Source organism: Amblyomma maculatum, chromosome 5 (assembly GCF_055883805.1).
Source record: "Amblyomma maculatum isolate TAMU_Amacu chromosome 5, ASM5588380v1, whole genome shotgun sequence".
Classification (NCBI taxonomy): domain Eukaryota; kingdom Metazoa; phylum Arthropoda; class Arachnida; order Ixodida; family Ixodidae; genus Amblyomma; species Amblyomma maculatum.
This window is the reverse complement of record NC_139348.1, coordinates 79675252-79802024: the sequence shown is the minus strand read 5'-3', so window position 1 is coordinate 79802024 and position 126773 is coordinate 79675252. Positions and strand designations below refer to the sequence as shown.

Sequence of the window (126773 nt, the reverse complement as noted above, 5' to 3'; positions counted from 1 at the left end):
TGTTTGCTTAGGACCAGTTAATTAGAACCAATGGGAAGCCCAGTTGGAAGCCCAATTCGTTTCAAATGGGCGTCCCAATGGGGGCGAAGGAATCCCAATTGGGATTGAAGTAATCCATTGGGCTTCCCATTAGCTCAATGGGTTTATTCAATCCCAATTGGGACCCCCAAATGGTTTCGTCATTCCCAATTGGGAGTCATATGAAACCAACTGGGCGTCCCAATTGGGAGTGAGGAAACCAACTGGGCTTCCCAATTGGGAGTGGAGAAACCATTTGGATTGGACAGTACCCATTGGACAAACCATTTGGGATTGGCAGAACCAATTCAATCTGACTGGTCTTCCCAATTGGACCCATTGATTTTTTTTTTACTTGGGTGAGTGAGTGAGTGAGTGAGTGAGTGAGTGAGTGAGTGAGTGAGTGAGTGAGTGAGTGAGTGAGTGAGTGAGTGAGTGAGTGAGTGAGTGAGTGAGTGAGTGAGTGAGTGAGTGAGTGAGTGAACTTTATTAACTGCTCGGGGATCTTTTTCTTCGCCACTTCAGCCGAGGCTGACGAGCGGTTGGCGCCCCCAGTCCAGAGCACCACTGGCTTTCGCCAGTTTGCGAGCTCAATTGTGACCAGGTAGAGCTGAGCCTCCGGGTCAGAGCTGGCCAGCAAAGCCTCCTACTGTCTTTCATTTGGGTTTTCAATTTTTTGTAGTTGATGTGAGCTGCATTCCCATATGTTATGTGGTACAGGGTAGGGGTCTTCCCGCCCCACGGGCACTCGTCTCTGAATGTCGTGGAATGCATCATATGTGTAATATATGTGTAAATTATAATGAAGGTGCCCGTCTGTAGCCGCCTCAGATCTATGGCCTCCTCATTGCTGAGATTTTTATGCGGCTCCGGATATATACTTTCCGCAAGCCTCTGTAGTGTTGTAGTATCGTGGTGTAGTCAGGGTCAAGCGGAATCAGGAGCTCTGACTGTTGGGCGCACGGTAGGTTGCATGTCCTCGGGCTACCCTGTCTGCATACAAATTCCCTGTGATCCCTGCATGCCCCGGAATCCACACTAGTGTTTGAGTGTATTGTTTTGTTGGCTCGATCGCTTGTGGAAGTAAGGATTTGGTGCGCTACCTTAGATAATTCACCCCGTTGAAAATTTCTGCACGCGGATTGAGAGTCCGACAGTATCGTCAGACTCTCTTCCGTTTCTCTTCCATTGTCAGTGCGATAGCCACATCCTCTGCCTCGGCCGTGACCGTACAGTTTTGGATCGAGGCGCTAACTACCTCCCGGCCTTTGCTGTCTGTGACCGGGGCTATCGCTCTCTCTGCGTTGGTTTCCTATAAGGCTGCGTCGGTGAACCTTGACGTGTCTTGTTGGCCGATTGTTTTTTCATAATACTCTGCCCTTGCCTGTCTCCTTCCCGGGTGTAGGCGGGGGTCCATGTTTCTTGGTATGGGCCGAACTCGGTACCAATTTCTGACTTCCAGCGATACCTCTGTTGTATTGTTATAAGCCTGTATAGGTGTGTGCTATATCCCAGTCTTTCCAACACCCGTCTTCCCGTCCTCGTTTGTAGAAGTCTGTTTAGCTGTGACTTGATTTGGGCTTCTGCTAATTCTTGTATTGTGTAGACCCAGAGCTGCTAGCTTGTGGTTTGGTGTGTTCTTGGGAGCTTGAGCGCGTAAAACCCCTCAATAAACTAAAAGTAGCGCCATCTCCTCTCTCCTTCTCCGGCGGCGCCGCTCCTCCTCTCGCATTTCGACCGTGGCTCCACCTACGGCTACGGGGTGCGCGACTAGCGCGCGCTCTCCGGAGCAGGCGCCGGTCACAGCCGTCTCGATCAGCGCCGCGCGCGCGCCGATCGAGGCGGCCATGCGCCGGTAAAAGCGCTGGCGCCGGGTCTCACCAGAGCATTTCAGTTTGCATTTTGTCGCAAGGTGTTCAGGTTAAAATATTACTCACTGCTGAAACATAATTACCGAATGTTGACAGGGATTTCCGGCCAGAATAGTTTCAGCTGTGAGCGTCTTACACCACATGTACGCGATTTCGGCGTTGGTTCAACTCGCCGTCATCTCCGTGTGTCCGTAGTTCGTCACCTTTGGCCAAACTCAGGGGCATGCTTTATAAAATTTCTAACTAGGCGGCGGACAGGAACAATTTTGCAACAGTCTGTGTATGGTTTCTTTGCAGCGTTGACTGGATTGCGAGCTGCCGGTAAACTTGAGAAGTGTGGCAGCAGTTGTCTTCCATGTATTTTCAACTTCAGCTGCAGATCAAATAACCTAGAGGCGGCGGAAGCTGCAGTCTGTATGGAGTCTTTGCCGCTTTGACTGACTTGTGAGCTACCGGTAAACTTGGAAAGGATGGTGGCAGTTTTTTTTTTTTTTTTTAATATTTGGCGCTGAGGCGGTACCGTTTTCAGCTTTCATGGTGTGTCACCATACGTACACGATTTTAGCGTCGGTTTAACTCACCTTCACCTTCTTGAGTCCGTCAGCCATTAATAAAAGTGCGCAACATGCTTGAAAAAAAATTAACTAGGCTGCGGAAGCTGCAGTCTGTGTGGTTTCTTTGCAGGTTGGACTGAATTGTAAGCTACCATTAAACTTGAGAAGCGTGGTAGCAGTTTTTTTTTTAATAATTTGCGCTGAAACGGTTCCGTTTTCAACTGTCAGTGCGTGACACCATTCGTACGCGATGTCTGCGTTGGTTGAACGCGCCTTCAACACCGTGCTTCTATCAGCCGCCGGCCAAAGTGCGCAACATGCTTGAAACAAAAAAATTAACTAGCCGGCGGGAACAATTTAGCAGCAGTCCGCGTGGCAGCAAAACACACGGCGATATGTGCCGCGCGCGCGCGCTGCCCGCACCGCTGGAAAGGAGGAAGCTGCACTCCCAGCAAAAAAAAAAAAAAAAAAAAAAGCGCGCACGCACGTAACGGCGCTCGGCCAATGAGAGGGTCGAACGACGAAGGAGGGCGCCGGAGAGGAGGCGGGCGACAAACTTCACATGTTGGCACCACTTTTAGCACTTTTAGTTTATTGAGGTGCTAAAAGTGGTGCCAACATGTGAAGTTTGTCGCCCGCCTCCTCTCCGGCGCCCTCCTTCGTCGTTCGACCCTCTCATTGGCCGAGCGCCGTTACGTGCGTGCGCGCTTTTTTTTTTTTTTTTTTTTTTTTTTTTTTTTTTTTTTAGCACTTTTAGTTTATTGAGACAAGAGTGCCGCCGCTAGCTCAGGCTGGCATACGTCGTGCCCAGTACCCCATCCCCCATCATCATAGTCACCACCACCACCACCTAGTTTATTGAGGGGTTTTATGAGTGCGGTCTTGATCGCCATTTTGATAATGGCGTCCGCTCTGTCTACCTCTCCTTTGGTCATATTGAAGTAGGGTAGAGCATACGCTACTCTGCTAATAACGAGGTTCCGCACAAGTTTGAGTGTGTCGGGCTCCTTCATCCCCATCTTTTTGCTGGTCACCCGTGCTATCATTCGGGCGACCTGCTGGGTCGAGATCTTGAGCAAATTAAGTGTTTGTTGACACCTTTGATTCGATTGGAGCCACATCCCCAGGATGCTCACGGTTGTCTTTTCGGGTACTGTCTCCCCTTGCAGCCGGATCTCGAGTTTGTGGCCTTGATCTGTGGGAGCAGAGCAGTTGCCCTTCCCTCGCCAGAATCTGCTCAGTTCTGATTTTCTTGATGAGCACTCTTTAGATATTCTTCGATGACAGATGCTGCTTCTTGCAATTTCGCTTCCTTCTCCCCGAGTGATCCTAGTCGTCCAGATGGTGACGTCATCAGCATACATAGCGTGCTGCATGCCCTCCACCTTCTCGAGGCGCCTGGCCAGGCCAATCATTGCCACGTTGAACAGCGTGGGCGAAATGACTGCTCCTTGAGGTGTCCCTTTGTTGGGCGGGGAGAAGGTCTCTGTTTCTATATTACCAATCTTGATTTCGGCCGTCCGCGGTTACTCAGAAAGCTCCTAACGTACTCGTAGACTCTGGTTCCAAACTTCGTGTCTGCCAGACCATCTAAGATCGCCTTGTGACTAACATTATAGAATGCACCTTTAATGTCCACTGCCAAAACCACGTGTTCTGCCAAGCGTGGGATACCCGTTGTTACGTTTCTCCACCGACAAGTGGAGAAACGCAGTGGCCACCGCATAGCAACAGGCAGAACCGCGAGCGGATCGGCCATTTCGACGCCGTTCATCGGCCGCGCAACGCTTCCTCCCGCGGGCAAGACTCGACGTGTTCCTGCCACGCGCCAAATGTGTGTGCGTGCGTGTGTGTGCAAACGCCGGCCAAGCCTGGAGCTTGAGGGAGAGTGCGTCGCCCTCTCCTGTCTGCAGGAGGTGGAGGAGATGCGTTCGGACCACTTGCGATTGAGTCATCCCATCTTGCCCAGACACGTTGGGCGCTCCATTTCCTGTGAGGGTTTATCCTTTCCCTGTGAACGGGAAAACCTATAAAAAGCAGCGGCCGACTCCGCTGAGATAGAGACTACTTTGACGCGCCGTTGGCACGACGACACCAGCTGTGTGAGAGTGTCTGTAATCTCTCCGGGTCAGCTTCACTGCCCGTACCTTCATGATGTTTTAGTAAAGGTTGTTTCGTTAGAAGACACCTCGTCTTTGCTGGGACCGTTCATGCCGTCCGCCGTCGACGGAGCCGCCAGGCCAACGCTACCGAGGGGCCGCGCGCCGAACGTAATAACTGGTGGCAGCGGTACGCAACCCCAGGCACTCGCGACCTCAAACCTAACAATTGGTGAGCAGCGGTGGGATGACGACGACCAAGCCGTAATCGTGGTCGTAGGGAGGAGCCAGGCGATACCGTCGTCCAACAACTGGTGATCAGCGGAGAGACGAGGACTACCAAGCAGTGACCGTGGTCGGTGAAACGAGCCAGGCCTGACCGAGGTGCAACATCTGGTGGGAAGAGCGGAGATGTCCCAGGCGTGACCCGTGAAACAAGCAGCTAAGCGGAAAGTCGGGAGCAGTGCAACAAGCCCTGTGTGATGACTGGTTGCCTGCAGCGGAACGACTGCGTTGGATTCTTGGCTGCGAGGTTTGGTGAGTGCGGGACTTTCTTCTACTGAGTTTTGCCAGGCTTTTGTTAAGTAGAGAACAGAGCTGGTAATTGTGTTGTCGTTGTTGCTGGGTTAATTGCAGCAAGGCAATAGTGGGCAGTAGAGAAGGCAGCACTCGGAACAGCCATGAATTTGGATTTGAAGTCGTTGCGCAAACCGAAATTGCTGGAGCTTGCGGAGGAGTTGGGTCTGAATTTGTCAGACAAACTCAGAAAACGAGAAGTGTTAAAGGCTATTCTTGCGTTGGAAGCTGAAGATGACGAGCTTTTGGAATGCCTTGAGATCATTGACGAACGTCATGAGGAACGTGAACGTAGAGAACGTCGCGAGAAAGAGGAACGTGAACGTGGAGAACGTCACGAGAAAGTGGAAAGTGAGCGTAGAGAACGTCACGAGAAAGAGATGCGTGAACGCAGGGAACGTCACGAGAAAGAGATGCGTGAACGTAGGAAACTGATGCAGCTGGAGATTTCAGCACATAGAAGGAGCGTGGAAAGGATTAAAGCTTGCAATGCCATTCAGTGTAACGGTTCAATACCGCGAGATGGTCCGCCACCGTTCCTCATTGCCGAGGATGTGGCCGAGTATTTGGCAGACTTTGAGAATGTCTGTAGAAGTAAACGCTTCGAGCGAGATAGTTGGGCGCAGAAGTTGGTAGCTCTTCTCTCCGCTGAAGCGTCGGAAGAAATCAAGCGATTGGTTGGCGACCGCTTGAAAAATTACGATGCACTAAAAGAGTCATTGCTGATACGATATCAGATAACGCCTCAGGATCTTCGGAAAAGATATGAGAGCGAGAAACATTGTAACACGGCATACTTTGATTTGGCCTATCAGTTGAAAGCCGCTGTAGGCGAATGGCTAGACAGTGCGGAAGTTCCGGAGCAAATCGAACTTGCACCGGAGTGTAAGAAACAGCTTAGGGAAACGGCCGAGCAATGTGACCGCAGTAGTGAGCCGACCGATTCTCGAACAGAAGAGCATCGTGTTACCTTGGTCGAGCCACTAGCTGAGATGGTTAGCGCCGGCTCCAACGGCGAGAAATCCGCAGGGACGCTGTCCAGCGAGGTGAACTGCATGCCGACCCAAGTAGCTGTAGGAGATACAGTTCCATCAAATGAGTGTGGGGAACTGGTAGTCACTGAACCGTCTCTCGAGTCGAAAGCAGAAGCTTTTGTAGAGCGCGACGGAGATGGAAATGAGCTAGAAAAGGAGAAACTTTCAGTTTCCGAAATCAGCTGTGTCGTAGAGCAGGGCACGCAGAAAAACGAAGTGCCGATCAGGGAAACTGCGCAGCCCGCGAGTTGTGATCAGCCAGGGCAGACCGACGTGTGCGCGTCCGCTGTAGAGAGCGAGACTTGCGAAGGCGACAGTGAGCGACCAGAGCACAGTCACAATCGTTCGTGCTCCGATACCACGCTAGGCTGTATTCACGAGAAAAGCAACCCCAGTGCGAACGCGGACGTGGCACATATGGTCCTCACCCAATCCGAAGCGCCACAGCTGTCGAAGGAGCTTGATCCTGCAGCGGTTAACTCTGAGCGCGACGCACTGAGTGGCGAGCCGCCAGAGCAAATGCCTAGGAGGAGGACTGACGCGACTGTCAGCCGTTGTCGTTCGGATTTGACTGAAAGTGAGTCAGGCGATGCAGCCGCGGCGCCGCCAGAGGAAATGCCTATCTTGGGGGCTGGCGTGAGCAGTTGTTGTTCGGACTTGTCTGAAGGTGAGTCAAGCGCTGCTGGCCGCGATGCATACGCGTCACTACACTTTGACCACTCAGACGACACCGGTACCCTACAAGCTCCAGTTACCGCTAGAATGTTGACCGCTAGCTTGCCAGAGCTCGCGCCGAAAGAAAGTAGGACTAGAGTATTCAAGTGCTGCCACCGAAAAACGCGGAAGGGCAGGCACGAGAAAGATTGCTGCCGTCGTAAGGAGAGCAAGCTCAAACGGTTGCAAAACGAAAGCAGAAAGCCTATGTTTCAGTGCTGCCGTAGAAAAAAGCGTAAAGGCAGACGTGAGAAAGAATGCTGCCATCGTAAGGAGAGCAAACTCAAACGATTGCAAAAGGAAAGCAGAAAGCCTGTGTTCCAGTGCTGCCGTAGAAAAAAACGGAAAGGCAGGCGCGAGAAAGAATGGAGCATGTTGAAGCTTCGAAAAAGAAAGCGACTATCCCAAAGGCACAAATGCGCCCGTGCAAAGAAAATGCGTGACTGGTGCGCCAAGCGTAAGGAGAGGGATAGATTGTTCAGAAAAGTGAGTGACTTATGCTCATGTGTTTCTTCGCACAGAGACAGGAAGGTAAAGTTGCTCCGTGAAACGGACAACCGAAGTTTTAGTGAAAAGGGTGATCTCAACGGTAATGCCGATGGCTTAAGTCGAAGCCCATAACGTGAGAAGAAGCCTCAGTTTTCACTTCTTGGTGTTTTTCTTCCTGACATAGGATTTTGAACAGATTGCATATTATTTTTGTTTGAAAATGTTTTTGAAAATGCGTTTTTCAAATTTGTGGACGCGTTCCAAGTGCTGCTGAGCTGCCCTTAAATATAGATGGGAGCATAAGAGGGAAATAGTCTGGCATAACTTAGTGAAGATTGTGCCGTGCTTGCTGGCTGAACGGTTGAGTTTTTAGCATGGTTGTGACGTTGTAGGTTGTCAGCAATCTCTCCTGAAGACAAGTTGCAGAGTGCCTTGGAAACCCGGACTTGCCAAGGAATTCTTCAGGCTGACTGGCTCAAGAGAAACAGAGTCGGACGACCCCGGCTAGCAGCAACATCCCGATCCCTCCGCACAGCGGATGCAGTCCCCTGCCCTTCGGGATCTCCCTTCCCCGGCGGGGCAGTCTGTTACGTTTCTCCACCGACAAGTGGAGAAACGCAGTGGCCACCGCATAGCAACAGGCAGAACCGCGAGCGGATCGGCCATTTCGACGCCGTTCATCGGCCGCGCAACGCTTCCTCCCGCGGGCAAGACTCGACGTGTTCCTGCCACGCGCCAAATGTGTGTGCGTGTGTGTGTGTGCAAACGCCGGCCAAGAGTGGAGCTCGAGGGAGAGTGCGTCGCCCTCTCCTGTCTGCAGGAGGTGGAGGAGATGCGTTCGGACCACTTGCGATTGAGTCATCCCATCTTGCCCAGACACGTTGGGCGCTCCATTTCCTGTGAGGGTTTACCCTTTCCCTGTGAACGGGAAAACCTATAAAAAGCAGCGGCCGACTCCGCTGAGACTACTTTGACGCGCCGTTGGCACGACGCTAGACACCAGCTGTGTGAGAGTGTCTGTAATCTCTCCGGGTCAGCTTCACTGCCCGTACCTTCATGATGTTTTAGTAAAGGTTGTTTCGTTAGAAGACGCCTCGTCTTTGCTGGGACCGTTCATGCCGTCCGCCGTCCAATGAGCCGCCAGGCCAACGCTACCGAGGGGCCGCGCGCCGAACGTAATAACTGGTGGCAGCGGTACGCAACCCCAGGCACTCGCGACCACAAACCTAACACCGTCAAGACCTCTTCTTTGATCTGCAGGAACGTCCTGGGCTGATAGCTTTTCTCTGAAGCCAAACATGGTGTCCGGCATCTGAGCGCTATCCTCTAAGTAATTTTGCAGTCTATTATTGACAACCCTCTCGAAAATCTTTCCCAGGCACGAAGTAAACGAAATGGGCCGCAAATTCTCTATTGCCAATTTTTTCCCGGGTTTCTGGATCATGATGACCACCGAGTGGTTCCACTGCGCTGGCACCGTTCCTGCTTCCCAATGTTTGTTCATGAAATGCGCCAGTGCCTTGATATTGCTGTTGCTCATGTTCTGAATTATGCCATTAGTGATCTTGTCGTCACCAGCGGCTGTGTTTCGAGTGGAACTTGTTATTGCCGTCCGGACTTCTTCCTCCGTGATCGGCTCGTCCATTTTCGGATTTGGGTCTCCTTTGTAATCTTCTGCGTGTGGATATGGATCCTCTAGCTCTACTCCGTAGCATTTGTCGTAGACGGCCTTGATCACATCTTCCTTCGTGCCTGGGAATTTGTGTAGCAACCGCTCCAGCGACTTCTGCCCCTCTCGCTTGGTCTTGGTGGGGTCCATGATGGCTTTTAGGATTCGCCATGTCTTGGAAGTGCTGAGCGTCCCCTGCAGAGAGTCACAGAATTTGCCCCAGTTGGCTCTCATCAGTTGTTCAGCGTACTCCGCCGCCTTATCAATGGCCTCCAAACAGCAGTGCCTTTTTCAAGAGCGGACACGACGTGCCTTCTTACGAGTTGTATGAAGAATGCTACAGCAGCTTACTGGGCCCAGCCAGAAGCCCGGCACATTCGTCTAAAAAGGCTCGATCTAACATTGAAATTTTATGCTCCGCGTGATATTCCGCGTCATCAGGCATGCTTACTACATATACTTCGTTTAAACGTGGATTTCACGCACAAGTATTTACATTTAATTGGACAGATGGACTCGCCGGAATGTTCATCTTGTGGCATCCCAGAGACTGTGGACCATATATTATTAGTGTGCCCAGCGTATGCGTGCGAAAGGAGTGTGCTAGCCGCTTCCTTGAAGCTATTAGACAAGATCGAGGCCTCTGTCGGAGGAACTGCTGCTGGGCGCTTGGCAGGACAAGGGGAAGGGTGTCCAGGCAGTGCGTGCTCTTTGCCGTTTTTTGTCAGCCAGCGGACTTGATTCGCGCTTGTAAAACAAGCTACTGTGTCTGTATATGTATTTCGGCTATGGTATTTCATATGCCTTCTCCCACATCGTCACCCATCATGACCTTCTTTCTTCTTTCTTCCCCCTTCCCCAGTGCAGAGTAGCAGGCCAGATTTGAATTATTACGGCCAACTTCTCTGCCTTTTCCTTTCAATAAATCCATCTATCTATCCGCCGCCTTCTTTGTGATCCCCACGATCTTAATCCTAAGCTTTCGATTGTGCCTCTGTTTCTTCTATCTTCTTAACAGTCCACTTCTCGCTTCCCACAGGTGGAGTAGATGGGCGTCTATTTCTGGTGTCTCATTTGTGCGTGTCAGTTCTTGCGTAAATCTCTGCTAGAGGCCTTCGCCACAGTCGCTAGAATACTGCCACTGTACATTCGCCCTGCAGTGGGTATAGTCAGGCTGATGATGATGATGATGATGCACTGCTCCCACGCGCAAAAATACATCGCACTCATGTGACCTATGCATGATGACGTGAACGGTAGCGCGCTTTCTTTTAAAATGGCGCGCTTCAAGGCTTACGGTTTCTACGGTTTGTTTGTTGCCGGTGCGTTTCATCTGCGCTAAATTTGCTCGATGCCGAAGCTTGAAAGACGTTTGTTGCGGCGGTATTAATTGCTGCTATCGGTACGCATGTTATTTGTTGTTGTGAGTTGCTTCCTCTTTATTCGGGTACTCTGGAGTAGTAGTCGGTTGGTTATGTAAAGCATATTTCCCAATTTAAGTGTAGGCGTTTGGTAGGAATGAGCCAGTCTTTCACGTACATTGCGTAATCCTTTCGGTCTTTTGTTGTTGTTTTTTTTTTTGCATATCGTCGAACGCGAGAGTCAGGCTTTAGCGACGTGAACGTTTCTGAGCGGTTCAGTTTAAAAGAAAAATAGACGTCCCCAGGGTCCCCTGCTTTTGTTCTGCGTCGTGCGGTAGCTGCATGGTGACTGGGATAGTAAAATATGTTGACCAATATATTCCGACATGTCGCTGTCACTATTTTGTACAAGTGAACAGAAATGGGTAGATATCTGCGCAGCGATAGAAAATGACGTCGACGTTCTCGTTTATCAACTCACTCGACCGGTTCTTACGAGATTGTCGAGAGCGAGCCTTCGGCGTAAAAAAATATTGTGTGGCACTTTCAACAACTAAAGTGATGAGGCGAAAGCGTTTGTTTGAAACGCCTCTGACTCCCACATTACTGCGTCTGCCTCTGTATTCGTATTCCGAGTTCGCGTCGTTATCGAAAGTGTCGCGAAGCCAATTTGGGGGGCGGCAGGCGCGTAGGAGCACAATTGCCTATTGTAGACGTGCGCGTGATCCTGATTGGGCCAGGGTGCCTCTGCCTTTCACGTGCTTCAAACATCTTGTGAGACCGCGTCGTCTGCTACGGGATTTGTGCCCACTCTTCCCATCGCGCTTCAAGAGCGCGCTTTGGGATTGAAGCATTGAAGCACTCCCTTGAAAGTGAGCTGCTTTTCTCACGGAGTGTCACGTATCAATATGAATAAAAGGCAGGTGACACAAACGATAAAATCGTATTTCTACGAACTCAAATACCTCCTTGAGTGCCTTTTTTATGCAGTTATTCTTCAGGAATACACGACCAAGCGATGCTATAGCGTGGTATTTTATATGTATCTACGACACCCAATTGCGAAACTTGTTCATGCAAAGTGGGCGTTGTATGGTGTCTTAAAGATAATAACTGTGGTTATTAAATCTCAGTTGCGTCATGAAGGAAGTAGTAGAGAACGAGAGAAAGAGGGATACAGAAGTGCTCTAGTCGAGGGCTTTGGAATAATTTTGACCACATGTGAATATTTAACGTGCTGACATCACCCAGCATATGGCTGCATTCTGAGTTGCGCCTTCGAAAACGTTGCCACCGCAGTTCGGTTCAAATCCGGGTACTCATATTCACTGTACGTGGCGGAACGGATTTAAACAGCATTTTCTTAACCTGCAAAAAAAAAAAAAAAAAAAAAAAAAAAACGTTTTCTGGCACCACAACACAACCATTAATGTTGACACTAAAACTCCCAAATAAAACGAACGATTCCATCCTTTCGAGCTTAATTTGGTAAAAAGTTCATGTAGCGTTAACTGGATATTTATTTCCAATTTAACAAAGGGCCCCCCATAACATTCCATATAAAAATTAAATGTGAAGCTGAAAGGCGCATTAAAATCGCAGAAACGCCTGGTTCTCCTTACCATATCCTTACGGCACTACTGGGGCATAGCACTTCTTATAAAAATCTAAATGTGAAGCTGAAAGGCACATTAAAATCACAGAAACGCCTGGTCATCGATCCTTACCATATCCTTACGGCACTACTGGGGGAAGTGGTGAAGGGTGGCAGTTCCTGGCCCTACGGGGCTGGGACGGTAAGTCAACGCCGCTTGCGGCGGGGCCTAGCCAGCCACCGTATTTTTATCTATTGTAGGCTGTCATTGCACCCGCCACCGCTATAGGTGGTGGACGACGCCTGTTGCGGCGCGCGTCTTTGTCTCCCTCTTCTCTTTATTCTCTACTTTCTTCTCTCCGCACGAGGCAGCGGAGGTGTCTCAGCTACAGAGCCAGTAGCAGGCCCGTGCATTTTCGTTTCCTTCTTCCTACAGCCACAACGCTCAGGGTGGCTGGTCCTGGCCCTGATGGGGCTAGGACAGGTAGATCACCGCCGTTAGCGGCGGGGGCTTGCCTGCCAGCGAATTTTTATCTGTTGTAGGCCGTCATTGTACCCGCCACCGCTTCGGCGGTGGATGACGGCTGTTGCGGTGCGTCTTTCTGTCCCTCTTTTTCTTTCTTTACTTTCTCTCCTGTCCGCACGAGGCAGCGGAGGTGGCTCAGCTGCAGAGCCAGTAGGAGGCCCGTGCATTTTATTTTCATTCTTACCTACAGCCACAACAGCAACAGTGGGAAGGGTGGCTGTTCATGGCCCTGTGGGGCTGGGACTGGTGGTCACTGCCGCTTGCGGCAGGGGCTAGCCGGTCACCATATTTTTATCTGTAAGCCGTCATTGCTGTGTGCTGTGCGATGTCAGTGCACGTTAAAGATCCCCAGGTGGTCGAAATTACTCCGCAGCCCTCCACCATGGCTCCTCTTTCTTCCTTTCGACGTTCACTCCCACCTTCCTCCCTTCCTTTACGGCGCGGTTGAGGTGTCCACAGAAAACAAGTGAGACAGTTATCGCACCTTTCCCAATTATCAATCAGGCAGCGGAGGTGGCTCAGCTACAGTCAGTAACAGGCCCGTGCATTTTCTTTTCCTTCTTTCTTCAGTCGCAACAATTAAGCAACAGATGGCAGAACAGATATGTCTTATTTCCTTAGGCAATTTTAAGTAGTGAAACAAAGGTGCAGATTAAATAGAAAATGCATATCTATAATTTACTGAAGCCAGTCAAGAGCATCGAAAGCTTGCAGTTGCGTGAAGGTATGTAAAGAAATTTAGGAAAAGGAAATATGCGCACTACACCCAGTCCACAAGCACCAGTATAAGAAATCGACATCAGTGAAATTTACTGCAAAAGCCATCACTGTTGTAAAATATGTAGCAACTCAAGTCGCATCGAAAATATTATTGGCACAACGTTTCGAACTTTACGCAGCTTTCGTTCATCCATGCCGCTGTTGTTTATTTACGTATTTGTATGTATAACTTTATTGAGATGCCGGCAAACGACAGTTTATTGCGCACGTACGTGACGCTGGCCAAGCGTCGACCCGGGGATATGCCCTACTCTGCGCATTACCTCATTTTGGCCGTGAGGCTTAATTGTGCTTTTCGAGTGCACCCCGGGCCTGCTGGACGGCCCTTAATTGAATGTCCTTGTCTGTACTTTGCACAGCACTTAGAAGTTCGGGCGGGTATGTCTTGGATATGTAGCTTCGGTCGGGAACCTGGCACAGTGCCACATGGTGTACCATGGTCCGTCGCCGTCGGACCCAATACACTACACATATCACTCGTGATATATGTCTGGGTGGAGGACGTGTAGCACTCCCTGGGCGAGGAGTAACCCGGTTTGTATTTGCTTAAGGATGACCGCCTCCTCCCGACAAAGCGCTGGGTGAGGCGGCGGCATTGTCCGTCGAGCTAGGCGGTAACACATATAGTCACTTCCTCGTAACTAGTCATTCGGTCCCTTGTTTCGAACCACGGTCACTTGGAACAGTCACTCTCGGGGCGCGGAAGATAAGCGCTCGCGCCGCCGAATGGGCCGGGGGAATGCTGGCAGTTCCTGGCTCTACGGGGATGGGACGGTGGGTCGGCGCCGCCACCGAGTTTTGTCTGTTGTGGGCCGTCGTTGCACCCGCCACTGCTTCGGTGGTGGACGACGGCTAGCTGTTGTTGCGGCGCGCATCTTTCTCTCCCTCGATCTTCTATTTCCTTCTCCATTTTCTCTTCTGAACGCACGGACCAGACCCGTGCATTTCCTTTTGCGTAGTGAGGATGCTCCCGCGTGCGCCGGGAACCACTTGATGCGGATAGTGTTACCGCGGTCTTGGAGCTGGAGCTTTTACCGATGATGGCTGCCGCCGGCGCGCACACGTACTCGGCCCTTGGCAAAGTTGCGCACAGCGTTCCTCGATCGAGTCTCTGAGCACGGTGCGACACTCGGCCTCCGAGATCGCCAGAGCGATGGCAACCTCCTCGGCGTCTGTGGCGTCCGTGCTAGACTATCCGTGCACCGCACGCTCGCTAGCTGCCGTAGCCTTGAAGACGTACGATAGTAACGATAGCTGCCGCCACGGTCACTGCCACGAATCCTACTAGCTTGTATTCCGCTGCGTCCACGTACCGGGCGTGTTGTTCGACGAGGACTATATTCTATATGCCTTAAAAGTCAGTTAACATTTAGTACACTCTCTTTTCTTTTCCCAGTTCTGGACAGGAAGAGCATATTGGCCCTGAAAGAAAGCGAATGAAACTGATATATTTTTGTCTATTTTTACTAGGCCTTTTGTTATAGGAGGTCCCCCTGAAAGCTTTGCTTTCGACCTCCTTTTTTTAACAATTCAACTGAAGCTTAATTTCTTTTAAAAAAATTTGCGTCAATAAAAAAACAAAAAAAAAAACTGATGACCAAATAGACCACCAGCACATCACATAGTATAATGTTCTCCCAGCATGCAGTTCAGGGACTAAAAGAACTAAATTGTTCTTTCTGATTATACGAAAATGTCAAATTACTTATAGTCACTGCATATATATCTACAGACTATATATGTATTGTGGCAATAATGAATGGCTGTAAATATGAACTATTAAAATTAAATCCTTGCAGAATGTTTTTACGCCGTTATATATATGATCTGTTTCAACAATTGTGCCTCCGATAGTTTTTTTCTAGCAGCTGGGAGAGACGCGCTGCGTCCAGAATGCAAATTACCTTCGTCTCTATAGGCGGCTAATTGAGATCGTTTTTTTTTTTTTTTCGCAACCGCGGCATATAACATAGCGCGTAGTGCTCTGCAGGCTGCCATAATTAAACTATGCACGGCTTCCACTCGATCAACAGTGCCTATTTTCTGTACTTGCTGCAGAGTGAAGGCCACACTATAGGCATGCAGACTTTCGTGCCCAGTTGTGTTTCCTGAGAAAGTGTTCGAAACAGCGGCAGTCAACGAAAGACGGCGGATTGTCGAGCTCATTTTGAAGAATTACATCGCGAAGTTCCACCGCCAAGTTCACGAAACGCGGCGTGTCGAATTACAAGTGCAAAACCTTCCTGCATGCACAAAACTAGATGCGCCATAAAACACCGCCTTTCGTAGTGGCTACACGTACGGTCCGCGCGCGCTATATATCTTGCTCACTCATACAGCTCGCCCGCAGAAGCACACGCGCACTGTGCAAGACGCACAAGTAAAATGTAACATATGTTACTTACGACGTATTTGTTTCAAAATGGTATAAATACAGCTTCCGTCTTGCGTAATCAGTTTGGCGCACTATTTTTTATCTCGCTGTAATGAAGAGGGGTGCAAAAAGGCCATGGCGCGCGAAGTTTGGGAATGGCGGAGCATGCATTGCTGGCGTTCCGTATTACCATCGGCGCAGCAAATCGTTCGTTTGCGCGAAATACTGGCTTTTATCCCACGCGGATACATCGCTAGCTTACTTTGCTATAGTGAACACTCTGAGTTTGGAGTCTTCCGACCGAGTGGACTGCACCCATGCGAGGTCGAACACTATAGTGCGTCTATGGGCTACTTAACCAATGCCAGGAAGGTGTCATCGGCATTCTGTACAGATACCCATCGCCTAAACAGCATTGCTTGGTGCCATATTGGTCCTGCAAGCTGGAAACAGCCCAGATTGCATGCTTAATTCAAAAGCGCATGCACTTGGATACAACATTTTGCAAGCTGAAAGATTGCTAGATTAAAGTTTGGACAATTTATACTTGTAGCACGCAGAACAGTGCCGTCCAGTTAAATTGTGGAGATATATTGCACTACAGATGCATAATGTGACCCTGAAACGTCTTGTGAGAAAGTATGGTAGACTTCTGAAGAACTCTAAAAGACATCTTGCGTAAGCCGGCTTTTAATTGTCTTGTGTAGCTGAAGACATAAAAATCCTTCAAAGGACAGTTTCCAGACATCTTGCTGATGATGTCTTCTAGACTAGCATTAAGTGACGTCTTGCAGAAGTATTTGGTAGATCAAGATATCTGTGACCACTATAGATATATCAAAACAGCTACAAGATATTCTGTGCTCAGTGGGGCCGGTGCACGGCGTTTTTGGTTTTCGGCCTTTTGTTTGTCGGCGTCAGCTTGCCGCTTCTCGGCGCGTCTTTTCTCACTGCGCTGATGTCGTGACGGATCTGTGTGTTTCGCATTGTACCCCAGGAGAAGCAACGGTGCCCAGTCGGCGTCACTGAACAACTTGGTTTCTCTAAGAATGAAGGAGGAGGAAGGGGAATTTGTCTTGCGGAGGCTAGACGACCTCGGGCAGGAGAGTGAAAAACCTTTGCGAGGGAATGGAAGGAGAGAAGCATGACAGAATCGGGTGACTGCGGTGGCTGTAACTGCGTTATTAGTTACTCTTTTCAAAAACATTTTGCGGCCTTGCGTTCTAGGGGCGAAGTCTCACAGTCACCGGGGAAGAAAATATTTTAGACCGGAGGGTGGACAGTGGGCCTTTAAGTACTTAAGTTTCCTTTTGTGCTCATCTGCAAGCAACGGCAGATGGTGATTTAGGATTTAGGCTACTACGCGGGGATGACGGCTCAATGGTGCTAGCACTTGTCGGTGGGCACAACATGACCATACCGTTTCGCATATACTATGTGCCATGTATCCTGCTACAAACCTGTGCAGGCCCACACTCCTCATTGTCAATGGCCGCATACATGTGAAAAGGCCCAAGGTGCAGGTGATGTGAAGTCTCCAATTCACCATTAGAAAAGTTCTGGCCCTTATAGGTCTCATTATAGAATCTACCATATTAATTCGCTCACTGTCTTTAAGTAACTACTTTGCTGGAAGATGCAGTGCTGCTTGCATTTTGCCAAGATTGCCCAGTCGGGAGTCATATGTTATGCCAGTAGCCGCATGCCTGTATAACAAGGGATATGCATACACTTGCCAAGTATCCGCCTATGGCAAATGTTGAGAGTCCATAATATCTCCTCAGTGATGCCTGATGGAAATCTGCTGTGCCCGGAGCGCAATGAAATCCTATCTGAACCTGTGAAACTCTGCCTACTTTCCCCATGATCGTTGAAGGGTACTTAGGTTTGCCTCGGTCGAGGATCATCATCATCATCATCATCAGCCTGATTATACCCACTGCAGGGCGAAGGCCTCTCCCATATCTCTCCACTTAACCCGGTTCTGTGCTAGCTGCATCCACTTGACCCCTGCGAACTTCTTAATCTCATCCGCCCACCTAACTTTCTGCCGCCCCCTGTTACGCTCGGTCGAGGATATCCTCAGCTGGACCCGCTTTTCGTGCCTGCTTAATAATAATATTGAGATAAATCTTATTTCATCATCTGAGTTATTTCTTTCTGGATAATGTCTTTTACCTACTACAGTTTTTTGCAGTTAACTATGCATTCACCAAGTGCCCACATCAATCACATCCCTCTCTTGGCTCATCACTCTTCAATTATGCACATTGTGCATGATACATGCTACTGTATGGTGTCCCTCAGCTAATTCTACAGTGAACTGCTCTTTTTTAATTCGTATTTGCCTTTTATGCTAAGTTTTCTCCTTAATTGTCAATTTCCGAGTTCAAAATTAGGTACATTGAGTGAAGTGAAACAATTAGATGTGCAAAGCTCTCTTTCTCCGTACGAAATATTGGCTAGGTGGAGATTGACTTAAAGAAACAATACGAAGCCTCAAAGTAAACCCTTTTATTCATAACAGTGGTTTACAGTTTGTATGAGTGTAGACAGTGTACAAATAGTGTTGTTTTCCGCAGCGTGGCAGGCTTTATGTCGGTGTATAGCAACCATAAATTTCTGCCCGGCGCAGTCCATCAAGAACACAGATTCCCTCATGGATGCTTAAAACAGTACAACATGCCAGGCCAATATGAAAGGTAACATATATTAACACACAAAAAAAAGCAAGAACAACGTGTAATACAGCAACGATGAAAATGGGTAGAGGTCTTGCAAAGTACATACCATGTAGTAAAGCATCCAATAAGTACATCGCTGAAAGCATTCACATATATCAGACTCGGTGTATATATTATGTATGTACAAAGAAAGATGTGTATAATACTGCCTTCCGCTAAGAAAACACTTGCTAGGAATGTTGCGGGTGCCGAAAACGGCAAGTCGACACGAGGGCGCAAAGTGCAAGCCATCTGAATGCGGATCTAACACGCGAGTAATTTTGCAGACCCGGGAGCAGAAGACAAAGAAACATTGCCTTTTCTTTCTCACAACTTTATGCACTAGCTTTGTACGTTGCAAAGAAGACCAGAAATCCACTCCCGGAGATGCCATTTCCGCAGCATAGTAACTCCCACCAGCTGGTTAGTGCTCATCTGGTTAACACTAAATTAATTCTTCTGTGCGCAGCCCTTCTTTCCCTTCGCACGCTATTAGTAATCTGTGATCAACCAAAAGCTTTGTGACTAGCCTATAAAATGTGAGCTTACCTCACGGAGAGAAACTATTGCATGCACAGCTAAAGTGCACTCAGATCCAAGCTGACTCTAACAAACTAAATTAAGTCTCTTTAGCAATGGATACAACCAGTCAGCAAAGCGAACAGGCAAGTTGGTAAAAACCTGGCAGTTCTGCAATAACTACGTCCCTCCAATGTCTCGCACAAAGGCAGTCTCTTAATACAGGCTATGCATTGAAGACTCTAGCCAAAACAGGCTCGTGAAACGAGAAACAGCATACAACTACTGCCACATTACTGCTACTGCAAATATAGTTTTAACAAACAGTAAAACTTTTAATTTTTTTTTAAGGTAAAGGTCAATGACTAACCAAATTCTTTAACAAAAAATCGCGACGTTTCAGAGCAGACTCGGCTCTTTCATTATTTAAGGCCTTTTTAAGGACTTGTGTCGACGACCTCCGGGTCAATGGCCACAAGGCCTTAAAATGACAAGGTGCGTCTTGCTGGGAGTCGCACCATGACGAAGGAGCTGAGTCGGCTTCAAAACGTCATAATTTTCAGTTAAAGAACTTGGTTGGAGTCATTGACCTTTACCTTAAAATTAAAACTGGATTCCCCAACCAGACAGCCTTCTGTCAAATGCTTTCTTTTGAGTCAACAGCAAAACTGCATTCAGTTGTGCAGGAATGCTCGTAATGAGAAAAATCTGGGCCATGGGCCCAGATTTTTTGCTATTGTACGATATTGAAACTACTTAAATGCGCTGTAATACAGGGTTATTAAAGTACAACTGATCTCGATCAACGCATTAACTGGAAAAGAAGACCGTTCTTCGTGCCAGTTAAAGAAGGCATCAACTATTCAGACACTTGACAAGCATCCTTACCTAGCAGCTAACGAGTGCTGTAATCACGTTTGCAATGCTAATTACTATACATACTAGTTAAATGACCAGGAACACCAAGTTAACACTTGAGCACCGGTGTACACTCTTGCTTCAGTGTCGGACTTGAGAAAGCACCACATTCCTCCAATAGAAGCACTGACTAATAAAACACAGTGAGAGCGGTGCCCGACTCAAGAGCAGGGTGAATACTTTGAGTGCTATGCTTAGGCATTTCCTTTCATACTAGGGCTTTAACGCACATCCTCTTGAGAGTTGTATGGTGCAAAATCTCGTGCAGTCCCATAAAAGCAAGCAGCAAACACAAATTCAGCTTTCACAATCTCGTCTTTTAAGTGAGCATCAATTATCAAATTATCGAACAAATGGATATAACATATCAAGCCAGTTTGATGGGAGCCCTGTGAAGTTCAGAGTGTCCACAAATTTTGTCAGGTGTGATGACTGTTCTGTTTCACAAGGTTTAATAAAATTAAGCACGCCAAGAGGGGGCGAAAGATGACTTCGGATAAACCCTTACAGAATGTTCACGCCACTTCATCGCTCAAAGCCTACGCAGGACGTTATATAATTTGGTACATTAGGTATCGGCACCAATGGTTTCATACATACCATCTGACATTACTGCAGTCTAGTTAGTACTAAGGCCGATTTACAAAACAACCCATGAGATGAAGAGCCATTGCAAGTACATCATCTACCACATGCACTAAGCCTAGCTAGCTGTGGTTAGGCTGCAGGTACAGGATCTAGCGGCCCCAGAAGGGGCCTTCAGTGATTTCTGCGAAACCAACCGAAGCTGAGCTAACACACTCTAAAAATGCTCCTTGGCAGTAGCTGACGTGGCTACGTTGTCATAAAATGCCTTCATGCTTCCAGCTTCACTGGAGCTCGCTAGACTAGTGCTGAAACTTTAAACTAACTTTAACACTGTGAGGACAGTAAAACTTGCCACACAAGAACAGTGTCTAGAAAGTAAAGCACCTGAAAATTTATGTCCACATTGTTTGCAAAAAGAAAAAAGTAGGGAGATTAACATCACTACAGCTGTGATGACCTCCGCAAGTCTCTGCAAAGGACATAAAATATCGTACAACAGAGTGCCCATAAGATTAGCAAAAGTGCTTAGCTTGTACTATATATAGCTGGTACGACGTGCACAAAGAGCAGCCCAGAAACGAAGTCTCTCGTGTGTGTTCCGTAAAAGTGAATGTGTGACAATTGTCCTTCGGAGCTCCTTCAAGACTGTAACAACTGTCAGAGGCAAAGCTTTTCTACGAGACTCGTGCAACCAGCAACACATTTAACTCAATATAATTCTTGTGGTCTTGTATGCTCGCCCAAGCTCACTCGCATCTTTACTGACTAAACCCCAATTTTGACGCACATGCCAATGAAGAGCGACAAAAATACATTTGCATTTGCTTCGGGATGCAGGTAGGACCAGTGAGTTTTTTCAGCAGCACGATACGACATCCAGTGTTTTCCTCGACGCAACAAGCACACCTGAGCAGTGTCATAATCTCAAGTTGTTCGGTCCCTGGCAAAAGATGAACGAGCTGTTCCCAGCATTTCATTTTAGTCTTTTTCTCCCTTCTGTGAATGACCCACAATGCATGCCAATGCAAGAAGCTGGCATTCAGCGTTATCCAAATGTAACAGTGCTCAGAAACGAGCAGCGTGTGACTGCCGCATTTCAAACAGTGCACTATTATGCAGCAGGAATAAAATATAACTGCTACACTGTGGAACAGTTCATGCTGTGATGCTGTCTGCCAACAACACCCGGTGGACTTTCCAGAGGAATGACAAAGCACTTTCAACAACAGTCGTTTGAAAGTCTCTCATCCACCCTCTCTGCAAGAGAAAACACTGTTTCAATGGTCACAAGAGAAGACTGGCATCAAATGTCAACATCTCACTTTCGCCAGAAATGACAACTTTCGTGGCCAGATGGCGCCACATCACCAAGTTACCTTTCTGTCTTATGACAAAACTTTTTTTCCGTTGGCACCATGCCTGCAGAACCAGCAGCAGTGTCACAGTCCATATAAAGGTCCATGAAGGGTTTGCGACGATTTTAGCACAGTAACGCATCACTGCAATCGACGCTGTAGCAGCGACGCATGGCAAGAGAGGAGACTGCAAGCACTTTCTTCGCACAAACTGAGGTGCACATCTTTTTCGACCTTTGGTAGTGCTTGACTGGGGCACAACCAGCTCCCGTGCCAGGAGTCAGGGATGGAGCTGGGGAGAGTATATAATAAAAGCTGAGATTCCATAAGAGATGATCCTCCTCCTTCTCCTCCCCTACGGGCTTTGACGCTCAGTGACCCATGTAGTGACGTATGGGCGCCTGAGATGCACCACCGATGGCTCCCTGGCTCGGAGACCCACTGGACACGACTGGCACACGCAGGCGCTGGGCTGTACGTCGAGCCTGCCGGACCTGAGAGTGCGTGGTATCTTGTTCCCTGCAAGGACAAAAAAAAATAAAAGGGGAGGGGGGGCAAAGTTAAGCTCCACCTTTGTGGGTACAACACAATAGCATTGATGGCTCCCATCTGTGGCTACTCCTACAGATTCTCTTGTGGTGCCCCTCGTGCCACGCTTGTTCGTGAGCCATGGCACAGCGCCGGAAAAGGACGAAGTGAGCAAGAGGTGTAGCAGCGCAAGCGACAAAAATAGACGGGTCAGTTCTAACCTCAATGTTGTCGGAGCTGGTCCTTTACTTGCTGTAGCTCAGACACTCTCCTAATTTGTGCCTGTATTATCTCACACATACGCATTAGAAAACAGCCATAAGCTAATAAATGGTGACCACCCGACAGATATAAAGCCGTGCTTAAACAAACTGTATGAACGTGCCTGCTTGGTCTAGAAGTAGCCCGTGCGACTCTGAATCCAAGTATCCTGGCGGGTTCGGTTTCCATCTAACTCGCCCATTTCAAAGGAGAAGCCTGGGCTGGCAGCTCCTGACATTTTGGCCATGTCGTGTGGTCTTATGATGTCATAAAACCTGCTGACCAGCTACCACCTGCCCGAGCCAAGTCTGTGATTCTTTGCTCACAATGCTGTTGCCGCCAATGCCGAATTTCCTGGAGAAGAGGGCCTCTTCAATACGTTGATGGAGCATCAATATTGTCTGTTAGGTAACTACTTAAGTTTACAGTGACGCTACATGACTGTCTAGATAAGTATTGTTGCTGCCCACTGCCACAAGTTGACACAGGCATTGCTATGGCCTTGTGTATGAACTGTACATGATGATACGCTGCGTCTAAATAATGTTATTTCAAAACTTCTGCTACAGTTTATGTGAGCGACACTTTTAAAGTATGTCCCGGAAAGCTTTCTGTACAATCAGGGAGGACTGAAATTTATGCAATAACACTAGGACCTCCTTAATTCAACCCTCATTAAATCGGGAAATTTGGATAGCCCATCCAGTCCTGTCAAATGCATACAATTTTTCCTATGGCATAAGGCTCTCATTACTTCAGACAAATTTGGCCACCCTTTGGTCAGATCAGATAGGCAAAAGAGCTTGTGGGTAATGGGTGGTGACGATGGGGAGCGAGGGAAAAGATGTAGCCACTACAGTGCGGGAGGCGCCTCATCCGAAATCTAATTAACCCTTTCACTGTCGGCTGTTTCTGACCGGGACGCACCCCCAGTGTCGGCTTGGTTTCAGAGAACGAGCATATCAGGGAACGAGCATAAAAATTTATTTTGCATTATGATGGGTATACAAATAAATTAGTCAATGCAATTTGCACATTTCAGTGTTTGCAGGTGTTTAAATAACCATCAGCATCATCAGTCTGACTATAAATGATATATGATAAAATAAAAAAAAAAAAAAAAACACGCTCAATACTTCTTCAGAGTGTGGTAGATCCTGAAGCATGGGTCCAAGCACAATCCCTTGTCGCACACAGGGCACATGACACGAGTGTCTTTCCATTTCTTTTGCCCTCGAACAGTGTTCCAACAGACGTGACACCTCCGTTGAGTGCGGCCCCCCTTCGCTTCGCTTTGAGGAACCATCTGGGGAAAGTGTCGTGCCGTAAGCCTTGTCGGGTCATCACCGCTCCGTTTCCTACCTCCACTCCTAGCAGTATGAAACTCTTGAATGAGTTGGTAAACAACATTCAATCGGAATTCACCGAATGTTTTGCGTCCACCATTTTCGCGCCACAGGATGAAGGCATTGAGGAGGCACATGTCCATATGAAAAAAAAAACTTTTTGTACCACTTGAGGGTCTTCCTAATACTTTCCGAAAAACTCATCATCATGTCAGTCTTGTCCACTAATCCCATCTTCATATTGTATTCGAGGACACATGCGGGCTTCCACTTCTTCTCCCCTGTTACTCTATCCACTTTCCCTGTGTCTTCCAGACGTGCATCATACATTGACGTTAGGACATGTACATCCTTCTTGTCATGCCATTTGAGCGCAAGAAGCGTCTTGGTGTGAAATGACTCCACTTCGCCTTTTTTCATCTTTTTTGAGAAAGTTAGAAGTCCCTTTCTGTTGCTCCGAAGAGTTCCACATGCGTTAGTTTTTTTGTCTTGAAGGCAGTTGAATAATGCAGGACTACTATACCAATTGTCCACAAATAGCGAGTGTCCTTTTCCGAGGTAGCCTTCCAGTAGCTCGAGAACGATAGAGCCAGAAAATCCCAAATCTGTGACCATGGTCATTTTTGTTGTGGCACCAGTATAGGGACCGGACAGCTGAATGGGTGGCGCCGCCTCTCCGCGCATCGCTCAATCGCCGGAATGCGCCGGCCCCGGCCGGCGCATTGCCAGCGCATTGGAGCGTACTGTTTGTCGTTGGTTTGTGTGGAAATTGGAAATCCTAAGGTTTAGATGACGTTGTGCGTGAATATATCCTCAAGAGAACAGAAAGTTGGGCTAGTTGTGGGAATATGTCCAGTGAAATGAAGTCTGGCCAAACAAGGCAGGCAAAACGTGGTGCGTTGTTGGCTCCACTGGCAGCTACGCAAACTCGTCGGACGTTTTTAAGTCGATTCATTTCTACGGGTTTCCACAGAAGCATGAGTGGCGGGTGACCTAAGCATGGTTCTTTGAAAGGCAAAGGCACGAATCTATGTATTTGGTTACTGTGTGGTTATGGAAAGTGCCGAATTTTTAAAATTCCGCTTGCTACCGGATGCTCTGTGCCTTCTGTTCCCCAGGAGTGACGGCACGAGAGACTTGGAGTCGAAGCCGCACTCCTTCATCTGTAGTCACTTTATTGACAATTGGAAATCGAAGTAACCCAACAGCGTAAGTTACAACGCTAGCATTTCCCCGCCTGTGTACAAGAAAACCCCAGCACGGAAAAAGAAAAGGCAGCTCCACCATCGTCGTTCGGGCTGCGTTACCATCTTCAGTGATGGGCAGAGACAATTAATGTTTGTGCAGATACTTTCGCTGACATAGTCAAAGATAATTTACTTTTTTCTCTTAACAGAAAGAGCAGATAAGAGACATGAGCAATTCCTATTACCATGATCTTGTCATTTTTCCTCTTTTCGTTTGTCAACCAATGAAAGTGCGCTGAGAGCTCTGCGTTGATACTCTTAGAATTTGTTAACATTTGTTTGTGGCATGTCCATTTCGCCTAATAAAATCACTCATTTCACAGCTCAATCAATACCGCATGTTCACAAAATCTGCTATCGGCTTCATATAAAAGTCGAACAAGAAAAAAAAATACAATTTAATTTGTGGAAACGAGCATAAACGTAGCATTTTTTTTTAATTTCGAAGGCCGTGTAGCAGTTTTCTGTTTCGCATTCACGTTGCACCTAACACGGCTTTACGTATTTTCTCAGTAGCGTCCATTTCCTGGCCCGCCTAAATACATGTGTTTCTCATCGGAGTTTTAGTGAACGTGAGATTTCCTGATTGTGGTGTGACAAGACCGTTTTACCTCTCTCAGAAATTGCTTCTATGGCCAATATAAACAGATTTAGCAGCAGTCCGGCAAGCTGCAGTGACAAAGTTGTAAAAGGAATGGCTTTCAGTTATCCAGATTCCTTTACGTGCAAATAGAAAACTACATACATGGTCGTGTCCCCTCACACTCATTAGGTACCGAGGTCAGCTAGGTATCGGCCCCGCAAGTTCGTGGTACGCTGAGAAAGTAGACCACCTTAGCGAACGAGCCATCAGAGGGATTCATTTAACAATAGAATGCTCTCTTAGTTGTCGGTGGCTTATCTTACGACACATCACACTGTGTGTGTTTTTTTTTTTCGATTGTATTTAACAGTTTGACAGTATTGGACTATTGCCTTCAGATGTTCAAGGCAGGTGCGGTCAATCGCATTGAACTTCCTGCGCTGAGAGAACGCTAGCAGGAAATTTAATTTTTTTTTTCTTTTCACAACCTCCGCAGCATGTCGGGAGAAAGGCATGTATAGTATAATATTTTCTAAGTCAATTATATGTAGCAGCTCCGACGTGTTCAACAAGAACATTGTCGTATACGTAAAAATGATGCTGAGGTGGTATTACTCATTTGGCTTATATTATGATTAAGTTTGATAGTCTCAAGGCCGGGTTCAGTGAGCTATTGTAGCGTAATTGTGCAGGAAGTCCTGGAAGTATATGTGTGTTTGCTATTCCAGCCATAAATAGGATCCTACTTTTGTCTTGCTTGTTTATTTTTCTCCTTTTACAGCTCTCGTTGCAAGGTTGAAACTGGAATGTCATTTGCTATTATTCTACTCTGAATCGTTCGAGCCTAGCTATTACAAAAAAGACAGGTGCAGCATCGTTTTCATTTTACATGAACGCTGACCATTACAACTACCACTACTACGGCGCCACGGCTACACGGCTCGGCGGTATTTGATCTACAGGCAGATTTCGACTAGACCTAACATAAGATAGACGCGCAGTGCAGGCGCAATTCCCGTCTTCGAAGTCGCCTTAACAAGTGCCTAACGAAGATGTTCCTAGCGCATGGTGAAATCACGCGCGCGGCATTTTGGAGTATATAACAGAAACACCATGCGCCGGGCGGTTAAAAAAAAAAAACATGCGCGCCCTGCCGAGAACGTTCCTTTTCTTTTTCAAGATTTCCTGGTCAAAAAATACTCCTTGCGATTACTCAAACCAGCTCAAAGCTCTCAAAGCCACACCGCAAAACGACGGGTGGGGACAGGCTCAAAAACGCCTCGCAGAACGGAAACGACTGCGCCGCTCAGCTGCCTCGCCATTCCGCTGTTTCGGCACTCCGCCGCGGGCGGCGCTGTTCCACCGAGGTGACGGTGGCGCCACACAACGGGCGCCCGATCCCTATACACAACGAATTTCAATACGTAGCCGGTTTTGACGTCGCACAAAACAAACAACTTGATGCCAAAACGGTGCCTCTTTGAAGGAATGTATTGCCGAAATGGCAGCCGCCCTTTCCATGGCATCATAGACTCATCAATGCAAACGTCTTGGTGGGGAATTAGTAGACTGCCTAGCTTGCTTTGAATTGCTTCAATAAATGGCCGCACCATTCTCAGTCGATCGGCAGTATCTGTGGAGTCGCTCAGATGCAGGAGCCGCAGGAGGGGCGCGAACCGGTTGAATGAAAAAATTGTTGCAAAAAATGGTGTCTGCAACATAGGGTCAGTACTCCAATAGTCTTGCAAGGCATTCTTTCTGACCAGGCCCATCAGCAAAACGACCACAAGAAAACAGTACATTTCTGGCACACTTGTTTCCACCCAAGCTTTCAGCCGCGATGTGCGCGCCAGTCCTGGTGCGGTTGTCTTCACTCGCGCGAATCTGTTCGTTTCGCTAGCGATGAGCGAAACAATCGACTCATCAAAAAACAGCTTGAAATAATCAACTTCTTGCGCATCTGGCTGAAGAGTTGCGCTAGCAGACGGTCCGGAACGCGACGCGTCGAAAGGAAACAACTTCGGTGTGAAATCGCCTTTTTTCCATATAGTTTCGGTTTGCCGTGCACGCTTCCGGGATGATGGCCCCGCCGTTGCAATATCCGAATCTGATGACGAGGAACTCACCCCTTCCTCCGATGAGACGCTGTCAGAGTCCGAATCCGAGCTTGGCTAGTAATCAGAACCCGAAGAGCCATCGCTCCAGTCAGAAGTTGAAGGACCCGCGCGGTCCGCCATCCGAAAGTAAGCGCGCGCGGAGGGCGCACATTCAGTGGCCAGCACAAGGGAGAGAAACGGCGCGTAGTGAAGTCGAAAGAGAAAAAGATGGAACGAGGCTAAAACACTCGTGTGCTGCTGCTGCTAACGGCAAGCTGTCCTCAAGCGAGGGCGCGTGGAGAGAGCGAATGCAGCAATCGAGTCATATGTCAGTCGGAGAGAGGCAATCGCGTGCAGCCCTGAACTTGCCACGCCGTAGTGGAAGCGCGACAAAGAATAAAAATAAAAACCTCCAAACCTGCCGCAGACGGCAGAACAAACTTTGAACCCATAAACGCACGCGCACGCCGAAGGATCGCTCGCCCGAGAGAGTAGTGTCACGGAGCGACCACGCCCCCTCCCACGAGCAAAGAACGGGCGGGCGCGGTCGCACCATACTCTTCCATATATGTGGCATATCGGCGCGAAGCTAGCATATCAGCTTGTAGAAAGATTCAACAGATGGCGGAGCAAGTCCAAGCGCGGTAGCTTTATGGTGAGGCGCGAAGATTTGAACACAAGGTAGAATAGGTACGGGTACGTTATTGACACTGCAGGGAGGAAACGCGAATACGTACCGGTACAATCGTGACAGTGAAAGGGTTAAAGGCACCATAGTCGTCAGTTGAGAATGCCCCGTAGGGCGCCTTTATGCTTTGTGCTGCACTATACTGCGGCATGTCGTTACTATGAACATCACATTAACAAATTTTTAAAAAATCCCCAGCAAATTTTATATTTTCAATGTAAAACTATTTCAGAATTATGAATTTCAAAATAACGTATATTTCAGAATAACATATTTTATTTTCTCTTCCATAATTTAGGAACATCAGCATCACGAATTCGGCTAAAATGAACAGCGCCGCAGCTCATGCATGAAACAGAAACAGCCGTTTCAGTGTGTATGGCCCGTGGGCTGCAGCTATCAAAATCAGCATATCTATCTAGTGCCAGTACTTCAGTTCAGTTCAGGCGTTCAGTCGTGTCCGACTCTTTGTGACCCTATGGACCATGTCACGCCACGCTTTCCGGTCTCTCACTATCTTCTTAACATCACATAGCTTCATCTGCAATGCCTCGAGAATGCCATCTAACCATCGCGTTCGCTGCCTACCCCTTCTCCGGCGACCCTCAACCTTTCCCAACATCAAATCTTTCTTCAGCGACTCCTCTCTTCTCATCAGATGACCAAAGTAGCTGAGCTTTAACTTTAGAATTTGACCCTCCAATGAGCAGTCAGGGTTTATGGTCGACAATATCGACTGATTTGATCTTCTGGCAGTCCAAGGAACTCTTAAGAGTCTTCGCCAGCACCACAATTCAAACGCGTCAATTCTTCGGCGGTCAGCCTTTTTCACAGTCCAACTCTCGCATCCATACGTCACAACTGGAAAGACCATAGCACGGGTTATACGGATCTTGGTTGGCAAACTAATGTCTCTGCTCTTTACTAGGCGGTCAAGGCTAACCATTGCTCTCTTTCCCAGAAGCAGGCGTCTCCTAATTTCATGGCTGCAGTCTCCTTCCGAGGTAATCTTGGCGCCCAAGAACAGAAAATCTGTCACAGCTTCCACTTCTTGTCCATTGATGCTCCAGGACTTGATAGGGCAAGACGCCATGATCTTCGTCTTTTTAATGTTCAGTTTAAGCCTAAACTTCTCACTCTCTTCTTGTACGCGCATCAGAAGTCTCTTGAGTTCCACTTCACTTTCTGCCATTAAAGTGGTATCATCCGCATATCTAAGGTTGTTGATACGTTTTCCAGCAATCTTCACTCCAGCTGAAGACTCGTCCAGACCGGCCTTTCTCATGATGCACTCTGCATATAGGTTAAATAGGCAGGGCGACAGTATGCAGCCTTGCCTCACCCCTTTCTCAATCGGAAACCAATCAGTAAGACCATGCCCAGTTCTGACTGTGGCCTCTTGCCCTTCATAAAGTTTCCTGAGGAGACAGATGAGCTGAATTGGAACTCCCATCTCTTGGAGAGCTTGCCACAATCTGCTGTGATCTACGCAGTCAAACGCTTTCGCATAATCAATAAAGCAGAAGTAAATGGGTTTCTGGAACTCTCTTGCTTTTTCCATGATCCAGCGAAGGTTGGCAATTTGGTCTCTAGTTCCTCTGCCCTTGCGAAACCCAGCTTGCACGTCCGGAAGCTCCCGATCCACATACTGCTGCAGCCTACCTTGCAGGATTTTTAACATCACCTTGCTAGCATGCGAAATAAGCGCGATCGTGTGGTAGTTGGAACAATCTTTGGCACTGCCTTTCTTTGGAATGGGGATGTAAACTGACCTCCTCCAATCCTGTGGCCACTGCAGGGTTGTCCAAATCTTTTGACATAATGTATGCAGTGTGTTAACTAGCGCCGCCACAAAGCTGTGCTTTATCATGCAGTAGGCAGAAGGCCTAGTGGTCTAGCCGCCTGCCTTTATTCTTGTTCGTGCCATTTCCGCATGTGGGACGGAATTTGTTTTTTTTTTGTCGCGGATTATCTTATTGCAAAGTTTGAGTGAGATCTGACGGTGACTGCAACCAGCGAAGTGCCAAAAAGTCCGAGTACAGCTTTCACTGCAAGAAATCTACGCAGGGAAAAAGCGAATTGTCCTCTACAGACAGCTAGCATTGCTCCATCGACCGCTGCAATCATTTTGAAAGACTGAGAAAAGATTTCCAAACTTCGTAGAGAACTGAAGATGAGGTCATATCGAATTCTGGCGTTTTTTCACACATGGACGAAGTCCGTACGTTCATCGCTCGGTGCAATCACGCACCCGATGAGGTGTTGTGCAAAGTGGAAGGTATATGTGTTGCAGTGGTGTAATGTAGTGCGTGGTCGTGTGTGCTGCACGTGGCAGAAGAAAATAATTGATTTCTTCACATAAATCAACTTTGGAGTTAGCGCAACAGTTTCATTTGAAGCTCTGCCTGTTTACAAACTTGCCAAGGTACGTCATTTTCATACCTAGGTTTGACCACTGGCTTATAATCGCAGATTTTTCATTGTAACATTTCAAAATAATGAACAATTTTTTGTAGTCCCGCGGGATTCTTTATATCGAGATTTGACTGTATTTCTTTGTTGCTTTCGTGCGAGTGTTGTGGGCTGCGTCGTCTGAGCTGTCACGTGTGTGTTGTCGTTTGAGCTGTCACGTGTGTGTTGTACACAAAATGGGCTTTTTTTTTTTTTTGCAAGTTGTGTTCATGCTGAAGGTGGGGTGTGAACAATGTTTTTCTTTTCCAGAATGCAATAGGTACCGTGACCCCAAGGAAGCTAAGGAATTTGGATGAAGACTATAGGCACTGGAAGCTGAAGGGGATTCTTTGGCAGGTAACCAGGACAAAGTTCAAAGTGGACGGGAGGCCCTAGTTAGCTCGCAGACAAAAATCTAGGCTCAGGTTTTGGAAGCCTGAGACGAAAAAGTTCAGTGACAACTGAAAACGGCTCCAAATGGGACAATGCAGCTAAAACCAGAACAGGCACTGCTTTATTGGATTGGTAATGAAAAATGCACAGTTGCTCTGCAGAAGACCCGTTATCTGCGTACAGGAAGAAACGTTAAGCCTAATGGTGGCCAGACTGAAGCTTTCTTTTAACGTACCAGTAAAGTCACTACGACTGCTTGAAGACTGTTTAGTTATAGGGCCTAATGTCCAAAAGTGACTTGGGCTACAAAGAATGAAATAGTTGGCTTTGGAACTTTTCACCACCGAGGGTTGTTTAACGCGCAATGACGACACGCAGTGTTTCGGCACCTCTCTTTTCCACTCCACTGAAAAGCAGCCACTGCAGCCAGGAGCGAATCGATGTCCAGCAGGTTGAGTGCCCTATCCACTCAGTAAAAAGGAAGTGACATTTTTCTCACTGCAAATGTGACTGGCACAAAACGGCTGCCGTCGCTTGTTTTTGAGAAACCATAGACTACTCCTTTCCTGCGAAAAATGCAAGATATCGCTTGCCATTGACGATTGCCGTGACATGACACGTCAGGCCTACACAACCCTGAACAGCTTTCTCTACCTCCCAGCAAACACCACTGCTTCCTTCCAACTGGTGGAGAGGGCAATTATTCAGCATGTGAGAAACTGGTACTGCAACTGGACTCTGCTTAGTGCAGTGCAAATACAGGCACATGTGTAGAGCAACACCCCACCAGGGGTAACTGCAAACTGTTCTGACACAGTGGTTCAAGTGACAAGGCAAATGAGGAGAATGAAGGCAGAGACAATGAAAGCTTTCTGGCATTGAAAACCACAAATATGAGCACCATATGCATGCATGATTACGCATGCAATTAACCGCTGAAAGCTTTCAGTTCTATTCTAACAGTGTTTCAGGCCTTTAGAACACTGACACTTTGAGCCAACTCAGGCTGCTGGACTTTAATGTTAATGTTCAGGTATGCTTGTGACAGTAGAGCCGCGTGCTACAACAGGCCCAGTTGTGGTAAAAGCCCTGAGAAAAAGCTACAGTGCCTCGCAGTTCTGAGAATAAACAGGGAACACTCTAGGTGTGGGGAAGAACCACAGGCATCAGCTCCAGTGGATGTTGCGACTGATGTGTCGCACATTTAGAAAGTGGAAGCTCACCTGAAAAATGGCAGCAGTCGGACCAGGGTGGCCCTGTCGGGGCTGTCGATGAGCTCCTGCGAGGTCTGCGTGAGGAAGTTGAGGACACTGCGCAGGTAGCGCTGCAGCCGCTGGCGCCGCTCCTCTACTACCTTGGCATCCTGGTACAATCAAGAGAAAACACAAATGTCTTGGCACAGCATGCACTGTCTTTGCCATAAGTAACCACGACAACCAAGTTTTGTTTCTCGGCCACACATCTGAAAAGGCGAGTACAAAGGTTCTCCTTACCTTTGCACACATTTAAAGCTTAAGTGGTTCCACTACAAAACGAAAAGAACCAGTCCCACTGCCTAGTTACTAGTTCTGCCAAAGACAGCACTATCGTTCACAGTAAGATGCAAGCTTGGCTGTGAGCTATGCAAGTCAATCATGTGGAATGGCACATTTCTGGGCTATTTGGTGCAGAACCATACAGGCACTGTGTTGTGGGATTTAGCGTCAAGAAACAACATGCAGGCATGAGGGGCACTCTATAGTGGAGAGCCCTGGAATAATTTCGGCTCGCTGGGGTTCCTTAACATGCTCTAATATCAACTCAGCGCATGGATGTTTTTGTATTTTGCCTCCAGTAATATGTGGCAACCATGGCCTGGATAAAACCTGTAATACTGAAATCAGCAGCTGAATCTCAAAGCCACTGAGCCACCGTGGCAAGCTGCAGTTCCATTTGGGCAAGCCAGCCTGAACAATGGGACGCAGACGACGGAGAAAAGCAGACGTGACACACAGCTGGCTTTCAATCATAATGAAGGAAGGTCAGAGAAAATGCATATATTGTCAACAGTGGTGGGGCTACCCACATGGCAAAGGAAGCGCGAGTAATGGGCAATACAGTAAAGTATTGCTAATTCGGCCCCTACTTATTCAGAAATTCACATAATTCCAACTAAAGCACGGACGCTCCATACGAACAGGAGATCGCATCAAGCTATGACCCGCATAGCCAGCTATCACCGAAATAATTTCCCCCAGCCTGAACTGCATTGAACAATGATGCACACGCACTTCGTTTGCATTATGGCGGGCATGGCGATGACCTTCTGAAATTAAGCCCTGTTGCATAGTTTCAGTTTCGCTTTCATTAACTTCACACCATACCGCAGCGGTGAACAGGCGCTCACATTGGCCAGTCGCATTGTTTCGTATGCTGCTTGGAGCGTCACTGTTTTTATCTTCATTCGAGGATGGCACCACACTGTTCTAACGATGCCTACTCGTATATCACTCGCTCGCACCCACATGCTGCTTCCAATATGTTAAAGCTGCACATTAGTCACGTGCAGTTTCACTGCACTGTGCACTTGACTGCAATGCTTCACTACGTGAACTGTAGGTGAAGCATAGTGAAATAGCAACGGGGCCATCTTTGTCTGCTACTACCGCATCGCACTGCAAAAAAAAAAAGCAGATGAGCGCTTTATGATCTCGAAGCAATTTTTCAAAATTCCCGAGGGTGTGTCCAAAACAAGGCACCTGAAGAAACCAGGAAAAACCGTTGTTCTCACATGCATTTTGTCTAGAATGCAGGCAACTTTCACGCTGGTGTTGATCAGATAAAATTACTGCGATGCAAATGGTTTTGGGCAGTTTTTTTCAGACTCATTCGATAACTCGAACTTTCGATTAATTAGAACATTTCTCCTGCTCTCTAAGGCCGAACTAATAAGAGTTTATTATAATACGGAAGTGTGGCTAAGCCAGATTTGCCTCAAATTTCACGATAAAGTGTATCATCCACAATCATAAGGGCCCCAACAGGAAGCATGGCAAAAGGTACCGTATAAATTGTCTTATAGGTTGAGTGGGACTATAGGTCGACCCACTTACCTTGAAGTGACCAGAAAAAAACAAGAAAACAAAGTGGAGAAGCGCATAAATTTACATCGGCTGTGTGTCTGCATGACCGGAGCTACGATTTCACTCCAAACTTTCAGCAGTGTTGTCAAAAGGCAACTCTTTGCAGCTCGCCGTGTCTCAGAGTGTGTCATCTAGTTCAATCAAGCGTGTTGATTATGCAGCATTTCTTGAAAGGCTGCACGCGAACAGCTGATCTTGTCCGCGGCACCACATGCAGAACTGACACAGAGAGTGGTCATGTTGCCGTTCGCTTTGGCAAACATCACTTTTTCTGGAAAGAACCTGTAAACTGCCTCCACATGCCGTTATCCATTTCTAAAGAGGCATTTCATGCTCTCATAGGTTGAACAAAAGAGCACAAGTGAACATAAATGCGCTTGGGACAGAAAAAAAAGGAAGCCAGCAACTGCAGGATGTCGATACTGCTTTGGCTGTGCGTTCACAAGCAGGCATGCCACTTGTTGCCAGACTGTGCCTCAAATTCTGCTAAAGACCGCTATATAAGACAAAGAGCAATTTTAGCTTGCTTTTTTCGAGAAAAAATTTCGACCTATTATCCGGTTTATATGGTACAACTGTAAAAACAAACTAAGCGTCACTAAAACAACAAAGCTAAAGGTACTAAGCTGCCGGTGAGCACCACTAGGGTTTCTACATCATGAATTTGCTGCTCGCTGGCATTTCTTTTAATAGGCAACTTGGGACATGATAAAAAGTAGTAAATGTCACCCCCAGAATGTGCACACATAAAAAGAAAATCAAAGAAAGAAAGCAATGGCTAAGAATAAAAGCCACAGCAGACGACGCATGGTGCTATACCTTGTTCCCGATGGACTTCTTGGGCGGAAAGTCAAAGGAGTACACGACGGGGTTTTTCTTGCACAGCTGCTTGTGGAGGGCATAGAACTGTGAGTAGCGGCGGTACACATTCCATTCATCATCCCTGATACGCACGTACACCTGCGAGAGAGGAGAAACAAAACGAATGAGGGGATGTGCCAAGAATGCCGGCCTGATATCGGACGCGTAGCACGTTAATCCAAGTTCTCTGAACCAGTCAACACCAAAAGTGCCTCAATAACAGCTTCATAACAAACCAAATTATCACATTTCCTGTAAGTTAACCTACTGCTTGCCATAATATCACTTGTTGTCTTCGCAACTATGATAGACCAAGATAAAGAAAAAAAAAAAAGCCGAGGTTTAACTTCACTTAAGCCGATAAAGACACGCAGAATCACTGTTTGGCCTGACGGTTTCACTTAGCGATTCAGCACTGAGAGACTGGCACAGACTTTGGCAAACTATGCCTCCCAAAAATAAAAATGGGCTGGTTTTCGAGGCGAAGAAAGGTGCATTGTCTGTCTCACTTCTCGCATGCACTTAGCATGCTCGTAAGAAGCACCGTCATCCTTGTTTACGCATCTAAAGTAGTCAGATGTTGAGTTAAGGCAGTTTAGAATTGACAATGGCAGTCACATGTGACAAACCTGTCTTCAAAGAAAAATGTGTGGCACAGATTTACAACGTGCACATGGCTTCTCACTCACCTGGTAGACGTGAAACGCATGAGACTGGTGGCCCGCGAGGAACGCTGACGGGATCCACAAGTTGATGAGCGGCCTCAACGAAGCACTCTGCGATGACCTGAGCGTGGAAGCAAAGCGTCTCTGTCAATTTTCCTGCATGTTTCTCAATGCAGTGTGGCATCACGTGACAAAGAACGAGCACTCATCTCAATGCCACATTTTTGAAGGTCAATCGCTAAAACGAGCCCTTAAAATGAAGGACCAGCCTTGCCATCTATTCCAAGTTCAACACTGTGTCATGCCTAGCTGTGTGATAACACTAGACACATGCACTGCAAGAAGAAAATTAAACGGCATGTATCCATCTTATGCCTTAATCCACGCATGATTTTGCATTAGCAGTAACATATTAAGTTAAAAACAAACCTCCAAGAACACATCAAACAGTGAAAACGGTCTACTGAGCTGACCGATTCATACTAAATAATGATGATCAAAATTAATGAAGTTAAAAGCCGTTCGGAGCATAGTTGAGGTCCCTAACTGAATACTATTTAAGACTATGTAAAGTAAAGAACAGAAACTCACGCATCATAGTCTGATGTGACGCTCAGGTCATCGTCCGAGGTCTGGTTTTCATCAGGCAGCTGAAATGACATTTCCAAGAAAGACGATTACTCTCACTGTGTTCTATCCGTACCAAGAAGCAACGGCATGAAAACAATTAGCAGATACCTGAGCAGAACTCTGATGTGACAATAATATCAGTAGACAAGTTACTAAATTGGCATTTATGCGATGATAACTGTGAAGAGCTGCAAATAAATTTTCCAGGCCAGGATAACTGAGGCCAGAAACAACATATACTCTGTCGAACTTCATTTTCCTTCTGGACTAATTAGATGCGAATGAATATAACTGCCACAATCGGCTGACTCTTTGTCGCTGTGGCAGCTGCAAAATGTAACGTGAATAGATGCATTAAGCAGAGAGACTGGCTCGTGTAGGATGGCGACATCTGCGCTTGCTTGTCACCGATCAGGCAAACGGTATGCTCTCCTCGCACCTTCAAACTGGCCTACAACGAAATTCACAGCAGGCATCATGATGCATACTGTGGACACATGATTGCTCTCATAATGCAACAACGGAACCTAGGGATTTGAAGGCTGAGGGGGAGGCGTCTAGAAGGCATTCAAATTTTCTCCAATTGTCCCGTTTCTCAGGCTAGCCAGCTATCACACGACACATAACGGTAAGTAAGGGTAAGAATTGCTTTGTACTGCGACTGATGCGTAGCACTGCAGCCCCGGCAAAATGTTCACTCACCGGTCCGCGCAGGTCAGTGAGTTCCTCCCGCAGCCGGCGGATGGTGCACTCGCGGAAGAGCAGCAGGCGGTGGAGCCGCTCGTTGAACTCCATCAGCTCCCCGTGCATCTCGGCCACCTGGGTGCAAGACGATGCCGAATCGTCATCATCTCCCTGGACAGGGTAGATGATGCACCACACAACACGCAATGCCCAGCCTGACATTTAGCGAAAAGATGCGACGCTAGAAACCGAACATTAGGTGTCCCACAAGCCTGCAAAACATGCAAAGCAGATAAAGCGAAAGCAGGAGAACCTGCACAATTCCAACACAATACCGAGATGTCACAGTCATGACATGGGTGCCCTTTATGTCTTGCATGTAGATGAGGGAAGAGTGAGTCCCTCAATGAGTGTGTGCTTTCTGCCGCGGTGTTGTGTTTGCAAGGGTTGAACGTGTGAATGAAGGACTGATAACCTTCTTGATGGGCCACTTCCTCCTTCCTCCCAGCCCTTTCTGTCTCTGCCAGCCAGCCACGTCTCAAGGAAGACGCGTTTTGACTGCGTCGACAAATGGCTACCACCACGCACAGATCAAGTTGGGTACTAATGAACAGTTTCTTGTGTTCCCAAGTGCCTTGCTTATTCATGCCAATGGTCGATATAAGAGCGGTTATGAAAATGCAGCCAGGAATGTTTCGAAAGGGGTTCTAACGTACCTGCTAACAAAGTGCATCAATGAACAGAAAATGAGTCGGCAGAGTAGGAAGGCGTAGCCTCGCACCTGAACCAGTTTCTTCTCATACTCGCTCGCCTCGAACTGGTGGTCGATGTAGGGCTTGGCGTCTGGGATGGCAGGCTCCACATCGCCCACCATGTTTCGCAGTTCTGTCAGAAGGAAGCAGCAGGGAGCATTGACTGTCTACTAAAGAATGTGCACAATTCGTTGAGTTAGCATTGCCAAGGCCTAAGTTTGAAGTTGAGCCGACACAACGAAAACAAAAAGAAGGAGAAAGAAATTTACAGATGAAGGCAAGCAAGAGGGAGGCTGTGGATGACAGCGGCTTCAAGCTTTGATTTCATGGTTCTCTAACCAAAGAAGAGTAAAATGTTTCTTTGGCTGTAATACAGTCGAACCTAGATATATCGAATATCGAACTCACGGAATATCCCCTTGAAAATCCCATGTAAAAGTATAGGAACGCTGTGTCGTATATCGAACTCAATTTCACCGGTCGTTCGATATATCGAACTCCGCACCACGCATTGAACGGTGCTGCATCTCCCCCAAAGACGATCGCATCACCTTGGCCGTTTGCCGCGTGATGTTTCAAGCCACGTGCGGAAGGAATGAAAGGACACAGTTCAGCGACGGCTGGTCTAAAGCAGCGCCGCGCCCTTCCCCCAAAGGCGCGCGTATCTGCGGTGATCGCTGCCGCGCTAGCACGTGACGTTTGCAAGTTATGCGTGTGAAAGAACGAGAGGGAACCAATGCAGCCATGGTGTTCAGGAAATAATGTGATACAGCGAAGAGCAAGGGTGTGCCCACTCTTCTGCTGAGCTTTATCTCTCCACTTCCTCTCTCTTTCCCGTCTTCATTCGCAGCAGCACACACTACGCATGCGCAGACAAGCCAGCTCAGCCCGACACTTCTCCAGTGTTTGCTGTGAATGCTCTAAGCGCGGCGGCTGACGTGCGATAAGCGTATCGTGTCGTGCTGAACTGGCTGAACGCGCGTAAGCTACGGCGGCCGTGGAAGTTAAAAGCTGCAGATCGTTTTTTTTTTTTTTTTTTTTTTTTCGCGAGAGGCGTTTATGCTTGCCGTCGTGCTGAACATATGCTATGACGGCTGCTGAGGTTACGAAGCAGCACTTTATTTTCTTTTGCGAGAGCTGTTCTTGTCGAGCTGAACGTGCGGCGCAGCGTAAACTATAGCAGCTGCGTATGTTAACAAGCGGCAGATTTTTAAAAATTTTTTTGATGAATCAATGAGAGCACGTGGTCGGCTGCAATCATGACACTGGCTTTTGCCATTTTTCGCTTCAAACCACATTTGCACCTATCACGCCTGCCAATGATTTTGTAGCAGTGGACTACGCCCGCCACACCCCAAGCATGGCGCAATACATCGAACCAGGCTTGTGCAATCAAGCCATCACGCGGGCACTCTGCCAAGTTCGCTCCCTGACACTGCAGGATCTATGTAAAATATAGAAAAAAAATAAACACGTCGTGACGTTATCGCTGCGCAGCATATTGGCGCGCTGCCAATAAATGAGCGAGCTGTGGATGCAACGGTCGAAATGGAGGGACGCGCCACCGAACGCTTTTTTTTTTTTTTTTGCAAATTCTCGGGGGCAAAAATAGGGAGTGGGTTCATTATGCGAGTGGGTTGACTATGCGACAAATACCATATCATGTTTCACGATCGCAAGTGGCGTCTCAAGCCGATTTCTGTATATCGAACTATTTCGCGATCCCCTTAGAATTCAATATATCCAGGTTCGACTGCAGTAACCATTACATTTCTCACACCTGAAATGAAATCAGTGATGTGCTTTCAGCAGCTGCATAAATACTGAACTGAGAATACAGTAAAACTTCGTTACAAGAGACACTCAAGGGACCTGAAAATGATGTCTCTTGTAAGCAAGGTCTCTTGTAACCAAAAATTATAAAAGCACTGTGTTGATCAATTTACTGCACATCAGCATATAAATGCATTCACACGCATTAATAGGAAATTGTTCAGGAAATCTTAGAGAAGTTATTCATATTAGTAGTATGTATTTTTGTGAGTGCAGAGTGTATTTCTTCCCAAATTCTGGAGGTAAAGCACATCACTTTGCAAGATTTCCTGTTGCTCTAATACCTTTGAATCACTCTTACATGCTCGTCACCCTCAGATGCTGATACATTTTTCTGAAATGTCCTCGTAGTCACCCTCTATAGCACATGTGCCAGTTACTTGCACGAGAATTGCACAGTCTGAAAGCTCTTCGGGAGCACACAAGATCCACATCTGCTGATACGAATTCCTCAAACATTATGGTACCTCAGCAGTCTCTTGGATGCTCGCCCATGCTTCATCTTCAAGGAAGCATTCTACAGTATCCATATATGGGGCCTCGTACATCATGTCACCACATTTAAAGCCTGCTTGTCTGAAACAGTTTTTCACAGCTTCACTTCTCAGGCCATTCCAGACACCTGAAATCACCTGAACAGCAAACTTCGCATCAACTACTATTGTACAGTCTTGCTGCCTGTCGAGCAACAGGCGTTCTGCCAACCTTGTTATGTACAACTTCACAGAGCGCACAATGTCTTTGCCTATTGGTTGAAGTTAAGGTAGGTAAGGGTGTAGAGTTTGGAGGGAAAAAATAACTTTGGCGGCCTTGAGCACAAGAACTTCAGTGCTGCAAGAAGCATTGTCCACAAAGAAACATCAGGATTATGAGCTTTCACCTTGCGATCAAATTTTAACAGCGAGGAGATAAAAATGCTGGATGTCATTCATGCATTTTGATTAGTTTTGTAGGTGATAGTAATGTGATGCCAGTGGCTGAAACAATGGGGTCATTTTGATTTTCCAATGATGGGGAAGCACTCCTTCTCAGTTCCTGACATATACAACAAAGAGGATGCTGATATGGAACAGAGTTTAGCTGAGGGAATCTGAAGTGCATCATGTACGAGTTGATACACTTCAGCTGCATTGCATGAGCACACCTGGGTTTTGTCTCTTCTAAATAGTGAAGATTTTACTCCAGGGACCTGAAAAAGTTGTCCTTAGTGACCGAGTGTCTCTTGTAACCATGTCTCTTGTATGCAATGTTGTTAACATGGCAGACATAGGAAAACCAACCAAATCATTTTTAAATGTCTCTTAACCCCGAGTGTCTCTTATAACGAGATTTAACTGCTTTAAGGTGCTGTAATTATAGCTGGACACAACTCAAGAATGAGGCAACACAAACATTCCTCCAAGGAGGAACTGCCAACCAACCAATAACATCCTCACCTACAGCCACAATACTGGGACCAACCACCTTCCACCTGCCATAGCTGCTAGCGAACGCTGTAAAGTGGCTGACTATGACATTGTGACAACAGGTTGACACCATGGGTTGGAGGGCCTCCTTTAACAGGTGGTATTTGCCACTCAATTCTCGAGTTGTGCCCAACTATACTTTTCGTACAGCTGCCAATATGGTGCGTGAATTTCAACGGAGTGCTTGTGAACATGGCGATAGACGAAGAATCTCAGTGATGAGATCAGAGTTGGTATGAATTTTGGGATGATAGGAATTTGTAAAACTTTTCCAGGCAAAGCAAGATGCATTGTGTGGGATGTTCAGAATGCTGTCCTGTGCCACTATGCGAGCACTATGCTGCGAATGCTGCAGTCACCAGCACTGCAGTTACACACGGACAGGAACAAGGGAGATGAGAGCAGATGCGAGTAAACGAAGAATTCTCCTACTACTTCTACAGAGAAACTCTGTTCGTTTTTGAAGGCAGGAGTTTCAGAGGCTGGGAATACTTCTTAGGACACTGAGATTTTGTATCACTGAGTCCATCTCCATAGGAAAGAAGACAACAGGAAGCTTCCTTCGAGAATGAAACCTGAAGTGAATCAATGCAGAATTGGCTACTAGCAGTGTTTTTTCTGAGCAGTGCATTGAGACAGGTGCAGCAGTGTCAGGTGCAGCTCACCCTGGTGTGCAGCGAGTCCGTCCCGCTTGAGCAGCTGCACGGCCGCAATGTATTTCTTGAGCTGGTGCTTCAGCAGCTGGTTCTCCCTGAACAAAGCGACACACAAGGGCAATGCTGCCAATGTGGCTTTACTAGTAATAGGAAGGGGAGGGGGGTGCGAAACACCTGGGAATTATGTGAAGCTGTCAGCAGTTAGCTCCCTTGTTGCACAAGTGGGGGCAGCATCATTAACACATCATTTGACATCGCTCGGCTGTGATGACAATGTGACCAGTGACCTTACACACCACAAGGCCATAAACAGCTGAGCCGCCCATGCCACTAACGAGAAAGCATAGTCGCAGAACGACTTTTTCTTTCCCCTCTGACAGAATGCACATGTTGATTTCTCCCATCTAATGCATTTGCTGAAGCTGGCCGCTCGGTGACTGCACGTGGAAGCAGTCAAGTAAGATGGGCAGCAGGGACACACAGCTTGCCATATCGTACAGCCGGTTACCCACAGCTTAAAAAAAAATAACAATTCGCACGTGATTCTAGAGTGCACAACCTTCACAGCTGTCTTGGAGAAACGTCACCGGCCAAGAAACAGCGTGCTCAACTGTTAATATCCTATGCTGCCGATTACATCACTTCAAACACAATCACCTTGATTCAGAAAGAGCCAAACTGAAAGCTCTTCAAAGGGTATCAATGATCATATTTAGGTCATTGCACCTTTTCATGGTAAAGCAAAGCTGCGATCAATGAAATGTAGTGTTTTTTTTTTGTAGCTGAAATCCAAGTACATGGGCATTTGAATGTCGCCTTCGATAACAATGCAAGCTCGGAATATGGATCAAGTTACAGGAGAATGCAACTTCTACCTCATGATTACATGTGCTGTGTTTATTCCCCCACCCACTTACGTACCCACCCATTCACCCCCCTCCCCACACACACCCACCCGCCCACCCACTTACCCACCCACCCACTTACACCACACACACACACACACACACACACACACACACACGCGCGCACACATGCACACACGCACACACACCTCAGCAAGATCCACCTATGAGCAAAGCTATACTACAGTATTAAGTAAATGTGCCTTCTTTTCTTGTAAATGAGCCTGCTACATATTTCCACTCAAAGATTCTAATGAGTAATCGCGCAGCCTCATTCTTGCCCCACTAACCAATCAGCACCCAAAATTCTGGGCACACCCTAGTACAAATGCCGTGGGCCACACGCGTACCGGGTGAGTGTCTGGATGCGGGACTCCTGCCGGTCCAGGCGCTCGGTGGTCTGCTTGTCGGCCTCCTGGGCGTCCGCCCGCAGCTTGGCACTCACCTCGCTCTCCCGCTCCACTATGCGCCGGAGGGAACTGCACAGCCGCCCATAACAGAGAAACCAGTCAGCATGCAATCAAGCACAGAGGTAAGGCAGAGAGTGGCGGGCGCCACCCCAAAAGTGTACCAGGCAGCAAAAAATATTCACCGAACAATGCCTTCACCCACAACCAGGTAAACGCAGCCCGCATTTGGCCCCCTCTCACTGGTAAACCTTTGCCGATATATTTGCTGATATGACTAGTCTTTCTAAGGAGGAAAGCTACTAATTCTGTGCCCTATCCGTGTAAAACTAAATATACCCCCTCCCCCTTCTTACATTTTGAGTGCTGTCCTGCTAACATCCAAAAAATGATACTTTCTCTTGGAGATGTAGTATGGCATGTACTGAAGGCTATAGTGAATCTGCCAACATAGCAAAATGAAAATTTGGGAGACCGCCACGGCGGCAATTTGGAAATTATTGAGGCTGACAACATCTGAAAGGGCCTACAAGTTTATTTTCTGCAGCACAAATACAGTTCTTACGATTTTGTGAAGCGATGTGTACCTTGATGTCGTGCTTGACACCGTGCAAAACACTCACATCATAGGTGCATGTGGTACAAAATCCATACTTGTCACCTTTTCGCGAACTATCAGAGCACAGAAACTCGGCCATGTACGATTTCCGAAATGCTTGCAAGTACTTCTTCTTGACTTTCGAAAGCGCCATCGATCATTCTAACTTGAGGAAACACAAAGAGTAGTTCGGCGTTTTGCACTTCACTAGATGACCTGAGAGAGCCAACTGAAGCCTAGCGCCACTAGCGCACCCACGATCATATAACGACTGGACTGCTAAATTTGTGAGCCAGCATGAGGCGAGCCAATCCAGAAAATCCAATAAGGCAGCGCCAGCCGGTTCCTCGCGTTTGTGGTGGTTGGCGGTATGGTCAGGTACCATAATGGTGGTGCCGGTGGCCGCTACCTCGATTCAAAGTGTATGCTGGTGTAACTTCTCCCGCGCTACTTTCCGGCATGGTTATATCATGGGACGTTATAGGATTATATCGATAGCGCGTAAAAAGAAAGAATAAAAAATTAGAAAAAAAACAACACTGCTGTGGTGGCCACTTTTCGGGAGATTTGAGGTCACATCTGTACAATCGAGAGATGTAATCAAAATTTGGGAGAGTTGGCAGGTATGATTATGCTATCAGAAGTGGCTCATTTATGACTTCCAGATTATTTCAACAACAGCCCGGGAATCTCTTAAGAGGGACCATAGTCTTGATAACGCCGCTGTGGGGTGCTGGCACCGTTCAACTGGGATGAAGAGCTGTTGCTACGTTCCTATCAAAGGTGCCTGCAAGAAAACAGCAGATATCCTATGCGTCAGCTTCTTTGCACATTACTGCTATGAAATGAGGAATCTGAAAATTAATGCTCTTATTTTTTTTTTTTTTGAGGAGTCTCCTTTTATAGGACCACCATGAGCCCCAACAGATGGCACTAGGTGCAACACAGTAGTAAGGGCTAAGGGGGACACCACAACTGTGCGCACAAGCAATAAACAGAACAAGACCAAGATCAAGAGGTGCTCATGCCAGCCCACTCACGTGTTCTCCTGTTCAACATCCTTGATCCGCTGGGTCATGACGAGCAGGGCCTGCTTCAGCTCATCTGCACGGCAATCGCAATGCAACCAGCATTAGCTGACCTCCTCCAGTCCCAAGAATGTCGACAATGAAATCATCTTTAAAGTGTGGCCAATAAACCTCCGAGTCTGCTGCATAATTCTTATGTGCCCACTCTGATGAATTTTATCAGCCATGTGCTTTTGTTTTTCACTAGGTAACTCAGGGGGCATGATAAATTATCTAGAGAGGCAAAGCAGAACGTTGATCAAATAATTACCCTAAAAACCCACACACGAGTTTTTCTTCAATTTTATCGTGTCTGATCCCCACTTCGTATTAAATGTGGATCCAAAAAACTTTCAGCCTAAATTCGCAGTTCTGGATTCATTATTATTTGTCATTATATGCATCAGGTTTGTAGTGAGAGGTAGCGCTTTTTAGCGGGGAGGTCGATCGATGGTTTGGGTTTCAGCACCATTTCACCACCACGGCAACAATGGCCACCACAGTGCTCACAACGCACATGCGACCGGAGGTAGGAAAAGTGCACCCTCACACCATGTCGGGACCGTGAAAGCAGCACTCGGAATTTTGCGATGGTCCCTAATGTGGGACTCTCCAGCTATGCTGGCTGTGCCCTACAGCCGGACCGGGAACACTTGGCCAGAATTTTTGAAACAGTTAGTCGGCAATGCTTTCAAGAAAAGTGGGATACCGAAGGAAAACTTCTAAGGAAAGACGTCCCTAGCAAAGGACTCTCCACCAAGGATACACTAGATGACAACGATCACTTCATCCCCCAAATGCCCCAAATGCAACCGCTACAGTGTCACGTCACAAAAGATTCTGGGGAGGCCCTTACCATGTTGGAGCTGTTCTACTTTGACACTCCCAACAACAGAAATGCGAAACATTGTCATTTTCATACTGTTCTCATCCGTTAAGCAGGCGACCATTGCCAATTCTGTCCCCAAATAAATTTACCAGGACGTAAGTGGTTGTTCTCAATTTTCTTGGGGGGGGAGGGGTCATTAATAATCGGATATTTTTCTGGTCCCTCAAATTGAACTTAATGAGCTTTCACTGTACAGTCACGGTTCCATCGCACACAAGCGAACACAAGTGTTTTGTTCGCAGTGCACGTCTAGCCGCACAGTACTGAGCTAACTTAACAAGCTGCGTTGTCCTCTGACCTGGGGTTGCAGAGCTCATGTTGGAGGTGAGCTCTGCCTCGGCTGCAGCATTTCCTGGCGACTCGACACCACCCAAAGCAAGCGAGGAGACGTTCTGTGCTAGGGCCAGGCCGGCTGCAGCGGTCTCCGTGTCTTCACTGTAGCTTGGTATGGAGTCCTCTGGAATGGAATAAAACGAAAAAAGAGAAAGAAGAAATCAACTAGAACCTGCTACCTAGTAGCATTCTAAAGGGAGCATAATAGTGTCAAGTTCACGAATTTTCAAACAAGCCTGAAGAAATACATAAACAAAAGGAGGATACAAAAAAAAAAATTAAGCGCTAGCGCGCGCCCCTCACATGTCTTTAATAATTTTTGTTGGTTCCCTTCTTTGCCTTTGTCCCTAAAATGTTCCCCATTGCGTTCCCAATATCATTATTCAGAGGTACCTTTTAGGAAAATGGGCCTGTTTAGGGAGTTTTTTTTGGACCTGTCACTTTGGAAATCTCACAGATCAGTAAGTAACTCAAAGCTGCCTTGATCAAAATTGATGTTAGGCTGAAATGCTGATATTTTTGATAGCCAAATGCATGCTGTGTGCGTTGTTGGCCTTCTTTACGTTGTCACATAGACGTGACGACAGCAGGGCACTCAGACCAATCACTTCAATCAGCTGACTTGCACTCACAAAAGAGCTGTACAATGTGGCAGCAGCAATAGCCACATTGTACAGCTTTAAGATTAGCAAAGATTAGCAAAGCTTTAAGATTAGCAAAGCAACATCTAGATAGACTCGCCATAGGCATCTATCACGATTTGGAGCAAATGTGAATGCAGTCGCATGCGACTACTATCAATTACGATAAATCTTGCCACATCTGTGCTGAAAAAAAAAAAAAAAAAAAAGCGATAAAGCTAGGCTCGGCAGTATTCAGCATAAAAGCTTCAACAAGGAGACCAAAGGGCCTCCTCCAAGCACTTCATCTCAGACGAGATAAGAACCATGTGACGGGACATCTTGCGCCTACAAACTAAAGTGGTGGGTACCCAAAGGCACTAAGGATCGCACCCGGCACCTCCCAAATGTGAGGCACATGCTTTACCAAAAAGCCGTCGCTTCAGTTTTCAACCAATTTTTGACCGCATTACACTGCATTTACTTCTTTTCATGTCACTTCAATCAAATAAAGGCTGAACATAATATTAATAATAATTGGTTCACAGGAAGGGAAAGGCACAGTATCTGTCACACTTGCTCTGTGGACACCTGAACCCTATTGTAGGGGAAAAGAGGAAGGTGGGAGTGAAGGCGGACAGAGAAAAAGAGGAGCCCTAGTGGAGGGCTTCGGAGTAATGTTGACCACCTGGGGAAGCTCAGGACGCCTCTTCGATTTGCCTGAACACCCCTTTCCAATCCCTGTGAAAAGTGGGTTACTGTGCACAAATATGTACTCCATGTTTAACCCCTTAGATTTGACCTCAAGGTCCGCTTTCCACCTCGGCTTCAGCTGTGTTAGGCCCTCACCCGATCTAGCACTGTCTTCCGTTTGATGGCACATAGGAATCAGGTCCCCGATGGACAGGTCCAGGATGGGCGTGAGGGAGGACGGTTGATGGCCACCACTCGTATCTTTGCCATGGCTGCAAGGGAAAAAGGGATAAAAAGGTTTTTTTGTCATGGCAACAGCAACAAACTCTGTTCCTTATGGAATAATTGCTCCTGTGTTGTCAAATTTGACGCAAACCGCAGTGTTTCTGAGCGACTGGTTTTCCTATCTGACAGCAGTAGGCTGAACAAACAAGGAGACCCATAGCACAAAGAGACAGAAGCACATGTACACAGTAACAAGTGTGAGTGTAAGCCATTTATTGATATGCGGAGACAGCAGCAAAGAACAACTAATCCATGAAGTGCCAACAGTAGTGTTTCACCAAAAATTTCACTCAAGGAAGGCCGTTAAGATACCAATGCAAGGAAGTAATACAGTAGAAACCCCCTATAGTAAAAACTCGGATATAGTAAAATGAAACTGAAGTCCCAGATCATCTTCCACAGACAATGGACCCCTTGCAAAAATCGTTAAGTAGGCTTTCCCACGCTGCTTCTTTCCCCAAACATGGCGTCACTGGCTGCCAGAAAAACGGCGATATAGACCTGAAATCGCATATTGCTTCTACACAGATGCATTTAGTGGTAATAGGGCAGTTATGCGAATATGTTCTGATGCATAAATCATATGAATACTGGCCATAATACAATGTTTCAATACATTGCAGTTCTGCCATTAGTGGGGAATGCAGCATAGAGGTGAAGCCGACTTAACATTTATGAAAGGGGTCTATTGTACATTTCCCCCTCTTTATAGTAAAAATATTTTTAGTAAAAGTCTGTTATAGTAAAATGCGCCTGGCCGCGGCGACGACTCGCATGACATGACATCGCCGCCCACGCACTACCTAAAATCGCGAGGAAAACAATTTTTTGCATTTAAAAACAAAAATAACACCGGGTGTACTTTGAAATGGCTTTACCGCCAGACTTAGCAGCATTCAGGAGAAGCCTACTTTTCGAAGGCCTTGGAGTTGTGAGGGACAGCACGCAGCGCGTAGGGGAAAAAAAAAAAGTGAAGCTGTCTACAAACATGGAAAGGAGGAGGCGCTGTCCACTCAGAAAGTAAGGGAGAGTAAAAGTGCACTAAGAAATAGGGATGGGGAAGACACGGGTGAACATTCCCAGCACTGTGCAGCACAAAGCATGAAGCAATGGAGGCAAGAAGTGGAGGTGCAGCGTGTGCAGTCTTGCAGCACTTCACTGCCACTCGCATTTATCATTTATTGTCTTTCAAAAACAAACAGCAAAAAGTGACACCATGTTCATGCAAGTCTTATTTTCACATGAAATCAAACTCTGTTGTATTCACAGCCACGTAGTCCTCATGCTTAAGAGGTACTCCCACCAGGTGTAAAAAATTTTTGTAACTGAAAAAAATTGCGTACAGTCAAACCCGGATACATCGAACTTGAAAGGGATCGCAAAATAGTTCGATATATCAATAATTCGATATACAGAAATCAGCTTGTGTTGGCACTTACGATGCGAAAAAATGATACCGTATTTGTTGCGTAATCAACCCACTCGCATAATGAACCACCCTCCACTTTTGCGCCCGAGAATTTGAAAAAAAAAAAAAAAGTTAAGGCCAGCTCGCTCACATGCAAGCGATTGAGCGATTTCAGAGAAATCGCGAGCGTTTTCGCTTGCATGTCGATGGCGCATGCCACTCCGTTTCGGTCGTCTCATCTACAGCTCATTTCTCGGCAGCGTGCCAAGATGCTGCACAGCGGTAACATCACGACGTGTTCATCTTTTGATAGCTCCTGCAGTGGCGGGGAGCGAACTTGGCAGAGTGCCTGTGATGGCTTGATTGCACAAGCCTGATTCGATTTATCACGCCGCGCTTGGGGCGGGCGTAGTCCACTGCCACAAAATCATTGGAAAGCGTGATAGCCAAATGCTGTTTGAAGCGAAAAAATGCTAAGAGCCAGTGTCATGATCGTAGCTGACTGCGTGCGTTCGTTGATTCATACATGCAAAGATAAACGACTCCCTTAAAAAGAAACTGCCGCTTCTTAATGTCCGCAGCCGCCATATCTTACGCTACGCCGTGCGTACAGTGTAACAATAAGAATAAACGACTCTCGCAAAAAAAAAAGAAGAGAGAGAGAGATCTGCCGCTTATTAATGTCCGCAGGTGCCATAGCCACGTCAGCGAACCGCGCGCAGAGGGTTTGCAACTCACGCTGGAGACAGTGTCCGACAGTCTGTCTGAAAATAGGCTGAGCTTGCTTGGCGTATACGTAGCGCGTGCTACTGCGAACGAAGGCTGGCAGAGAGGAAGGAGAGAGATAGCTTGGCAAAAGAATGGGCACACCTTTGCGCTTCGCTCTATTGCGGTTTTCCCCTCTCGTTCCCACCGGTTCTCTCTGGTTCATTCACGCACATGGCTTGCAAACGTCACGTGCTGGCGCGCGGGAAACGATAACTGCAGATGCACGCGCCTTTGGGGAATGGGCGCGGTGCTGCCCTAGACCAGCCGTCGCCGAACTGTCCCCTCTCATTCCTTCCACGCGAAGCTTAAAAACGTCACGCGGCAAACGGCCGAGGGTGATGCGATTGTCTTTGCGAAAGGCACGCTTTCCAGTGCGTGGGGCGGAGTTCGATATATCAAACGACTGGTGAAATTGAATTCAATATATGACGCGGCTTTCCTATACTTTTACATGGAATTTTCAAGGGGATATTCCGTGAGTTCGATATATCCGGGTTCGATATAACCGGGTTCGACTGTATTGAACTCACGGAATATCCCCTTGAAAATCCCATGTAAAAGTATAGGAAAGCCGCGTCATATATCGAACTTAATTTCACCGGCCGTTCGATATATCGAACTCCGCACCACGCACTGGAAAGTGTGCCTTCCTCAAAGACGATCGCATCACCCTTGACCGTTTGCCGCATGACGTCTTCAAGCCATGCGCGGAAGGAATGAGGAGGAATAGTTCGGCAACGGCTGGTCTGGGCAGCGCCGCGTCGATTCCCCAAAGGCGCACTCATCTGCAGTTATCGTTTCCCGCGCGCCAACATATGACATTTGCAAGCCATGTGCGTGGGTGTGCCCATTCTTTTGCCTAGCTATCTCTCTCCTTCAGCACGCGCTACACATGCGCCAAGTCAGCTAAGCCCGTTTTCAGACAGACGTCTGACGCTTTCTCTAGCGTGTGTTGCGAACCCTCTGCGCCTCTGCATCTGCGCGCGGCGGCTGACGTGGCTATGGCGCCTGCGGACGTTAAGAAGCGGCAGCTCTCTCTCTCTTTTTTTTTTTTTTGAGAGTCATCCTTTCTTATCGTTGTGCTGTCCGGACGTTAAGCGGCGGCAGATTTTTTTTTTTTTTGCGGGAGTCGTTTATCCTGCATGTATGAATCAACGAAAGCACGCGGTCAGCTGCTGCGATCATGACGCCCGCCCCAAGCGCGGCGTGGCTTGTGCAATCAAGCCATCACGGGCACTCTGCCAAGTTCGCTCCCCGCCACCGCAGGAGCTATCAAAAGATAAACGCGCCCGGATGTTATCGCTGCGGAGCATCTTGGCACACTTCCAAGAAATGAGCTGTGGATGAGACTACCGAAACGGAGTGACGCGCGCCATCGACATGCGAGCGAAAACGCTCGCGATTTCTTTCGCCGCGGCGACACAGAAACCTTGTTTTGAGCTGCCGCGGTGGCTCGAGCGGGGAGAGGGACGCAGTTCCAACAAGTTTGAAATTTTTCGCTCTGTCGCTGCCGCTTGTCGCTGAGATTGATCAATCGCTTGCATGTAAGCGAGCTGACCTTTACGCATTTTTTATTTTTTTTTCAAATTCTCGGGTGCAAAAGTGGAGGGTGGGTTCATTATGCGAGTGGGTTGATTACGCGACAAATACGGTATTGTTTTTTCGCATCGTAAGTACCGTCACAAGCCGATTTCTGTATATCGAATTATCGATATATCGAACTATTTCGCGATCCCCTTCGAGTTCGATATATCCGGGTTTGACTGTATAATCAAAATTCGATATATCGGGTTCGACTGTATAGGGATAAGAGAGAGATGGAAGCTATTTCAGAGTGTTTTTTTCATTAAGCAACAAGACATGTTCAGTAAGTGGCCATTCAACTACCAGACAGCATCTTCAGGACCATGTCATCACCAACAACTGATATAGTAAAGATTTTTGCTGGTCCCAATGACTTTACTATGAAGGGGCTACGCTGTACTGAAATATTAGCTTTCCTAAGCAGGCAGTTTAGTGAAAGCAGCAGGAGACTAGGGAAACAGACTTGCAAGATTTGAAAACCACCACACATCGTTTTTAGAGCTGCAGTGTTCAAGAAAGCCACTCAACACAATGACTAAATCTAGCAGAGATGCTCTCAGCAGTTATATTGCAGCATGCGCTGATGACGAAGACGCGCAGAGGTGTGAGAGAACGAAGAAGTGTGTTAGTTCCAAGATTGAGCTCTAATGCTGTTTCTGAACTCTGAGCCTGCCCCGGCGCAACTGTGAGGGGCCTTGTTTATGTGACAATATAAACTAGCCCCAGAAGCTTCAATGAAACTGAAAGTTCAAAAAGCAGTTCAAGCGCTCAGTTTTTAGGGTCAGGTCCCCGTTTCAGTGCAGACTTGAGAAGTTACAGCACTTGAGTTGAGTTTGAGTTATTAAGTACAACGCCAACACAGGGAAACCAATGTGTTAAGTGAGGCAGTTGAAACTAACCTCAGTGGAGAAGAGGAGATAGAGTTGGGCAGCTCAGGCCTTGGTGATCCTGACGACTCAGTAGAGCCCGACCATGTCTTTGTGCGCTCGACCGGGATGGCAGCTGACGGCTTGCCCCGAGGACTGGGTTCTGCAAACGCAACATGCAGCATTCGTTAATCTATTCGTACTGTACATAAAAAAAAAAAAAAAAAAAAAAAAGATTCTGTGTGCTGTCTTCAGTGGTATTGCCATTGGTGTGTGTGCACTTGACCTGGCTGCATGTGGACTGTTACTGCCGTACTTCTCGATCGAGTCCCAGTATCTCTAATAAACCCCCATCCTACAATACCTTTTATCCGGAGCCTTCTAATCCAGGGGTTCTTGTCTCTTTAGAAAACGGCTCCCAATTGAAATGCTTTTTCCTCACATATGTTTGAAAATAGCGTATTACTTGAATCTAACGTGAGCTTTTTTCATGATTTTTGGCTCTCAACGTCAACCCTCGCGTTATAATCAAATACTGCGATTCGGTCGGCTAAAGCAGCGCCGAGGTGCAGCCATAATGTATCCGCCATCACTCGGTTTTTGTTTCTGCGGTTTTATAATGTTATGTTGGCAACATGGGTGGCAGGGAAATCCAAATCAGCTAAATCCCAATTCATCCAAAGTTAAAACGTTGCACTTTTTCTCGTGGGCTCAGAATTACGTTTTCCCCTTAGTCAAGCGCTTGTAGTGGATTACAAGGTTACTTCTGTTGTTATCGCATTTTGCACGATGGCAATGCACTGCGCACAGTACGACGCTCACCTCAAAAAAGCTATTGTGATAGCAGAATGAATCGGAAATTCTGCAGCAGCTCGACGGCTAGATGTTACTACTAATCTACCTTACGGGGGTGGCAGATGCAGCGGGAGGTGATTTTCAAATGTGGGTCTGGCCGCAAAGGCTTCCGAATCGTCTGGGAGGTCGAGAGTGAAAAGGAAGACTCGGTTTCCGAAAACTCAGCCTCCGCCGAAGAATGAGCATTTTTGATTAGACTTGCAATGGCCATAAGTCAATTAAAGGTACTTTTTCAAGTGCTTATTTCGAATTACATTCGTGGTGTTATTTTTTCCCACTGGGTAGTAGGAAAGTCCCCCCTCGTGTTGCATTAGAGTAAATACGGTAATCAACAAAATTTTACTTACCACCCCAACAAACCCATCACCTCCTTAGCCCTATCTGATCAAGGGACAATGTTAAGTGACTGATAGAGAGCTTAGGGGCTACAGAACTATCATGGGTTAATGAGGAGAAACAGACTTGGTTGAGATATGCATAAGTGAACAGATAATTGACAGGTTACAGAATTATCATGGGTTAATGAGGAAAGACTTGGTTGAGAAATGCATGAGTGAACAAACAACCGACAGTTTCCAACAGAGTGAACATGCAGCAGATAGTGTCAGCGAGTCAGGTGGGGAGATGAGAAAAAAAGATTCATTAGTGTACGAATTTCATTAGCATTAGCAGGCATAGGTGACCCACGATAAAAGGCCTATGTTGTGTAGTGGACACAACAGGGATGATAAAGATGACGTATAAGTTGGCCTTCCTACTTGCAGTAGCAGCCCTATCACCAGGTGACGCTATAAAAGAAAACAGAAATGCCAATTTCCTCTTACATTATCCAGCATCAGCAGCTAGGTGTTTGTGTGGAAATGTTACAAACTGCACACACACATACACAGATCACTAGAAATCTGCAAACTGCGTCTCTCTTCCTCTATCTTTTGCGATGCAGTTGACTTTTTCCAGAAGTGATAACTCGATATGGAATGCTTTACCGCACAATGCTGCTTCATGTAAAGATCGTGAAATTTTCCAACCTAAACTAACCAGTCACCTTCTATTCTATCTGACATTGCCCATTAGTCTGGTCTTATATAATTTGGTGCAGTTTGTTTCATTTTCTTCCTTTGTTGTTTTACAATGTTATTGCTCCTTCTTTATGTAATGTTTTCAGGCCTTTAAGGCTTCAATAAATGAAATAAAGTTTACTCAAATTTGAGGTTCGGGCTGGGTGCAGATGCAAACACCCATGGGCCTCAACTTTGACAGCTGATGAATAGTATCAAGAAAAAATCATTCCTTCCAGCAAACATGTCCCCTCTTTTCTTCTTTTCTCGGCTTTATCAGCTCCCACTGACCTCTCTCATCGGACAGGTTCCCGTCAGACGTGGCAAGAGACTCGACGCTCTGCGCATCCTCTGCCGCAACCTCTGCCGGCACGGCAGTGGCGGCGGCATCACTGCCCGTGGCCTCCCCCGCGGAAGACGGCGCTTCGCCGTTGACCTGCAGGGCCGCCACAGCCGGGAACTCTGTGCCCACTGGCGAGGAGACGCAAGTGGCCGGTGCACTGTAGCAGCTGTGGTTGCCCATGAACCTGCGCTTCCATTTACCACAGGTGTCAGGCTCTGAAGACGATCACCTTCTCTTCACAAAAAACCAATCATACAATGGCCACAGCTTCTCAAGGACTTGCTTGCCTCTTCGTCTGTACCGCAAACATTTCAAGCACTTTCTCTTTGACAACTACGACCTAGCTTTAACTTCACTATCCAATTATATTATGTTAAACAACAAAGAAGAGTCTGAGCTATAGAGTACGTCTAAGTCTCATCAAATACTGTATTTTTTTGTGGTTCTTGAAAGAAGCGCAATTATATTTACCTAATCGCCTTGGGTCCGTTCCATGTGGAAATCCATGTATATTTATGGCTTAGGCATCAGTCAAAATATGTAAAAAAAAAAAAAAATCTGGTGTCCGTGTTCTTCTAATTGCTTTTTAGTGTGTTGTCCAAGCATACACTCACTACTCACAAGCAATAGTGGAGAGACTACGTGAATTGACAGAATTATGTGCCGGCGTGTTCAGACGATGCAGCAGACGTTTTTGACATATGCAGACAGTGATTCCCCTGATATACCCGTCTGCTTTCCCAAGCACTTTCGTCAGGCGCACCTTTTTATACAGAAAAGCAGTAATCGTAGCAGATCATGTGATGTCCCCACTTTTGCACACTACTGTAGATGCTCATTGTTCTTCTAATTTTCGTGATGCATATGAGTATTTATACCAATTATTACCTGCAATCTCTGTATTGGGCGCGAGAACATACCGTTGCACCATCTCTTGGCAGGGCCGCGTGACGCAGTAAGTGGAATAACCCGCGTTGAACTGCTGCTGTAGGATGCTTTCCTAGGTAGTTTAGCTGAGCTTTAGTATTGCGTCTATTTATTTATTTAATATGCACCTCGGTCTGGTATGATAAGCTTAATTCGAGATATTAGGCACATTCATCCAGTAAGAAAGCCCTTCACCGAATCAGCAGGTTGTCGAAGTTAGCGAGTTTTAACTACTGCGACGACGACGCGCACCGGCTGTATCAATGCTGTTGCTGTTATGGAAAAACAAAACTGGAGCTGACTGCCACAAAACCAGCTAGTGAATACCAGTAACGAGATTTCTCTGCAAGAGAAGAGGAGGTATCAGGGCTGAGCGCCTTCGATTAGTGTCGGCAGAAGCGGCCTCGTTCACCTGCTCCTTTGAACGTAGTAGAGCAGACAAGTTGAACAGCGGAAAAGACGAAATATTTTACAGCAAGTATTAAATGCGTTTCACACAGCGAATTCTTGCGCACTGACTGCCATCACTGGCACTCTTGGTTCAGGCAGACATTTGTTTTCCCCGCACGAAGTAGGTTTGTTGACGCATACCTCAGTACATCATAACATGTAATATACTATCTCTTGAGTATTCAAGTACTTCGTCATTTGAAATCACTACAGCACTGTATGCACGCTGCCTGAAATAACTCATCATGAATACCGCTGCCCGTGGCGGCAGAATTTTATAGTTCACTTTTGTGAAACTTTCATGTCAACAACTTCATTCAGAAGAATGAGACTTTCTGGCCTTTGCACGATCTTTCCTTCATCTGGTAGCGTACTGCTCCATGAAGAAGCCATCTTTTCCATCCTGCTAGCAATAGGTCTTCGTTAGCTTCACAAGTGAAAAACTCAAATTAAAATGCGCGCTGTTCCCTCTACCGGTACTCACCGAACTGTTCAGCGCCAACTCATGCATGGACAAAACCTTGCTCACTGAAATGTCTGCTGCACATATGAGAATGACCATTCACTTCTTTGTCCATTCAAATCTTGAATAACGAAGATCCTGTGAGCTTATTTTTTGAGTAGCAATGGGAGCTTACGCCGGGTCCCTTCGCGTAAGTAACCCCAATAACTATGCAAGATCAAAAAGTGTAAGCCTGGCACTCTATACTAACCCAAACTACATAAATAAACACGACTATTAGCTTTTAAACCGCACAAATTCAATCGAGCGTCTGCTTCAGCAGCAGTAAGAGGAATCATGTGGTCCCACTTGCTCCCCTAGGTCGATGCTAGCGCAGTTCACTTTAGTGGTGACGCTCGCGCCCAATAGCAACTGTGCCTCTGAAACAGCAGTATGTATATGAATGTAACTTGCTGCCTGCCGACACCTTAAGAAGAATGGTCCATTTGGTTTGTTGGGTTTAACGTCCCAAAGCAACTCAGGCTATGAGAGACGGCATAGTGGAGGACTCCGGAAATTTCGACCACTTGGGGTTCTTCAATGTGCACTGACATCACACAGCACATGGGCTCCTTACTCTCCGCCGCCATTGAGATGCGGGCGCCAAGGCCGGGATTCGATCCCACATCCTTGGGACAAGTAGCCGAGCGTCGTAACCACTGCGCCACGCCGGCGGGGCAACCTTAGATGAAGAATGCGTGCCTCATTCATGCAGTAGTGCACGGCATAATAGGTCAGATCTAGAAACTTCTTGTATGGTTCCCTTTCTTATTTCTGAAAAGGAAGCAATTCAGACTTCAAAAAAAAACAAAATGAACAAACAAAATGGAAGAAAGGAAGTGCAGGGAAGAAAGACAGCATGTTCCGTATGAAAAGAGGGCACCCAGCATTGCGGCACCAAATGGCTCATCTGGTCACGAAAAAAACTGAGCACAGCTCGCAATATGGGACACAGCACAAACCTGCTATCTGCCACGTAGTCCTCGTCGTCGTCTTCATCGTCGAAGGAAACCACGTTAGACCGAGGCTTGCGGCGCTTCTTCTTCCGCCGGACTTCCACTGCAGGGAAAGACACAAAGAGGGCGCGCCTTTTTCTTTTTTCTCTTTGTGCTCTGCAGATAAGACAACAAGATTTTGACCCTCGACAGTTAACCTTGAAGACCTTTACCTCCAAAAAGACACAGAGCAGCATAAGGTGGAAATAACGCGTTACCATCCTTCGTGTTCTTTTCTCCCGTTAAGCTTTAATACGATCTGTTACTCGTTATCAGTAACCATAGACACTGTCATACCAGAGATGTAAACAATAGCACATTTGGCAGCAACAATTACCATACAAATCACGCCTACAGTCAGGCATGTGGGATATACTGGCAAGGAGTTACAGAAGAGCAAAGAATTTGGAATTCATTAAGGGTGAAGTAATCTTTTTATTCGCAAATAACAATTATTTGGAACGGCAAGCGCCGTATTATTGCCTGCAAAGAGTACTGGCAAAGATTTTGGGAACAAGATATTATTAGACAATGAGTAGTATTTGAGGTAATGGTTTACAATGCATACAGAAGCTTACAAGTCTTAAGGGAGTCAACTTGTCTAATTCATTTCAGCAAGTTTGCAGCATTCTACCAATCATGCATGTGAGCTAATATTGTACTATGTAGAAGCCAATGGCCTCATGATTTCAAGGAAGAGATACACACACTTCCTCCGGAGACTTAATCCTTAGCAAGCTGTACAGCAGGCAGAGGAACAAAAAGAGAGAGAGGGGGTATTTAATGAAAGAGAAGGTGGAGAGGAACAGACTTGCTGTATGGCACTGCAGATGCCTTACCCAAGCCTTTGGCAATGACAGGGTGTGCATCGGCGAGCCCCGCTTGGGCAGGACCCCGCACGGAGACGCTGGACTCGGGTGGGTTCAGGTCCTGATTGTCAATGTTGATAGCAAACAGGATGGATCCCAGACCTGTGGAGGCAGCACACGAGTGCAGCTTGCAATGTGATTTTCAGCTAACACTGAAAGCAGTGCTTCATTCCTGCTGTTGCAGAGGTTATTTGACAGCATAAATGTCATGGTGCATGCTATTCCACTCATAAGCAAACTTCAGTTCAGCTCAGTCGTTCAGTCGTGTCCGACTCTTCGTGACCCTATGGACCATGTCACGCCACGCTTTCCGGTCTCTCACTATCTTCCTAACATCACGTAACTTCATCTGCAGCGCCTCGAGGATGCCATCTAACCATCGCGTTCGCTGCCTACCCCTTCTCCGGCGACCCTCAACCTTTCCCAACATCAAAACTTTCTCCAGCGACTCCTCTCTTCTCATCAGATGACCAAAGTAGCTGAGCTTTAACTTTCGAATTTGACTCTTAGCAGGATTGCAACTGCGATTCCACACTCTTTAACTATGGTGTGCTTTTTTTTACTATATTCTGCTTTCTCGCTGCTCAAAAAAAAAAAAAAAAAAAGAGCTTTTAAAAGGGTATACCAGTCATGCCAGGTGACCAGTAATAAATCGGGGCATCACTCAGTCATGACAGCAGACAAAAAATTACAAGACCGAGCTCAAGTCTTCTGAAGAGTGGAAAGGGCGAAAGCCACTTTACAGGAATGTTCTCACTAACTACATCGTCGTTGACATCGCTACTCTCATCATTATCAAATAAATGCATTGTCATTGTCATCACTATTGTCACCATAACCACTAGCATTACCGTATTTTCGTGCGTATAAGATGCGGCTTTTTGACACAATGTTCGGTAGTGCGTCCTTATACAACGGTGCATCTTATGTGCATTTCTTTTTTTCCGTTTTGCGCAATGTTCATAGGCCAATTTTATTGTGAAACTGGCGGTAGCGACGCCTGCGATTACAATATTTACAGTCGTTTTAGTGTTCTAGAATTGTACAGCCGTCTCACTGGCAGTATGCCAAAAGGTTGCGACGTCTATGCTCCTCCCCCTTTCCACGCTGCCAAGACTAGCCAGATCGAACTGACTCTCTTTCCCAATTACGATTTACAACATTAATTGGTGGCTATTGCATGCATATTTTCTCCTTCCTGCAGCGATGATCAGCGCAGTGATTATGAGCGCATAGAGGATGCCTGAGCGCTGTCGCGAGAAATCGTCGACCGAGTACCAAGATGAAGACTTTCCGGCTTTGAGTAATAATAAGGTTCCTGCTCTCACTGAGCGAAAGTTTTTTCGAGCATTAGTATTGCCTCTTTTTTTCTATCATTCCCACACACACTAAATAAATTTTCTTTCAGGCACATAGCACGCGATGGTCGAGCAAACATGTATAGTCAAGTAATATTGCCCTAATCTGAATTAATTGAGGTGAGTCTTATATACCAACTTTTTTTTTTGTTGAAAGCCTCTAAACATGAGGGGTGCGCCTTATACAAAGGTGTGTCTTATAAACCGGGAAATATGATACTGCCATCACTATCAACTAAATGCACCGTCAGTGTCACTGCTACTACAGTTACTATCACTGAAAGCAGCGTCACTGCCATCACTACTGTACCATCATCATCGCCACTGTCAATACTATCATCATTATCACTAACTGCACCAACACTGCCATCGTTATTATTATCATAATTTTCATTCACATCATCCTCATTGTCATGGTTACTATCATCTTTATACTAGACAAGGAGAATTACGACCCATTTCTGATGAGCCTGGGGTGCAGTAGTCATCTGCACGCTCGGCTGGAGATTGGAGTGATAGTGGTCCGATCGCTGGTTGAGACACTTTCTTTTTTAGGTGTCAGTTGATGAGTTAGTGTGGATACATCGCGCAGACACATCGGGAGAACATTTCCTGTTAGTGAACACCTCAATCCTCTGAATCCTAAAATGTAGCCCACACAGAGTGAACGTGGCCCCTCACCTGCGGACATGATGGGCAGCATGCTACTTTTCTCCTGGTCCATCAGGAAGGCAGTGTCCTCATAGAATTGGCTGCACACAAGCAAGGACCGCAAAATTTATACAGATGCGTCTTTCTTAGCATGGTGAATGCTACAAGGGAAGTGGGAACAACTATATCAGGGATAAAGTCCACACCTGCTCAAGTAAGCAGAATCAATACTGTCGAACTCCATTTGTAGCGACCAGTAAATTTCACAATCTGATATGCTTCTTGTAAATTCAAAGTGTCAGCATCACATTTCCAACTAAAAGCACAGCTACACAGGGACAATGCAGGTAAAGCTATTGTTGACCAAGCAGTATATTAAAAAAGTTGCCATTGATAAAAGCAATGGCTCACCGTGTTCTCATTGTTTCTGCCTACCTGTGTTACCGGCAGGCGACAAGGATGGTGGCACTCACCTGATGTGGGCAGGGTCGGCAACCAGCATGTGCATGTATCGCTCGAGGGCGTGCTCGTTGAGTGCCGAGCGCAGCCAGGCCCGGCCGCGGCCCTCGTCCGTGTTGACGTGGCGCAGCACCAGGTACCGCTCCAGCTCGTGCTTGGTCAGGTGGGTGCGCACATAGTGCCAGAACACTGCCACAAAGAGAAAGAAAGAAGACCCATAAGGGGCGGCAATGTGGGGTCCCAATGCAGCCCAAGTATGTATATCTACCCACCCAGGCGAAAATGGACACTCTATAGGCTTTGTTCAGGCGTACTCATTCCAGCTGGGTTTCCGTATTCCAGCGGGAAATTTTACAGTTAAATCTTGGCTGGAAGTGTAGATTTTCCAGCAGGAAACCGGAATATTCCAGCTGGGTAAGATTTCCAGTTCCATAATCCAGCCGGTTCCAGCAACTGAGCACACAAAGCAACAGCAAGGCAGTTCGTAGCTGGGCTAGGACTGAGTTGACACAAATTGTGACGCGATCAGGTACGTCTTTGCCTGGCACATATGCTAGAGGTGAAAAAGCCATAGGCTATACGCAAATGTGGTAACAAAAGGGAAATAAAATGCTGACACAAATGAATGACTGAAGGCACACCGACATCTCGCCCTACATAACTTGTACACAGTACAGCATCCAACTCAATATTACAAGCTCGTTTAGAGGGGACAATATAATCCCCCTAAACCCTCGAACTCTCACCCAAAAACGCACGGTACCTCATATGCTACTGGCACTAGTCATAATGAATTATCGAAATGTTTTTCTTCACTTACACAGCAAGATGGCGCATGAAATACAAAAAGACCAGCTTGGCTCTAAAGAATGGAAGGAATGCTGTACATAGCGTCGACCTGAGCTCAACCTAAAAGCAGATCAGGAAACTGATGATTATGAAATCTTGACAACAGATACAAAAGTGCCATAGCAAGTAGCTCTATAGACATTCGTGCTAAGTATGACTTCCGCGACTACAGTAACTATCTGTAGACTAGGCTTTTACCTTTTAACCATAGCTTGGAGTGCTCACGTGGACTAATAATAGCTAGCGCCATTTCAAAAACAGAAAAAACAAGAAAGCTAACAAGCAGGCCTGGAGCTGGCACTTCACAAATGTTTTCTAGTTGTCTAACCTGATAAGCAGTCAGAGTAAAAGGTAGCAGGGTGTGTCTTATCAGCAACAGCAGCAGCCAACATGTCACAATGTGACTCATTTTATGCAAAGTTAAGCAGACACACACACAGAAAGATGCGGTGCAACAAGACTGCCATGCAACCCCCTATAACACTAAGACCCGACAAAGCCGAAAATTAGCCCTTTAAAAATTGTTTTCATTGACAGTGTTTTGGAGAAATATGCAAAGATACAAAATGCTGTGACAGAAAAATGGTTGTGGTCATGTTGGATTTCGTGGCATACAAGCAGCTAATCCGTATCACGGCACAGTAGATAAAATGTCTGTCATGCCGAAAGAAAAGATTTCGAACTAAAGGCTTCCTTATTTCCTTACTCCAAAGAGTCAGAAGACGAAGAACAAATCTAGAATAATGGCTTCTCCTAAGAATCGCCTCAAGTCAGAAGGAACATGTCCATTCCAGATTGTACTGAAATGCATATTCAAGCAGTCCGCTCCAAATTGTAGGAATTGGATTCACCTAGGTCCTGAAAATGTCACTGTAGAAAAATAGCAGGCTGGTCATAGCACTCACTCTTTATCGGGCTGAATCATTGCACCTAATAGAATTCAAAAGCTCTGCACCGGCAAAAACTATTGAAATCAGTGGCATAGAAGCCCAAAATCACTGCCGTGCTTGGTCGTGCTCAATTTAACGTCACGAAGAACCCTTGAGATAAGCATGATAATCCCATGATACAATCTCATTTGAAGCAGAGGCAGTTGTGTGGCTATACAAACATTCCAGATATATCTCGTTGAAAAGTGATAATGATGTGTGCTGAAACGGCCTTGAGCATGAACAAACGAACAAAGCCTTCTTGACCATGGGCCTTCAACCTCGAGTTGGAAAATGAATTGAATTACAAAGCTCTGAGGGCAATATAACTAATTACAGTGTAATTAGTCTCAAAATTGGGTTTTCTAAAGAAAAAAAGGGGCAGTTAGGGAATGCATGCATTTGGATGCTTGGGGGAACCCTAAAGTAAAACAACACTCCCAAAGAGCATTCTTCCGCAAAACCCAGTTTGAGAACTGCTGTGCTAAACTAAAATAGAAGACATTTCTACGAGTTTTTTCGCAAAGATGTACACACATGCAGGCAACTTACTTATTATAAAGTAGGGCTAAATCATGCAAAGCCTTTGCACGAAAGTGCAGCTGTATACTTCTGTAAATTTTAAAAGGGAACATATGAGCAGGGCCCCATCTCCCAGGCTAAATGAGCAGATAAGAGTGAGAAAGGAATTCAAAGCAAGCACAGCATGCCACAGCCTTGCCTGAATGTCCTTGTATACAACAACAGAGAGCTTATGAAAAATGTAGATGCTCGGAACGTCGCTAAAGGCTTCCACCCATTCTGCCGACGTCTGTCAGACCACAGCTGGCTGCAAACATTTCAGAAATAAACTAGTGGGTTAGTTAAGCAATGTCTCTTGAGTACTGATCACTACGCCTTGCTGCTTGGCAGGCCAATACAAGATCTATATCTCTCCGATGATTTGTACCCATCCCTCTGCCCAATCAAAGACAAGTGCTAGCTGGTGTGTTTGAACATCGTACGGCAGCCGATCTGCAACGTTTGGACATCCTGGTCTAAGAATTTTCAACTACAATCTCCAAGCAACCTGCACAACATGACCACTAGTCTGGCTGGCAAGGCATTGGAGAATGCACACACACCGACCTGAAATCAGCTAGGAATTTGTTTCACTGAAATGCTCGAAGCAAACCCTAAACTTGAAGTTGAGAAGAGCGGGCATCAGCTAATGAAAATCATAAAAATAAATAAATAATAAAACATTAGCTGGGATTTGACTCCACTTAAACCGATAAAGGCGTGCGAAAGGACCGCTTGGAATGTTTTGGCATTGAGAGACTGGCACAGAGTTCGGAAAAGTGTTAGCCTTTAGTTGATCCGACTTTTTGGGGAAGGGAAGGGAAGGTGCAGTACCTGTCTCGCATCTTGGTGGACACCTACACTTAAAATGAACGGCATATGATTGGAAGCACATATATCTTATCGCAGAAGTGGGTAGCGAAATGATATAACACCTGGCCTCTGCACGAGAAACGATAGCGTCACAATTTTGATACCAATGAGACCAAACCTAGTGCTAAATTGAGGTTCTTTAGTGATGTGGTACAATCAAATAGAGGCGACAAGGTTGGGAGGGACGTTGATAACTGGTGTGCATGCCACCATCCCACTTGCTGCTTTAGCAGTTTGACAATGGCTAGCATCGTGGTTGCTATGGCAACCAGCGAGACACAAGCATGACTGTTCTCGGCTCTGACGATCGTACGAGAGCTTTTGCACCGAAAGAATTCATGGCTTCAAGCTTAGAACGCTGGACCCACGAGCGTGACTCCGTGCACAAAACAGACCATTAAAGTAATGACAGTAGAACCACACATAATGCTTCAAAAGGGGCTAGTTGGTTGTTTATAATAATTAAAGAAGTGCACTAACTTGGCATAACCGATAAACGGGATCAAGAAATACATAAAAACACACAAAGTGCTTTGTGTCTCGTGTCATGTATTTTTCCATCACGTTCGTCAGTTTTGTCAAGTTAGCGCACTCATTTAATTGTTATGAATTACACATGCTCGCAAGAATAGGGGTGATGACACAGATTGCTCTTTTGGGCCTGAGTCATGTCCGCTGTTTAAACCCATTAGACAAAAACGGCAGCAACTGCAAACAAGTTAGACATTGATAAAGTACCCGGATGAATTGAGTTATATGTGCTGCATTGACCACAGCAGAGCTCCTTGTAGTTTTTTTGTTTTGTTTCGTTATCTGGTGCTAATAGTGGCACTGATGGAAATAAAAGAACACTGAATTCACAACACCTAAGTTCGGCTTAGTTAGCCTGTGGTGATTGCACTCTACAGCCTAAAAAAAAAAAAGACAAAGACAGAGCCCCCGTAAGCGTCTCATCTGCAAGCCCACCAAATCAGCAAGCTAGAGTCCTATTGCCAAAGCATTTCTCAGTTAAAAAAAAAGCAAGGATGACAGATAGTGAAGAGAAGTGGATGTGGAAAAGGAAAACTTGGTAGAAACAACAAACCATAGGCTGCCAAATTCCTGTGCTAGTTCCTTCATTCCCCAAACTGGTTTCTGAGAAGCAAGTAACGAGAAAAACTCATGTATTGCATGGAGTACACACCTCCTTCATTTTAAAGGCCTGGCAGGCTTTTTTGAAACACCATTTTGTCATTTTCACTATGTTTTTTAATGAAACTGGAACCTTAAAAAAAAAAAAGAATTCCATTGAAGAGCTGATTGTTTCCCCTTTCACTTCAATGAAAGTAAGCACATCAGTGATTAATAACACTTAGAACAGCTGCTAATTATGCCTGCTACTCCATGCGATCTCATGAGATGTACATGAAGGTGTCACTTCATGTGCAACACCTGGGAAAACCTGACGAAATGTGAGTGTTCAGAGTGTTCACTAACAGAACTGTGAGCCTGCAGGCACTTCCTACACTCTGCGCAGCAACTCTCCCCTGTGGCGACTCTTCATGTCTTCAATGCATTCTCATTGAGCCAAGGTGAGGAATTAGTACAACCGTACCACAAAGGGAGGAAAAACCGCTTTTTGCATTCTGTTTTTCTTCCCAATGCAGTAGTTCCGGAAGAGCAAGTGCCTGCCACGCTAGCAGTGTGCACGGAGACGCTACTGTTACCTTACTTTTGTAATGACTGGCTGTATGGTGTTCGTTCGCATGGCTTAAATGCAAGCTTAGCTGTCAATACCAAAACTATTAATTTTATTTCGCACAAGTTGCACCTTTCATCATCATCATCAGCTTGACTATACCCACTGCAGGGCGAAGGCCTCTCCCATATTTCTCCACTTAACCCGGTTCTGTGCTAGCTGCATCCACGGCAGATGAGGTTAAGAAGTTCGCGGGGTGACCCCCGCGAACTTCTTAACCTCATCCGCCCACCTAACTTTCTGCCGCCCCCTGCTACGCTTTCCTTCTCTTAGAATCCAGTTTGTTACCCTAAGCGACCATCAGCTATCCTCTCTTCGTACTACATGTTTTGCCCATGCCCATTTCTTCTTCTTAATTTCCAATAAAATGTCGGTAACTTGAGTTATTTCTCTGACCCACTCTGCACGTTTTCGATCTCTTAACGTTATCCCTACCGTTTTTTTTTCCATACCCCTTTGCGTTATTCTCAACTTAAGTAGAACCCTCTTTGTTAGCCTCTACGTTTCAGCCCCATAGGTAAGTACAGGTAAAACTGTTGTATACTTTCCTCTTGCACTCCTCTCCATATCCCTCCAATTAACGCAGTTCTGAGCCAGCTGCATCCATTTGATCCCCAAGAATTTCCTAGTCTCACCTGCCTAATTAACTTCTATGCTGCCCCCTGCTAGGCTTGCCTTCCCTTGGAATCCAGTTCGTCAGCCTCGGTGACCACCAGTTGTCTGGCCTTCAAATTACATGTCCGGCCATGCTAATTTCTACTCCTTTATTTCGGCTATGATATAATATCCTTTTGTCTATTCTAACAATCTTGATGGGGAATTAAAGGAGGCATTGAGAGTTTGGGGAAAAACAGTGCAAGCTCAGGATGGACAGCTGAAAAAGATGACAAACGCGAACTGTGCAGGTTACAGGCAGAAAGCAGAAACCAACGAATTCACAGCTTCCCACTTATAGTGCAGGGACATGTAGTCAGATGTCATTGTAACAGGGACCCGTCCAGCCCTGGACATAACTTGGCTGGTGCTATGTAGAAATCGCACTATGTAATTATGGAAGAACATGGCAAATGTAAGTGGGCACTACAGGGGGCCACGGAAAAGGAGAGAGAGAGTCACTAAACTGTTATCAGCCCACAAGCATCAATCTAAGCACTTCACTGTCTGCTTTACATACCTATATACCCCTCACAAGAAGTGTTATCCCAGATAAACCATAAAGGAAGAAAAAAGAAAGAGCACACACAATAAGGCGTGACAAAGGCACGTGGCCCCTGCTATGGCGAGCCAGCAACACGCATCCATTGTTTCAGCCCAATAATCAGCCTCACACTAACGTCACAAGCTCCCAAAGCTCCTTATCACTGCACTCAATATCACGAGTCCACTTTCCCCCATCAAGGATTAAAGCAATGGCAGGACAGATAGGGGTCGTGTGTGGTGGATAGCTTATCGGGCCCCAAGGATTGGAGCGTGCCCACTTACTTGTCCAGGAAAAAAGACTCAATTCAAACCTTATGCTAATCATGATGGCACGATTAAAGCTAGTTAGCCCTACCAGCATCACACAGTATCACCAGAGTTGTGGAAAGAAATGGCTTGAAAGAGGAACATCGAAGTCATATGTCAATATGCGGCACTCGGCTTCTCTGTGGAACACTGCACCTTGAACAAAACTGCACTCAGTAATGATTACAGGGGGAGTTGGAATAAATGTGCTCAGAAGCTTTCGTCAACCCCGAAAAGCAGAAAAGCTAGTGTTACATATAAACCTAGGCTGTGTGATATGCAGTATTATGAATTAACTACACTCATATTTGTGAGCTACACACAAGTATTAGTGCTAGAGCGAGCAGTTTCGTAAATACAAAATAAAAATAAAAAATAAAAATGAGAAGGGCAAATCCAGGGGTCATCTTTCTTCCACATGCATAACAGACCACTGTAGCGATCACTGTTCCATTAAATGCATGCACAGCGAAACATATGCGCACGAAATTGATTAGCATTACATGTCTACAAAAAGGCAGTAAAAACGGACTGATCACTATAACCATATGCGAGCAATGTTACCGTAATGGTCATTTCACTTCAAATGCTAGCACTAGCTAAGAAAACCTATACAGGTTTATTGAATCAGGTGCTTCAGTAAAAAAGAAGTGCAAATAATGCTAAAGAAATGCTGAAAAAAAAAAATTGCATGAAATGCCTGTAGGAGTGCACAGCGCAAGAAAGGAAAAAAAAAACGAATTTTTAATTCCACGACACGAGTATTCTAATCAATGGTAGCTGCCTCACCATGTCAGAAATAGATTGCTCAGCTTCTCTCTCACGAGTAGCAGACCCTTGAACGGTTCCCGTTACAGTATGTAGTACTGGGTGACACCCTGCCCCTGGCATGCTTATTTATGCATGCACATGATCCTTGCTGCTGAACATTGCCTTAGTCTTCTGCATATTGATTTTCAAGCCTACCTTCCTGCTTTTACTATCCAAGTCATCAATCATTCTTTGCAGTTCATCCCCTGAGTTACCTACTTAGCAAGGCGATGTCATTAGCGAATCGCAGATTACATACTGAGGTATTTTCCATCAACCCTTATCCCTAACTGCTCCCATTCCAAGTCTCTGAATACTTCCTCTAAGCAAGCTGTGAATAGTACCGGGGAGATCGTGTTTGCTTGCCTGACGCCTTTCTTAACTAGAATTTTATCACTTTCTTTATGCAGAACTATGCTTGCTATGCAGCCACTATAGATATCTTCTATAGGTACAGATAAGCTGAAGGCGATGGCCCCACTAATGCTTCCTCAAGAAGCATCAATCAAGAGCATCACAGGCTCACCTGAACCCAGCAGCACAGATATGGTCGCAAAATGTGCAGGAACAGTTCAAAGCACGCAAGTACCGTAGACTGCACTGCACGAATGTCTCCGTTCTCGGTTCAACAATGGACATGATGAATGAGTCACATGCGTGCACTCCAACTGCTGCGATTGTGGATGTATCGCACGTTGCTGTCGCAACTGAGGCCTATCATGATATTATTACTTTTCCACTTTCTACTATTTTCATATAACACTGTGTTCAATTTCACCTATTCTTTTTTGGACCATTTTTTTCCCCCTGCAGGCTGAACTCATTTCCTTTTTCCTTTGTCTGCTTTAGGAGATGGCCTCGGAAGCAGTGGCAGGCTGTGCGTTTTGAGGTCAAACGAGCAAACTATATACCCATGCCAGCTGCTTCTACAGTGAGGCTGTGTCTAGGGAAGAGGACTAATAATGAAACAAAGTACAGAATGATGAGGTGACTCATTCCAGAGTGAGGCTGGCAGACAGCGTGTAATGCCATCTCGGTTTTCAGGTTTACATTATCGCGGAACTACTATTCTGCACAGCAAAAAAAAAAAAAAAAAATAATAATAATAAAGAGACAGATAGAGAGAATCGGACTTCTTTCATACAAGAGCATGTTCATCCTGTAGATGGCACAATGTGCATAAGAATATTTTACCCAGCTATAATATAATAAGTGTATGCAGCTTATATACACTGGCAAAACGATATAAACAACTCCACATAAGCAGCAAGAACTTAATGCCATAGCACAAATAAGTGAACAAGACTTCGTGACACGTGATCTTCACAACCATTGGAAAATTTCCTTTACACGTACCATTTTAGGCCAACAAATGCTACGTCACATTCTACCAATATTACTGAACAAGCTTCATTACAAACTAGTTGATACTAGCCACACTAACATCTCTAAGCTTAAAGTTTTTCTATAGGAACAATTATTAGGCCTCTAAATTGATCAACAGTTGGAAGTCTACTATTTGGTATTGCCTAACCTGACTAAACTTAAGACCACTTCTTTTGACTTTTATTCCACATACTGTACCTAGAACTGTATAATTAAAAAAAATGATGTGCAAATTATTTTACTTCATTTGCTTAGTACAATTTGCAATTTGCTTTGTTCTGAAAAAAGTAAATTAACTCATGATTAAAATACAACTGTGCCATTACTGCATGCCATAAAATGGGGGCTTCAACACAATCGAGTGCTCTTGTTTGAGCCCCCTCCGCTATTATTGACGGAAATAAACAGAATTTAAATTTTAAACTGGTCTCATTAGTCCAGTTTTGACTGCTTTCTACAAAAGTTATTTTTAAACTGATCTCATTAGTCCAGTTTTGACTGCTTTCTACAAAAGTTATTATCCCCAAGCATTAGGTCACACAGGCATTTAGCATCATGCAGTTAAATATAAAGGAAGGTTTCTGCTCCATTTTTCTTAATGCTTATAGTTCAGGAAACGATGTCTCTTCTTTTCTACTTCATTTTAATAGGCAAACAAAACGCCACCTTCGGGGGACCACACAACACGTCCGCCCACTGGGCCAAACCACCGCTTGCGTCTGCAGCAACTAGTAGAATTCGAGCTTCATTGCTTCAGCTGCTCAGCCAGCTCTTTCGATAACTGCACTTGCCGTGGCACAAGTCTCTCATTAATTATAAAAACTACAGCCAAGTGCTGAAGTTAATTAACTCATTACAAATGCAGAACATATTATGATACTGCTTGAGCTGTCCAACCCCAAATAGGTTAGCACACAACAATTTCTCGAAGTCCGGAACCTCAATAGAAAAGTGTCTGCATGTATGTATGTCTCTGACGGGAAACCATGGCTGTCCAACTCTGGCAATAATGCGGTACTTCTCTATCTTTACCTTTCACTTTTGATATGAAATTTTTTTTTTTAATAAAAATTAACAATTTCATTTGTGCCTTCTTCATAAACAACGCACCCAGGAACCGCTGACAAGGTAATATGTGGAACATGCTACGATGCTTCATCGGTAGTGCACATTTGGTAGGTGCGTCACACGATGTGCATGCTGACCCTAGTGTCACGCAAAGCGAGCCTCGCTGGCTGCTGTCAACAGCCCAGTAGTCAGAGATTAGATAACACGATAAGATGGCGTGCAGTTGCTTTTGGTTGTGCCGTAATGGCCACATGCTCTATTGTTAAACCTGCAGGGCCTCCCATCAGCTCACACCTGGTGTGCGCATAGGTAAGCTGCATTTGCTGCTGCAAATGGGGCCTTTCCACTGTCATTGTTAATCAGTAGAAAGGGAAAACAGTACTGAGGCAAGTGGGAAAGAATTGTGTAATTAATTAATGTAGCCTGATATGAATGCTTGAGTAAGGCCCGTGTTTACACTGGTGGTATATCTGCATCCATTGTATCACTTCGAATGATGCCAATCTAAAAAAAAAAAAAAAAAAAAAGCGAACAGAAAAGATACCTGAGTATGTCTAGCAGAAGCATTGGGCACAAACAGATCTTGCTACTATCATGATGTCACCAGAATATGTAGACACTTTCGATGATTCCCTCAGTGACATATTTAAGCCAAATACGAATAGTGGGTTGACTTAAGCGCGTGTGTGTGTTTTTATGTAGGTGTGGGGGGAGTATGGTCTATAATCAGCTGATGACGCCAACAAAGGGTTGCAAAGGTTTCATAACATCACAGGTTAATAGTTTTCAGAAGTTAGAACTTCCCTCTTCCCATACTCACTTCCTTAATAAGTGAAGAAAAGACAGTACTCCCATGAAACAGCTCTTTCCCAGGCTCATGACATCACCCATTTCTACCTACTTTACATTCCAGCTGGCCATCATACAGCTACCCTCTTATAGCTATTTCAAAACAGTTATCTTCATGCAGCTCCATTATCAGTCAGCTTCTTACAATAGCTATAGTCCCTCGTACATATACCAGCGTAATAATAATTATAATAATAACAAAAAGGCGAAGCAACTGCAGTTGCCTAAAACATAAGGGCTAGGCAGAGTGGAGCTGGCCATTCGCTGCCCCATATCAAGTAAACAACTCCTAGTGCGAGGCACTTCGAAACAGTCTAAACCAACTGCCAAGAACTCAACTTATTGAAGACTTATTGGAGTTGATAAGTTTAGCCTTCATAATCCACAATGTGTCGCCTTAGATGGCAGTCAAGCAAGCAGCGATTTGTTGAGATTGAGCTCTTCAATAACACATTCTAGCAACGTGTGCCCACAAATGATGGTGGTCCCCAGTGAAACGTGGAGAGACCCTCCACAAGTGAGCCTACTTAATGCGCCAATTGACACTGTGACTGTTCGACAAATGATGCAGAATTTTTTCTATCAAGAACTTTTTTTATGAGTGCATCTGCCCATTTCTCACTTCATAGCCCCTTCTGATCTCTCCAACTAACCTTGTCCTGTGCCAGATGAGGCTATTATTACCTGGCAAACATTCTGATCTCACTTTCCCACCTGACCCTCTAATAACCTCTGCTACGCTTACCTCCTCTCACAATCCATGCCATTATCCTAAGGGATCAAAGGTTAGCTTTTCGTTGTTACATGCCTGCCCAAAATTAATTTTGTCAGAAGCTAGGATGTGCACAATAATGCATTATTAATGCATACACCAAACATCAATGAACATGCATACTGACATGGAAACATACTGACAATAACTATTCGGCTCTTGACCCAAAATACACATCTCTGTAAAGAAGCGCGATCAGTAAAAAGACGGTTCAGCAGTTCCCGAGAGTCATAAATGCCTATCAACTACTTTGACTGCTTTAGAGCTATTTACTAATTTAGTGTTCGAACTCATGGGAAGAAAATTGATTATCTTCTAGATGGTTTAGGTTTCTTTCCGTAATGAAAAAGAGTACTCACCGTAATCCGAATCGGTGCTCCATAGGTTGAGGCCCTTAACGATCTCCGAGACTTGTCTGAAAATTGAAGCAAAAAATTAGCTGATGTATGACAATGCCTGTCAGGACCATGATGCCTTTGTGCTAAATGACATAATTTTTTTTTTCTGTTTGACCAAATAACACTATTCCGAGAAAACATGTCCGATTGATTTCCTATGTTGCAATTACTGTTGAAATTGGCAGTAGAAAACTATTCCATAAGGCATGCAAACAAATGACGATGAAGGACAAATTAACATACTTGGTGCAGAAATAAGGACACAGGTTGTAGAAGCCATAAAGCTGGTAAATAAGCATTAGTTGCACATAAATGAGTGCTCTCTTTATGCTGAGATGAATAAGAATTGCAAAAGGGAATTAAATAGTTCTTACAGTGACCACACGTCAAGTTCAATACATACTGCAAACAAATAAAAAAACATGGAGGCAATAACAGGAGGTATAATTTAAGAGTGCAAGTGTGTATCAGGGATGGGACTAATTTTGTTTGTAAATTTGCTTAATTTACAAAACCACGAATGAAGTAGCATCCAGAATTCCGCACAGTCTGCGACACTGCTACCGATCAACATTTGGTTCTTGTTTCCAGACACACTCACTAACACCCGTGAATATGGCAGGCATTAAAATTAAAGCACACAAATCACCTGATGGAGCTCAACCCTTTGGACCTTTTCATTCCATGCTGAAGAACCGCTTCGAACTGCGTGCACAAGTTGACAACCCTGTGAAATGAAAAACAAACAAACAAATGAGAAAAAAAAAAAAAACGAAACCAAAATCGCAACAAACCCCGGGCTCGCCACAAATGTCACTCTTGAGGCGACGCTTTTAGCGCGCAGTTGTCTGAACAGTTACCAAGTAAGCTAATCACCAGATGTTTCACGGTCAACACAGCAACAGCGGCACGCGGGAGGTGCCGCGGAAAAAAAAAAAAAAAAACCGAAACACGGTCACGAAACAGCCTTTCAACAAGAAGAAAGCACGAAAACGAGCCATGACGGATCCCACCTGCTATCGCTTTCCGTCGCGAGCTCCTTGCGTCCTCCGAAGCGGATCTGACACTGAAAACAGCCGAAAAAGAACTGTCAACATCAGCACATGCATTATACAGGGACCACGGCAACACTTAAACGGACTATAAAGCAGTCAATTTACGTTTAAATTGATAAACTCGAGCCGAATAGTGCGTCATATATACAGTCAGCTTCGTGAACACGAGGTTTCGTGTTCTAGGCTGACATGATCAAGCAAGTCCTTCCACTCAGAGGTAGAAAGCGATCGAGTCAACGAACTCGGCGCGCATTTCATGCACAATGAATGGGCCAAGCGGAGCACAGGAAAAGAGAGTTCGACACTCCGTTGGTCACCTGTTTCACGGCATCCAGCAATCGCGACAGCAGGATCTGCCGATCCGACGGGCTGGTGTCTTCTGAAACAAAGACCAGACGGTGTAGTACTACATTAAAAGCGCGCATTGAAAGAAAGCCGGAGGCGTCGGAAGCTGCCTGCCACACATTCGAAAGTGACAGGATGAAAGTAACGCATCCATTTTACAGTGAACCGAAACTATATACGCGTATACCAGCACGCGACAAAGAATTGCGGAATTACGAAATGACGGACAAACAAACGCGTACAAGGTAGCTGTCGTCCGCCCCCTAGGAAACCATGCGGCGTTCAAATCTGGGTGCGCGGCACATACGGCAAAAATGACTTCTCCGAACAGAAAAGGAGAGAGGTCTGCCTCCGGGGAAAAGCGAAATCCGCGCTCAATTGTTCCAAGCAAAACACTGCCGCTGGTTGCTTCGCGTTAGCGCAACGACCACGCGTCAGAACAAATGAAATTTCAGCTCTTACCATTCATTATTCTTGACCAGGGAAGCAAGCCGCGCACTAAGCAAGATTTTTCACCGAAGTGCGCCTGGCCGAAAGCTCTCACGCATGGCTCAGCCCGGCTCGCAGAGACGGGTCGCTCGCACGCTGCCACGCACTGCGTGTGACAATCGGACCAACGCAGTACAACGTTACACGGTTACACCATCGCTGTCCGATAGTCCATTGCGAGCACGAGTGATGGAAAACGTATCACGAGAACAACGGGGAAGGGACGATCGCGCAAGCACTCCCACTACGGCGGCCGCTTCCCACATCACCCCACTGACCCCACACGGCGAGCGAAGAGAAAGGCACCGCACTGGCGACTGGAGCGCTATGTGCGGCTGTCGAGGGTGCTAACCAGAAAACCTAAATCGACAAAATCTATGCGCCTCGTTCTCATTCATAGAGGAAGGAGAGGAAGGAAACAACTGTTCTCATGCATTTACATTGCGCTGCTGACTGGTTGTTGAATCGGCCTCCATATCGCACCCATGATCGCACCCAATTTTCACCCACAGCCGCAGACCACTGCGGCATGGCTGTTAGTCGCATCGATCTATTTGACACACTAGCCCCGTTCATTGGTGCTGCTGTCTACTGTTGTCGCGCGTACGTTCGGAAGTTAATGCAGTTTTAATGCATGTGCTCATACGCAGCTCTGGCATTAAAACAGGCTCATACGCAGCTCTACCTCGCCGGAGGTGCTACTGCGCCCAAGGACGCGGGATCGAATCCCAGCCTCGGCGGCCGCTTTTCGGTGGAGGCGAAAAGCAAGGCGCCCGTGTGCTGTGCGATGTCAGTGCACGTTAAAGAACTCCAGGTGGTCGAAATTTCCGGAGTCCTCCACTACGGCGTCTCTCAAGGCCTGAGTCGCTTTGGGACGTTAAACCCCACAAACCAACCATATGCAGCTCTAGTGGCGCCAATGCATTTAAAAACATTGGGATGCACAGGTCGAATGTCTTCGCCTGTATTCAACTAGAAGTGCAGGTTTTCTGTAGAAGCGCGTGCGCGTAAAATTAGGTGCTTCGATAGTTTTGACTAAAAGTGCTGCCGCAGCTGACTTCCGTTTTTCGCCAAATCCGGAGAAGGCATCACAAGTTACCTTGTGGCAACGTTTGAGCACTTTCTTTTTATTTTTTTTTTTTATTGCAATCCGGACACAGAACATGATTGCGTATAGAAGTTGATGTCAGGCGCTTCTGAAAACTTGAGCCATGTGGTGTGACCTCGTATTTATCTCAGTTTGATCATAACGACTTTCTGGAAATCAGTAAATTTTGTTGCCACGAACCAAAAATTCCGAACTCAAACGAACATAACGTCATGAAACCGAAACCTAACTTTTGCTCGGCTCTCTCCAAACGACTGCAAAATAGCCGAGCTGTAGCCGAGCCGAGAAACAACTGAAAAAGCGAGGCAGGCGGCGCCAGTGTGCTTCCGTTTCTCTTTGCTGCTTGCTTGGTGAGTGGCACGGTTGTTTCTGCTCAGCTTGCGGGTGAAATCTAAGTTAATCTGCTAATTGAATGGGCAATATTTGTCATCGTGATGCGGTTTATGGCTCGTTATTGTCCTGTGCTGTAATTCAGAACTTTATTAATCATTATTTTACCGTTTTTTCGCAGGCAACTTAGCCAGCAAGATGGGTCGCCGACCCGCAAGATGGTATGTGGTGTTCTTCCTCACGATTCTTTATAACAGTGCGCATGATTTTGTCATTGCGTACGTGTAGCTGAAACTGCGACCTTATGTAACCATTTTTCTCTCATAGTTACCGGTACTGCAAGAACAAGCCGTACCCCAAGTCGCGGTTCTGTCGTGGTGTCCCCGGTAAGTGCCATTCGTTGCTAGGCTTAGCCGGCACAAAATGACACGTTTTTCAGTTTTCATCGGTTATCAAGCGAACGTCGCCAGTGCAGATTTGATCCCTGTTCGTGTCCCTTTCGAAGCTTGACCGTTAGCCTGCTGTAGTCGGCGATCTCTGCATTGACAACTTTTTCTCAATGAATCAAGTTGAACGAAGTGTGATTTCATTCGGCCCCGCTTGCTGCATTAGCTGATCTCTCGGCGCATTTTAGACTGATCGGACACGAGTGATTAATCCCATTAATGAAACGCCCATTGTTAGCCACGTGGGGCAGCCTGACAGCACTTGCTTGTGACGTGGAATTGCCGCTAATGCGGTTAGATCGCTTGCACGACTGCACTACAGGCGGTGAAAGATTCTTAAAACAGTAATCTGTGCTGTCGCCTGCAAGCCAATATCGCCAGTGTCAGAGTACCAAACGTTAACCAGCAATGCTGTACCTGGAGAGCTTTCCTGGATCGTGAATCAGAGCATTTATCTGCCATGCATAGGTGAGGGCACGCTTTTGGGGAAAAAAATTTCAAAAATTGTTCTATATTTTTGTTGGGTACCACTGGTGTTAGCGTTTTTTTTTTTCTTTTAATTTAGTATGCTCTGGCATTCCAAAGGGAGCAATTTCTCATCAGTGTCATCGCTTCTCAGAGGGTAGATTTTGCACAAAGCAGAGGGTGTGGAAAGCTGAACGTGTGGAGTGAATGGTCTGAAATCCCCGCCAGGGTGGCGCAGGGGCTAGGGCGCTTGACTACTGTTCCCAAGGAAGCGGGATCGAGTCCTGGCCTCGGCGGCCGCTTTTCAATGGAGGCGAAAAGCAAGGCGCCTATGTGCTGTGCGATGTCAGTGCACGTTGAACCCCAGGTGGTCGAAATTTCTGGAGTCCTCTACTACGGCGTTTCCCATGGCCTCAGTTGCTTTGGGACGTTAAACCCCACAAACCAAACCAGACCATGACGCTCAGTGTCATTGCTGCTACAAACTAGAATCTAGTAGATGGGAAAATTTTCAGCTGTCAAGCAACATTTCAAGGCAATGAAAAGTGCCCTGGTGCTGCGTACATACTTAACTGGCTCACAAGATTTTAATAAAGGAAAAATAAATTGCATTTGTCTTTCGTGACCTGGGGACTGAAGGAGTAGGTGAGATGTAATTAAGAAGGGTGATCGCTGCACGAGTGCCAGTGCATTTGAGCGCACTTTTCTTTGTTCTGTGCAGATCCGAAGATCCGCATCTTTGACTTGGGCCGCAAGAAGGCTCGGGTGGATGAGTTCCCGCTCTGTGTGCACCTCATCTCGAAGGAGTTCGAGCAGATCTCTTCGGAAGCGCTGGAAGCTGGGCGCATCTGCGCCAACAAGTACCTCGTCAAGACCTGTGGCAAGGACGCCTTCCACCTGCGGATGAGACTGCACCCCTTCCACGTCATCCGCATCAACAAAATGTTGTCCTGTGCCGGTGCCGATAGGTATGTGCTGCAGTGCCACGCCGTGGCTTAATTGTTCCGCCTGTCTGTCCTGTTTATTCTACAGTGCAGAGTACTGTTGTGTGCAGTTGAATTGACCAGTCCTTATAAGAGTTTCTCATTCCTTAAGAGTTTCATTGTAGTAGGTTTGCACCTTGTTTCACAGATCACATTTTGGTGTTCACTGTGTAGCTTCAGTGTTGCCACAGTGGTATACAGGTCAAGAAAAGTGGCTTTTGCTGCTCGGAGGACTCCCATGCGGCCATTGGCTGCTCGAGGGTTCCATTAGACTTGCTAGCACGATGATGCAGGTTATGGCCATTGGTTGGCATCACAAGGAGGGGTTCACTCACACATGGATCGTTCACATACACATCCACACACTCGAATGCCCTCTCAACTCACATCCTCTCATGACCACTCAGTTACATCCACTCATTTGCACTACTACCCGTTCATGCTCACATAGTAGAGGTAGAACTCATTCATGCCCATGTACGCTCACGTCTGCACACACACACACACTCAAGTCCACATACTCGCACTTATGACCACTACACTTGCTTCCACTCAAATAGTATCCACTCTCACCATACATTCACAATAGCTCTTTCATGTCCACTCACACTCGTATGTCAGTGTGCCGACCTCTGGGTGTGGCAGATCGAAAGGCAGGTCACCGCGGCCAAATCATATAGCCGTGACATCTTGGAAAATCTGTTTAAGCCAGTGGCTGAAAGGTCTCCTTTCAGGGGTATTTCCTACTTTGTTGTTGAGTCGTGCCCAACTATAGTTAAAGCTGGTAAAAAGCAGTTTAGCCGTGCTTCTTGCTGATACCATTTTAGCTTTGTATGGTAGTATTGCGCATTATGACACTATCATTTGTAAAAGAGCTGGCTGTTATGTTAACCTTGCATTCTTTGGAGGAAGAAGGTGGCTTGGTTTTCAGCTTTTTGTTGCAGTTATAACGCACAGACGGGAAAGTTTCGTTATGTACCATACATGCCTGTGCTTTTTTTTTTTTCACGATTCTGCCAGGCTTTGTTCGTCATACTGGTCTGGCATTTCAAAGCATAGCCTTGGTGAATCCTTCAAATATATAATGCATTGAAAGTATGATTGGCACAATGCAGGAATGATCTGTGGGGGTTAACTACCCACAATAAAGTGGGCGGTTGCATTTTAGCAGGTTTCTCACTTTGCGACGTGTCGAGAAAGTCCAGGTTGGTGAGAGCACTGGCTTTTGCGTGCTCGAGTGAATTGCTGTGGCCATCTGGAGCCTGAAAAGCTGGTGTTCATGCCAACCTGGGCTTCCTGTCGCAAATATCAAATATAACGCTATTGTAAGCTAATGTCCCCTGAAAGTCACACTTGTGGCTTTAGTGCCAGCATGCTGCTCACAGCCATCATCATGGATGACCTTAGCCTCATCCCAGTTTCTATGCATACTGGGCTAGTTCTGCTGGAAAGCCATCTCCGTATCAGAGTTTGCGAGGGAACTTTCAGATATGGTCATGAATGCGGTGGTGAGAAGAAAGCATCAGCATGCGGTGGCTACTGGAACTTGGGCCAGACACACCTCCTCGTTCTAGTACAAACTCAACATCTGCGTCGATTTCTCAATGCCACAAGCCGAACCATACTATTTCAGTGCAGCATAAGTCCCCAGTATTTTTGATTTTAAGGTATGATAATTGTTAGATTGAGAACTGCATACAAGGGTAGGCATCTTGTGACGTGCGACTAAATTCAAAGCACCTGCACTGTGGCTTGGTTGTGAAGCACGTGTGGCCTACAGTGCAGTACACTGACGGTGTTGAGAAAACTGAAAAATCGTTATAACTGATCATTGTTACATCTGGACCGGCAAACAAAACAGCACTCGCACTTCCACATATTTTCCCAAGCATGTAGGCTTGCCTACTTTCAAGCGATGAATGAAATGGGTTGAACAAAGTCTATTGTCGCAAAAAACACTAAGCTCTTATTACACATCAAGAGCCATAAAATAAAAAGTATACTTCTAAAAGTCTGGAATTTGCACTCGCTGGAGCAGTAGCTGAAGCTTGGCAATCGCTGTGAGCATCGCTTCCAGTAGTGTGCACTCTGGCGACAGTTCTTTTTGCGTGCATGAAACTGAATGCGCTGCAGGGCATCCCCATCCTTGATCGTTAAAATCGTAGAGTGCGAATGCCCATATTTTTAGTTTTTTACACAAAGCTTTCAACCTTGAAACTGCCAGAAATCTCGACGAATCTGCTGTTTCATCTTAGATTAGCGCACCTTCATTGTGGTCGACGCCATCTTCCACAGATGCACAATCTTTGACGATGCGGTCGCAGCCTTTACGTGTGACAGGCAGTGATTGCGATGATAGCCCTCAACCGCATCCAATGGCTCTCGCGCATTTCTCAATGTCTGTTCGCTTTTAAGTCATTCTGTTTTTATTTTTATCAAAGATTAGGAAAATGCTTATGGTAAACATGCATGCATGGTGATAAAGCTTCGTCATATTTGATATGCCGCCATTAATGAATCGTCATATCTGGTTTATGTCTACATAGAGGCAACAGGGAAATAATAAAACCCAAGAATTTGATTGTTATAAGCACAATATATTTTATATGGTATCATTATAAGTGGACTGCACTATATTTAAGCTGGGCATATGGCTTGCTACAATTGATGTGTATTCTGTTAATGGCAGTGTCGATGGTGTGACACTTGTATAAGTGCACACCCTTATGGCTTGTGCACAGATAAGCGAGCAGCATTGAGGCACTGTGTTCAAGGTTCAAGGTAGTCCGGTGTGCAGGGTGACGTGTCAACGACTGTCCTGTGCGTTGCAGGCTGTTACCATCTGTTAGCTCTCGGCGAGCATTCCGTACAAGAAAAAGTTACATGTGCAAAATGTATTCTTTTTGGCCGGCATTTGATGTAATTACGGGCTGCTGAGTTGAGTGTACAGACCTCATGTGAGTATGTATGATATTTGTGTAAAAGTGCGACATGACCCAAAGCTGGCGCTTTTTCTTACTAGTGATGGTTCTCTCTGCCCCATGCAGGCTCCAGACGGGGATGCGTGGTGCCTTTGGCAAGCCCCAGGGCACCGTGGCCCGGGTGCACATTGGCCAGAAGATCATGTCTGTGCGTGTCAAGGAGCAGCACAAGGAGAACGTCATTGAGGCGCTGCGCAGAGCCAAGTTCAAGTTCCCTGGGCGCCAGAAGGTACGTGGCACTTTGTACCGTGCTGTAATTATACACGAGGAGTTTTCTAATGTGGAATGCAATTACTATTTTGAGGGGAGGCTGTGTTCTTGAGCATGGAGACAGTATGGTCGATGAACGTGCTGTGCGGTACGCAGCGTGAGCAGCGTCTATTTGTATGGTGTAGCCATTTGTGGAGTGCAGTGGCCACTAGTTACGATTTTTGATACAACTTTGTGTTTAGTTTGTTTTTTGCACTCTGTTCAAATTTAATTTGTTTTCCAGTGGACCTAGTGGTTCCCAAGGTAAATAAAATGATAGTTGACAATTACCAGAAACAGTGAAAAATAACTGTACTGCAGAAATTTATATAATCACGCGCTTATGTAGGGAGGTAGATTGCAAGGAACACAATGTTAGTGCTTATTTTGTGTAGCAGTAATAAGCATGGCTACAGTGATTCAACGTGCATTGTTCCAAATGGATTTGGTCCCAACATTGCGTGCTTCACTCATAACTAGTGCAGTGGAAGCTCAATACAATTTTCAGGGGAGTTTCAAGTTTATATTTATGATCTGAAAATCGTGTTATTCAAAACATGCCTCTAAAGGCCGCAAATGAAACATGGCACTAAACCTACTGTTATTACCGCAGTGTGAATAATCTCATTTCTGTAATATCCAGGAAACTGTATTTCTCACTCAGAACGAGTGGCAGACATAATTCAACTCTACACACATAGGGCAAAGCAGTGAAGATCATCGAAAACTTGAATGTTGTGTTCACCTCACGTCTGCAGGAGATACTCAAAAAATGAAACACTGAGATCAGCACTTGACAGGCTGTCAAGATTGTCAGTGCTTCAGACTGCTGCAGCCAGGGTGTGAAACAACCCCTGATTGCAAAAATTCGAAAAAAAAAACAAACAAAAAAACTGGAGGTTATCAATGATGCTGAATGGAATGCCCTGTGATAGCTCTATTGATAAGACTCAATGCTTACTTAGGGATTTTCACGCTGTACCAATTACAAACAGCCTTATGATCACTGGTAAACTGCTGCAGTTTCTAATTGGTCTTTGGGAAAGGAAGCACGCTTTGACATTTCTAAGTGGACGCTTGAACATTGCTGTAAGGAAGGAGGGAGTGAAAGCAGAAAGCTGTGATAGGGCTCCAGAATAATTCCAACCTTCTGGGTATCTTTATCTGCACTGACATCACATCATCTGAATTCAAACCAGACTGCATTTCGATGGAGGCAAAACGCAAAGATGTCCGTGTGCTCTGCAATGTCTGCACGTTCATGACCCTCAGGTGGTTGAGATTACTCCGTTGTCCACTACAAGTTCCACTTTCCTCTCTTAAACACAGTTCAAGTGTCCACACAGGAGTCTGACACGCTGCGCTTTTCCTTTCCTAACCACTGTCCACACAGTGTGGCTGGCCGTGTTTCCTTTATTTCCAAGCACCAGTTCGTGAACCAGGTCAATTGTGTGCACAGATTCTTGACCGCAAGAACTGCTGCGGGTGCCAACTTCACCGTTGTGGAAAGTCTAGAATACAAGTCCGCGAGTTGTGGTCTTGTCCCAATGAGTGAAAAACAGTCTTTTTTAAAAACACCGGTTTATTCCGGATCAACAGAATAGCATGCCGTTGAGGTGCGCAACAATGAACCATCAAGAATAAAACGGTGGCAATAGAAAACATACTGCAGTGCGAATAGAGCGAGTAATAGGGCGAAAGCGTTCGCGGCTGTACAAAAACATTGCTCCATGTGTGGTAGAAACTCGTGCTAACACTCCTAAGCCTAAGGCACTGCTTCCGTCTTCGTCTGGCAGGACCTCGCTCAGTTGTCTGTGTACATCTCGTCAGCTCGAGGCGCTGACTGGCTGCCCTTCGCTGGCCTCCTGCCGAGCCAAAAAGCCCCGAGCCTTGCTTCCTCGGTTTCGCACCGATAACTTGCCGCCCCCGCTCCAGGCAGCTCGCTCATGTGTACTCGTGCTGCCTGGGCAAACACCGACACAAACATGAAAAAGCGCGCACAGTTTGTAACACTAATAGGGGCTGTGGGGTCCCACAAAGGAAAAAGTCGTTGAGCGGCATTTGCGGATTGCCTTGCATTGAGCTCACAGCAGCAATGTTCGCTACTGTTGGGGCAAGCTCAGTGCTGATGCAGCACATGCACGTAACTGATGTTAATAGCATATAGCAAGGCAGTATTCATGTTTGCCTTTTCCTAATTTAACTGTTATTGTTCAGCTTCTCTTTATTGAGAGGCTAGTACCACACTTCTTAGCAATGCTTACACATTATTATTGGTCACAAATCACGAGAGTTGATGTGCGCGTGAATTGTTTTGACAATGCAGGTGCATGTCTCCAAGAAGTGGGGCTTCACGAAGTGGGATGCCGAGGAATACGAAGAGATGCGTGCTGACGGCCGGCTGAAGCCCGACGGCTGCTACTGCCACTACCGTGGCGGGCATGGACCCCTGGCCACCTGGATGAAGATCCAGAGGGAGCTGCGTGGTCTTGAGTAGACTGACCTGGCATCTGCCGACCCGAGAAAGACAATAAATGAACCTCGTCTTCTTGCACTCGTCTTGCTTCTTGCTCAAGGGGGGGGGGGGGAGGGGGGATGAAGGACGGACAATTCGATTTTTTTTTTTAGCCTAGGATTTTATACAGGGGGTCCAGAGGTTTCTAGGTAAGTTTCGAGAGCCGCCTCTAAAGAGAGGAACCTGTGGCTAAGTTTTGCCCGGGCAGTGCTACCAGACCTCTGGCATTCAGCCAAAGGAAAGGCTTGTGGCACTGCCTCTTCCACCAGTTTGCTCACTATTTCCACCGCGCGCTAGCAGATCGACTTTTTTTTCAGAATTCGGCCATCTGTGGAACGAGCGCGCCTCTCTGTTCAGCGTCTTAGGTTTAACATTAATGTGCGGTAACGTAATAAAAGGTAGTCGTGGTGGTGTACAGACCACCTACGTCTGCAGATTGATGCCAGGAAAGCACGTGAGGATGGCGCGGCAAAGCAAAACTGGCTAAAACCCCCTGAATAAGCTTACAGCGATAACCTTTGAGCGCGCCGCTGAAGGAGCGAGCCTCGCATTGGCTGCGGCGCCCGCTTTGCTGACGTGCGGGAACATCTTGGCGGGAAGCGCTTCCGTGGTGCCGTGATGCCAAGCTTCTGTTGTGCTTTGGCTGCAACAACCTAAAACAAACACTGCTCGCAGAGAGGTTTTGGTCCGCAGACTAATAAACTGCGGGATCCGCGCCTTTTTGAGGTAAGTGGCCATTCTTTAGTGTTCCAGGGCAGGACAAGATACCATGAAAATTATATTTCCGATGCCGATGCAAGATAGAGGACCTAAACTGTGTTCCGATACAAGTACTCGGTACTATCTTCGACACATCACAAATTGTAATATTAAGATGGCAATACGATTAGCGGCATTGGGGAATTTTACCGTGCTTTCAGGATTTTTGAGAGCATTCTTATAGCGTAGTTTTTTTGAAAGGGCTTGAGGAATACGCCAGCACGGAGGTATTGCTTGGACAGCTGCCCTTGTCAGAACTTCACATTGAATTGAAGCCATGGTACAGTTAAGCGACTGCGTCCACAAGCAGACTAGAGCAATATTTCTTTAAACTAATGCTCTTCATGGGAACCGACCTGTCCGAACTTGGCTCTACATACAAATACAAAGGTGCAACCTGCGTGCGTTTGGAGAACTGACCATTTGTATTACCATTACTGCGATAACAAGCTTTTGAAGCTCTGAAGATTGTTAAAAGCTGGAAGGAAAACGAAAAATAAAATACCTAAACGTTATTCAGTCCGGAAAGAGCGCGACGTGGAGGTGCTTAAAGCGACGCAAATGAGAAAAGTCGCCCTAAATACACACACGACCATACCGCAGGTGTTGTATTAGGTGAAGATACCTTTTATCAACGTGTAAGAGTGAACCACAGCCGCGTTGACTGAAGCATCCTGGAGGTAGTTAGGAAACTTGAGGTTGCATCGCCGGAGAAGTACGGCTGGTTGTAGATAAAAGATACTTTTTTAACAGAAAGTGGCTAATATGGTGTCAATTCGCATATTTCAAAAATTAGTTGTTGTTTTTTTTAAGGTAGAGATACCTTTAACCAAGATACTTTGTTGGGCGAGTCGGTAAATATCCATTAATAATTTAAACAGCGCGAGCAAGAAGACTCAGGACAAGATAAAAGGAAGCCACAGTACAATTGCGCTGACTACAGTCGCGATGTCTATGATGTGCAGACCACGCATCACAGCAAACTGCTCGTGATGCGTACATACAGCGCGGCTGGCGCAGCGTATGTGCGCAAGGTTGCGGTCTTAGTTTGCGCGTTCTCAGTTCGTAGTGACGCGGGAGAGTGACCGAAACATCCGAAATTTGGCACATTGTACACAATACATTCCGCCGGGAAACTTCGCGAATTCATCATCATCATCAGCCTGGCTATACCCACAGCAGGGCGAAGGCCTCTCCCATATTTCTCCACTTAACCCGGTTCTGTGCTAGCTGCATCCACTTGACCCCCGCGAACGTCTTAACCTCATCCGCCCACCTAACTTTCTGCCGCCCCCTGCTACGCTTTCCTTCTCTTGGAATCCAGTTTGTTACCCTCAGCGACCATCGGTTATCCTATGTACCATATGTACAAGGGAGAAAACAGCGCAAGCTAAACACGGACAAAAAGGGAGGACGAGACACAAACAGCGCTGTGTGTGTCTCGTCCCCCCTTTTTGTCCGTGTATAGCTAGCGCTGTTTTCCCCCTTGCGATGAACCAACTAGCCCGCGACGTTTTGTTCAACCATATGTACAAAGCAAATCAAGAATGTAAAATGCATAGGGTACAAAACGGCGAAACATATAAAACAAAAACAAATATGAAGCAGATATGAACGAGAATTATACATGTAATACGACACTATACTAAGGGAAGAAAAAAACATAAATGTACTGTTTTTACATCTATACGCGTAAATCACAAGAAACAGAACAAGAACAGAATCGAACGGGCGGCATACCGAGAATATTAGCATAAAAAACTTTTTGCTAATAAGTTAAATACCTTTCCACTGCGATTGCAAACTTAGTAAACGAAGATAAATTAGTAACAGATGAACTCAGGCTGTTCCATTCTCTTGTGGCTAAAGGGAAGAATGAGTATTTGAAGCAGTCAGTGTGGAAGTGATATTCAGTTAGCGTATTTGAATGCTTATTACGTGTCGGTCTAGTTGCAGAGAAAGCGATGTATTTAGCAGGATCAACTTTTAAGTGTCGATAAAGTAGTTGGTACAGGAGTTTGAGGTGTGCGATTTTAGCATCGGGTTTCAAGTGTTTTTATTCCCTGTCTTTTCATTATTTAAGTTGGTGAGTCAGTTGCTCTGTATTTATTGAATATGAACCTAACTGCCTTCCTTTGTACTGCTTCAATTTTATTTATGTCTTGATTGGTAAAAGGAAACCAGACGACATTAGCATATTCGATTAGCATTAGCACATTAGCATATCGGTCGGTTCTTGATTGTTTAACGAATGCTTTCGAGGGATACGTGTAAGCCTTTTAAATTCTGTATATGCGGCAGACAATTATTTGCTCCTTGTGATTTTTGCAAGTGTTGTGTTTTCTGGCATGTCCATTAAATGTCCTGCTTAACGGCTTGTCAGTTCTATGACTTTAGTTATTTGCTCTGCGTTCCAGTTGTCCTTGGGTTATAGATTTGCCTGTCTTGTTCTCACTTGTCATTCCTATGCATATTCCTGCGCGCGTGATAACGTGCGTAGCCTGGCATTGTTTGTATCCCCCATGTATTTCCTCTGAGCCATTATTACCTGCATGAGTGCAGTTGTTTATTGCACGCAGGAAACTTATTCTTACTCTGAATTCGTGTAACCAGTGTAATAAGCACTAACCCAAGGAGGACACAGGAAGGCGCTTCTATACGGGTTATCACGTTTTCTTCGTTGATTCTTTTTGATAGTCTCTATATATGTAGCGAAGTTGCACTGCTACTCTGTTATAGTCATTGTAGCATTTACCAGTTCACATACTTGTTATATTTGTGCGCATACGGCTACAGTGATTCACACGCTTAATGTTTACACATATACATAGTTCAGAGGCCACTTTGTTCTTATGGTCTGGTACTGGGCAATCACCAGTCTTAAGCCTCTTGCTCAGTGAATTTTCTCACAACTTACGCGTGCTAATGTTTCTGCCTTTCTCGGATATATGCGCTTTTGATGTGATGTTTTACTGAATTATCAGTCGTGGGTCACGATCACTGCGTATAAGTGTTAAAAAGAAAAAAAAAATGCCACTCGCCCTGCGCGTGATTGGGTGCAAAGCGAACTTCAACGCATACCGTGAGCACAGAGGAGGTAGAAAGGAAGTTGCGATTCGGTGCTTAAATTGCGGGGACAGAGGGAGGGGGGGGGGGGCGCCGTGCCTCCGCACCGGATGCGGGTGACGACGCTACCAACTGCAACAAAACGAATATGTTCTGCATACGCGCTACACGAAACCAATAGGCATGCGCAACGAGCGTCTTGTACGGCGTAGCTCAAGAAACATGAAGTACAACTCCCTTGTCGCGAACGAACTGAATCACAGTAAAACGAGTGCATATTATTACGTTTGGGTCGCGCGCCTGTGTATCGCACCGCTGCCACCAGTTATAACATGCGGCTCGCAGACCCTCAGTAGAGTTGGCCTGGCGACTCCGCGGCTCGGCGAACGGCATCAACGGTCCCAGCAAAGACGAGGCGTCTTCTAACGGCCTTTACTACAACATCATGAAGGAACGGACAGAGAAGCTGACCCGGAGAGAATACAGACACTCTCACACAGCTGGTGTCTAGCGTCGTGCCAACGGCGCGTCAAAGTAGTCTCTCTCTCAGCGGAGTCGGCCGCTGCTTTTTATAGGTTTTCCCGTTCACAGGGAAAGGGTAAACCCTCACAGGAAACGGAGCGTCCAACGTGTCTGGGCAAGATGGGATGACTCAATCGCAGCTGGTCCGAACGCATCTCCTCCAGATCCTGCAGACGGGCGAGGGCGATGCACTCTCCCTCGAGCGCCGGGCTTGGCCAGCGTTTTCACACACACGCACGCACACACATTTGGCGCGTGGCAAGAACACGCCGAGACTTGCCCGCGGGAGGAAGCGTTGGGCGGCTGACTGGACGGCGCCGAAATGGCCGAAACGCTGGCTGCTTTGCCCGTTACTGCGCGGTGGCCGCGTCAGCTGTCACACTTGTCGGTGGCGAAACGTAACAATATACATACCACAATGCTTACAAAGTCAAGCTTAACATGCAAGCGAGTGGCATGAGCGGCGGAGCGTGCACAACGTCAACCCACGAAGCGCAACTTTCTGGTCGAACCCACCGCTGAACAACCAAATGATTGCGTGTCCGGCAATGCGTACACCTAATCTGGATGGACACAGCGAGCGGCGTGAATATTGGAGCGTTAGCTATTAAAACACACGAAGCGCAGCTTTCAGGCCGAGCCAGCGATGGAACAACCATATGACTACACGCCAGGCAAAGCGTACAATAAGACACGGCTGCCACGGCGAGCAGCGTGAATAGTGCAGCCTAAAGACATGAGCATTCGAGCCGAAGCCTCGATTAACGCATAGCTCGCAAATGAACGATTCCAACTACACAATCTTCTAAAAAAAAACAATAACAAACGTTTGAACAACACAGTGATGGGCAGTATCGAAGATACATTTATCTTCGATACTTTAGATACATTTTGTGTATCGGTATTAGGTATCGTGTGCGGGAAATGAAAGTATCGGAGTATCGGTATCGAAAATACATTTTTAAAGTATCATGTATTTTGAAGGGGAAATGAGGGTGCTCGTTATAATACACGAAGGAAAGAAGCCAACAGTAGGCGAGGCCAAGGAAAGCATTTTGGGATTGTATACTCGTTATAATACACGATACTAAAGCAAACTTCAAATAATGAAGCCGCTGTGAGACTGGGTTGACGACACTCGCTCAGACGGAAGTACAGGACCGGAGACAACTCGGCTTGTAGTACCGCCTGAGTTCTCTACAAATGCCCCGGCCCCTCAGCGTCAACCACATTTCCAGATTCCCTTTCAAACTGAACGAGGCAATGGTAAGTAGGTGTTCACGAGGTGCTTTACTTTAGAGGACCGAGTGTGTACCATGAAGCTGCTTAAGTATTTAAACAGACACACAGAGATATGAACAAAGCGGAAACGCAAGGCGAACGCGCACCCTTCACCATCTCCCCCCTCCCCCCTTTCCCATGTCAGCGGCATTTGATTCTCGTCAAGCAGTGCCCTCAGTGCTGTCGGATGCAGTAACTTATGAAACCCTTGGGCTCCGCGTGCCGGCTCTGCTTGGCTGCAAGAACACAAGCTTCTAAAGGCCTCAATCCGCCACGATGCAGTCGGCTAACCACGTTCTTGTAGTTACGGCGTTTGACGGAAACAAATTCATCCTTTGTAACTGCACAGGAAACAGGCTTCCACTAGACTTTTTCCAGCACAGTTTGAATAACATATTATACGTTGTCATTTTTTTTTGCTAAACACATTTGAGCAAACCTTGAATAAAACTTTTAAAGACATCTCTTAATAATTTAAACAGCGCGAACAAGAAGACACAGGACAAGATAAAGGGAAGCCACAGTATACGCGCTGGCTCACAACTATGCCTAAGCCTTTACTCCAAGGCCCAGATAGAAACATATACGGCGAAAACAAATCAATCACGTGAAACACCCCTGGGTTCACCTGCTGCACAAAAAGTCTCTCTTGTGCAGTCTGTTATATAGCACAAACAGGACGCTGTATTAACAAGAGACTACTGGAAAACCGGAACAACTTGGGAAGTGGCAAGGACAAAACATTTCTGGTCTCACACTGCCATTCATGTGAAACAATGAAGAAGGAGAAGTGTACTCCTAGTTTGACCAGGTTAGGATTTTGTATTGCCACAAGATGACGAGAGAGATAGTTGAATCGTATTTTATTTCAACGGACAATAGGTGTGTCAGCAAGACTTCTCTTGCTCTTTCAAGCAAAGATATGTCTTTTTTTGAGTGACTTTTCGCGGGATCGCATACCAGCTGCGGCGGGCCCCGCCGGAGTGGTGAAGTGGTTAGACGCTCGACTACTCTGCCGGAGTACACGGGTTCGAACCCGACCTCGGCGGCTGCGTTTCGATGGCGGCAAAATTTAGAGGCGTCCGTGTGCTGTGCGATGTCAGCGCACGTTAAAGATCCCCAGGTGGTCGAAATTACTCGTAACCCTCCACCACGGCTCCTCTTTCCACTTTCACTCCCACCCTCCTCCCTTCCCTCACGGCGAGGTTGAGGTGTCCACAGAAACAAGCGAGGCAGTTACCGCGCCTTTCCCTTCCTTTAAATCAATCCTCGTGCCCACCGAAAAGTGATACTGTCATTGCGCTTTCCATACCCCGAAACCCGACTTTAATTTCAACATTATACAATTTCCTATGTTTAATGTTTGCAGGTAGTACAAAGATATAATAATTTTAACTGTAAAAATCGAATATCGTAGCCATTTCATGTGGCTTTTTCTTCTTGGCAGCTGCTACTATTCATGAATTACGTCATAGTGATCACGTGTTACTCGTGACTCCTGCCGACCATTCGTGTCCACTGTAGTACAGTCCTCGCGACGCTGTCCATCCGCCAACCACTAGTCGCTGCCACGCTGGCAGTTCTAATTTCATCACCAGCACAGCACAGTCAAGATCTAGCTGTTGCACGAAGCTCAGGTATATGGACACGAGGACTGCCACCTCGTTCAAGACTCATTGGCGCCCTTTATTGGCGTGTACAGAAGCCAAGCACATGGAGGCTGGTCGCAGCTTCGATTCTGACTTTTCTCCTGTTGAGGTAAGCCCAGACTCTTTTTCTTGTAAGTGCAAGAACTTCTACCCGAAGCGATATCCCAATGAGGCCAACTTAAAGTACAATAACCAACTGGAGAGGAGATTCGATAACCATTGCTCCCCTTCCATCGGGAGAGCCCATTTTGGGTATTTGTCTAATGGGAGGCCTAATTCGCACAAAGAATGTATGATGTGCATTCGACCCGCACGAAGCGAAGGTAGTCATCTCAAGCTGACGAGATGAGTAGCGTTCGTTAAGAAACTGCAGCTGAGCGCAGTGTAGTTGAACACATTAATCTGGATGAACTCAGAGCAAGTAGGTTGCCTAAATAGGTTTGGTTGGTAGGGTTTAACTACCCAAAAAGACGCGGGCTGTGAGGCGCCATGGAGGAGGATTCCGGAAATTTCGATCACCTGGGGTTCTTGAACGCGCACTGAAATCGCAGAGCACACAAACGCTACTCCATTTTGCCTCCATCGAAACGCGGCCGCCAGCAGTCGGGCTGGAACCTGGGTACTCCATACAGTAGTCAGGCATCTTAACTGCACCACCGCGGCGGGGTGCCTTCATCAGGTGTGTATGGCATGCACAGGTAATAAAGTAATTAGTTGCGGTAGTTGCAGTTAGAGCTTGCAGCTTGACCTGTTTATCTAGTATCTCCTCGGGGAGCGGACGGGCTCCACCTTAACGCAGTAGAACTAAAGGTATAGAGCTCTACAAGAAACCGGTGTTTGTTTTTTCAGATAAGTCAAAAAGCTGATAACTGCGAACGCACTATGAATATAGTTGCTTGTCCGACCACCTACATCAGTGTTTCGGGCGGCGTTCGCGAGCATTCCTGATTCAGTGTCGCTTTACCATAAGCAGTAATTGCGTCCGTATTGCTGAAAAGCGGCTGATATATTTTTAATTCAGTCATTCTATGACTTCTACCCTGTTATCATGATGCAATCTGTTAATTGTTGTTTAGTCTGCACATCAGGCTGGATTCTGAACGGCTCGTACAAATGAACGATGAGCAGGGACGGCCTGCTGACGCCGAAATGCTGCATTGGCTTTGCCAATGGCAATTCTAAGCGATAGCTTATACAGCTCATTCTGCTGTAACGCCGTCCATGTCATCGTATAGCAAGATCCGGCAATAATCGAGGGTTGCTTAAAAAATCGTATAATTTGTGGTTGTAGTGATTGATGATTGATTTGTGTGATAAGGGATAGGTAAATAAATTACAAATTGATTAATCAATATATTGAATACATGAAAAATTGGAATGGATGAAATAACGTAATAAATGAAAGATGGAAATAATTGAAAAAATTAAAAACTGGAGAAAAGGCCTCAAAAGGTGTCAAATTTTTCAGCATGAAAAGTTGATGTTCATGCTAATTAAAAAAATTATTGTGTATAATTGTTCAGTTAATTACCAAAAATAATTGAAAACTCGAAAAAGGGGGAATCAGGTGTCCACATGATCAGAATCAAAATTCTGTGCTTAAAATGTATAGTTGATGAAATATTTGAAAATTGAAAAATGAAACATTGAGAAAGAGCAGAGTACAAAGGCGTCAAATACTCAGAATGGAAATGCAATGTTTTCTGATATAAAGTGTCGGCGTATAAAATTTGATAGCATAAGAAGTATCGTCCCTGTCTGTGAAAACCTATTGTGTCATCGGGCCCCGCCGGGGTGGCGCAGTGGTTATGGCCCTCGACTACTATTCCCAAGGACGCGGGATCGAATCCCGGCCTCGGCGGCAGCTTTTCGAAAAGCAAGGCGCTCGTTGTGCTGTGCGATGTCTGTGCACGTTAAAAGAACCCCAGGTGGTCGAAATTTCCGGAGTCCTCCACTACGGCGTCTCTCATAGCCTAAGTCGCTTTGGGACGCTAAACCCCACAAACCAAACCAAATTAAACCAAAACTATTGCGTCATACCCTTAGCGGTTGTCTTCCACACCAGCGTTGCATCGAACGCAAACAGCGCGTTCCGCCAAGCGTGCTCAGGGATCGTTTCAAGAAGCGGTGTCCGAGCTTACCAATGACATCATCGCCCGGCAGGCTCTAAGCGAAAAATTAACACAAAACATTTAAAAAAACGAAGTGATAAAGAATCGTCCATAATAGTTAGCTATCGTGCATACTCTTAATGGCGGAGCCTCAGTGTCCTAAGTATATTTGGCGCTGACCAGCGATTAGCTGCAAAGATTGCGTTTATAAGCACTTAGCATCCCAAACCTACTCATGCGATGATAGAGGGCTCCCGAAAATTTCGGCTATTTGCAGTTCTTTAACGTGCAATGACATCGCACAGTAAGTACCCTTGCATTTCGTTTTCGTCAAAATACCGCAGCAGCCACTTTCGAACTCTTGGGTTAGGCAGTCGAGTGCTCTAATCACTGAGCCATCGTAGAGAGGGGCGTTATGAGGAACCAGACTGCCATATTAGTGTCGGTAAGGTAAGCATCAAACACTCAGTCATTTCAACATTTGACACGGGCAAAGAGCCTAAACTCATGTTTTTCACTCTTATTTTGCTTAGTATGGGGGGGGGGGGGGGCGAGTAATTTCGAGCGTATATGGCGTGCTCAACTGCCAAAAAATGGTCTCTTCCCGCAGCAACATCACAGCTCCCAGCAGCGATGGTGGCTCCTGCACGTACCACTGGCGGGTGAACCATTCTTGCACAGATTCTGTAATGGCAAAGTGCGCGTCCAACTTCGTACTCAAGCTTCAGGCTCGTAGCCACCGAAGTGTACATTTACAAAAGCCACAACGCCTCCCGGAGCTCCACCACGACATGTCAGGAGTCCCAGAAAGGCATCAGGAGCCCGCCCACCATGGCCCTGCATCTTGACACGCACATCTGGGAGCGGCCCTGAATATGTGTGGTGCAGAGTTCGCCAACGTAGCCAGCGCGACTGTCTCGAAGGAAGTCTATCGCAGGAGCAGTCACTTACCTGTGGCCACTGCGGCAAACCATTAGCGCACAAGAACAATCATGATGACCCTTCACCTGGAACTCGACCGCAATCGTCAGCTGATGTGTCTTCGTTATCTAGATAATTAGGATGTACCAGTCGAGTTAGGAGAACTTCGATATCGCGCTAAATTCGCATGTGCGTTTTATGTTTCTCGATATTCTAATAAAAAGTATTTACATATGCGAATGTTGAAGCCTCATTTCGCCGTTAGACTTGACTGCGGTTGTAGAAGTTACTTCGGAATCGTGGCGAAACATTGTCTACCCTCACACCCTCAAATATATCCACTTAACCGCGTTTTGGGCACAATATGCACCAGGGGCGAAATAAACGTATCGTAGAACCACGGAGCAATGCTTCGATGTTGTGTTGGCCACCTCGGAATTTCTGTCCAGCACTGTCATGTCAGCAGAATATGTCAAAGCACTTTACAGCCGTTTCTGTTTAAGGCAAATGAAGCGCACCAACCAACTGCCCCTCAAAGGTCAACTGCAGCGAAATTTTTCGCTCCGTAAAAGGAGCGTTTCCTAGTACCTCGTTAGAATACAAGAAACAAAATATGGTATTCGTGTTTGGAGTGTTTCAGGAATCGCTCAAAAAGTCATTTTTCGAACGGAAACTGGAAAACGTGGCTTGAACCTATAGCGAAAGCTGTGTGTTGCAGCGATAGCCTCTTTAACGCCTGATTTTCAACCCTCGGCTTTTGAAGCGAACGCTACACTACAACATTTCTAGCATTGTTTCAAGTAAGTTTTCACCTTCGAGTGACTTTGACAGATACTGCTCCTTAACTAATTCACAGTTGAAAGCCAAATGTTTACGCCAATTAGAGCCGGTCTTGGCGTGGCGCTAAATTTGACCAAGCGACCTTGACCTAACGAAGTGTGGTTGTTGTTGGTTGGCTGTAGGAAGAAGGAAAAGAAAATGCACGGGCCTGCTACTGACTCCGTAGCTGAGCCACCTCCGCTGCCTCGTGCGGAGAGGAGAGAGAAGGTAGAGAAGGAAAGAAAAAGATGATTTGGTTTCAGGGGTTTGACGTCCCAAAGCGGCTCAGACGCCATAGTGAAGGACTACGGAAATTTCGACCACCTGGGGTTCTACATCGCACAGCATACGGGCGCCTTGCTTGTCGCCTCCATCAAAAAGGGGCCGCCGAGGCCGGGATTCGATCCCGTACCCTTCAGTACAGTACTCGAGCGCCGTAACGACTGCGCTACCCCGGCGGAAAGAAAAAGAATAGGGAAAGAAAGACGCGCACCGCTGCAGCCATCCTCCACCGCCTAAGCGGTGGAGGGTGCAATCACGCCCTAGACAAATAAAAATTCGGTGGCAGGCTAGCCCCCGCCGCAAGCGGCGTTGACCTACTATTACCACCCCGTAGGGCCAGGAACAGCCATCCTTGTGGTGTCCTCGATTCCATATTTTCCACCGGAAGTATACTGCGCTTTATTTTCCCAAAACCTAGAAGTACTAAAGGCGAAACGAACAGGCGTCCGTGGGGTGGAGCGTGGCTGGGCCTGGCAACACCACTTAGACTATGGCCCTGATGGGGCTAGGCCAGGTAGGTCACCGCCGCTTGCGGCGGAGGCTCGTCTGCCACCGAATTTTTATCTGTTGTGGGCCGTCATTGCACCCGCCCCCGCTTTGGTGGTGGACGACTGCTGTTGCGGCGCGCGTCTTTCTCTCCCTCTTCTTTTACTGCGAAAGCAATACAACGCTCATGACGGGGCTTTCGCGTAGCGGCGGCCGGTAGCCACGTTTGACCATTAGAATGACCTCTGACGTCATACCAAGGTGAGAGACGGGCTACCAAGTCTAGTCCTCACGTAGCGGCGGCCGGTAGCCACGACGCGCCGCGCTCTTCCCGTTTGTGGCGCTGCGCACTAGACCTCTGACGTCATACCAGGAGCGAGAGACGGGCTAGTAAGTCGGGTCGTAGTGGCGGCCGGTTGTCACGCGTGAAGACGCGGCGATTTGTGTTCTTTCTGTTGGAGGCGCTGTGCTCGCTTTGACATCACAATAGAGAGATGGTTTGGTTTGATTTGTGGGTTTAACGTCCCAAAGCAACTCAGGCTATGAGAGACGCCGTAGTGGAGGACTCCGGAAATTTCGACCACCTGGGGTTCTTTAACGTGCACCGACATCGCACAGCACACGGGCACCTTGCTTTTCGCCACCATCGAAAAGCGGCCGCCGAGGCCGGGATTCGATCCCGCGTCCTTGGGAACAGTAGTCGATCGAGTGCCGTAACCACTGCGCCACCCCGGCGGGGCCAATAGAGAGATATGTGGCGAAGCCGGGGGTATATATTCGCGTTCACCGTCTGGCAAGTCAGGGGGAGGTTGGCTGGTCCTGGCCTTGATGGGGCAGAGATAGGTAGGTCAAAGCCGCTTGCGGCGGGGGCTAGCCTGCCACTGAATTTTATCTGTTGTAGGCCGTCATTGCACCCGCCCCCGCTTCGGAGGTGGACGTCGGTTGTTGCGGCGCGCGTCCTTCGCTCCCTCTTCTTTTTCTTTCTTTACTTTCTCTCTTCTGTCGCATGAGGCAACTGAGGTGGCTCAGCTACATTGCCAGCAGCCAGCCCGTGCATTTTCTTTTCCTTCTTCCTACAGCCTTCTTTTCCTTCTTCCTACAACTTCCAAGACAGTCGCCATGCCTCCACAAGAGAAGACGCGTAGACTTGCTGCTGCTAGGAAGCAACGGCGAGCTACGGAGACAGATGAACAGCGTGAAGAGCGTCTCGCTGGATGTTGTGCTCAAGATGCAGCTAGGCAGGCATGTCGATCTTTTCCTGAATTCTGCTCCTCTGACGAAAATCCCGACTGGAGCATGATGGATGCTCTGAACAGCGAAGCTGACTCTGTATCCACGTGTTCATTCACCAGTGAGGAACCACAAGCCGTGCTAAGGCGTAGCCAAGATGTATCGCTTTCGCAACCTTCCAGGCTTAGCCAAAGCTAAGCCCTAGCCAATTTTTATTGCGAAAGCAATACTACTTTCACTTTCAAGCCTTTGCGGTGCGACGGCGGTGCACATGAAATGATCTTTCGCATGACCTCTGTGTGACGTCACGCCTCAAAGCTGGGCGACCAATTCGCGCCGTCCGTGAGAGGCGGTGGTGCGCATGAACAGCGGCCTAACTCCCGCTCTCTCCGCCAGGAGCGCCACAGGTGTTATGACGTCACGCCTCAAAGATGGGGGACCAGCTCGCGCCGTCCGTGAGAGACGGTGGTGAGCATGAACGGCGGCATAACTCCCCCTCTCTCTGCCAGAGAGCAGAAGCACTAATCAGACGCTTCGATTCGATGGGCAGCAAGTCGGTTGCGTACGTGGATGCGGCAAGTCGCAAAACGGGGGCGGCGGTCGCCTCGGTGGTCGACGGCCGAGGTGCCCCGGTATCAGCCGCCACCATTAGAAGCCGCAACGCTGAAACGACTGAAGAAGTTGCAATAGCGCTCGCTTGCGTCGGAACGCAAGCCAATTTCATAATCAGCGATAGCAAAACGGCTATTTCGCATTTTGGAAAGGGTAGGGTCTCGCCGGAGGCGGCAAGGATTCTGGCCAGTAACGACTAAACAGGAAAATTCGCCTAATTTGGACCCCTGCACACACGTCCGTTCCTGGCAACGAAGCGGCCCACGAGTTAGCCCGAGCTCTCTACTTCCGGGTAACTGTGGAGCCGCCCGATTGCCGGAACATGGACGAGCGTCTGCAAAATTATACGGAGATTCTTCAAAATTACAGGTTAAGCAGGAGACTGGTGCCACCACCGGATAAAAGTCTAAACAATAGGGAGGCAGTCGCATGGCGGCGCCTGCAAGCTGAGAACTTTGTAAACCTGGTCGCGTATTGACAAACCATATCCCGTAGGAGCACTCGAGCAGACGACGCTCTGACGCGCAAGTACGTGAGACGACGTCACTTCCTTTAAGTTGTTTTTTGCTTGTTTCTATTCTTTTACGCAAAAGAAGATGGCGGCGCACACGCGCGCGGCGTTGTTTCGCCGACGCTGGCGTTGGGGCGTTGGTCCGGTCTGGGCATATGTCCAAATAGAAGATAGGAGAAACGATAAATGCAAGCACTGTGGGGAGATGAGGGAGCCTCGACCATGTAATCTGGGAATGTACTAGCTCCCCAGGGGCTAAAACAAATATAGAGAAGCCTGGGAAGCCCTGCTGCGGAGCGAGGTTCCTGCACCACAGCTACAAGCCATCCGCCTGGCGGAAGAAGCCGCGAAGGGCCAAGACCTCTTTGCCTGCCTCTGATCGCGGAGGTCTCTGCTTCCGTCCCTTAGGCCTGCGTGTCGGGGGCGGGAATTAGGGGCCTCCTAATCAGGTGGAAAATAAAGTTATCATCATCATCATCTGGGCGACCAACTCGCGCCGTGCGTGAGACGGCGGTGCGCATGAACGGCGGCCTAAATCCCGCTCTCTCCGCCAGGAGCGCCACAGATGTTATGACGTCACGCCTCAAAGCTGGGCGACCAACTCTCGCCGTCCGTGAGAGACGGCAGTGCGCATGAACGGCGGCATAACGCCCGCTCTCTCCGCCAGGAGCGCCACAGGTGTTGTGACGTTATACAGCTCTATAAAGCGGCGACCAACTCGCGCCGTCCGTGAGAGACGGCGGTGCGCATGACTACGATGCCGCCTACTGCTAAGGATGCTTTCGGAACCTACCGGGCTTAACCAAGCTAAGCCTCTGCCAACTTTTTTCTTTCTTCTGTACGTTCTCTCTTCTGTCCGCACGAGGCAGCGGAGGACGCTCGCCCGAACAGCCGTTTTCTACCACCTAAGTTTTTTCTTCTCTACGTTCTCTCTTCTGTCCGTTGTTGTTGTGGCTGTAGGAAGAAGGAAAAAAAAATGCATGGGCCTTCTACTGGCTCTGTGGTTTAGCCACCTCCGATGCCTCGTGCAGACAGAAGAGAAAATAAAGAAAGAAAAGGAAGAGGGAAAGATAGACGCGCGCCGCAACAACAGCCGTCGTCCACCACCGAAGTGGTGGCAGGTGCAATGACGGCCTACAACAGATAAAAATTCGGTGGCAGGCTAGCCCCCGCCGCAAGCGGCGGTGACCTACCTGCACCTGCCCCATCGCACGAGGCAGCGGAGGTCGTTTCTATGGAGGCGAGACGAAGAGGCGTCCGTGTGCTCTGCGATGTCAGCGCATGTTAAAGATCCCCAGTTGGTCGAAATTACTCCGCAGACCTCCACTACGGCTCCTCTTGGCCCTGGCGGTAGCCGACAATCAAGCAAAACTTCTAACCTCCAGCTCAATCATCACCAATTCGGCCATAGAGCCAGAAGAGGTAGCCATCGCGCTTGCTCTGACCTCTACATCTGCCAACATAATTATCTCTGACTCCAAATCTGCCATTCTCAACTATGCCAATGGCTACATATCTCGCACCGCTGCTCGCTTACTACGCTTCTGGCAGCCCCGGCACCCTGTAACCCTTATCTGAACGCCAGCACATGCCGGCCTCCCTGGCAACGAAGAAGCTCATTCTCTAGCCCGAGGTCTCACATTCCGGGCAGGAGGAGATGAGCCCCTTCTACAGGCCGAGCAGCGTCTGCTCTCCTTCCGCGATATTCTCTCATATTACCGGGATAAACGAAGGGAATACGCACCCCCAGCCCCGGCCCTTACCATAGCGCAGGCCGCACACTGGCGACGACTACAAACTCGCACTGCTCCATACCCCATACTACTACATGCCAGATACCCAGACCAATTTCCCTCGTCATGCAAACTTTGCGGCAAACCAGGAGATTTCCTACACACCCTCCTCACATGCCCCACCTTCCCTCATCCCCCATCACCGACCGTGGCGGAGTCTTACTGGGAAACTCTACTGACCACCACTTCTGCTCAAGACCAGTGCCGGATCATCTCCAGTGCTATGAGAAGGATAGCGCTCCAAGGACTATCCTTCGCTTTGTAAGGGTGCCCTCCTCACAGTGAGGGAGCACCCAAGTGCCATGTAGGGGGCTTTGCCCCCACTATTCATATCATTGGCATTAAATGTTTTTTACCTACCTACCTCTTCCTTTCTCTCTTTTCACTTTCACTCCCATCTTCCTCCCTTCCCTTACGGCGCGGTTGAGGTGTCCACAGAAAATAAGTGAGACAGTTACCGCGCCTTTCCCTTCCTATAAATCAACCAGAGGCAGCGGAGGTGGCTGAGTCAGCTGCAGAGCCAGTAGCAGGCCCGTGCATTTTCCTTTCCTTCTTCCTACAGCCACAAAAACTCATACCAGCCATGGAGGCCAGCGACGATGATTCTGCGCTTAACGCGTCGTACCGATTGCCAGTTAAATTGGGCTACGAAAGAGTTCTACGAAGCGTAACCATGCTGCGAAGGTTTCAGTAGATACCATTTTAACTATACTAAACGTCTGCAAATATTTTTGCCCTGTGTGGGCATGAAATGACGGCTTTGCAAGGCACGTGGCATAACCTAGTGTTCTGCTGTACGCACAGTGTAGCCGCGTGAGAGAAACAAATATCTTTATTTAAGGGGCCTGATATTTCCGTTCAGGCTAATAAACATTTTTATTCCCCATTATTGCAGAATAGAATTATGGACACCTTTTTAAACCCTGAGGTTTATTTACACCACTTGATCGCCATTACCGTCCGCCTAATTGTCGCAATGCACAACTGAGCTGTGGTCTGAAGATGCACACAATAAACTAACAGCCGTTTGTAGACTGTATGAGCCTTAGAAATTACACTGCAGGTCCATCATACATAGTGCACTTGAACTATCCCGGCTCCGGGTACTCAGAGACTCAGGAACAGATGACGTAGGCCGTGTCCTCGATGAAAGAAAATCCCAAAAATGTTTTTGATTGCGGGGTTGGTACCTTTTAGTCGCCTATTGTATAGCTTGTGAAAGACAACGAGGCTATATTTAAGTTCTCAGTTGAACGTAATTCTGTCGCTAGGCCTAATGCACAGGTAACAGTCCCGTCGTCGTCGCCAATATCGTATTGGCCCAGGTGTCAGAATAAGACGAACCAATCAAGCTGCGACGAAAGCGGAAACCCCTTTATTTGAGGGAACGCCTACTTTATAGGAAAGGGATCGACAAAAGACACAGTGTCAAACAAAAAATTACCCAGAAAAGCTAGTAGGAATGAAGAGAATCTCTGAAACCGCAACGAAAATGAAAAATAACTATACAACGCTCCTTTTCTCAACGATTTGAACATAGCGTAATAAAGACCCTTGCCTTAATATCGCGTCCTTACACCCTGACAAGAAATAGTATTTTTTTACGAGAAAACACGCGTATAAATGCAGATATTTGTTTTCCGTGGTTGGTAAATCACGAACGGGACGCGTGATTACGTGTCACATACTTGGTGAAGAAGAAGAAGGCCGCTGGGGGCCCAAGACGCAGATTAAAGGCAGCGAGAGCAAAGCGCATCTTGCTGCATTTTAGTCTCCTGTATTTTAGCAGTGGTGTGTTGCTCTTTTGGACGACTGAATTGGAGCGGAGTCGGGTGAGTGGAATATTGGACGCTATAATAAAGTGACATACAAACACCTAAGATTATGTCGCACCCACTAAGCAGATTTTACAGCCTACCGATAGAAACAAGCGCATGGTCCAATTAATATGCTTTAATTAACCACTGAGTAGAACTTTCAGTCAATCCAGATAGGTTGTAATTTAGACCTTTGTTTGCTTGTTCTGTAGGTTTCCGGCATCTGTCGTATGAAGCATGCCTTCATCAAAGTCGGCGTCTAATCCGAGGTCACCGGGTAATAGCCCAGATCGGAATGCGGCTTTAGGAGCCGAAGCGGTCAGGCGTTCAGCTCAGAAGAAACGACTACCAAGGTAAATGGCATGGTGAGCGATGCCTGAGGCCCTACTACGTGAATAACAGTGTGCATATCCTGAAATGCAGATCAGAGTGCACAATGGATCAGACTCGCCGCAAATCGTCATACAAGTCGTTGATGTAATCATCAGATATAGAAGCATTTCTCTTTTCTTTCACCCTGCAAAGCAGATTTCTTCTTGTTCGCGATGGAAACGATCCATTTTTGCTTGCTGTGTGCCAATTAAGGCTCGGAAATGCACTGCCGGACTTTGTTGTCTCGACCGAAAGTGTACCGGGACGCATTTTTGGTTATATTAGAGAAGTTGTCGCTAGTGTGCGATTCCTGTCTGTTCGATTTTCTTATGAATATTTATCTTGTGTTAGCAGGAAGAAGCTGTACAAGGATTTGTGTGACGTAGTTCTTCCCATACCAATGTACAGGGCCTTATACAGTGGAGGACCAGGACGCGACGTACTTAAGCGGGTGAAGGCGATGCAGGCGCCGTCAAATGCAAAAACGTTTTTCTTTAAGTTACACACGGAAACACTGCCAGTAAAGAAGTCCTTGGAAGGGAAGATATTATTTTTACCTTGGGGTTCGCATTGCTTAATTTGTAAACAGCCAGAAACTATAGACCACGTTTTCCTACATTGTTGGGAAGGGGTATACTTTTGGGATATTTTACAAAGGACTTTAAAAAAAGGAATTTCCATTAGACTCGCATGGTATTAGGTACTTGCCAGTAGAGAATGAGGATGGGGTGCCTTTTGACCTTATTATGCTAATGGCCCTCCACTGTATTTGGCGCTCGAGAATGGCAGGACACCATTGCGATCCTGACGCACGGCCAGCACGGATCTATTTTCGGGAAGGCATGAATAGATTATTGAAATTCAGAAACTTGCTCCTGAAGCTCCCGAGTGGCTCGGAAGATTGGAGCCATTAGTGACCCTAAGAGAATTTTAGCATGACGACGCCACAATCCACCTAGATCATTGTTGTATTAACGAATGCTCATTGTGCCCTGTAAGTGGTTTTGTGTATTGTGCCGAAGTCAGGCAATAAAGAGAAAAAAGGAAAAAGCCGGGGTTGCGCAGTGGTTACGGCGGTCGACCACTGTTCCCAAGGACGCGGGATCGAATCCCGGGCTCGGCGGCCGCTTTTCGATGGAGGCGAAAAGCACGGCGCCCATGCGCTGTGCGATGTCAGTGCACGTTAAAGAACCCCAGGTGGTCGATATTTCCGGAGTCCTCCACTACGGCATCTCTCATAGTCTGAGTTGCTTTTGAAAGTTCAACCCCAAAAACCAACCAACCAAACCAACCAACCAACCTTTTTCTTTACTAGTGCATTGGAAATATACTGCGTCTAATGAACGTTGGCCCTTAGATTCAGAACCCCTAGCAGCTGTGTTGTTTTGTACCTACGACAATTGATTAGTCAGGTTGTGATAGTAATAAACTGTTTATTCGACACCGTCGTTGCTTTGAAAATTATGGCATGAAGGCCACAAAATATCGTTTGCACATAATTATTAACGCGAATGCGTTATTTCGCTATATGTCCACAGATTTCTGTCCGCAGACCGCGTTTTCAAAATCGTGTCCGCAGCAGTTGCGGGTAATTGAGGAGCGGTAGATGTTAATGAGTGGTTACCAATCAATAGAGGGTGACGTAATGTTGCTGGAGAAAAAATAATTAGGCCCATAAGTTAGTTAGGTAATTAATTAGAAGAACTGGTTCACAGAAAAGGAAATGCGCAGTATCTGCCACACTTGTTATAATATAATTGGTTCAGAGGAATGGAAAGTAGCAGTATGGGTCACACTTGTTTCTGTGGACAAGTGAACCGCGCCGTAAGGGAAGAAAGGTGGGAGTGAAAGTGGATAGGGAGAAAGAGGAGCCGTAGTGGAGGGCTCCGAAGTAATTTCGACCACCTGGGGATCTTTAACGTGCGCTGACATCGCACAGCACACGGAGGCCTTTTCGTTTCGCCTCCATCGAAACGCAGCTGCCGAGGTCGGGATTGAACCAGTGTGCTCCGGCATAGTAGTCAGGCGTCTTACCACTGCACCACCCCGCCGGGGCTTCCACCTTCCTCTCTTCCCTTACGGCGCTGTTCAAGTGTCTACAGAACAAGTGTGGCAATGGATTACACTAATGATGCGTGGCCGGCTGAATTGGTCGGATTCAGGCCCGGCCTGTGTACGCAAGATACCATGTTCAGACTACATAACGATGTAGTCAGAGACTTCAGGAAAAAAATACGAAAGCTATTCTAGGCTTAGATCTTAAGAAAGCTTTTGACAACGTCAGCCACGACGCCATTCTCGACGGGCTCGCTGAGCTAAGAGTAGGCGAAAGAACCTACAACTACATTAGATCATTCCTGCGAGACAGGACGGCGATCATCAGCTTTCAGGGCTTATGTTCGGAGGAGTTCCCGCTGGGTAACAGAGGCACTCCGCAGGGGGCTGTGCTCTCACCTTTCCTTTTTAACATCGTAATGAGGAAGCTCCCCCGTAAGCTTGGCCATCTCGATGACTTAAAACTAAGCATCTACGCGGACGATGTGACCGTCTGGATGTGCGAAGGGAACGACTCGTATATCACATCCAGGCTCCAAGAGGCAGCAGATATAATCAGCAAACACGCAGAGGACGTAGGTCTATGCTGTTCGCCAGAAAAATCGGAGCTCCTGGTAATGACCAGCAGTAGTGGGAAGATAACTCCAGATATCAAAATTAAAGTCAACGGGAACGAAGTCCCGAAAGTAGATGAAATTAGAATATTAGAAATTAGAAATTAAAAGATCAGGCGGAGCTCGTAGTCAGAGAGCATCGTAATAACTTGTTTGTAATCCACTCCTGCTTGGGCCTCACGGCCTGCAGTATGTACTAAATAAATAAAATAAATAAAAAATTTAAGAAGACGTCCAACAGAAGGAGTGGTCTCACGGAGGCTAGTAGACTCAGACTCGTACAAGCTTTTGTCACGAGCAGAATGTGCTATGCGACTCCATTCCTAAATATCAACAAGACCGAAGAACACGAATTAAACACCATAATTAAGAGATGCACGAAGTGCGCTCTAGGACTCCCCATAACTACTTCTAACGACATTCTAGAGAACATGGAGTTGCATAATGAGTGGAAAGAGCTAGCAGCGGTGGTCAGGCTGTCCCAGAGAGAGCGACTCGCAGGAACGGCGGCGGGTAGGCAAATTCTCGACTGGGCAAACCTACTAGCGCCCGGGGAAGGCGAAAGTGTCAGAGAAAGCATAGATCGAGAAATCAGAATGCATCTATACGTCTCGCCCATACTGAAGAACATGCACCCCGTACACGACGAGGGGAGGAGGAAAAGCAGAGCTAAGCACTTCGCTAACAAATTGGACAAACTCCCGCCGGAATCGGTCGCCTACACCGATGCTGCGATCGGGAAAGAAGGCGACATAACCTCGGTCGCCCTATTAGACACCGGGATCGCCATAGGAATCGAAAGAAACCGAGATCTACCGCCGGTAGAGGTGGATGAGATTGCAATAGCCATTGCCATTGCACGACCAGGCGTGAAACACGTCATCAGCGATAGCAAAGCGGCGGTTGGGAATTTTAGCAAGGGTAGAGTCAGCAATCGTGCTGCAAAAATTCTGAACGAATCGTCTCTCGCCGAAAGAGTGACCATAATCTGGACCGCAGCACACGCCGGTCTCGCCGGCAACGAGGCTGCCCACATGCTCGCCCGCTCCTCGCTACCTCGGGGTGCTGCGGACGCCTCCACATCTAAAACCAAAGAATGTATTGGTACTTTTAGGGATGTAACCGACAACCTGAAGAAAGACCGGAGGATATATCCGCCACCGGTTAGATCCCTGAGTAAAAAGGAATCGTACGACTGGAGAAGACTCCAATCTCGGAATTTCTTTTCGCCCCTGTGGAGGAGTTGGACGGGTGCCAGAGGGCAGAAGAGGGACGGTGCAGAAACCGAAATTTGTAAATTTTGCGGCCACGTGGCAACATTAGATCATATAATATGGAGATGCGTTCGTGCCCCAGGGCGCAACGCGATTAAAACTAGCGATGAATGGGAGACCACGCTAAGAAGCTTTGACGAAAAAACGCAGCGATTCGCCGTCCGCCTGGCGGCCGAGGCTGAAGACCTCTTCTCCTAGACGAGGCCGGGTGTCCTCTGGCCGCGGTACGACAGACTGCCTCCCCTGACGCCTGCGTGCGGACCCGTAGGTGGCTGCCGCGCAATATTCGGCGGAAATAAATGTTCTTCCTCCTGCTCCTTACCACACTTGTTCTGTCGACACCTGAACCGCGCCGTAAGGGAAGGGAAGGTGGAAGTGAGAGCAGAGAGAAATGGGTGCCGTAGTGAATATGACGTCAAGGATGTGACATCATGCGACCGAAGGTAGAGCCGAAAAATGGGAAAAGGAAGGGATTGGCGTGCAATTTAAAAATACCAGACTAAAATGGGTAAACAAGAAAATTAATGTAAGATAGATGATGCGACGTCAAGAAACCGGAAGTAAAGCCGAAAAAATGGCATAAGAAGGGATTGGCGCACAATTTGAAAGTATCAAACACTAAAATGGGCAAACAAGAAATGAATTAAGCTACTAGAAGCAACCAGAAGCAACCAACAGTAGAATCCGTGCTTTCGCATTACTCCAATGCAGATTCGGTAGTGCTCTTTAATTTTTATTATATGTAGCACAGCAAGGAATGGCAACAAGAAGCTAGCGATGGGAGGCAAATTATAGGAAGGGTAGGCTTTCGCCATTCTCCTCTTAAGAGACATAGCGTTGCGAGACATCTAAGAGATCCCTGTAATTTTTCTTTCTTCTCTACTTGCTCTTTCCTGTCCGCACGAGGCAGCGGAGGTGGCTCAGCTACAGAGCCAGTAGCAGGCCCGTGCATTTTCATTTCCTTCTTCCTACAGCCACAACAACAACAACAACTTACATCGCGCCCCGCCGGGGTGGTGCAGTGGTAAGACGCCCGACTACTGTGCCGGAGTACCCGGGTTCGAACCCGACCTCGGCGGCTGCGTTTCGATGGAGGCGAAACGAAGAGGCGTCGTGTGCTGTGCGATGTCAGCGCACGTTAAAGATCCCCAGGTGGTCGAAATTACTCCGTAGCCCTCCACTACGGCTCTTCTTTCTCTCTATCCACTTTCTCTCCCATCTTCCTCCCTTCCCTCACGGCGCGGTTGCAGTGTCCACAGAAATCAAGTGAGACAGTTACCGCGCCTTTCCCTTCCTATAAATAAATCAGTTTTAAACTTACATCGCACAGCACACGGACGCCAGTTCGTTTCACCTCCATCGAAACGCAGCAGCCGGCACACTATGCATTGAACGGAATATTGTGTTCGACGTGACGCTCGGTTGCTCGCAGCCAAAGCCATCGCTACATATTGGGTTTCGCAGCATTGAATTTCCCTGACTTTATTGTTGCGAAAACAACAGGGTAATTCCGTCTCCTCAACGGTAGGGCCCCGCAACTTCTTTCTCTTCACTGGTTGCCTCTCAGCGGGTTAAACGGCGATTGTTACCGAGAGGTTTCTCTGAACGCAGCCTAAAGGTAACATACACTCACTGAAGGCAGAAAATGATTACAGTGAAGGTAATTGAATAGTATTGCCCTTGTCATGCCGTCACTTCGTGGCTCTGTACATGGCTGGTTTTGCGGTTATTAGGAAGTAAACACATAATATAATGTAACCTAAAGGGGAATACACCCCAGGCGAGATCTCAGTAGCGTTAACGTTGCGATTAACAAAAAAAAGTTCCATTTACGGGATTCGAACAGATGTTTTATTCGATCAGTGTTCTCGTAAGTAGTGTCAATTCATTGCGCCACTGAAGCAGCAAGTACGAAAGGCTTTAAATGACGCTCTTATTCATTTTTACAATATTTCCGCTATCTGTCGCCATGTGACGCTGCTCAGAGAACCCTACCATTGAGGAGACGGAATCACGCAAAACAACACTATGCTAGCCGTTGAGGCATTTCGCGTGGCCCAGCATGGGCCGAGCTGCGCATGCGCAAGGAGTCGCGTGACGTCAAGCGGCTGGTGTGTCGGAGCTGCCATAGCAGCCGCGTTCCGCCGGTGCCGGAGAAGTGACGTCTTAACCACAGCCGGCGCTAGCTGCGCATCACTCGGAAGCATCATCGACATAGACAAATGGTCCGAAACACTTAAAAAAAAGCTGAAAAAGCATAAACCCCCCTAGAGGACGAGGATGCACCACCAAGTCTTGATAGTAAACTTCTAAGCATGTGGAATAAGAAAAATGATCTGGACAAGAGGCTGAAGGCACGAAGATGGAACCGTAATGTCAGGAGAGAGCTAGCCCGGCACAACAAAAAAATAGAAATATACGCCATAAAATTAAACGAACAAAACTGGTGTGGCAGATGAGATGACATGGAACCAGGCATGAGCCTGTCCAAAACGTGGAATATCCTCAGACACCTGCTAGACCCGGACAAATCAAAGATGCAGGTAGATATAAACTAAATCAAAGTTAAGTACGCATTTGAGGGATCGGACTACCAGCTAATGAACAAATTAATCGAAACATATTGGCCGAGCAGAGACTCAGACGTTACCAAATATACACGGTGTAAGAGAAGGTTTAATCTATACGTCGAGGACGGCCTCGAGGTTGGCAAGGAAGTGCACGATGATCAAGCCAGCACGATGATCTGCGCGATCACAATTCCACCGATTGCTTCTTCTTCGTCAACGTCCAGCGAAAGGGATCCATCGTCTTCTTCAAAATGCCCCCCAGAGAAAAAGGAGCCATCCTGGCGACTTAAGGGGACGAAGGTACAATTCGATCATAGAACGGCTTAAGACGTTGAACATGTACAGTCTGCGGCCACGGCGTCGCAAATCGGAAGCTGGCGTAAGCGGCTCAACAATACAGTTCACTGGTGAAGTGCGCTCGACGACACGGTAGGGCCCACGATACTTGGAGATTAGTTTTGTTGAGAGGCCAGGTCTGCCGGATGGGACCCATAGCCACACAAGTGAACCGGGCTCGAAGTGTGGTGCATTCTTCTGATCGCTGTCTTGGCGATATTTTTGGCGCCACTGAGAGTCGGTCGTAAACGTGCGGGCAATCTGGCGGCATTCTTCGGCATACTTGGCAGCTTCTGTCACTGTAGTGCATTCTGATGAATCAGGGTTGTAGGGGAGGACAGTATCAAGGGGAGCAGATGGATGCCGACCGTAAAGCAAAAAGAATGAAGAGAAACCCGTGCTAGATTGCGTAGCAGTGTTGTACGCATAGGTGATAAAAGGAAGGCCAATGTCCCAATTCGTGTGGTTGGATACGACGCACTTCGCGAGCATGTCGCCGAGGGTGCGATTAAATCGTTTAACAAGGCCGTTTGTTTGCGGGTGGTAAGCGGTGCAAGTCCGGTGAATGATTTTGCACTGATCGAGCAGGGCTTGAACGACTTCGGGTAAGGAAGCACGGCGTCTGTCGCTGAGCAATTCACGAGGAGCACCGTGACGGAGAATGAAGTTTTTGAATAAGAAACCGGCCACATCTCGGGCTGTTGCAGCTGGGAACGCGGCTGTTTCAGCATATCGCGTCAAGTGATCGACGGCGACAATGACCCAGCGATTGCCATCGGGTGTGTACGAAAGAGGGCCATATAGGTCAATTCCAATGCGGTCGAAGGGTCTAAGCGGGCATGTGAGAGGCTGTAACTCACCAGCCGAACGGGGAGAGGCAGATTTGCGGTGTTGGCACGTCAGGCACGATCGAACGTACCCGAGAACGAGTTGTACATACTGCGCCAATAGTAACGAAGACGGATTCGTGTGTACGTCTTGAAAACTCCGCCGTTTCCGCACTGTGGATCGGCATGAAAAGTTGTATATATTTGAGTCCGTAAATGGCGCGGAATCACGAGGAGCCATTTCCGTCCCCTCGAGTTGTAGTTGCGCCGGTAAAGGAGGTTATCCCGAATCTCAGAGTGGGAAGCTTGGCGGCGAAGGGTGCGTGAAGGGGTAATCGCTGATTGGTTTGAAAGGTAGTCAGTAAGACAGGCGATCCATGGATCCTTCCGTTGTTCAGCAGGCATGTCACTGACGTCGATCGAAGATGCCACGGAGTCTAAGACGGAGAGGCTGGCAAGGTCGGCTGGAAGCGGTGAGCGAGATAAAGCGTCGGCGTCTTTATGTTTGCGACCAGATCGGTAAATAACGCAGATATCGTATTCTTGCAAACGCAGAGCCCACCGTGCCAAGCGGCCGGATGGGTCCTTGAGCGATGAGTCAGTATAGGGCATGATGGCCTGTGATTACGTCAAAAGAATGGCCGTAATGGTAAGGGCGAAACTTTGTGATTGCCCAGACAATGGCCAAGCACTCCTTTTTCCGTTACAGAGTAGTTCGCTTCGGCTTTGGTGAGAGTACGGCTGGCGTAAGCAACTACGTATTCACCGAAGCCAGAGGGGCGCTGAGCAAGCACAGCTCCGAGGCCGACACCACTCGTGTCTGCGTGCAAGTTCGGTTGGCGCCTGGGGGGTGAAATGGCGCAGTATGGGCGGGGCTGTGAGGAGGCGGCGCAAGGTGTTGTAGGCGTCGTCGCATGCTGCACTGCGAAATATCTGAGTTATTGCCGAGGACCTCAGTCAGTGGGGCCACAATGGAAGCAAAGTTCCGTATAAAACGCGGAAAGTATGAACACAAACCCAAAAAGCTCCTTAGTTGCTTGATGGTAGTAGGTTTCGGGAATGCAGTCACAGCTCGAAGTTTGGCGGGATCAGGACGGATACCATCTTTGGACACAACGTGGCCCAAAATGGTCAGCTCACGAGCAGCGAAACGACACTTTTTCAAGTTGAGCTGCTGACCGCGTTCGCAAGACATTTCAAGACCTGCTTCAGTCGAGAGAGGTGGGTCGCAAAGTCTGACGAGAACACCACGATGTCGTCAAGGTAACAGAGTCACGTCTTTCACTTTAGTCCACGCAGAATTGTATCCATCATATGCTCGAATGTAGCAGGAGCATTGCAGAGACCGAACGGCATGACGGTAAATTCAAAGAGGCCATCGGGAGCGACAAACGTGGCTTTACGGCGATCTTCCACAGCCATGGGCACCTGTCAGTAACCGGATCGTAAATCAAGCGAAGAGTTCAGCCCCTTGTAAGCAGTCCAATGCATCATCTACACGCGGGAGAGGGTTGACGTCTTTCCTTGTGATTTTGTTTAGGCGACGGTAGTCAACGCAGAAGCGAATAGAACTGTCTTTCTTCCGCACTAGGACAACAGGAGAGGACCAGGGACTATTAGAAGGCTTAATCACTCCATTCTGTAACATTGTGTGAACTTGGCCTTCAATAACTCGGCGCTCGGGGGTCGACACTTGATAGGGGTGATGACGCAGAGGAGCATGGGAACCGGTGTCAATGTGGTGGGCAACAGTTGATGTGCGGCTCAAAGCAGGCTAGTGAGAGTCAAATGACGAACGGAACTGATGAAGCAACGCGTGAAGTTCAGAGCGTTGAGGTTCAGGAAGACTGGCATCGATGGAGCGGAGGAAAACGTCGTTAGAAGACTGGTCCAGAGCAAGAACAGGTAATGTGAGTGCAGCCAAGTCAGCGGGCTGTGAAGCGGGTGTTACGTCACCAGGGAGAATAGAATCAATGAGCTGGATGGTGCCGAGGCATTCACCGCGACGCAGGGATACGGGAAATGAGAACGGATTACAAATCTAGAGCGCGGTGAGGTCAGGTGACACAGAAAGTACGGCGTAAGGCAGGAGAAGACTTTTGTGGCTTAGAAAGATAGGCGATGGGATGAAAAGTACATCAGTACGGCGGGAAAAAGCACAAGCGGTGGGCACAAGAACGAAAGAGCACGCAGGGAGATCAGCATCTTCGGCAACGAGGACTTTGGGAAAAGGTACGTCCGGCGACGGTTCGTCTAGCGCATAAAACTCCAGTTAGGCACGTGCAAAGTTGATGACCGAATTATGATGCGACAGAAAATTCCAACCCAAGATAAGATCATTAGAGCAGGAAGGCAAAACTACGAACTCTATTGCGTACAAAACTTCTTGAATGATGACTCGAGCGGCGCACACCGCCATAGGCTCTACAGGCTGGGCACTTGCCGTGCATAGCGAGAATCCTAAATTAGGTGTCGTCATTTTGCGCAATGAACGGCAAAAACTTGAAGCCATGGCAGAAACAGCAGCGCCGGTGTCGACCAGAGCCACTACTCTAACACCCTCAACAGAAATTTCAAGCAGATTTGCAGGAGATACGTGAGGCCTTTTACAGTTCGCTGGTTGCGCAGTTCTTGCTTCAGGAACTGCGGCATTCAGTTTTCCTCTTGCGCAAGATTGGGACGCTGGCGCAGAGGAGATAGGGAGCGGCGACGCGGCGAGGTTGAGCGGCGAGGAGAAAAGGTAGTACGGTCATTCGCAACGGTACTTGCAGATGAATCGGCGGCTGCGTTCTGATCCCGGGTTGGCTGCCAGGAAGCTGATGTTCGGCGCGATAGAAAATCATCGGGAGTGCGATTTCGGCAGTATCGGGCAATATGGCCAGCACATCCACAAGAATAACAAATGGGACGGTTATCACTTGTTCGCCATGGATTGCGGCGCTGCGGACGAGGCGGAACGAAATGCTGTGGCGCCTGAAGAAATTCCTGTACAGGAACTGGAGGTGTAGCGTACACCACAGGGTAGCTAGGTGGCCGTGGTCGGGCAGTGTCCGCAGCGTACGTCAGCGGTGCGACAGGAGTGGGGACGCATGTCATTGGTGGAGCGACAGGTGGAACGACGTCGGCAATGTGCGGGCTGAGGAATGGGCGCTGGCGGATGGATAGGGGGAAGGGCGTCCGCCACGCGGTCGGCGATGACCTGTCGAAGGGGCGCCAAATTGCGGGAACGCTCGCAGTTTTTGGGCAATAGTGATGTTTGGCGAGTAACTTCCTCTTGGATGAAATCTTTGAGCTGCTGCAGAAACGATGAGGTCTCAGACGTAGCGGAGCAGCCAGAAAGTGATTCAACAGGCGCGGAAGGCTGTCGAGGGAGGAGTCGCTGCTTGCACAACTCATCGTAGCTTTGACAAAGGTTAACAACTGATGCATTAGTTGTCAAATCCCGGGATGTTAACATGAGAAAGGTGTCATATTCGATGCCCTTCAGGATGAGCTTGATCGTTTGTGCCTCGGGCATCTGGGCGTTTACGCGACTGCATAGGTGGAGCACATCTTCAATGTAGCTGGTAAACGCCTCGCCGAGCCTCTGCGTTCGATCGTGCAAGCGTTGTTCGGCGCGGAGCTTGAGTACAGTAGGACGACCAAACACGGTGGTAAGGTTCGCCTTAAATGAGTCCCAATTCGTGATTTCGGCTTCGTGGTTACGATACCACAGGTTGGCGACTCCGGTCAAATAAAAGATAACGTTCGTTAACTTTGTTGCATCGTCCCACTTATTGTACGAACTCACTCGCTCGTATGAAGCAAGCCAGTCGTCACAGCCGTAGTCGTCTGTCCCACTGAAGAGCGCAGTGTCTTGCTGGCGTAAAGAGCCAGAGCAGACGACCGGCGGAGTCATCGGGGCGGTTGGTGGGTGTTCGTCTTCAGCCATGTGAATTACCGGTAGCGTACGGGTGCGAAGCTCCAGCGTGAGGCAAGGGTATCAGGCCGCACCTCCACCAAGTGTAAGAGAAGGTTTAATCAATACGTCGAGGATGGCGTCGAGGTCGGAAAGGAAGCTCACGATGATCAAACCAGCACGATGATCTGCGCGATCACAATTCCACAGACTGCTTCCTCTTCATCGGCGTCCAGCAAAAAGGGCTCATCTTCTTCTTCACTACGGGACAACCCAACCTAGGCTTAGACGCTCCCACTACGAAGGCTGAAGTCCGAGCTGAGATAATGGGGCTTAAAACGAGATCGGCTCCAAGCCCCGACGGGATCACAAACATGATCCTTAGAAACCTAGATGATGAATCAATTACGGCCTTAACGGAATACATGAATAAGGTGTGGGAGGACGGAAAACTACCACAAGCGTGGAAAAGAGCGAACGTAGTCCTCATACCAAAACCCGGCAATTAAATCACCGAAATTAGAAAATTTGAGACCTATCTTGCTAACCTCGTGCGTAGGAAAGCTGATGGAGCACGTAATACAAGCAAGACTCACTAGACACATGAAAGAAGAGAACCTCTGGCCACATGAGATGATGGGCTTTACGCCAGGCCTAAGCACACATGACGTGATGCTCAGGCTTAGATACGACATCATAAATCAGGACTTTTCAGACACAAAGGCTATTCTCGGTCTGGATCTGACCAAAGCATTCGATAATGTCAAACATAAGGCAATACTTGAGGGACTCTAAGAGATTGTGGTCGGCGAAAAAACATACAATTACATCAAAGACTTCCTCTTGGACAGGGAGATAACCATGAGTTCTCAGAATCTCAAATCCCATGCAGTCACACTAGGAAGCAAAGGAACACCCCAAGGCTCCGTCTTGTCCCCCTTTCTTAACACAGCGATGAGGGGACTACCCTCATTACTAAACCAGATACGAGACCTAAAATTCAGCATGTACGCGGATGATATAAATCTCTGGATAAATAAGGGCAGTGACGCAGAGAAAGAGAGAAAACTAGAAACCGCCGCGGACGAGGTAGTCAAGTACGTTGCCGAAAGAGGCCTATCCTGCTTGCCACAAAAATTGGAACTCTTCATACACAACCCTAAAAATAAGAAGAATAAAGCAGACCTAAAGATAAATGTAGGAATCTCCTCCGTACCTCAAGTAGAGGAAATCAGAATATTAGGAATGGTTCTTCAAGCGAAAGGTCAGAACACAAAAACCATAAAGAAACTGGAGAATTACGCGGCACAAGTCAGGGGCATCTTCAGGAGAGTAGCGCCCAAACGCCACGGGCTCAAAGAACGCAGTTTGCTGAGGATGACACAAGCTTACGTTATCAGCCGCATAAGCTATGCCACACTTTTCCTCAACATGAAGAAAGCTGAAAGTGACAGAATCGACACTATAATTAAGAAATGCGTCAAGCGAGAACTAGGTCTCCCCAAACCCACCTCGACGGAGAAGCTGGAAAAAATGGGGATACACAACAAATGGCAAGAGCTAACTGAGGCGGTCCGCATCGCACAGCTAGAAAGATTAGGTCAAACGGAAACGGGGAAGATCATCCTTGAATGGATTGGCCTCCAACCAGACAGAGGTACACAAGAGGAAACATCTATTCCACCTGACACAAGGAAACATCTGCTGGTACCACCTTTGCCGAAAAACATACGCCCGGAACATAATAAAGAACGTAGAGAACATAGAGCAAAAACTATAGCAAAAAGAATGAAACACAAGGCAGCCGAAGACGTAGCATATGTCGATGCATCGTGCGGAAGGCATGGAGCGGCAGTCTCGGCGGTTGTAGATGGGAATGGCGTACCCAAAATTGTGGCCTCGATACGCACTCGTGACACGAACACAGCTGAACAGGTTGCAATGGCGTTCGCTTGCGTTGGTACGCAGGCAAACATAGTCATTAGTGACAGCAAAACGACTGTCTGGAATTTCGGAAAAGGAAAGGTTTCGGAGGAGTCCAAAAGGATCCTCATTGCTAATCCCATTAATCGAACAATTTCCATCATATTGATACCTGCACATGAATCTGTCTCTGGCAACGAAGCTGCCCACTTGCTAGCCCGAGATCTTTACCACTGGGCAGCAATTGAGCAGCCCGACTGCAAGGGAATAAAAGATTGTGCCATAACATACAATGAAATAACTGAATTCTCCAAATTAAATCGAAAGAGCTACCCACCCCCGGATCGGTCTCTCTCTAACAATGAGGCGTGCATTTGGAGGCGGTTACAAGCCGGAAACTACACCTGCCCGGTCTGGATATTCCTGACACAGACCGGAAAAGAAGAAGATTCGCAATGCAAAAATTGCGGCCAATAAGGCACACTAGATAACACTATTTGGGAATGCGCCGACTGCCCAGGCTCCGGCATTAACATTAGTAGTAGAGAAGCATGGGAGGTTTAGCTGCGGAGCGGAGACACCGCCGTTCAGCAGCAGGCCACCCGTCTGGTGGCTGAGATCGTGAAGAACTCCTGTACCTTCACTAGTCCTTAGTCTGCGGGGCTCCTCCCGACCTCCCCCCCCCCCCCCCCCTGACCTGCGTCCCGGGGGCGGGAAACGGAGGGCCCCTTTTCGGTGGAAAATAAAAGTTTTCGTTCATTCATTCACTCTCTCCGTTGGTCGTCAAGAGAAGAGGTGTGTGGTGTATGTATAGCTAGGAGCGCGCGGCCACAATCGACCAGTTATGGAGAAAGAGAGTCCGGTTGCTGACAGCTCGTAGCTTAAGCTATCCTAAACTTAGCCATGCAGCTTTAGCAACTCAGTTAGGTTTAACCGGAGCTAAAGCACTACCAATTTTCAATGCGTAAGTATTGCATGGCTATGTAGACGGATTCGCATCGCGGTGATCTTGACAGAGCTGAAAAAGAGCGACAATTCGTATATCAAACAAAAAAGACTGGTACCATTGAATATAACGTCAAGAAAAGATGTGGAAGTGGCAAAATGGTTGATGTGGATTTTTTAGGTAAATAATTAGAGCCAATTATGTGTGTAATTGGGAGCCAAGATGGCCGCTAGCCAACTTACTGTTTCGGGTCTTAGCTTCTGGTCACTTGTCAGTGCAGAAATGCGAAAGCCTGAGTGTTGCTGCTGCACATTGTAAATCGCGCGCTCCTTGTCGAACAAACCCACGTTCCGTTGAATGTTTGGTTTGGTTTGTGGAGTTTAACGTACCGAAGCGACGCAGGCTGTGAGAATCAATGTTCACCGGCGTTCTGTAATTGGGTTACAGGAAAGGTAAGTCGCAGTACCTGTCACTCGCGGAATTTGGCTGGTTGGTTGGTTCATAGGACCCAACCAACCAACCAAATTCCGCTTTTCGCTGACGCATCTCAAAAACTACACAGCAACACTCAGGCCTACGCATTTATCCTGTGCATATTCCGCAGTTATCTCGGAAAGGTTTTGCACTCCGGGTGCATGTTTCTCGACAATGGGACACGCTAAGACACTCTCGTGCCGTCGGTCATGGGGTGGCCTGCCTGATGCTTCCTCCATACTAATTCCGCTCCGCATTTTCCAAAATTATCCTGCCCACCATTCTGATGACGGGCCTGTCTAGTTGCGACACATTTACCACCTCAGTCAGTTTCGCCGAAGTATTAGCATCCCCATAACCACTCAACTCACCGTGGACGCCATCATAGGCAGCCTTGTTGATACACTTTCTCATAAGGCCATGAGTTTTCCTACTTTCTGCCGCATTTAAGTTCAAGTAAGACGTCACATATATCACCCTTCCCGTAATAAAGGCCTGAACCAATTTCATTAAATAAGGCACTCTTTCTTACTTGAGATTCTGAGAACCAAAGTCTACGTGGCATAGTTTTCCACCTTTTTGATGGTAACAGTGTTCTCACCATTTGCCTGCAGATCTATGCCCATTATCCTAATCGTCTACAGCTGCGCAACCTGCACCCCACCTACAAAATGTTGAAGTTTTGAGGATTCTGTCTAAGCGCCCTTCCTTGTATAGAAAGGACCCACTTTTTCGAAAATCACTCCAGCCCCCTTTGCGCCACGAATGATACAATGTAGTCGGCGGCCGCATGGTTAGTTTGTTCAGTCTCTCCATCCCTGCCCTTATCCATCTACAAATTAACGTCGTTTGCACACATGCTGAATTTGTGATTCGGGTTACCAGACACCTTTAGCTTTACAGGAAACTTTCTCATGGTCATCGTAGACAATAATGGCGAAAGCACCGACCTCTGTGATGTACCCCTGCTTCCTAGCAAGATCACCTCCGAAGTGTTCTCCTGAAACACTACCTCGGCTCTCCTTTCTCTCAAGGAGTCATTGATGCAGTGGTAGGTTCTTATACCTACTCCTACCTCATTATGTCCCTCTAGGACTCCTGAGTGTTTAACGTTATCGAAGGCCTTTTATCAGGCCCTAAAATTACCTTCACATCCGTTATCTTAGATTCCACAATGTCATGCTTCATTAGCAGCATAATATCCAGCGTGCTAAGGTGCGGCCTAAAACCGAACCTTTCGTCCGGCCATATCTTCTTCGTCGCAATAAATCCAGACAGCATATTATAGACTACATGCTCCATCAATTTTCTGATGCACGAGGTCAATGAAATTGACTGAAGATTTGGTATTCCAGGTTTCCTTCCTTGTTTCGGAAATATTATCGCATTCGCAATTTTTCACTGATCCGTGATTCTCTCCTCCATTCAGCATAGCTTCATTAATCTAGTGTTGTCCCTATTAGGGCTATTATCTAGAAATCTTAGAATTTTGTTAGTAATACTACTCGGCCCCAGTGCCGACCTAATTTGATGTCTAGCTATTGGCCCTCCCCTCAGGGTCCGTAAAAACCGAGTGCAATTCCGAATTTTCCTCCTCCCATGTAGTCTGGAAGCTGTACCGAGCTGGTGTCTCCTATACATCTCCAGAAATGTTTCCATGAATGCCTGATCACTGAGATCCCCACACGCATGTCTAACATTGGCCATGTTTACCCTCGCTTGCCCTTGGATTTCTAGGGTTCGAGAAATTGCCTTAACAAGTTCCAAATTTTAAGGATATTCATGCCTCTCTCCATCCCTCCACATGTGTACTATTGTTCTTCGCACAGCTTGATCGTTTTGGTAAATCTGGCCTTTTCAGTTAACGATTCCGCCTGCCTTACCTCTTGAGACGGTGGTCCATTTTCTGTTTGGCCTCTAACATATGCACAAGCCAACTGTCTGCAATATCCGGGGCGCTATCGTCCGCAATTTTCTTAGTGGCGATATTGATAACCTTCTTGAGCTTGTCACACCACAGCTCATAGTCTAGAATGTGGTACTCATCATCTCTGGTGCTTCTAGTCTCCCTCAAGCTATCCCACCCTGTCACAAATAAAGGGGCTTCCTACTTGGGCTTAAAATTACCTTTCAAATCCGCCCTGACTATCAGCACAGAGTGATCACTTCGAATATTTTGCCCTGTATTGCTTCGCTCGCAAACCCCTACGTTCTTGCTGAACGTAATATCTAGAGACTAATCTTTGCATACACTATTACCAACCCTTGTTGGGAACTCCGGATTTGCCATGAGAGGTAATCGGAGATTGTGATAATCCTAACATAACATCCTCCCCTTCATTTGTTCTATATCATACTCCTCTCATGGTGGCATAAGTTGAAATTCCCCACAACTATCAGGGGCTGTTTCCCCGCTACCTTCAAGGCTCTTCCAATAATGACATTAAACGTTGTGTTGAGACTGGTATGCTTAGAAAGCGAGGAATAGAGTCGCCCTTCTTGCTCGTAAGAATTTCAGCAAATGTTTTCCACAGATTTGTCTTCCAGGTCATGCACCACTGTGGCTACATTACATAATGGAAAAGTAGTAACTCTCGAGTTCTCCATTTTATCACTATGGTAGCCCTTGTACCCCATTAAGTTCACCCCCTGCCTCTTGTGAGGCTACAGCGAGAGGCTCCACCTCTAGCCCGGATAAACTTTGTTCCATCACCCCCGCTTGCGCCGGAAGCCGCGACAGTTCCACTTCAAGATTTCAGCCATGCACTTCTTATTGGGTCTTTTGTACACTTTGAATATGAATGGTGATTTCATCTAGTCTGGTCTTCACAGCAGTCATCTCTTTATCTCTTCTAATGCTCTCGTCCGCGCAATTAAGTTTCTAATCTATTTAAGCGAAGATCCTACCAGCCTTACTCCCAACGAGTCCTTAACCTGGCCTATTCTGGTTATTCTGTCCTCAAGAGAATCCTCATGTTCCTTCTTTGCAGTTTTCCTTTTTGCGGGGGAGTAATATTCCCCTCAGTCACCTTAACATCCCCCATCACTTCCTTAACCAAGGGTGTCGGTTTTGTAGTACTATTGATACTTCTGGACAGGCTACTCTTCCTACTCCATTCTCCCTGTTTCATCATCATGATCATCTCACCCATTTTTATATTTAGAGTAGCCACTTGGTCTCAAAGTTCTCTATTCTCTTTCTCTAATCTTTCAATCTTTTTCCTTATGATCTTTAAACATAGTCTCGGAAGCCTTGCCATTGATTTGCTCATCCTGTTGGAATATTCCGGGCTCATCGCCTTCGCTTGCCTGCGCCTCGGTTAGGCTTAACTCGGCCGGCCGCTTTTTTATTATTTATTATTTATTTATACTGTAAGCCTTTTAACAGGCTCATACAGGAGTGGGCAAAAAAAAGTCACAATTTCACAGACAGTGTACAATATATCCTATAAGACAAAAAAAACAACAAAGGAATAACAAGGAACATTGGACAACAAGGAACATTTTAGTACCGACAATATATGCACATGAAATACACTCAAAGCACTCCGTGATTTGCTAGGGCAATCCGCATAAATGCCTCTGCTCACATTGTTGCAGTTTGCTGGGCAATAAATATTTCCACCTTGGTGATGAATTCATTTGCAGATGTGGAGGAGACAATGTCGAGTGGCAGATTATTCCAGACTTCTATGATGGACGGAAAAAGGCTGGTATTACGGCAAATTCGGCTCACGACTCAACAAAATTGTGTCCACGTGGTCTCGGTACGTTCCGCCGTACTAATATCGAAAGAGTTCTTGTCATTGGCAGATACTTTTTTTATGATTTCCACATGAATCTGTGGAGACGAGGTGACACCCGTCCGGCCAGGTCCACAAGATGTCGGCTCTCTCTCAACACTTTCGACCAAACCCCGAGCCGAAACTATAGTGCATTGAAGCCTTTTCGGTCGTATGAGCTGTACACACTCTCGCGTAAAAAGTAAAATTTTATTTTTTGGACACCCTGCAGGGTTACCTACGGCGAGGACGGCTTGAAGCACGTGGCACTTCTGAACACCTCCGAGCTGCCGCAGCCACCGCCGCCATCGGACCCTAAACGAGAAGCTCGGCGTCTGTGGGCCGTGTGCCTGTCTGTAACGTTTGTGGTGGGGACAGTGGTGACCACATCTGTCTTGCTGCGACGCACTGGGGGCCAGTTCGGACTCACCTATGAATATAGCACGGAAACCGACACCACTCCCGCCTGGCTGTAAGTTCACGGTGGTTCATCTTAAGCAAAATTATAAGCAGCGCAGTTCGATTGGATAGTAAAACTTCATTTTGTCGCTCAAGTAAGCTTAAGGGAGACATAAAAAACAGGGACAGAAGAGGAAGATAGAAGAGGAAGAGGTGCACCAATCCTTTCGTTCGTGTCTTGCTCTTCTGCCATTTTTTTTCGCTGCTTATACTTTTGCTTGAGGGAAATAAATTGGTATGATACAGAATAATTCTTATTTTAAAAGTAGCAAGAGATGGATGGGTACGGATCTCGAATGAGCCATGCACGGGAAACCTGATGTTGTGTACTATATAGAACTAAGTTATTGGATGCCTTTTTACATAAAATAACCATAATATTTTGGATTTGAGCTGCCGCGGTGGTGCAGTGGTCATGATGCCCGACTACTGTGCTTGAGCACTTGAGTTCTAACTCGACCGCGGGCGGCTGCGTTTCAATGGAGGCGAAAATGACAGTCGTCTGTGCGCTGTGCGATGCCTTCTGTGGTGGTGAAAATACTTAATATTTTATATACAGCGAGGTGTTTTTGTGACCGCTACTAGGTGGGATGCCTAGAAAGGCACTCCACTGGCGTTTACCGCAGCGCGGGTCGGCTTCCGGCCATAGCTTTCCACACAAGATGTTATGCTGAAGCTGTCAGAAGATGTCCTTCACCCCCGCCACGCAAAGCGCACCCGTGCAATTCTTACCCAAGACCTCACAAAGGCCTTTGATAATGTACCTCACGCTGCCATATTAGATGCTCTTTTACGCTTCAAGTCGGCTCGCGTGTCCACCAGTACATATCCGCCTTTCTTTGTCACTGCACAGCAGAAATTACCATCAGTGCCCTCTCATCTCCTTATTTCAAGCTCGGTAGCACTGCCACCCATCTGGAATCTGTCCTCTCTCAACTGCTTTTTAATGTTACCCTTATCCCCAAGCACACGCCCTCAACCACCTGTCCCACTCCTTATACGCCAATGACATCACACTGTGGATCACCTAGGGTAATATTGGCGCCAAATAAGATACATTACCGGCCGGAGCAGATATCATAGTATCTTTTGCCGCAAAGTCGGCTTGAATTGTTTCCCTACCAATTCGGAGCTTCTCATACGTCTATCTTTAAGACATCGCACAGACAGAAGCCCTCCACCCCACATCTCGTGACAGCTGATGACACCCGGATACCAGAAGTGGACAAAATTTTTACTCTTGGTATCGTGATGCAAAGCAATAGCAAAAATACTGCTATCATCACTAAGCTGACGGTGATGGCTCATCCACCAATCCGCCTCATTCGCCGCATAGCCAACCGCCATCGTGGCGGGCGAACATGATCTCAGACGCCTGGTACAGGCTTTTGTCCTGAGCCATGTTGTATACTCCCTCCCCCTACTTCTTCCTCACGCAGGCGGAGGAAGACAATGTTAACGCTCTCATCAGACAGGCATACAAGGCCGCCTTCAACTTACCTTGCTACACCTCCAATGAATGCCTTCTGCACATTGGCATCCATAACGCCCTGGCTGAGCTTACGGAAGCCCACCACTCAGCCCAGTTGGAGCGACTATCATCTGCTCTCACCGGCCACATCCTTGCTCGCATCCATCTCTCACCTTCCGGTGCCTGCTCTACACAACATAATTTCCCCTTGCTTTACACCGCATTCTTAAGGTGCACCCCCGACCAAGGAATATGCACCCAGAGCCTCATGTCGCTCACCACTAGGCACGCGAAGCTCTTCACAAATACTATGGATTCCAGCCAGAGGGCGTTTACGTAGACACTGCCTCATACCCCTCCCGCCCTGCGGTTGCTCTCAGCGCCGTCTCCAACTTCTTGCAACTGGTCGCGGCCGGTACTACATTGGCTTCCACTTCCTTGGAGGTGGTGGAGGCGGCAGTTGCCCTCTCCATATCTAATACGCGAGCCACCACCATCTTTAGCGACTCTCAATCCGCCGTGTGGAACTTCGCCCATGGTCAGATATCTGGCCCAGGCTTCCGCTTCCTCGCCTCCCTTCCCCCATCAGAACACCCTACTCAATTATTATGGGTGCCTGCTCATGCTGGTCACTCAGGCAACGAAGCAGCTCACTCTCTTGTTGAGGATATGACAGCCGAGCAGAGACTGCCACCGCCTCGGGAGATGCTCGCAAGCGCATGGTATCGTACGATATCTCTCTTCATTACCGAGATCAACGAACCGTCTACATCCTTCTCATAAATATCTAAGCTGCAACAGGTGACCCTGCGCCAGATTCAGTCCCGTACAATCCCATCTCCTGCTTTCTTAGCTATGATCCATTCAGGAATGTTCTCGCCACAATGCATCCTGTTGTGGGCACCTAAAGCTGTTTTTAAACATTTGTTACGAAGCGGCAAGCCGATGAAACCAGGAAAACAGAGGACAGAGCAACGACGTTCAATGACCGTCAGATGACGTGTACTGAATATATTAGCGGACCTAGCGCGAGTGTTCCTGCCCGCTCTACTGCCCGCGTTTTCTTCCTTGCTCGTCCGTAGCATGACCCGGGGCCACCGAGCGATCGTCCCGATCATGAAGGAGGAAGTTTACCGATGATGATGATTCAATGGCGTGATGATGGGCATGCCTGTATGCTTGAAGAAGAGGAAGAAGGAAGAATAGAATGGTTGTCATTGACTAAATGTCTCTAAATATCTTGTAGTGATTATCTTACCAATGAATCTGCTGTTAGTGAATATTTTATTACAAAATAGCATTAGTTATCTTTATCATCAATTTTTATCAGTAGTAATCACTTTTATAATTATATGTTTATTATCATTACTCAGTACTATTCATCACCAATGCCACAATATCGCATTACATGGTGATGACGTCACATCCGGCGACACATTTTGATAGTAGATTTCGCGGACACAACATAAAGACATTCGCCTTAATGCTTCGGAGGAGATGCCATTCATCTTTAGTTGGGGCAAGAGCTGCTCCGACATTCTGGCGCCCGCCCCTCTTGAAACATTGGTCATACTTGAACTCATTAACTTTTCTCATTCAGAAAAATAAAATTTCTGTTTTATTATTCCCAGATTCATGTGTTATACTGTCTGGCGTAGGCACAAAAATAAGTTGACGTTAACACTGTCTTTCATTTTCAAGCATTGACAATCACGTGTGAACTATCTTTTCCAGGTACTTCGCATACCGCGGGGCTCATAGCGACGAAAGAAATCCAGGAAAATCACCGAATGAGACTGCAAGCCCTATGGAAATCACTGCAGTCAGCTCCCTGGAAACGCTTGCGAGAGAAAACACATCAGGCTCGGAAGCGCTCGACTGGAGTTCACCTAGGCTCTAATTACGCATATGCGTATTAGACGGGAGGGTGGCCGATTTTAATTCTGCGATGGTCAGACAAGCTTCCGTACCCACTGAGTGAAAATAAGACATCGAAATAGAACTGCACGCTGAAAACGCTTTTGTTACGAATAAATACGCGATGCTATTAAGCTGTGCACGTAACAATTGTCACTATTGATTGTATATTTAGGGGAATCCCCCAAGGTGGAGCAGATTTGCATTAAAGGAGTAATTACTCACTCGCACCCAGCCAAGCGCAGCCATACGGCTACAAAGGAAAGCTATAGAGCTTTCTCAGAAACTGCGCAGGTAAAAATTTGTTGTGGTCTGGGAATCGAACCCGCGACCACCGCCTTTCACGGGGTAGTCGCTCTACCAACTGAGCTAACCAGGACTGTCAGCAGATCAGATGGTAGCCTGAGAGCGAATTGATCAATAACTCGAAGTGGGAACAGTGTTGTTCAAACACTATGAAATACCGATATCATTCTCTCTGCTTTTTCTGTTTTCGCCATAAGGCATTAGCCTTTACGGGGACAGTTGAGCTAAAGCCGAGCATAATATATACGGGCTGTTTCATATAAATATAGCATATCATCTAAAAAGCACTGAAAGTCTTATACGGATGTCGAGAGTCGCTTGTCCTTTCACCTGAGCAGTGGCTATAATTATCAAAATTAAATAATTAGTAAAATTCATTTACCAAACTTTTCATATATTAACTTTAGGCACAAAGCGCAACCTCTTATAATGCCTTGGATAATCAGCTAGTTACAATTTAGTTGCTGGCCTTTATTCCTTGCCAAGTACCCGTACAAAACCGATTAGGGAAAGTATTCTAGAAAAAGGCTTTGCTTGTTCGCCGAGACGTCCTTTGAAGCGCTGAAATAGCATCGCTCATATGGTGCCTCGATGCATTTCGCCTCCGCTTCCAGGGTGGAGGAATTGCACTCTCAGGCGTCATGTTGGGTCCCACTCGCCCGTTCGGAAGCATTTGATTTCGACCACCTGAGGATTTTAGCGTGCACTGACGTCACGGAAGTGGAGTGACGGCTCCTGGTCCTACGGGGCTGGAAATGGTAAGCCCTCGATATTAGCGGAGGAGTATGGTGGGGCATCCATGGTCAGTGTCGGATTGCTGGCTGCTGGTGTCATGTCGACAGGGCGAGGGCATCCTGCGGCAAAGTGTACGCCTTGAAAGGGCCTGATTAGGGCTTGGAGGGCACTACGTAGCTGCAACTCTGAACCGGGACACCGAGCCGGAACGCCGCGCTGGGAGGCCGCACCGGAGCGGCGCGTTGCAACGCCGCGCCGAAACGCCGCGCAGCACGCACGAGTGGGTCCCAAATTATGCCGCCGGGATTGGAAAACGGCGGCGCGGGGTGGTACAAAGGATATCCTCACCTTGGAAGCGGAGACGAAAGGCACCGAGGCACCCTAATCGCTCACACGATATTTTTTTGTTATTTTCGACAATGGCAAGAAAGCTACCTTACAGAAACAGTAGCGTGAAATGCATGAAAGCAACATTGCAGTGAGGTATTTTCCAGGAAAATACTGCCGACTGAGCCACGCAACTCTCATTTGGCCTCAGATGACTTAATGGAACGCGAACACAACGTGCTGTTAAAGACCAGGTTATATTCGCGTAGGGGAATGGTAGACGAAATATACGAGCGTACTAAATCGTACACCAAGAGAATTTATTCGATACATACATACATACATACATACATACATACATACATACATACATACATACATACATACATACATACATACATACATACATACATACATACATACATACATACATACATACATACATACATACATACATACATACATACATACATACATACATACATACATACATACATACATACATACATACATACATACATGCATGCATACATACATACATACATACATACATACATACATACATACATACATACATACATACATACATACATACATACATACATACATACATACATACATACATACATACATACATACATACATACATACATACATACATACATACATACATACATACATACATACATACATACATACATACTGTGAAAGAAGGCTATGTTGAGACGGCAAGGTCGTGACGGCAAGGCCAGCGATGCCTTGTCTAGCGTTTTAATCCGATGACAAAACCTAGGCGCGTGCCGGAGCCGGCGCCGCGGGACGATGATGATGGTATGTACAAATGAAAGAGGAAGATCATGGCATGTACAAATTAAAGAACATCCACGGAAGGCTCACACAATCTGCCCGGGGGGTCGGAAGCGGCCAGCCTGGCCGCTCCTAACTAAGTGATGCATCGCGGCGCACAAACGGTTTCAGGCGAGACACATGAACAATTTCAGTTCCACGG

The 126773-nt window shown here is 47.0% G+C and overlaps 2 protein-coding genes across 4 annotated transcripts; one reads left to right on the top strand and one right to left on the bottom strand.

Annotated features, from left to right (window-relative positions):
• Window positions 1-18158: 18158 nt before the first annotated feature.
• On the bottom strand, window positions 18159-74851 carry LOC146188569 (sorting nexin-29). Of its 2 annotated transcripts, none has more exons than XM_084603845.1 (23): window positions 74516-74851; window positions 74026-74084; window positions 73667-73719; window positions 73303-73380; window positions 72615-72670; window positions 60929-61103; window positions 60486-60556; window positions 58417-58548; window positions 57545-57641; window positions 54652-54887; window positions 52481-52610; window positions 47693-47808; window positions 46189-46347; window positions 44975-45038; window positions 43280-43408; window positions 42034-42119; window positions 38099-38202; window positions 37336-37452; window positions 36595-36653; window positions 36028-36124; window positions 35297-35437; window positions 32579-32718; window positions 18159-22281 (listed from the first exon to the last, which is right to left on the bottom strand). In XM_084603845.1, the coding sequence occupies exons 1-23, from the start codon at window positions 74520-74522 to the stop codon at window positions 22134-22136; spliced, it is 2454 nt and encodes an 817-aa protein (XP_084459971.1). In that variant the 5' UTR covers window positions 74523-74851; the 3' UTR covers window positions 18159-22133. The 2 variants fall into 2 exon arrangements, with proteins under 2 accessions (XP_084459971.1, XP_084459970.1); XM_084603844.1 differs by having other exon boundaries at window positions 74026-74087; window positions 74516-74850.
• Window positions 74852-75974: 1123 nt separating this feature from the next.
• Window positions 75975-83658, top strand: RpL10 (ribosomal protein L10). Of its 2 annotated transcripts, none has more exons than XM_084603842.1 (6): window positions 75975-76054; window positions 76162-76201; window positions 76308-76366; window positions 77613-77859; window positions 80922-81084; window positions 83431-83658. In XM_084603842.1, exons 2-6 carry the CDS (start codon window positions 76179-76181, stop codon window positions 83599-83601), a joined length of 663 nt encoding a protein of 220 aa, XP_084459968.1. In that variant the 5' UTR covers window positions 75975-76054; window positions 76162-76178; the 3' UTR covers window positions 83602-83658. The 2 variants fall into 2 exon arrangements, with proteins under 2 accessions (XP_084459968.1, XP_084459969.1); XM_084603843.1 differs by having other exon boundaries at window positions 75980-76000.
• The last annotated feature ends 43115 nt before the right edge of the window (window positions 83659-126773 follow it).

Bases quoted from the DNA above. Each gene is read 5' to 3' on its own strand.
- LOC146188569 (XM_084603844.1), bottom strand. The intron at 46,348-47,692 runs GTGAGGGCCTAA...ATTCCATTCCAG, and splicing joins GGAAGACAGTGCTAGATCGG to AGGACTCCATACCAAGCTAC. The intron at 36,125-36,594 runs GTGAGTTTCTGT...TTCCACGCTCAG, and splicing joins GTCACATCAGACTATGATGC to GTCATCGCAGAGTGCTTCGT.
- RpL10 (XM_084603842.1), top strand. From the start codon at position 76,179: ATGGGTCGCCGACCCGCAAGATG. The intron at 76,367-77,612 runs GTAAGTGCCATT...TGTTCTGTGCAG, and splicing joins GTTCTGTCGTGGTGTCCCCG to ATCCGAAGATCCGCATCTTT. The intron at 81,085-83,430 runs GTACGTGGCACT...TTGACAATGCAG, and splicing joins AGTTCCCTGGGCGCCAGAAG to GTGCATGTCTCCAAGAAGTG.